This window comes from Prinia subflava, chromosome 19, assembly GCF_021018805.1.
Source record: "Prinia subflava isolate CZ2003 ecotype Zambia chromosome 19, Cam_Psub_1.2, whole genome shotgun sequence".
Classification (NCBI taxonomy): Eukaryota; Metazoa; Chordata; class Aves; order Passeriformes; family Cisticolidae; genus Prinia; species Prinia subflava.
Genome location: NC_086265.1, coordinates 5,301,442 through 5,414,741, shown reverse-complemented (window position 1 = coordinate 5,414,741; position 113,300 = coordinate 5,301,442). Strand labels below are relative to the sequence as shown.

The window sequence follows — 113,300 nt, the reverse complement described above, 5'->3', positions numbered from 1 at the left end:
ATGCATATCCTGTGAGGGAAAGGCTTTGGTATTGCAGCTCTTTACCCCTTCTAAGAGCAGCCAAGAAGCTTCAAAACACACAGCACAAGCTGTGCTCTTAACCTGCCACAGCATGCACTACCTCTTCCTTTTTTTAGCTATTTTATCTTGAAACACCAATGTATAATTTATCTATTGCATCTTGCTGCCAGAAGCACGGAGAAATCGAAGAGACTCGTCAGATTTGCTGCTGCCGATGCGCTGTGGGGGACTCAGACCCTCAGGGGGTCTCGCGTTCCCTCGGCGCTGAAAGCAGCACCGTCAAAGCTCCCCAGGTACCAACCACCCGGGGCCTCACAGACAGCTGACCTTTGTGGAAGGTCTGCAGGATGGCTGCAGAACGGGGTTTGGCGTGGTTTTTTTGGAAGCAGTTAATTTAATTCCCGTAGCGATGTCAGTGCCGCTCCTCACCCCTAACTGCGCGGGGTGTCCGGGCGGCGGCCGCCTGCAGATGGGGCTCTGGCAACGCGCACCGCCACCTCCCTGCCGTGTCCTGGGAGCTGCCACAGCCCTGGCCACACGCCTGTCCCCTGCCAGGCACCTCTGCCACTCCTCTCACTCCTCCCAACCCGGGGACACTGCTGGCTGTCCCCTCCGGCTGGCAGAGCAGGGCCCATGGCCCCATTGGAGCTGGCTGTCCCCTCCCTTAGCAGCATGTTCCTGCTCTGCTGTGGCAATGTCACCCAAGCAACCTTCTCCTCTTCCTCCCCAAGGCCTGCTTTGACAGAGGTATTTATTTCATGAGGATTTGCTTTCAATTCACAGAGAAATAATTTTTTTCGGTAGATAAAAAAGGGTCCAAGGAAACATTGTGTTATGAAAAACACTTCCTTGCAACTGTTCTCTGTTAAAGGGAAGGAAAAAACTGCTAAACTGATGTTTAGTGAGTTTAAGGGCTTTGCTGCATAGCACTAGAAGTTCAGGAGATACCAAATGTTGTAGTTAAAAGCCATTTACATCCATATTTGGAACTGGTGACATGCAGAGCTCAAGGGACAAAGAGCACCTTACTCTGCTCATCCCCAGTTGTGTATTGGGCATTAGCTGGAACATGAAGAAAAACTGCACATTTGGGAACACAGTTACCCTCTCTCCATGGTAAGGGGAAACCTGTGTTTGACAGCTCCTTCTTAGAAATACACTATTTAATGTGTTTTCTAAAAGCATTCAAATCCCTTGCCAGGTTTCATCTCCCAGGAGAGGGGGATATTTCTGACCCTATTGTCCCTAAAAAGACTGTTTTTAGAAAGAAATGTCCCAGGGAAGTTCGAATCCCTGCATTACGTGCCATTCCTCGCTCAGGGAATGGCACCCATGCTTAGTGCTACATTTATGGAAATAAATCTAAATAAATCCAACTGCTAGCATTTCTCTGGGGAGCATTAGCTCCTGCCCTGCAGAGCTATGCCAGGGTATTGTCTCCCTGCACACAACCCTTCCCCTCCCTGGAGTGTGAGGTGACCAGGCACAGTGGGCCACTGCAGAGAAACCAACATCAAGTTAAACACCAAAGAGCTCAAACATGCTGTGAAGGAGTTAACTCCTCATGAAATAAAGCTTTAAAAGAGCTGGAAGCAGAATAATTGATCTTTGTATGGCCTTGGTTCAACACACACCCACCCGTTTCTGCTTCCTTGATGTCACTGTCACCTCTGATCTTTCAGAGTTGAATGAGTGTGTTTTTGCTGACGTACTTACCCACAACTAAATATAAAATGCAGGAACAAAGCCAAATGCCCTGGAAGAATTGCTCGGGTTTGTTTTCTCCTAGAATCAACAGCAGCATGACGTCACAGTCAACATCTAGAAAGTTGTGCAATTTCCACTGGTGCTTTCAAACTGTCCATGTCCCATGGTTTAGTGCTTTTAGAAGAGACTGTGTATTTCTGTTGTTGAAGTTTTCCCAGCTAGCACTTTCCCCCTCTGCTCTGCTGCCTGTGAAAGAGTCCTATGGATTCAGCAGAGAGTTCTGTATCTACACAGGCATGTGATACACAGGGTCCATCTTTCATTTGGCTACAGTATTTTCACCTAAACCTTTGAAGTTCTTCATGGGCATCTTCAAAAGAAACATCCCTCCCTTTCCCTCAGCATCAGAAACTTTTATATGTATACATTATGTACTACTGTCCCATGTTGCAGGGAACAAACATACACAAGGGTTTTCTTCAAAAGGGAAAAAATGTTAAAAAAAACCCAAAAGAAAACAAAACAAAAAACCTCCCAAACCCTCAAAAACCAAAGACTCAAGTGTGCTGAGCTGTCAAACTTTAAGAAACAGTAGCATTTGTAATTATTCAGCTCTGAGCAGCTTTCCAAGAGCTGCTGTGGCCTCTTGCCCAGGTTGTGGCACCACATTTTCAGCACGCAAAAGTGCAGTTTGTCAGAGTTGTCCCCAGCTCTGATGGTGCTGCAGCTCTGCAGGGAGAAAGGATCGACTGTCCCTGCGTGTGAGTCAGCATCAGTGAGAGCCCAGCATTTCTAGGCAGGACTGTTCCCACAGAGCAATTCCCTGGGGTGGGAAAGGCAGGGGCAGGAAACAGAGGTTATAAACAGGGCAGAGCAAGAAAAAGAACAATTCCAGCTCACGTAAAAGATGATTTTGAAATAAGACTTGTCCTACAAAAACACAACACTGTGCAGTAACTCTGGGATAATGCTGCATCACACAGGGCCTGGTGGGCAGGACTTTCCCCAGTGATGTTCATGGCCACAATAACACACAGAGTTCAGCAAGTGGAGTTTTGGAAAATGTTTAGTGGAATTACGGTATTTGGCTTCTGAAAGTTTATAGCTGTGTTGCTGAGATTTCTGCAAGAATGGAAGGACTGGACTAATTAATACAGCACCTCTCCCAGGTGTCAGATGCAGGGTTTAGCTTTTCTTCCTGGAGTATTCCAGTCCAGACAGCACAGGGACCTGTCCTGCACCTAAAGTCAGGACCAACATTCTCAGCATCCTCACCTCATCCTCACCATCTCTTCTGCCATGTTCAGTGACTTTTTGCAAAGCTACATGGGCAAGAGAATTCTAAGTCATGTGCCTGCTCTGATCACAGCAAAAAAATTTAATTACAAATACCCAAATGTTATCATGATATCACACTTCAAGTCCCTTTTTTGTTCAGCAGCAAAATTCTTACTGATTCTTACAGTATAATCCTACAAATACTGAAATATGGATGGAATTTAAGCATCCAGCTGGCTGGGGAGGGGTCTGCCATCAACTTGTGACAATTCCTAACAACTGCAGGAGGAGACACCAGGTAATAGGGACAGAGAAACCAGGAACTACAGCTCCTACCCAGCAACTGGATTCAATTTTCCCAAATTCACAGGCTTCATGTGGATTCAGGCAAGGTGGCTTTTCTGCCCCAAGCTTCACCTGCTCTGCTAAGGGGCAGAAAACAGCCCTTTTCTGCCCAAAAGTTGAGGCCAGTAGAACCACATGCATTAAAAATGTCTCACTCAGATGCCACATGAACTGGAATCGTAAAGTACTGAAAACAGACCACTAACAATTTCAAATCAATTTTATTGTCTTAAATCGGTGTTGTACAATTTAAAGCAAAAAAAAAAAAAAGTCACACAAAACACAAATAAAAAATGTTGACAAAGTATCAAGCATTACCTTATAAACAACATCATCATACGCTCTCACAAACCTGAAGGTACGTGTAATTAGACTGAGGTTTCTTGAAATCTATTGAAGACGCCAGACACAAACGCTGCAACAGCAACAAAGCCATGACAATAGCAGGTGGACTACACTAGCAACTTCAGCGATGGTTGGGGGTTAATTTTTGGGGTGTTTTCTTTCCTTTTTTTTTTTTCCTTTTTTTTTGCATACTTTATTGTCTACAAAGCAATAAATATTTTTCACCAAAAAAGTTGGTTTCACGCTACATGCAGTTAGATAAAAAAAGTCACCAAAGTGATGGTAAAATAAATCACCTGTCCGATTTTTTTTTTTCCTTTTTTTTTCCTCCCCTAATTTTGGGGTTATTTTGTGTCATTTTTTGTTGTTTTTTCTTTTTTCTTTTTTTTTTTAATTCAAGCACAGTGGCTAAGTTTCAAGTATTGAGAGCAAAAAAAACATATATATACACGTTTGTGTTTGTGTGTGTATCTCTACCCATGCACACACATACACACACACACAGCCTTGCATGTATATACACAAACACATACATATATATCAGTTGTAGGCCTGTAAACCACAATTTTTATTCTTTTTTTTTGGAGCAATATATACTTGTGTACATTGAATGTGGACGATTTTGATACATTCAAGTCATGAAGTACAGCTGGAAGGTTAGTGCTGAGCTTGCCACACACACACGGCTCACTGGGGCACAGGGGATCCCGGCCGGGGCCTCTCCTGGCCCCTGGGGGCTCTGGGGTGCAGGGCTTGGAGCTGCAGAGTCACTCCTGGCTTGGGGCTTCCGTGCTGCAGCAAACCCTTTGCACAGCTGCCCAAAGCCTTTCAGAAGCAGTCTGGGTCTCCTCGGCATTTCTGTCCACAACAGGCTGCAGGGGTTTGGTTGTTTCTGTCTTTTTTTTATTTTCTTTTTTTCCCAGGCACAAGCACAAACGGCCACAGAAGCAGCAGACTGTGAGCCAAATACTGAATGAAGCATTTGTGAAAGCTACACTTAAGCTTCCCTGGTCGGGGCAATTGGAAATATTTTTAAATTTCTTTATTGGCACTTCTGCTCCATGAACAGAAACAACCATGTTGCCAAAGGCAGTGCCAGCTCCAAAGCCTAAGAAGTTGCTCCTGAAACCCTTGTAAAGTATCACACTGAACGTGCCAATCTTGAGAGGAAAAAAAAGCAATGAGGACTTAACCACCGTGTGCAAAATATTTTTAAATCCCCAAAAACTAAGCCTGAGGTTTCGAGTTGCTTTCAAAGATGCTTTTCTGCCCAGCGCTACCACAACACTGCCACGACTCTGCAACGTCACACTCATGCTCTCACAGACAGATGGAAGGCAGAGCTCCCCTCCCACACACACGCTCACAGCACCCGAAGCCTCAGCCAGGACTCCAGCCACTCGCACCCGCAGTCGCATTTGGCTGCAGAGTCTCCTTGAAAGAAATGCTGAACATAAAACTGAACGCTATGGGATTTCTTTATAAAAAAAAAAACAAACCCAACAAACAAAAACAAAGCAGCAGATAACACTTCTTTAAAAATGCGTTTCCAAGTGTGTGGGATCCTAACGCCTGTTCTTCAGCTCTTAAAAAGCACGGAGCTTTGTAATGACTGTCCTTAAAAGAACATTTAAATAAAAAACAAATCTTGGTACTGCCAGACTGCAAGTGAGCTTTGCCTGGTGTGGAGGAGGAACAGCACAGACTCTGCAGTGCTCTTTGCCTCACACTCACAAGATACAGTACAGTTAAATACGTACAGTTACACACAAACCATATCAATATCAATATATATTCACTCTTAGGAATACATATTAATATACGCACACACGTAGTGCAATAAAACAACCAGGAAGCAAGGAAAGGAATAAAAAGAACAGCATTCCTAACAGTCGTGATGTTCCTGGGTTGTTGTGTGATGCAAAGTCAACTTCTCAAAGTTCCCATAGTGTGTAAAGTGCTCCTTTGATTCACAAAGCTAGTGTTTTCAGTTTGGGGGGCTCCAGGGAAGGGTTATTGAGCCAACAGCTGAAAGCAGGACAGTGCCAGTGCTTCCTCCAGGTAGGTACGTGCTGACAGGCCGAGCTCAACAGCCACGACTCTTTCACATCGATCCCACTGAGCCGGGGGACCAAGGGAGGAACGGATTCATTTTGGCTTCTTACGAACACAGGAGTGTGACGCTTTCTGCTGCCCTCCTGCTTCCTGCACAGCCCCTTTCCCGGTGTTGTTTGCCCATCCAGGCAGGCAGACAGGGAGCCCACACAGCAGCCAGGAGATTTCCAAGCTTCCCAGCAGCCGCACATCCTCTGCCTCACTCAGCAAGTCTGTAGAGGTGGGAGCTACTTCACAACGCCAACTCCCTCCTCTCCAAGCACTCCAAGGCATAAACACAAGGAGAAAGGACAAAGGAGAGTGGAGGGGAGCCTCCAGTTGCCAGGGAGCTTGAAGATGCCTGGCTCTCAGCTGGGAAGGGGAAAGTACACAGACTGGCCTTTATGTGTGAGTGACACACAGACATCAACTGAAGCCAGCAGTTTCACCACATCCATTGCCTGCAATGGACACAGCACTGGAATACCCTGTTCCTAAGAGAGAGGGATAGGCAGCAGTCTTATCCTTCAAAGTGCTGGGAAGAAGCAGACTTCCATCCTTCACCCCCTCTGACAACGAGGGAGACCTTTCCACATCAGCTATGTCTTCACCCAGGCCTTCGGGCAGGGAAGTACTTGTGCTTGCTGCAGTCACACGTCCCCACAAAGGAATCTGAGTCTGTGGAACAACTTCCCAAAACGTCCAGAAACAGAACAGTGAGCAGTCCATCCTTCAGGTGTCCTACTGCCAGAATGGTTTCCCACCACAGCACAGGCTGTTGGGAATAAAGGGATCAGCTGGGGCGAGGTGTGTGAAGGACACCACCACTGGAATCAGGCACAGAACCCCGACAGCAGAGCTGACAGCCTGCGCTCGATGCACAGCTTACCTGGGGAGAAAAACAGCACAGGCAATCAGCTTCTCATTGTCCTGCCAACGTAAAGACCACCACTGGAGACTGAACAAAAAGGGGAAACAGACAGCAGAGCTGTAACAGATCTAAGCAGAACTTTGAGAATATTTACCAGGTACTGATGAGGCCAGTGAAGACCTGACCAGGAACACCCTGCTGGGAAGGGACAGGTCAAGGGTTGCACAGTCAGAGATCTGACAGTGAAAGCTTGGAGGCAGCAGTTCTGACTGAGGTATCAAGATTTTACAAATGATCACCATTCTCCAGGAAGAATTTATTCACTTGCAGTTATTGGAGCAGCTTTTGCCAGTAGTCAGAATGACTCAGGGTCTCTAGTGCCATTTGCCATGGCTTACACTGGGAGAGCCCATCCAGCATTGTCAATGCCAGGTTCTCATCACCTGAGCCCAAGAATCTTTCAAAAGCTAAATGTTTGGTGGAATTCATACCTCTCACAGGAACACTTGCTATATTTCTAGGTTCATCATTTAACTTTTCAGAAATATGTAAATATAGCCCTGAGATCTAAATGAAACACACCCACTACTGCCTATCAGGGAACAGCTCAATCAGGAAGCTGGAACTTGCAATACCAGGATAACAACTGGGAAAAGAAATCTGTTGCATGCATTAACTATCTCTGGATCAAAAGATGGGATCTAGGTTTGGTAAGAAACAGCACAACAGAAACTACTTAGTATTCCCTATTCACTTAGCCCTCCAGTACCACACACCACCTGCCCACTTCCCTTTGTTCTCCTTCAGTGAGCCTCCTGTCAGCTGTGAAAGTTGGTGATAATTAGCTGACAGTGCCTGGGAGCAAGAGATCTCTCATTACCTATCCAAGGGCTCTGCCTTCATGGATGACTAGAGCTGTCCAGTGCTCTGGATGCTGGCCTGAGGCAGGCAGTGGGTGGCCAGCAGAGGGGAGAGGCACATGGTCTGCCAGCAGTGGCCACAGGAACACTGCTGGGACTGCTGCAGGTGGGCTGGGATGGCTGTGGTGAAGCAGAGCCCAGGCCAAGCCAAGCTGCTCCTACAGATGATTGCTATTTCTCACCCCTCTTCCCACCAACTGCAGCAAGAGGTGACAGAGGTGATTAAACCCCAGCCTAAGGGGCAGGGAAAGTGTGCTCAGAGCAGTGAGTCACTCCTTCCCTCTCCAGATGGAGAGCAGCACCCCTCAGGAGACAGGGAGAGCACTGCAGAGGGGACAGCTCAGAGCAGCAGACTCCCTGGGAGAGAAGGCCCAAGGACAGCAGGCAGGTCAGAGCTCAGCTTTCATTGCTACAGCAAGCACTTGCTGATGAGAGGAGTTTGTGTCTGCTGCCTTCCCAGCCAGGCTCAGGGCTGGGGAACCAGGCAGGTGAGCAGTCCTGCTTCAGAGATGTGCTGGAAGGAGCCCTTGCTGTGCTGACCAGCCATCTCTGCCATGCAGCCACTGCAGGGTCACATTCCCAAGGGATGGTTCCAGCTGGAAACCAACCCCAGGCCCCTGCTGCTGCCACATCACTTCCTTCAGAAAGCTCCCACGAAGTGCTGGCTATTGCTCTGCATGGGAAGCTCTCAAAATGTAGCTCAAAACAGGGACCTGCATTTTTAACAGTTTTTCTATTGGAAAAGCAGGGGGCCAGGCTGCAAGGGGCTGTGACAAGCCAAGAGATCTCTGCTATGTCCACCAAAATGTAGCCAAAGGAAGAAAAATGGTGCTGGCAACTGAAATTTCTGATCCATGTGGCTAAAAAGCCCACATGTTCTAGTTGGGGAAAAAACAAAAGGTCACCTAATACTCACATTTACTGATGTTTTCTATGTCCCCCTGTTCAGTGATGATGTTCAGGAGCCCCTCCATTAGCAGCAGAGCCTTGTGGTACCTCTGTGCACAGTCCTCTCTGTGGTGGAACATCTCATCCAGAGCTGCAGACTGCACCTGAGGCAAACAACCCAGTGCCAAGAGCTTACTCCCTGAGCACACCCAGCTTTCCCAGCACAGTCCCTCAGCTGCATGGACACCCCCCTTGCCCAGCCTCCAGAGGGGAGCATCATGAGGGGAACCACCTGCTAAGGCCCCCAGCAGGACCCAGGAATGCCCAGCACTGCTCTGTGTAACCCCAGCCCCCAGCACGGTGAGGTTTTTACCATTTGCACAGCATAGCTGAAGATGAGCTTCTCTGCAGTGATGCTGTTGATCCGATCCATGAGCTTCTGTTTGTCCAAGAAGAACCTCTGCAGTCTCATGTTGAGGCAGTGGCAGGAGGATACACTGGATTTGTACAGCTCATTTAGCTTCTTCACAACTACAGGAAAAGAAAGAAATGCATTAGGCACTACTCACAGTTCTCCCTGTGCCTCCTATCCCCACGTGCAGGACCCCAAAGGATTAACCTGGAGACAACAGGGTTCTGTTAAAGCCAAGAGTCTGGCAGGAAAGCCCTGCACCAAGGGAGTCTTTTCCCTTTCCTCTGTCACCTTCACCATTATAAGCCTGCACATGGCAACTCCTACACACGTCTGGTTCACCTGAGGCCAGGCCTATTTTTGTTTCCCTCAGCAGTCACAAGGCAGCAGCAGTTTGCTCTGAACAGGATGTCTCACACAGCAGCAGCAGCAGCTACAGAGCTTCTGCTACTTGAAGGGTTGATGATGTGCTGTGAAGAGGAGCGTGGCTCACACGTGGGAGCTCTTGGAGTGTGGATCAGCAGCACTGACTAAGCAAGGGAATCTCTCCTGGGACTCTGCTGTCCCACTAAGAGAAGACACGGGTGCCTGTGAAAGGCCCCCTCACCTCCTGAACCACGGCAGCTCGTGCAGGAAGGTTATTACAGAATAGGGAATCGGGAATCAAATCTGACTCTGAGTGATTAAACAACAATCCACAACTGCAAGGGATGCCACAGGCTCAGCCTCCCTAGCTACATGGCATGGTCTACACAGAGTACTGAACACAAACTCCCACCAACATCTGATGAGTACTAACTCCTACACGCACATTTGAAAATCCCCACACTGCACGAAACAAGACAAGCCAACCTTGCCCAATTCCCACACTGAAGGACAAATGACACTACAAATCTAGAAGCTGCAATCTGCTCTGAAAAGAAGTGATTTATTTGGGTTATGACAACTTTCCTGTTAGCCTTGAACTTGTGGAAGATGTGTAGCTAAATCTGGTGTATTTTGCTCCACACTGCCTGCTACAACATATGTGTGCTCGTCATATTTAAGTTCCATTTTTCACACCCCATCCCAAGGCAGCTTTGCAAATACAATGCTCTTGGAGTAGGTGGCTGGGGGGGGGGTCAAGTATTTCAAATGCCTCAAAAAACTCCCTCAGTAATATTACAATGGGAGTTTTTAAATTATTTTTTCTAATCACTGACTCACAGCCAGTCAGATGCAAAGGTAAAGCTGTATCACCAGCAAAGAAGTGACTCTGGCATTACCAGTACTTCACTTCCTGTGTTTTTGTTTCACTTGAAAGATCATCACTACCAGGACAGTCTCTATTTGCCAAGTAAGCACGTCCTAGGACATGCACTGTGTAATTAAACTGGGCTTACATGAAGTACACAATAGCACCTAAGACAGATATACAAGGAATCAGATAAGATACATCCCCCCCTTACAATTAGGTTGTCACAGGAGTGTGACAATAGCTCTGAGCCATAAATTCAATGTGAAGAGAGGAACATTCTCAGTGTGAATAAAGATCTGACTGCACATAGGGGACAATCACAAATGAGCCCCCACCACCCTGGTGGGGTTCACACTCACTCCATATCCTCTGTGAAACTTTTAATAGTTCCATTCCAGGTGAGCCCTTTCCCCCATGAGTGCAGCAGCCCCTTACCTTGCTTGACAGTGGAGGAGAGGCACAGCTTGCCAGCTTTGATCTGCTCTATGGCCATCTGCAGCCCCGAGGATAGAAGTTCTGCCACTTTCAGGTACAGCACGAGCTGCTCTGCATAGCTGCAAAGGAAGCAGACAGATCGGTGTGACAGCAGCTCCGTGTCCCCAAGGACTGTGGGTACACAAGGATGTGTGGGGTGGGAGGGAACGACAGAACCCTGGGAGCTGGGCAGGCTGCCCATCCTTACCTCCACTCCCTGCTCAGGAGGCTGATCTGGTCGGCCACCACGCTCTCCTGGAGCTGGTACTCAGATGCCACCGAGCTGCTCATGTCGCTGGAGCTGCCCTTCAGAGCAGCGATCTCCATCACGTAGTGCACGAAGGCCAGCGTGAAGCGCAGGCTGCGCAGGATGTCCGTGTGCTCTTGCTGTTGAAGGGATGCCAAGGGGGGGTTACAGGGAAAGCTGCTCACCCTGAGCTGTGCCAGCAACCCACTCCAGCTCACAGAAACAACACCTCAACAACCCCCAGACCACCTTATGCCTCTGCTTTGGGCCAAACTCAGCCTGGAGTCTACACTGGGTTCCTCTTCCACAGTAACAGCAGCAAAAAAACAACTCCAGGGCAGAAATTTCTAGACAGGTCCTTGGAGAAGTTGGTGAGACTTACTCTAAAATTACCAGCTCCCTTCCCAAAGAGCATCCCAGCTCTGTGGGATTCTTTCAGAAGTCAGCCAGGAATGGGGAGAGACCATCTGCACCATAAGCCCACCTCTTGTTCCCACTACAGCAATGCCAATGTGGATTTCACGAGCGTGAAAACCTCCTACACCACAAAAAACTGCCAGCAAAGTGTCTCCCACCCTACATCTCAGCCTTCATCCCCTCCCAGTTCAATGCAGTGAGCCTTGGGTGAGGTTCTTGGAGGAGACAGCAAGAACAACCTTTTATCTGCAACTCTGCCCAGCTGGTGAGGGAAGTGCCCACACCAAGTGCTGTGGTCATTTCAGAGTAGTTTTTCCTCTGCTATTACAGATCAAAGGGGATTATCCCATTTCTGGGAAGCTGCATTGCTTAACTCACTGCAACCAGTTCTGGGAAGTTAGTATTTGTGGAAAAACTGAATGCCTGTGGGTCTGCAAAATGAATTGCTGCCTGGGTCAGATGCCAACTTCATTGTTTGTACTCTGTGTTGACAAGTGGGTAACCTGGTCTTGAAAGATTCACTGGCTCAGTTTTCTCAAAGGCGGTAAGGAAGTTTCCTACATGAATTTACCAGGAAACCCCCATGCTCAAGATCTGAGAGCTTTTTTCTTTCCCTCACTGGCTCAGGCACTTGGCTGCTCAGGCAGCTTTAACTATCTGGAACATGAATCTCTCCCTCCCACTACCTTGCTACCTGGACAGTCCAGTATGGTGAGGAAGTGTTATCTCCATCTTCCTCAATTTTCTTTAAAAGCAGAGGAGGAACTTGGAGATTAAGTAATTACCAAGTCACACAAGAAGTTTGTGGCAGAGCAGGAAACTGCTGAGATCTTGTATGTCTCAGCCTCTTATCTCTAACCCACAAGCAGTCCTTCCTCTGCCTACAGTCAGCTTCTGTTAACTGTGCTGGCATTTATGGCCTCATTTGCCATTACAAGTCTTCTGTAGCCATCTCTGTATTGTGTTTTTAGAGCACTGCAAAAGAAACCAAACCCCAGCCTCCAGTATGTCTTGTCTGCACCCAAAGAAACTTTCACAAAAGACAGAAGAATCACCTATCCAAATGCAACAGCACTGCTCAAGATAAACAAGGGCACTTAAACAGTAAGACTTCAGTGCCCTGAAAGATGAGCAGAAATCAGAAAACCTGCCAGGTTTGCATTCTGGCCAACTCCACAGAGCACAAAAGGGTCTTGAAATCTGCTGTAAAGGTTTTGTGACATGCAAAGGAATTACTGTGCTGAGGACTGAAGCCAAATGGCTCATTACAGCCAGAGAAGCTCAGTGCTATTTCAAGATCAACTGATACTTCTTTAGGACACTTCTCTTCAGACCAGCATCTGCAGTGGTGGCAGCTGGCAGGGCCCCAAACTTCTGTCACCTCACACAGGTAGGATGCTCAGTTAAACTGACTGCTATTGTGATCACATCATTGCTGGAAGCCTTTGTCCTGTGGCTTTACAGGTAATGAAGCCAACAAATGCAATCCAATGCAGAACTGACAGAAAAAATGAGCTTAATAAAATCTGAAGTAGAAGAGCAAACCCACATCCTTAAAACAATGTGTGCGTATCTCTCTTGGTATCTTGGGGTTTTCAGCAGCAGCAGCAAGTGTCAGACACAAAGAGCCTTCTCCAGTCCCAGACAGCCCAAGGTGGTATCACAAACAGAGCCAAAAGTGTGACTGAATCTGCCTCCCACCTCCACTGCAAATGGGCAGCCTGACCTACATTTCAAATATATCTCAGCTATACCAGCATTTGCTGTTCTTCAGCCTGCAGAGAAGGGGAGCCTGGCATCCTTTCAGCTCCACAATCTGGTTCAGCTCTTCTGGTGCAGAACACGGTGTCCCCTCTGCCCCCAGCAGGAACAGAAGTGTCAGGTTTAGTTTGTTTTCAGATCCTTTCAGCACAGACTGTACCACTGCTGACTCCCCAAGTGCACCTGACACACTGAGCTGCTCACGTTCTCAGGTCAGCCAGTACTAATGCCGAGCCTTTTAAAAAAAGGAGAGGCCTAAAGCAGGCAGGTTTGCTTCAGAATACTGAATGCACTGAATAACTGACCTTCCAACCTGCAATTTCAACTTTGGAAATGGGGAATTTTCACCCCAGTCATGGGGTGTGGCAGTGTGGGGGTGATACATGGACTAAAGGGCTTGGTGCTAAACATGCCCTGGGCTTTCTGAACGCTTCCCTGGCCTTGCTCGCTTGGAACTTGCTGTCTTGTTTGCACCACCTTTGGCAACAAAGCATGGAATTGTCTGGATTTGCTTTACTTTTTGTTCCCTTGTCCTCTGCCCCTGGGACATACCCACCTCCATGAGCGTCTCCTCGGGCAGCTCTGGTGCCTCAAAGGTGACAGCACTTTCCAGGTTGGCAGTGATGGGATCAGCAAAAGTGTACCGGAGACTCGAGGGGCCCTCCAGAGCCTCCCCAGCAGCTCCCACTGCCAGGTGCCTCCCGCTGAAGGAGCCTCCAGAACTGAGAGAGCTGGAAGACCCCACTGTGAAGAAAAACAGATAAAGGAATTAGCTGAAGGTATTAACAGCAGGCCACGCAGACCTTCATCATGCAGAAGAGAGAAATCTGTAGGATTCGGGATCCTGGATCTGACAGGAGCCAGCAAGAGGTACTTTGGAGGAAGATGCAAGGACTCTGGATGCAGAACAAGCACTCCCCACCATAAGCTCCTTAGTGACTCAGGCAGACCAGCTTACAAGCTCAGGCTGATTTAAAGCACCTTCCACAACAATGATCATTTACAGAGACAATTCAGAAGAAATTATTTTTCCTTTTTTTTGGCTAAACCCTTTCTGAATCCTGCCACAATATCTTGGGCTGATCTTCATCATACACGGTCATAGCCAACTTCCCCACCATGGAGCAGCACTTTGAACCCTGGCTCCCTTCCTTTTTGCTATCACTGAATGAATGATGGTTCTAGAACATCCTGTATGCAAGCCAGGAGAGTTTTCCATTAAATGTCCTGCACTTTTGCTTTCCCTTCTTTATAAATAAGAGGCTGGGCAGAGAATAAGTGACCAGCTGAGTTGAGACCCTAACTCCAGGGTTCTGGAGACCCTGTAGGTATGGTGTCCATCAGACAATTCCCTCACCACCAGCTTATCCCCTTCTTGACCACTGAATCTACCCTAGGAGCCCAAAGGAGATGTTTTCTTAGAGTACTCACAGTACATTCACCACTTCCAGAGGCTTTCCTACCCATGGCACACTGCCACACAGGGAAACATTCTGTCTGATGGGGGATGCCAATACCACCTCCAACACTTTGCTAACTCTACTCAGGTGGTATTTTCCACTCTCACTGGTTCTTTGGAGGAAGATGTTTCTCTCCTAACCACAAGTTTAATTTACTGCCCTACCCTGCCTTCAAAAGGTTCAGCAATATAATAATGTACAACTGATCTGCAGAGAGGCACAGCCTCTTTTCCTCCCAAAAGCCCTCTCCATGTAGGCAGCAATGCTTAAAAGCTAAGTGGATGATCAAAGACAGGCAGAGTATTTCTAGTTCTCTCAGAGACAGAAGCGAGGACCTACAACATCACATTCTGGATGTCCTGTAAGTCCAAGAGGCTGTTTGCAGAAATTGTTAGGATGACTCACAGAAAGGCTCTGCCTTTAGTTACATCCTTACTCATGGCTTGTCCAAGCATATGAGGTGAAAAGCTTCAGCTTGCAAATCTCCCCTTTCCACCATTAACTTTATGCATTAACTATAACATGAGGAGTTCCTGCACAGGCCTAATAAACAAAGCTTGTCCTGCAGCATTGCTTTGGTTACCCTGACTTAACACTGTGTGTGTGCTGCAGGTTCCTATTCCAGGCCTCCCATCTCACATCCTGACGGTTGGGCAGACCCTGAGTATCAACCTGCTAAAATCTGGTGCTTGGATCTGCTTCCAGATTGCTGTTATCCCTGAAAAGCAACACAGGAAGTCAGAATACTCTATCCATCACATTGCAGTAGTAGCTGGAGGCTCTAACCCTCCAGTGGGCACAGTAACCCCACTGTACTACAGGTCTCTCACACAGTTTTATTTAAAAGTCTTAAAGCTCACTCTCCAAATAAATGAGACAAAGAAAGAATTGTGGTTCCAATCTGCCAGGCAATCAAAGCCATGAGTGGTTTTAGTTAGGATGGAAGTACAAGTTATATGCAGGAACCAAGCCCACATGTACCCCCATCCAGTCAGGCAGTTTATTCGTGGTCACATCCAAACTTTCCCTGCAGTAATTGAGAACAGAGTCAAGTACATTCAAATGAGGAACAGTCAAGACAAAAAAACAAACAAGAAAAGTATGTAAATCAAAATGTGTCCAAATATTTTCTTAAACTGAACAGAGACTCCAACTCCCAGACACTCTATCCCAAAAGGGCCAATTACCACAGCCTCAACTGCTGGCTGACAAGGCCAGAGCACTGGTGTCCTGCAAGGAGTATCTCTCAATCAGGAGTGCATTTCCCCATCTCCTACCTAAGCAGCTCAGAGCATAAGTAACACCTCTAATAGTTTTGCACACAGAGCCCTCCTGGCCCTTTCCCAACAGTCCTTATGCACTGAAATTGTTGGGCACAGATCGTCACACTCATCTTTTATAGCTCATCCAAAAGCCACAGGGAGAACATTCAGAACACGACACAATCTTTACATTTGTTGACCTCTCAGCAACAATTGTTCTGTGAGCAGCTGCAGCACTATTCCTGAAGCAGAGAGCAATAAAATAAAAGTTTGCCTGTCTCTTACAGTACTGGAAAACCACTCTCTGGCACTAATGCCAGTGCAAACAGTTAGCAGCAACATCTGGGGTTGGCAGGAGCCAGCACTAGAACCTCAAAGGTGCTGAGACCAGCTGAGCTTTACAGATTGTTCTGAGCAGCCTTCTGCCATCACCAGTGCCCTGCAGCAAGGAATGCAACACATCTCTCTGGCCCCAGGCATTCCCACTGGAACGGGCAGGTGGGTATCGGCCCTTTACCTGAAAACATCCTGGTCCTCGTGGTCTGTGGGGGGGTTGTTCCACTGGGAGGGGATCCGACAGTAAAAACCACTGGGGATGGGCTGGCAGAGCCCCCAGCCCGGGCACCAGAGTGCAGGGTCCCTCCGTAAGCACCTGAGGGAGCTGGGGAGACAGTTGAAAGGTGCAGACCGGCGTTACAGGAAGGTCACTCGGAGCACGGGTGCCTCGGCCAGCGGGTGCTCCTGCAGGCTCTCCTGGGACCAGCACAGGCCAGTGAGGCATCCCCAGCACCACGGGCCACAGGACAGAGCCTGGGCAGTGGCAGCCGCTGCTGCAGCTGCTGCCCCTCCTCGCTGCCTGGCCTGCACGCCCAGAACGCCCCCCCTGCAGAGCCATTCACACGCCTGGCACCAAGCCAGCACTTCCACAGGTTATCACGCTCAGAAGGGGCCGAAAGAGGAAGCCCTGCCTACAAAAATCACAGCACTATCCAGCAGTTACACAGCACACACAGCCCACAGAGCAGGGGAAAGCAAACGCCACTGCACTCCTCACACACGGCGCTCGCTTCCTGTGCCAAGAGCCACTGGCAAAGCAGCCTCCCATTTGCAGGAGGGGTGCAGGCAAACCCCAACCCAGGACATCCTGCCAGATCTGCCTGGCCTCTCCACCTACCTGCAATTTCCATTGGCTTCTCATTGTTGAGGCTGTCGCTGCTGCCAGCTTCTGAGATCTGTGCCCCAAAGGCTGCCTTCAGGAGCAGGTCAGTGAGCCTGCCTGTGCTCAGAGATCTAAAAAGAGTACATACAACACGATGCTCAAAGTCAACAGGTGCAAGGTGTCAGCTAACTTGACTTCTTTGTGCTATTCCTGGTCCACAGCCACTTAACACTACACAGTAAACAGTCTGGAGCTGAAAAAAACACTCTTTCAACAGAGCACCTGAAGCACCTCCTGCTACTTGTAGAAAGCACAAAACTATCCTGACTAACTGCACTAATGCAAGTCCTCTCTACATTAAAACAACACAATTTGTTTTTGTTGCAAGAAATGAAAATTAGTATCAGAGGACTCCTCCAGTACACTGGGGAAAGCTGCAGTGTGCAGAGAGGCAAGTAAGGAAAACTTAACAGCAGCAGCACCTGAGTGACTTTCAATCCTGCAGAGCTCATGTCAGCCAGCATGTGGCTTTCTAATAGACCTTTGCCACTGTTTGATGGAGAAGGAGCACCCAGAACAGCTTCTCCTCCACCACAGGCCCCACAGAGGGCAAGCCAAGTATCTGAGCAATTGTTTGTCCGGTAACAAAGTCCTGCATCCCCACTTGATGAAACTCTGCACACTAAACATGGTGTGAAGCTGCAGACAATCTTTCATTTTAAAAAATACAGGTCATGGCCTGTCCCTTTAGAGGAAGACTTTAAAAGTCTGCACCATACCTGTTTGCAATCCAAAGGTGCTAGCAGATAACTACACAATGTTTATAGAAGCCTCACTACAACTTCAGCATCAGCTGGGATTTGAAATTTGTCCTCTATTGAGGAGTGAAGCACCACTGTATGAAGCAGACTGCAGCTCACCTGCCCTTGATCTCTTCCACAGGCCTCAATCCCAGCCCAGTTTGCTGGCAGTGGAAATGACCCATCTCCTTCAGATCTGGCAAGGTCTTGTTCCGTGTCGGAGTCATCACGACCCCCTGATGGGCCAACAGGGTGAGGAGGTTCTGGGAACTTGGGGTTTTGGGAAACTCAAATGGGGACACAGCCTAAGAAGAATAGAAAGAACAGAGATCTGCATTTAAAATGAAGGAGGAAGGTTCCTCTTGGTCCCTATTTGTTTATCAAAATTAACTAACAACCTGCTGAAAATAAGGATACAAATCCCACCCTGAACAGTTATTTACCCCTAATCCTAGAAAGGCTAAAACAAAAGGACAGCAAACTGCTGAGAATTCTGTAAGCAGAGGAAATGCTGTCACAGTGCCTGCTCCCCATGAGGCACAGGGCTGTCACGGGCTGCTGCCTCTGCTGGGGATTCCTGCTGCACACAGGTTTGTGTCACAGCTGGGTCACCCTGTGTCCCCAGGGGCTGGACACTCCGGCCATTGGGGCAGCTCCTGCCCCTGCCTGCTCCCAAGGCCGGGCTCTGCTGGGCTGCTGAGAGCTGCTGCAGGGCAGAGCTGCCCACGGTGAGCAGGACAGCACCCATCCCACACAGAGCACTGCACAGCCCGCACAGGAGCAAGTGCTGCTAATTCCAGTCAGAGTTATCAGCTCCTGCAGCAGCTCACCCCCTAAGCACACAGCAGATCGAGCTGTGAGAGGCCCAAAGCAAACTCCTGGGCATACCTTTGTAGGGGAGCCCATTATGGTTGGCAAAGGGCTTCTCTGCATGAACTCGGAGAGCTTTGGTGAGGACCGGAGCTGCCGGCAGTGCTGCAAGCCATGGATCTGCAGGGGCTGGCTGACTGGGGTATGACCAAAGTGAGCAACCAGAGGATCAGAGTGCTGCTTGGTTATCTTCTGCCTGCAGGAATGCAAATCCGACAGGTTGGGAGCACTGTGGAGCCGGGAGCCCATCCCTCGAGGAGACTGTTCGGATGCCAAGGAACCTGGAGGGCACAGAGTGACAAAACACATTCACTGCCTGCTTCTGACACTGAGAGACAGCCTGATCTCAGACAGCTGCAGATCAAAACCCTCCATGGCTAAGCATGGTACTGAGCAGAGCCACAGCACTGCCAGGCCTGGTCATGTTTTGAGTCTGTGGGAGGATGAGATGTGAACAACAGGGAAATAAAAGTGCAGCTTCTTTCTTTCATCGCCGCCCATTCACAGACACAGACCCTGACTGTCAGAGCTCAGCAGCAAGGGAGCTACGCATCAAGGAGGCCTCCTGCCAGAGAGGGTGTTGGAGGTTTTGACTTGGTTTTCCTTCACTCAGTCCATTGGTTTCCAAGTCCCAAATTTGAGGTTTTGTGACATAGGGTCTGTCAGCACTGGAAGATGCTGGCTGACAGGATGGGAATGGGTCAACTCCCACCAGCACAGAGATCCTGGCAGCACACAGACATCCAGAGAAGCTGCTGAAGCAATCAACCCAACCTACAACACCCTGAGACTGCAGTTCTGGGTTTATCCATAGAAATAATGAAAGAAGGCAAGGACCAACGCACCAGCAGCAGGAACACGGCTTCTCACTTCTGCTCCAAGAGAAGATGGGATAACAGTCTGGCTGGGCTGCTCTGGGATTGTTCCAACTGTGAGGGAATGAAATAAAAAGCAGTTAATTCAGTATTAAGTTTTCATAGGCAAGGACAGCACTATGCACCACCTGTTTATAGAGAGATGCCAGTTATCTCTTCCATCTTTTCAGCCCTAGCTATGTGGTGAGAAGATCCTCAACTCCTGTGAAAGGAGGTAAAAAAGACTCTGCCTGGTATTAGTTTAGCAAGTTTCAGTCTGACTTTGCAGTGACATTATTTCAGAAGAATAGATCACGAATATTCTGTATTTCCCCATCAGCAAAGACTAATAAATACAGGATCAGAGACACCAGAGATAGAGAACAGCTCATTAGATCAGCCCGTTCTTTTACAGAAAGCAACAAATTGCATCCATTGCACATTGGGGTTTCTCTTGTCCCTTTCCACTTGAACTGCTTGTTAGCATCTAGATCAGGCTACCAGATACTTAGCCAGAACTTTTCAGTCTGGAAGTTCAAGCCCTTTCAAAGCTGGTCAGAATTTTGCTTTGAGGATAATAGGCTTACACTTGCTCTCACCCCAACCCAAGCCAGTAAAAAGATACTTTGCACTTACAGACACCCTCTTCTGAGGGCAGCAAAATTTTTGATGCAGGCACCAAAGCAAAGCTTGCCTCTCCTGGAGCTAACAGGTATTTTTCTCTCCGTTTTACTGAGGTCAAAACACTTTTCAAATAATCTGTGGAGAAGAACCACAGGGGAACACAACAATCTGAACTCTCTGCTACCTGGCAGCTACAGCTGATCAAAACCCCACTCTGTACAGGAAAGAAGCAAATAATTTTATTAGGACAGCAGTGTGCCAGCTGACATCTTACCTTGTGGTGATGGCATAAACGGCTTGGCACCACCAAAGGAGAGCTTTTTAGTGCTGGGCACGGATCCATGCTCTCCAGGATAAGGAGGGGAAGCACCAGTTTTGGGAAAACCAAGAGGACTTGTACTGCTGGACCTCCGGACCGTGCCAGACCTTACAGGAAACAAGAGCAGCACACAGGTTACTCCAGAGGCCAGTACACAAGAGGAAGGGGAACAGCATCACCCAACACACATACAGTTACTTCCACAAAAGCAGAACTTCATGACTGTTTATCCTGGATCAAAATCCCACTGTTCTAGGACTACACCAAAAGAGAGGAAGATGATAATCCTTGTTCCCAAGAGCTTCAATTCAAATAAATGGAAAGAACAATCAAAGTTACCTTAGCTAAGCAGGACAGTAATTTTTCAGAGACACCTCAGATGCTTGCAGGTACCTACATCAATCCTGAACAAGACAGAGATTCCTATCTTGCCATATCCAAGATGTTTATTGTAGGCAGTGTGCCCTGAGAGGGCTTTATTTATATATTTTGTGTGCCTCCTGTGCTGAGCCACTTGCCCTTCAGTCAGAGCAGGCTTTAGGCAGAACGCCCTGTGCTCAAAGCCAAGGTGCAGTGTGCTAATGCACTGCTCTGCAACAGAGCTTGGACTCAAATCAGGAGCTACACAGCAAAACACAACAGTGTGTGGCTGTCAGATCTGGAACACTTCACAACTACCCAGAGGAATTTGGGTTTTTGGGCCAGACAGTCAGAATTGCCTGTCTAAACGCCTTCAACTCCTTGTGAAGGCTCAACTTAGGGAGTTAAAATTAATTTGTAAAGCCCACACATGCAGGAAATTTGAGTATTAGCCAGTGCTAAAATGAAACAGAAGAGGAAACTAGTGGGAAGGTGAGTACATCCACACCATCCATCTGGAGAGAGATGGGATTATTGCATATTAATTAATTATTTTTCAATATGTTAATCTTTTCCCCATCATTAAGAACACACAACCTAAACTGCAATGCCATTCTGCCTCAGGAGGCTCCTTCAGCAAGATTTCCATTGCACTCCTCTATATGAGAACACAGTCTTTTCATCAAGTCCTTTATTCTAGTCTCAATTTGGAAACACTTTTTCTCTTGTTACAAGAACATTAGTCTCAATCAGTAGGTGGTTTTCTGGACAGGAATCAGTGACTGCTGAAAAAAACCCTCCATCATTGAAGGATGCTGTCACTAAGGTATCCTGCCTGCTCTGCCAGGGATGCTGCATTTAGCTGTCCCCATGTATCTGAACAGAAGGAACAAAGGATGTGGGTTTCAGCAGTGGCAGGAATGGCAGAATTATCCTGATGAACTGTCAGTAAATTACCCAACAACACTTCTAGGTGTATATTTTACTTTATGCCACATTTCAGAAAATAAATACATTTTAAAAAATAAATCTATTTCAGTAGTTGAGATAGTTGATCTGCCAACCTCCCTGCCCCTATTCAATGTGTTACCACATTCTGCAGCCAAGCAAATCCATGCTATAATCACATGCTTGGAAAAAAGGAAATATTTGAAAATTTTAACCTAAAAATCACTTCTCTTCAGGTTGCTCCAGATTCAGAGGCTAATGCTCATCAAGTGCCTGGCCCTGAAGCAAAATGAATTTCCAGAGAGAAAGGTGAGAATATGCCTAGGCTATTCAGTGGCAGAAGGTATTGCCCTGCCATGTTTTTAATTCTCCAGACCATGAGCCATGCAGAAGGCTGAATTTTATCTATCAGGAACTTGCAGAAGAAAACCATCAGGTGATTGCTGCTGCTGGAAGATGTGGAATGTCAGCTGCCACCTTAGGAGACCCAGGGTAAGGCAGCAGACCAGCAGGACAGGTGATGTGGCCAGAGGCACATACATCTAACAGCACCTCACCAAGCCACACATCTGTCCACAACCACACCACCTTACAGGGACACACGGCAGCCAGTCAGGTGACAGGGGGACATTTCTCAGACACCAGAGTGTACGTCAAGGTTTGCAATCAAATGACTCAGCAAGCATGACTGGGCACTCAGCAGCAATGGCCTGTGTGATACACCTCAGAAAGGTGGAATCACACACTAAGTGCCTGGTGGAGTTTTCTCCTGCCATTCCTGAAGGGTGTCTCCTGGAGCTGCTGATTAGAGGAAGTGATGGCCAGAGATAAGTATGGCTTCCTGGGGCAGGAAAAACATGACGCCAGAGAAGCTGAGGAGATGCTAAAAGCAGCCTGTGAGTCACCCTGATTGGGCCCATTCCTCGAGTTCCTGTGCAGGGACATGCCAACCTCAGCATCACCCAGAGGTGACTAAAAGGAGCAAAACGTGGCAGCTTGCTCCCTGACTGTAGCTGGGGGCTGTGAGCCTCAGCTCAGCAGCCCATCACCAGCTCTGGGGCTGGCACAGCACCTTCTCCAGAGCTCTCTTTATACCTCACAGGGATAACCACGACTCTTGTGAGGTCCAAAACCAACAGTGTCCACAGGTTTTGCTGTCAAAAACACAAGGCATGTAGGAAACAGGACAGAGTTTGCCACAAAACCTGCCACACACTCGAGAAAGTTAACATAAAACAGTATGAAAGTTACAGTGGCACAGACCGAGCCTTGTGCTAATCCCTACCCCTGATCAATATCAGCATATCGTGTCTCTGCTCCTGGGTCCACTTCAGATAAGCCTCATCCTGAATTAGGCTGGCTGAAGCCCAGACTTAGGCTGATGTAGGTATTACCCTACTTTTGAAATCTAAACTTGAACTAATCCAGATACCAGCACAACTCATCCTAGAAGAGACATGACACCTGCTAGACACTTCTATTTGAGTGCCCCTCTTGCACAAGCTCCTTAAGATCCTGCACTGGTCTCCCTCCCATCAGTCTGTGACCTGGGCTGCTGCTGCCAACCAGCAATCATGTGTGAGAACAGACAGAAGCCCTACATGTCTTGGATGAACCAGGCATTACCTCTGAACTCAGAGGGTCAGCTGTCTGCTGCAGACTTGGCGTCAGGGTCTTCCTGACAGCCTTCAGAAAACATGCTCTGCCTCATGGGCATAAATTGCTCATGATTTACTCAGTCCTGGCTGCATAATCACATTAATATGCAACTCGTGCACAACACATCATCTATGGCATGACTGGCTACAGGAACCAATTAAGGTAAAGTCAGGTAGGTTCCGTAGCCCCATCCATTTTAGTTGTTTATCTCAAATTTTCCTTTTATAAAGGCATCTGCCAGAGGGATGATTCTTTCTGCCTGGACACATGGACACCCAATCCACCCATAGCTGGCATGGGAAAAGCTGTCAGACTCCAAGTGGCCCAGCCTTCACTCTGAGCTGACAGGAGCTTTCTCACATAAAAGCACACAGGCAAAATTTACAGTGCTAACAAATCTCAACACCACCACATGAACACCCCAAAACACCCACACTGGCTCCCTACAGTGAGGGGGAGAGCCCAACACACAGGGAGGTTTATAGAGGTACAGAAAGCAAAGTGTAAAGCAGTTTGTTTACAGACCCCCTCGTCCCAGCCCCAGCACTTACCGGGGAGAGGAGTACGGATTGGGAGACTGCAGGTTCTGCTCGATCCGACGGTAGTTGTGGATTTGTGTGGGGACTGGGATGGGCACGGAGTGTCCGTACTTGCTGCTGGAAAACTGCCCTGGCCGGCTGTGGAAAGGAGACACACAGAGACAACCTCCTCTAAGGGCTGGGCCTTCAACCAGCTCATTGGAGATTTTATCTTCACGAAGCAGCTGCACGCAGGGAGCATCCCCTGGGCTGCTCTGGGGCTGTGGGTTTGCACTGGGAGGTGGTTCCAAGTCATATCAATGGGAAGTGGCACCACACATCTCCTGAAAACAGGCACCTCTCCTCCAGCACCATTCCCACCCACAGCCTGATGTTAAAACACACAGCCGAGCGCACCACACCCTCCAGGAAAGCCAGAGCCCTGCTATTTCAGGCCATGGCTGGCCTAGTTTCCAACAGCTCCAATCCACAGCCAAGCAGAGAGCTCTGAGCAGGGGCTGAACATGCGTGGCTCACAAAAAACACCAGCACAGACTTTGCTGACAGGAGCTGCTGGTGACTGACTCATGCAGAGGTGCTGCTGCAGCCACGACACCTCCGTGGAAGCCTCACACCACAAAGGGAATGTGGTGGTGCAGATCAGAGTGCTGGCAAGTCAACTACAGGGTGGAGAAGGCAACTCAGGAGAAAATAAATTGGAGGGACAGGAGCTGGTATCTATATACCCATCAAGGATAACACAGAATAATACCATGCACACAAAATGAGACAAGTCCATTCTGCAAATTTCAGACTCCTTCCATCCAAGCAGATTAAACTGGCCTATGTCTGATACCTGTTCCCCCAGGTTACTCCTGGCCTGTCCACCAGGCTATACTTGAACCACGCTGTACAAAACCCATGCAAACACCACATTTAACTAAGTAGCTGCCTAAAGTCTTTTCCCAAAGGCCTCAGAATTCCAGGATTAATTGCCATGGCAATGCTATTTACAACTGCCAACACCAATTGCAGGGATGTTGAACAATTACAGGAAGATCTTATTGGTAATGAAGCTTCTGCAGTCTCCCTGGTTGTCAGCTGAGGACACACCTGGGTCTACCCCTGACAAGCTGGGAACATCACTCCTTGGGGTCTAGCACTTGGAATGGAAATATTTTACATGACATGAAAGGATATATTTAATTCAGCAAGAAGACACGTGTGTACTCAGGGGAAGAAAGAAGAGTTTGTGACTTATTTGGCAGTTCAAAGCATCCCATTACCAGAATTTCTGTTTTGAGGAAGGTTATAGCATTCTGTGGTTTATGGTGACAGCACTGAGCAAAGCTGATCTGCAGTAAAGTGTCTGCAGGTCTCCACACAGTGCATGTGAAGACACTCCTCCATCACAGGAGAGCCAAAGAACTGGAAGAGAACTTTCATCAAGACTGAATGATCAAATGATTTTGATCTTTTAATTCCTCTCTCAACTTTTTAAATTTCCATATAATTCTCCTTGTGTGCTCTTATTTCTTCCACCAAGAAAACAGACTCTTAATTTCCTATTTGTCTCCAAAAAGCAGCATGGATGCCTTGATTCTTCACTGACACACTGTTACATTTTTCAACACACAATAAAATAAAGGCATTCAAGGTTTCCAGTGGCTCAGCAAAAAGGTGAGGCTTTGATGTATCTGCCTTCCGTGAGTATAAAAGATGGTGTTGTGACAGACATAAACAAAACAAAGCTGTAGCAAGAAATCTGAAGGTTCATGTGAAACCTTGTAGTCACTTTGAACGTACATTTCAAACGCTACCTTTTCTATCTGGTCAAAATCCCTTAACAGAAAAGAAGTTCTTGGGTAAAAGGATCCTTCCTCTCCCCAAGAGTTATACCAAGTCCTTATTTCCTTCACATGGTGCAAGTTGCAAAGGAAATTATCCAAATGAGGTCACATACCCTAAACCTGCTAACTGGCCTCAAGCCCTAAAGAATACAATTGACCATAAACCTGCAAAGTCCAAGAGATAAAGCTGGGACAGGGAGTTTAACTACTTGGCAGTAATTAAAAGCTCTCTGAAAATGGTATTAAATCTTGTGCTGTGGGGTACATCCAAGAAATTACCTTTCATTAGACTTACTAAGCATCTTCAAGGAAGCATTTAAATAAAGGATCAACTATTGGCATGTTTTAATTCTGCCCAGTTCTTAATCTCTTAATTAAGAGCAAGGAGAGTTGTCCTAGAGTGTACCATGACATCCTGTGGAAAACCCACTGCTGGCCACTCTGAAACAGCCCTTGCTTTCTGTCCCAGTTGGATTGCAGCCAGCACTGCTTGCTAGCCTGGAGCCACAGATGGAAGGGAGAACTGCTGCTTCCAAGAGAGCAGGCAGAGGGAAAAGCAGGAGTCCTCTGCACCAGTGCAGCCAAGTCTGAACCAACAGGTCTCGTGCCATCTCCAGGGAAGGGCACTGAAACCCAGGGAGGGCACACCTGGGTGGCACCAGCTCTGAGCACTGTGAGGGGACAGATCAAAGAGCTGCTTTGTCCTCTGCACTCAGAGTGACTGCTCCAGCCTTGCATTAGATGCCTCCCTCCCCATCCCAAACTGCACAGAAATGAGCTTTTCAGTGTTACTCAAGGCAGACAAAAAAGTGGAAAGTAGCACTAGAGGGTTTGGCATCTGCTCCACAGAAGCTGTGGGAATGAGTAGGAAAGACAGTGAGAGTGGAAACATGTTTAGATCAGAGCCTCTGGCACTGACTGGCCACCCTGGGATCCCCCAGAAAATGATGATGCCAGTTTGGTGAGCAGTGAGAAGTGGGCAGCATTTGTGGTCAGCTTCCACAAATTTCTCCTCCCTGCTGCCCAGAAGCAAGGGCAAATCCTTTAACAGAGACTGATCTCCAGAATGCAAAGGAATCAGTTAAGGAATAAGCTGTTAAAAAGCTTAGCAGGCGATGGCCTAAGAAGCCTCATGCAATTAAACTCCACACTGTGGTACACGCTTGCCAATTAATCTGATCACGTCAGAGAGGCTCTGAGCTATATTATTCTCTGTTAAATTTGTATGCTTTGAGGCTATGTTTTGTCATTTTCTGGGCTCTGTTCATGTGACAAATGTGTTCAACACACAGCCTGCGACTATATTTTCTTCTTAAAAAAGAAGTTAGGGTCATCCATCTCCCAGTGTGAAATCCCCTTAAACCATCCTCCCCTGACAGGTGCCATACTGTCAGAACAGAAGATGAAAGCTGTCCTGCTTCCCCAGCAGGCAAGAACAAGATGGGAAGCAACACCAGCAGCTCCCTGCAAGCTAAGCACATATCCTAAAGCTTCAGGGCCCAGAGTCAAGGGATCACCTTCCACAGACCATTAACACCTTCAGAAAACAAAAGTGTCTGGGCCCACTGGGCAGCTGTCACCTATAACACCCCTAAAGGCCAAAACTGAGTTTAGAGAACTGGTTGAGTTGGAATGAAACCCATGACCCTGTTTGCACATGTTCCTCCTACTCCTGCATCCCCCATTAGCAAACAAGGTCCAGTATCAGCATTACTTTATAGAGACACAGCACAAGGTGCTTTTCAACAAACCACAAACAACTCAGCAGCCCTCATCTGTCCTTCAACAGCAAGGGGAGATGAGCAACCCTCCCTCACACTTGTCCCATAACTCAAGTCCATCATAACTTCAGCCCTGGATGAAGTGTTGTGCTCTAATTCACTGCATGAATTAGAAACAAGGGTCTTTAGCTGGAATTCTCCCCAGGGCTGGGCACTGGGGGGATGTGCCAGTGGAGCACATTTACCTTCTGCTTGAGAACAATTCCTGCCCCCTCAGGGAACAGAGCTAATTCCAGCTCTCCTGTGCTCTCTCCTAGCTCCTCCTGAGAGCCAGAAGAGGGAGAGACAGGCTCAGTAGTTGGGACTGATCAGTGCCCAAGGCTGGGGAGTTTCTCCTGAGCATCTCTCGTTACCCATTAATTAAGAGGAGAGATGTGGATCTTGCCCAGCACACCAACAGCAGTAAAATCCCCCCTTGAAGTCAATGGGAGTTCAATTATTCAGTGTTGCACAGACACCACCAAACAGTTTTTCTTACCCAGATGGGCTTGGAGAACTGCTGTATGGGGGTGATGGAGATGGTGTCCTTCCCTGGCTTTCCAAGCCTGCTGAAGTCACCAGGGAACTTCTGAGGAAAACAGAAAGAACTCAGCTGTCAGAGCCTGGGAACCAACCCTGTTTCCCTCCTACAAAGCCCAGCAACAGAGCTGGGTCTGCCCAGCACCTCAAGGGACTGTCATCCTGCTCCCACCACATGACACTGAAAATGGTCAGAACCAGGCAGGTGACAGATATCTCTGAGATATCTTCCCTCCCATCCACCAGAACCCCACAGTCCCAAACACCCAGCAGGCTCCAGTGACTGGACAATTTCAGGAGCCTTGGTGTCTTACCCACTGTACATCAGGCTGTCTTGGATTGGCTTCCCTCCTGCAGCCTCGGCAGTTAAATCACCTGAAGGACAAGGAAGTGCAAAAACAGATTAATTCAAGATAATTTTCTTAAAAATCTTTATACATTCATAGCAATTCAGATTTTGTGTAGAATTTCCTGCTCCTCCACGGCCTCCTGAGTTGTTCCTGCAGTCAGTGTGTTGCAAACCACATGTGGGCTGAAACTGAAGTTCGTGGTGGATGCTGCTGATCCTTACACCCTGAAGTTTTGGAAAATTTAGGCTGAAAGCAAGTCCTCTTGGAAGGGGGCCAAAACCTGACAATCATTTGAGGTAACAGGTCCATGTCCACTTGGTTCAAGGCACTGGCTGCTGTGTAAAAGTGGTGCAAGATACTCATGGTGCTTTGGAACATCCCTGTCCTCTGTGGCAAAAATCCAGGGCAGCCAAATGAGCTGGCAGCTCACACAGCAAACATCTGAACGCTGGGAACATGACCAGCACCAGGCAAGTGTGTACTGGTCCCACCACTGATTCCAGGGAAAACACAAGCTCCTCTTTATCATAAGGATTGCAGAGATCTTTCAGAGATTACTCTACCCCTCCAAATTCCTGTTTTAAAAGAAGTGGTGCCACTGTGAAAGGAGGAATCACAGCAGTTATCACCAAATTCTAACTCAGCAAAGCACCACACACATGGGCAAGGTTGAACAATGTTCTTCTGCTGGTTAAGAAGGGACTTGTGCATGGAAATACTTAGGCTGAACTGAGGCCCTGGTTCTACGTACATCTATTTTCAAGCAAGTCCTATCAAAGTATAAACACATAAAGGTCCTAAAATGAAATGTAGAGCATTTGAAGAAAAAACAACATATTTTAGTTTTTCTCAGGGATTTTTTTCAAGTGCAAAATCCAGCTTGCTGGCTGAAATCCTGTCTAGAACTGTGATGCTGAGTGAAACTGAAGACAGGATAACAAGGTAAAAGCTTCTGTGAGAGAGAGACTTTTCCCTGTGAGCCTATTTATCTTCTTTTCCAGTTGGATTTCCAGGTTCAACCTCTTATTGAGGTCCTCAAGTAATCTTTACTCCCAAATCCTGTCTTTAAAGGTAATTACGAAATATCCTATGAAACCAGCCAGTGAGCCAGACATCTCAGCCAGTTTGAAAACAAAACCATTTCTACTATTGAGTCGAAACAGACAAGTTTAATCACTGTTCCAGCTTTTCAATATCTATCCTTAACATGCACATCATCCCCCTCTGCTCAGAACATCTGCATTTTCAGAAACCACCTTACTTGAGAACTGTGCTGGGACCATGACAAAGTCATCTGTGTCACAGGAGGAATTCTTGCTGCTGCTTCCCGCAGAGTCCTTGGATCTGTGCAGGAACCCGGGAGAATCCTGGGTAGGAGATGCCAGCGCCTTCTCCTGCAGCTGCTGCTGCATCTCTCCAAGGGACTGCTAATTCAAGGAGAAAACAAACACTGGCTTCAGCACAGCTACTTCATCATTCTGCTCCATCCTTTAAAGTGAGGTGTACAAGGCTACAAATGACATTTTGCTGATAAACCAGGGCTGATGGTTTGCCAGAAGCAGCTGTTCAGTTCGCTGAAAAGGAACAGCCTTTTATGTCCCTGTCAGAACAGCACATCTTTTGTTATATAAAACATACTTCCAGTGTGTCTGATGCTCCAGATAGGAAAAATTCACTTGAGGTACTGCATCCCTCTGCTGAGTTTTTCTGGATCAACCACGTATTTTCTACCAACTCACTTTAGTATGGCTGGGAACATGAGAGGAGCTTTCAGAGATACTTTTGGTTGTTCTTTAGGGTTATGTTTTTTCTGCTTTGTTCTTAAACATAGAACCATCTGGTCTCTATTTGTGCTTCTGCAGCACTTGGTAACGTGGAGATAAGTGTTCCTGAACTTCCAAGACCACCCTGTTTAGCTGTACTGCTGCTAAGGAGCTCAAGAAAGGCCCAAAAGAGATTAAACTTTCAACAGATAAACAGCTCACAGCTGCCAGAGGCAGGACAGTCCCTAAAAAGTCCTATTTTCCTGCTTCCTTCAGCTAAATGATGAATAGCCCCACAATCCCCTCACGCTGCAGACAGATGGAGGAGGCTGGATGGTTTAAGAAAGCTTTAAGGCAGCTGAACTGCCCATGGAGCAGATCACAATCTTTATCCTAATGCATTTCCAGGCTGAGAAAGACCTGAAGCAGCTTTCACTTGGGCCTCATTAAGACCTTGCTCACCCTCCAAAGACTCTCCTCCTGCACCAGTGGGGACTCCCTCTCTCTGCAGTACATACAGGCAGAAGGAATTTTCCAGCTGCCAAAGTTGTCTCTTTTCCACCCAATCTGTGAACTCTACCCTGTGGATGTGGCATTTTTCCCAGACTGAGCAAGCACACCTCCATCAGCAAAACCTCCAAAGGCAGAGCAGGAGAGGTGCAGTAAACCTCTAACACAGGAGCCCCTCCCAGTCTGGCAGTGATTCTATACCATCCTTAAGCTTCCCAGACCAGGAAAGCTCAGGAGAGTGGGTCTGCTTTTCACACCATCTGCTCATTCCTGGAGTCTTCTGGCCAGGACAGCCTCAGCCAACCACCCACCCTCTACTCCAGGCTGCAGGGAGGAGGCTCTCAGGGACACAGTCATGAAACATTCAGAGGGGAGCAGACCTCTCTTCTCTGCCCAGCTCACATCATGAGCACCTACATCAACTTCTGCTGGTGCCTCTCAGCCTTTCCCAAACCAAACTGAGATACTTTGGTCCAGGGAAACTCAGAGAACAGAGCAAAAAAGCAGCCATGCCAGAGAGGAAGAAGTCCCATCCTTCTCCCTTCCCTTACCAATCACACCACCAGCATTCCTGAGTACAAAGTCAAAGGCAGCTTTCATCAAGAGCCTTCAAAAACAACCTTTCAGTTCAGCGAGCTGGAGGAATGTCACTGAAATACTCTGCCCTCCAGAAAAGCTTTCACCATTTTGGGTAACCAGAGAGAAAAACCCATCAGTTCAGATCATCTTTCATGAGACCACTGGACTGTAGCAGGTCTGGCCTGAGCAAACAGCTAAATGTCCCTCTGTGGTGCCTGGACATGCTGGTCAGAAGGAGGTGCATGTAGTGTCAGGCTGCAGAGACTTTGTTTGCACACACAGAACCAAGGAAGCAGAGCTATACCCTGAATTAACAACCAGTCTGAGTTCCAGTGAACTCTCCATCTCTGCCAGGACAAGCTAGTGTTGTTCTTTCATAAAACCAACTTCTTTCATAAAGGCTTTTCATCCAACAGGCAATGGCACACTGAAATATCTCTTGGGGAGACCAAGACAACCTTCAGGATTCAAACTCTAAACTGAAGAGAACACTGCACCAAGGCCAGGCAGAACTAGTGTTCAGTGACTTGCACCAAGAGAGTGCAAAAGCAGAGACCTCATTTCAAACACACAAACAGGGAAACCATTACCACAAACAGTGCACCCCCTGAGCTGTACTTACAGGAGGTGATGTCAGGTGGGATGTGGATGAGCTGCTAGAGGAACTACCAGAGCCAGAACTGGGATAAGAAGGCATTGGCACAGAAGCAGCTAAAAGCAGCAAAAGACAAAACCAAAAGAAATGGTTAAACCAAGATCCAGCAATAATAAAGTCTTATTCATCTTTTTCCATCAGGTTTATCTCATGCACCATCATGTGTCTCATGTATCATATGTGGTCAATTAAAGGAGAACAAAAGAAAATCAGTATTCTGTTCAGTTATGTGATTCACATGCATTCACTCCTCTGTGCACAATCCCACAGATCTGAGAATTCCTGATCAAGATCAGATGCCCACTCACCAGCTGACCTACCCAGGCAACAAGATGGGTTTTGCCCTAAACAGCCTCCAAAACACCTTTGCAAATGCAGGGAAAGAGAAACAGAAAACTGGACTGAGTTGTTCATGTCTGGGGCAGAAGCCAGGAGCTAGACCATACCCTGACAGATTCTTCTTCATGAGGCCTCATGGCTTGGCACACATACATCAAATATTGGGAGGTGTATGCCAAGTTAAACACATGCCTACTCAAAGCCTATGTGTTTGCTGTCCAAACAGCCACTCAGGCATCCCAGGCCACAGGCTCCTAGCAAAACCCCAAAACCCAACAAAAAACCCTCAAGGGGATTTCCTCAAGGAAGTAGTGCATTGCTTCCTATAGCTCAACTTGGTCACTTCTGCAAGTCAAACATGTTTTGGTCATTTAGTATCTTCATACAGAAATTGTTTCCACAGCACAGGCTACCCCTGCATCTTTTCCTTTTATGTTTTATTGTTCAGTATAGGAACTGCTAATTTTATTCACTTCATTGCTGCACTGGCCTTTGTAACTAAAGCTTACACTGGAAGGCCTGGCTGGCACTGACCTTCAGGCAGAAAAGATGATTAAGGCATCAGAGGAGAAATGAATCCCATTGGAGTTAACCCATCAGAGGAGAAAAGAATATTTAACTGCAATGACTTATGCAAGTGAGGTTCAGTAAATAACAGAAGAGCTGAGTTCAGCCAAACAGGGAGGCAGTCAAAGGTAACAATGGCTCTTCAAAGGACTTTGAAGCAGTTAGTGGTTCAAATTCCCCAGTCCACCTGCACAAGACTGAACAGCACAGAAGAGTCCAAAATCCCCACTTCAAGGCAACCTAAAGTCAAATTCTAGACTGGAACCATTTTGGTATTTGAATGACTTAAGTTAGAGATCAGAGACAATGCTTAATTGAGGAGAGGAACACTTTGCTGCTCTTCCATTACACTGGCAGAGAATTAGCACCTTCTATCAAATTTCTACTTTTACATTACCTGTGCTAATGACTCCACACCTAATACAAGGGAGATTAATAACACCTAGAAGAAGAACGCTTCTGTCTGAAGCAAAACTATTTCTGTCATTCATCCCCTTAGATACTAAAAGTACTTACTCTACTCAACAGACTAGAAAAATAAAAGTCCATGTCTCTGCAATTAACTGTTGAAACAGTGTTCTAATGATAAAAGAATGGGAAAATATGCTTTTTAATAAAAGGCTTTAGGAAGTCTTTGCGTGCAGCCTATCAAAGAAGGTTAAAGGATGACTGGACCAGAGTCTTTTATCACAAAGAAAGCAATCACTGAGACACTGAATTTCTCAGTCTAAGAAAGATGTAACAAGATCCAACAACAGGAAAGAGAAACCAAAGCAGTGTACACTTAAAATACATATTTTAATGTAAGTAACTGACCACTTTAACAGTTCAAGCAGGGTCACAGTGATCTCCTCCAGCCTGAGGCAGCATTAACAAGTAGGAACCCACAGCAGGACAGCAGTGGGGGGGCTGGACACACTTTTTAGCTTCTGCATCTATTCTGCATTAGATTTAGTGCCCTTGATGGGCTGTGCTGCTGCAGCAGGCTGCCCTGGCCCCTGTACAGCAGCAGGGATGGAGGTATCCCGAGGATGGCTGTTCTGGGAGGTCGGTCAGGGGCTTGGCATGGAGAGCCACTCTGCCCACAGCCAGCACAGCTGCCTCCCCTCCCCATGCTCAGGAACACACACAGAGGCCTGAGAACTTGCCTGTAAAATGGAGAGCTCTGACCTGCCTCTATCAAGCGGCTTTTGATCTCCACAGTCCTCCCAGAGAGCCTGCAGAGCAATCCCTGGGACCTTCCCTACAGATTTAATACTAGAAAGGAGGGAAAAAAAGGTCTCTCCCCTTTATTTATCCTGCCAGCTGCTACAGAACAATTGACCCATGTACAGACAGCTCTTCCTGTATGGAAGGGTGCTTTTCAAAAAAGGTAAGTGAATTCTCTACTGTATCCACACATGCCTGCTGCAAGACTTGCATCACCATTCATTTTTCCTGGAATCAGCATTTTTGTTAGAGTCATTCCAGTTCTCTCACAAGGTCCCCTCCAGTCTATTTTGGTTCTGTGATTATTGATTTAAACCTGGCTAGAATTGAGACACTTCTATTTTTGACTATTTGCTTCAGACAGCTTTTCATTAATCAGGAGAGAAGACAAGCTGGCAGACTTTGCCATTATTATCTGAAACTCAAACTCAGCTGCATGAAGCACTCCTTTAGATACAGCCTCTATTAATCACTGCTCTTATTTAAATCCCTTTGAACTCCCCAAATTCACACTGTAATGCTGTGAGCTCTAACTCAGAAGGTCCTGACACTCCAAACAGACTTTGATGCATGTACAACCATGAGGTTTGGCTCTGACAAACCCTCTCTGACCTCCACATCCCTGTTGGGGCATTTTTCAGTGTCAGCCATGTAGGCCAGCTTGAAAGAAAGATGCCTGCTTCCATCTCCTCCACACACCCAGGCACTCCCAGCTCAAAATTAAAAAGGGTGCAAACACTTGGCTCATCATGTTTTCAGTTGAGTCTGAATGTGGGGAATGTTAACATGAATTGTAGGCCCCCACCCAAATCCAGAAATTGCTGGATTGTAATTGTAATGTAAATAAGTCTGTTTTCATAATTGTCCTCTCCAACTTGCTCCAGCAACAAAACAGTCATCCTGCACATTGTGTAACCAATGCCAACTGGTTTCAAAATGGGAGAGCTGGGAGCCATAAAGGCAAGCCTGTGCTCCAGCTGTGAGGATTCTGATACTGGATCCTATACTTGTAAAAATAACTTCTGACACATCATCCTACCAGGGGCTCAGTTGTCCTAAAAATATCCAACCCTCAAGTTTTATAGAAAAGCTTTATTTGGAATCTGAGTTCTACATACACTGGAGAGATGCACTTTTCTGATTATCTGGATTCGATTAAAACCACTCATCAAAAAGTTCTTTCATTGCAATCTCTGACAAGGCAATAAAGTTTGAGTGCAAATTCTGAAAGGACTCATCCAAATAAGCTGCTTTTTAGAGTTTAAAAGTCTGCAGCATTAAAATCTTTGATATGCAGAAGTCATGGGAATTTTTTGCTAGTTTTCACCTGAGTATTTTATGTACAATAAGATTATAAAAGATGGCAAAAGTTAAGCTAAGCCTGACAGGTTATTTCAGTCACTGAACCACCCGTGCACTTCTGAACCATAACCGCTCACCTTTCATGCTCTCTTAACTCAGAGTCAAAGAGGCAGCAGCTTCTCATTCATTAAAGGCAGGAGCAGAAAAACCTCCAAAATATTCTGCACGGGTACCAATTACAATGTGTTTACTGAGAGAAGACTTGCACAAGCATCTAATTATGCCTCCTCATGTGTTATTACTGTAACACACGGCCCCATACCATATGCTGATCAGACCTGGCTACAGACAGACGACAGTCTGACTAGACACAGCATTTTAAAGACTTTATTAATAAATCTTTACACATCTAAAGTACATGCTTAGTCACAGGTACAAAACCTACAATACAAAATAAATTATAAATAAACAAACAAACAAAAAATAAAGTACACCATCTTAGTTAACAAAGCCCAAGGGTCCTGAACCCAGCCTCCAGGGAGGGAGATGAGAGGAAGGATATGAAAATAATCATCCCTCAAAACAGCAGGGAAGAAGAGGTGCTTGTCAGAAATGTCTTATTGAAAGATTTTTGAAAGAAATGTTGATTTTGCTGAAGCATCTCAACAAACGTGCAAATGTATTTCAACAAGGGGGATCCCCCTGCCTTAGCAGCTTCAAAATTATCCACCTGGAGAATGATCTCCATTTGAGGACTCACCAGTTTTCCAGAATTCCCAAGTTACATTCCATTAAAGAAACTCAGATGTGAATGACTTAGTGGTAATTATCAGCTCTCAAGGAGAGCAAGAACACAAGGCACACTGTCCTTCCCCAGCTCTCCACCACAGGCTTGAGGGCTCTAATTCAGTCTGAGCACGACCATCATGGTTCAGATGCAGCTCTTCTTCTCATGGTATTTCCCACACTCCTGATGCTGAGCCACATGTTGAGATGAAGAAGCACAGCAAGGTTTTGGACTCACCCTAGCTCTGCACACAGAGGCAGGGGAGCCACCCCCTGGGAACTGCAGCCTTGCCAAGACACACTTCAGCAAGGGTCAAGCCCACTGCTGTGCTAGTCAGCATTCCATAAATCTCAGGTGAGTATTTCTTATGGAGATCACCATAACCTCACCTTTGCTGACACACTGGCTCTTCTCTGTCCTCTCAGAAATCAAAGAGACCACAGGCAGCCTTTCTCCTCCAGGCTCTTCAGCAAACTTCCCAGAGGCTCTAATCCATCACTGGCATCTGGCAGTAGCAGAGATCTCACAGCAGACTACGAGAACTCTCTCCTCCACTAGCAGATTTCTGTGCACCACAACTTGAACATCTCCAGCAATGGGTTGATATTTCTTCAATGTCTTCAAAACCAGTAGCAGTCTCTCCTGCCTGGAGAGGAGTCCAGGCTGCGGACGTTTGTCCTGAGGTGAGGATCAGCAGCGCGACAGAGAGGTCTGGAGTTTGCATAGGCCCCACCTGCCTGTAAAGGTGCTTTTTTTCTTGGTCCTGGACCCCACACCATTAACTTTGGTGCAGCTGGGGGCAAAGGCTGAGCTACAGCCTCCTTCTCATAGTGGCACCTCTGGTTCCTGCACAGCAGGGGTGCACAAGCTGGGAACTGGGGCCAAGCCAGGAGCACCCTCTCCCGTTTCTCCGCGGTTTTCCGCTCCCCTGGCCAGTGAAGCAGCGGGACGGCCGGAGGCAGGAGACGAGCTGGTGGGCGTGCAAGAACATCCTGAGCAGGAGATCTTCTGCCCACGGGGGCATCAGGCTCCACAGGGCTCTTCCCCCACAGCCGCAGGACAGCGGGTGCCAGGAGCTGGGCTGGCTTCGGAGCAGCCCTGTAGGGCCAGAGCCCTTTCCTGCCCCGTGTTGTGGGGCTGGCCCCACATCCCCCTGCCACAGGTGGGTTTAGGGCCCTGGCGGCTTTGAAAGCGCCCCTAAGCCAGAAGTGTCTTTTCTTGACCGCAGGACGATCACCTGAGTGCACAGGTAAAATCTCATCAGGGACAACTCACAAGTCCTGCTCTGGCAGCAGGAAAGCAAGAGAGTGTCAGGAGTGATGTGGATATCAGACAAGCTGTGTCTACCCATGGCACACATCCAAGAGGGAAACCGGGTTTGTGCTGGATGTGTTTCCTCCAAGACCTTGCACTGAACACCCTAAATTAGTCACTGATGAAGATTCTTGGTATCATATTTACTCAGGAGATTAAATGTTCAGGAGAATCCCTCCAGAGAAGCCAACCATATGCAATTCCAGTAACCCAAGTCTCCAGGCCAGAGGACTATGATGCCCCATGCACTAGAGGCAATTCTAAATTGTTTTCTACCAAAACCAGTCCTCTGAACCACAATACACGTGGCTGCAACTTTTCTGAAGTTTTGAATCAAAAGGAGAAAGAGAGAACTTACAGTGGAAATCTTTGTTTTGGCCAGCCCACAGAGTACCAAATGTAGCCCTTCTAAAACAAGATGTATCAAGAACTTGGATGTAAATGATGAAACAAGATTGGTAACCACAAAATTTGGCCTTTACCCAGCCAACCTGGCAAGCAGGGCCAAGAGTGCCAGTTTCCACCATCCACTGGTCTGAATGGTCCTACAGGTGAGGATGAAAAGCTGGACCATGATGCACAATCCTGTGTACCTACAAGCACCCCAGGGGCCAAGCACTTCCCACAAAGCAGCTGAATATATTTCAAAGCTACATTTGTTTCTACTTTAGGTTTCTAAATATCCCCCAATCATCCCTTTGAAGATAACTCGGTAAAATCAAATACATTTTGATGACAAAATCTGGACATGACACAGTAATAAACACTGAATCCTTGCCTAAATAACTAAGGAAACATAAAGCAGTATTTTTCTTTCCTTTTGAACTAACAGCAAAGGAAGTCAGGCCATGGTTCAAAAAGAATTGTAATCAAAAATGCAATACTTACATTTTTTCATAGAGGCACTTGCATCCAAGAATGGGTGATGGAAAAATTCATCTGAAAAAAATCAAGAACAATGACTCAGTGAAAGAAAGTGACTGTAAGAAGTTTACAAAGCAGATAAAGCACAGGAAGTTACAGTGTTATACAGTGATTTTTCCATGCAACAATGGAAGCTGACTGACTGTGGTTGCATTTAGAAGTGGTCAAGAATACAGGCTGGAGGCTGGATGCATATCCTGCTCATGGAAAAAGGATGGGAAATTAACTGGATCCCTGGCTGATCAGGATGGTGAATCACCCTAAATGTAGGGATCCAGGGGAGCTGTATTTATCACACTGCACTGCCACTCACTCCATGGAACAGGAATGATGGACAAAAAGACTTCCACTGAGTGATCTTCCATGACACACAGATTCAAACTCATCAGGCACTGAGGGCAGAAATGCATTTTCAATGGGCCATCCCAGCACCACAGCCCAGAACTCCCTCCCTTTCACATCAAGCACAACTGCTGCTTCCTGCCCTCATTGTGGGAATTCATTCTACAGATCCAGGCCAAGAAAAGCTTCTGTCCTGGCTTGCTGAACATTCTCTACATGTTTGCCTGTCCTCACAAGTAGCCACTTCTCCCAGCTCCTTCATCTCTGATTCACTGCAGCTCTGTGCCAGAGCCCTCTCCTATCACAATCAGCAACTCAGCCTTTTGGGAGTGTCAGCTATGGATCAACACTGATTACTGAGCTCCAGCTTCTTTCCCAGAATGGATTTCCTGTTGCAACACCCAAGGTTTACAAACTTCTTCTGTAAACAGCTCCTCTTTGGTGACTGAGCTTTCCAGAGAGTGATCACTGGGTTTTCTGCTTGTCTGCTTTTTAATCTTAAAACAATCCCTGTCTCCCCAGCCTCTCCTTGCCACTGCCATGCCAGGGTCCTGCAGCCAGAGTGCAGTGGTCTGGAGCTTAGCCCAAGACAAGGAATGGAAATCTTTGGCAGGGAAAGCTGGCATCTCACAGATTAGATCTTCTGTGGATAGAGAACATCCCCATCCTGTGGGAGCTGCTCAGCTGCTGGGGTTTCCTGCTTCTTTTTCAGCCTGCTGCACTAGAGAAGGATACCATCCCTCAGCCAAGCTGACTCAACTGAGGGGGTGGAAATGATGATTTCTTTCACTTTTCCCCCTCCCCACTCCAAACTGCTTATTAGCTGTGCTTGCAAAGCAAAATTTAAACAACCCAGCTTGTAATCATCAGCAGGAAACTTGCAACTTGAAACCCTCCTGGTTTTCCTCTAGATAATCTTGAGATTGCAGAGAGCATCAGTTCCTGGCAGAACAGCAGCTGGGACACACAACAAGTATATGAAGTTTCAAGCTGATGAGTTGCTGCTGTGTGACTCAACTGAGCTCCAGGGAAGCTCTGTGGAGGTCACTGTGACATCTCCAGGCAGAGAGTCTCAGGGAACAAGGAGCAGCAGGAAACTTTCTCCTCTGGGCACACACCAATTTATTGATAAATACATGATTAAGGACAGGAGAAACCTCAATACTGCAAGATGTGCTGTAACTGTTGTCCAGAGCAATATCAAAATCTACTATCTCAAATTTCCAAGTGTTAGACATGGACTCCTGCACTTTACTCCCAAGAGGTACAAAACCAGCTCATATGGGCTAAAAAGGTTTGCCAGACAATTTCTGACAGAGGGGAATCAAGAACCTCAAAGATACCTTCTTTTGAAATGCACAGCAGCATGATAGAAGAGGTAGAGATCCACAGCCCAGATAAAAGATCTGCAAGGAATAACCCTGCAGGTGATTCTATCCAAGCCAGTCTGTCAGGAGCTTCAACAACTCACTTTTCAGGAGCTCATTCTCTCACTTCTACACTCCAGTAACCAGCCCTTTGCATTCATCACTGGATAACTATGATCAACCTCAGGTAAGCCACAGCTGCTTAGCCAGCTGACCATCCCCAGAAAGGCTTTCCTGGTATCTCTAATCCAAAAGAATAACAGAGGATGCAAAACAATTCCCCTTCATCACCTAGCATGTGCTGCCCAGCAGGAAACAACCCACCTGAGCAGATAAGCAAACAAAAAAACCCAACAACAAACCAACCCTCAAACCTCAGAAATATCAAACTATTTCACCCTAAGTCTGATTAAAAAGCAGCATCCTGAACACACACAGGATGTGTTTGCCTTTAGATGACCTGGTCCTTTCAGGGATTCAAGGAAAGGCTCCACCTCTGTCTGCTTTCCTCTAGGGCATGGCTTTCCTAGGAGGTTCTTCAGACCTTTGAGCTCAGCTAAAACACGTCTGTAAAATGCTGCCAAGTCACAACCACTGGGCTCACAGTGATTGATCTCAGTTTAGAATGAATCAAGACAAAAGAGGAAATCCTCCTGTCAGCCAAGTCAGGAGACAAAGGCTTGGAGACTGCCAGCTCAAGGCCTGAGAAGGACCAAGGCTTCCTTCCACAGCAACTGGAGGAGGGAAGGGTCTGCAAGCTGCTACATCTCCTGGGTCAGATTATCACAGCAAACCCTGAGAAACAGAGGGTAGTGACTGGACTGTTCAGTAAATGAGTGCAGCTTGCAGCTCTGGGAAGGAACTGTGACAGAAAAGCACAGATACACAAGACACATTTTACACTTAACCACAGCTCACAGAGATTATAAAAGCAGAAGCCAGGACAGGGAATGCAAGTAACAAACATATGCTGAAGGTGTGCCAAGTCTCCTTGGCTTACAAAATTGTACTGAAATCAGCACTGACCTTTCCAGCACATAAAGTATTATTATTACTATTTATTACTAAACCCCAAGATTATGCACCCCTCCAGGCACAGGTGAAATCCAGGTGTCTGGATGCTTCTCCTAGCACCAGCCAAAAGTAGAGAGGCTTGTGCAGTGCCAAAAGCCACAGAGACAGGCAGCAGAACCCAGACTGGAAGGAGGCCTTACCAAAGTCCATGCGGTCCTTATGATTACGCTGCAGAAGGCCCAGCAGGAGCTGCCTCAGGTGGCTTGATGTCTCCCTGGGGATGCTAGGATTGAAAACAAAAGCAAATTAAGAGAGGCTTGCAGTCTACTTCAGCTGCTTTTACATATTCAGGAAGGCAACTGGCAAATGCAAAGTCATTCCATGCCTGCTGGGGCAGGAACACTAGGAGGTCACTGGAGGGAGGCTGATCAGAAATGTCCCTGTTTTGCTTCTCTGGCTTTCACTCCCCACTGCCATTGTTAGCTACAGCTAAATTTTGCTTTAGTGGCCTCTCCCATGAGCACCTGCAGATCCTTCCCTTCACAGTGTCATCCCTCTGGTGGCTCAGCTAAGCCCATTCCACTTGCAGTATTTCACACATAATAAATAAAATCACTCCTACTTGCTCTAATGGGAATAAGATCACTAGAACAAAGCAGTTTCCAAGGGGAAGCTTCCAATTAAGACACTGGTAGTGAAATGTATCACCAATTACTACCATATTATTAAAGCATTTATTTTTCAATGCAGCTTATGTAAGACTAGCAAGTAACCTTTGTCTATTTGCCCCCTTGATATACAGCATATATTGATTGAAGGCCACTAAGATGTGAGCAACTGCCACCTCAGCAAGCTAAAATTCCTGCAGTTATTACCTCACTTTTTAGCATAGTTAGGAAGAAAATATTCTTCTCAACAGCCTTTGAAACACAAAAGAGCTGGTAAAGCACTGGGCTCTCCCTCTCCCCACAAGCAGATGGGGGAGAGTCCAGGGCAGCTCTTCATAACCCCTGCAGATTGAAAAATGCAGGGAATAAATGAATGGATTAAGGCATGGAAAGCTGAACTCTTGCATAAGTGGATTCAGCTCTGCTGACTTCCCTCCGTGCCCAGAAGTGCTGCTGGGGGCTTTGGGCAGGCAGAGCTCCCCAAGTGAAGCGTGGGTGGATGCAGCTCCTCTCAGTATTAATTCTGTTTATCATGGCTGTTCCCAGCATGGCCCCCACGCTCTGCCAGGCTTTCCCCTCTCCCCACACTGGGTCAGCTGAGGTAATGACATGTGTGCCCAGCACTGTAATTTTAGCTCTCAGTGGCTCTGCACGTGGCTCTGGCATCAGTCACTGCCCTGAGGCCAAGCCCGACCAATGCTGGGAGAGAAAAACCTTCCTGTACCATCTCCACCAACACACCCTACCACAGACAGGGGTAACACAGAAGGTAGCCCAGAAATAGTGGGGGGAAAAAGAGGGTGCTAGCTAGCACTACCAGAGTCCTGTTCAGAGAAGCAGGAGATGGGAGGCAAGGTATGTGTTTACACGTTTCAGAACCACCCAGTTATTTTTCTGTGAAGTCCTAGACCTTGCTGGGGCATGAATTTGAACCAGGTGATTCCAAGAACAGAGAACGATGGCAAGCATTCCTCATCCTTGTTTGCACTGGAGGAGTTGCTTTTCCATCCCTGATGCTAGAATGGTTTTGTGCACCTCCTCAGGCTGACACAGGAGGAGGACACCAGGACTCTGGAAGGGAGGCAGGCAGACTGAGACTCAGGCTGAGCCTCCCATCAAAAGAGGTGTCCCTTGGAAGCACACTGTGTAATGGAATAACCCAAAGATACTACAGCAAGCAGCCTCCTGAAAAATGCATTAGTGCTGGAGTCCTGCAGCCCTGCAATGTTATCATCATCATTTATTTATCTGTGACACGTAAAGCTCTCATTCAAAAGGAGTCCATTTCCTAGCTATGACTTTTGCCTTGGTATGGTTTTAAAGCCAAGAAACATCAACTCATGGCCTTCAGAAGGCACAACACAGATGAAGAGGGTGCAGACTAACAGCCTATTTGTCTCCTCTTACCTCCCATCTCTGAAGCATCAAGCTTTGCTGCCCTTCAATATTATTTTCTTGGGCCATGTTTTCAAACATAAACAACAAATCTGCCTCCTTGCCCCCATGACCTGGGATGTAGTTTGCAATGCAAACCAGCACAATGAATGTTAATGATTTAGATTAGCACTATTAAAATTGTGAGGCCTTAGGGCTTCTCCTGCCATGGGCTCCCCAGAATGCTCAGAAGAGCATCTCCTCACCTCTCAGCAGCAGCAGTGCAGCCAGGGACTGCTTCCCCACTCCATTCCCAAGCAAAAACACTTCCCCTGGCCATGGCAAGGAAGTGTGTGCCAGCCTGCACAACCCCAAGGAAAATGAAACCAAATCCTGGCACTGCTGCAGTTTGAGAAGGAGGTCTCTGGAGTAGTTTTGTGTTTCATCCTGTGCTGGCAGGGCACCCAAGCAGTTTATTCATGTTTACTCAGGAACAGCACAGATTGCAGCCCATGTTAAAGAGACAAACTGATTTTGGAAAGGGGGAATTGCCATTTACACAAAGGCTAGTTCATATCTGACTTCCACAGTGAGAAAAACAATCAGCTTGGATCTGATTTTTGGAAGAATTTGGTAGATCAAAAGTGCAGATAAGTGAAAACAGCAAATGCAGACTGTGTGAAGGACTCAGAGGAGGACTAATCCCTGCAAGAACAGACATGCTCTCCTCTTACAGCTCAGTTCCATTTCTCCCCTCACCTGCATCATGAGCCAAACAACAGCAGGGCAGCGGGATTGACATAAGAAAACTTATTAGTTTTATGGATTAATTTCTCAGTTACTAAGAGGGGATCACTCAAAGGTGAGCAGCCACGTTTTGGGCTGTGCAGCAAAAACACAAGCTCTACTTTCTGCTCACAAAGACTGGTTCCAACTGTGCAGTCATATTTTTGCTTTAAATTGTTTCTTTTCAGTTATTTTACTCCATCACTCTGGTTCAATCCAGGTGCCCCAGAGGTAATCCTGGTAGAAATTTGTGCCTTCTCCCCAAATCAAAAAAGGAAGTACTTTAAGAGAAATTAACTGTATATCACAAGTCACTGATAAGAGCTCCAGCTTCTTGACAGTTCCTTCCAGTTATCTCTTGGAGCTGTCTGAATTGATAAGGGAAAAGAAAAATCCATATACAGCAACCCAATGAACTTCCTGCATATATAGCTGCATTAGCAGCTCTGCCAGCTGGGAGCTAACTTTCCAGTTAAAAAAGGCCATCCAGATTTTAGATACATAATCTGGAACTTCAGTCCTGTCTCTGTACCAGGCTGAGGTTTTCAGAGCCGGCACGAGCTTCTGCTTTCAGAGCTCAGAAATCAAAAGGAAAGACCACAGCAACAAAACCAAAATACCCTGACAAATCACAGCTCCGAGCAGAGAGGTAACATACACCCCTTTGGGATGAGAGCAGCTCTCTTCCCCCTGGAAACTGCAGCAGTGTCCATTTCCAGGGAGGTTATAGCATTTCCCCAGTAGCAGGATGGACACAAGCAGTTGCTGCCCTGCCACGTGAGAAATGGGAACGTGATCTGCAGTCAGGTATGGCAGGTTACAGCAGGGGCTGCAGTTTGGCTGCTCACACCATCCCAGAATTGCCTTCAGCTCTTCCTGAGGCTCTCAGGCTCAGGGGAGCCAAGTGTGGAACCTCTGGCTGGCTCTTGGGATCACTGACAGTCCTGCATTTTTGCAAAGTAAGAGCACAGTGTCTGCAGAGAGACAGAACATCCCAACCTGGCTATCTGCTGCCGTCGGACTTTCTCCGGGCCACGTCACTGCTGGTTTAAGGAATGGGGAAAGGCAGGAGGCCAAATATTTTAGTCACTTCCCCAAGTGACAAGCCAGGAGCATGCAAGGACAGGTGTAAACACAGAGTAAACAAGTTCCTACAAACATTGACACTGGAAAAATGCTTACTTGGGCATCAGCATCTTGTTTTTCTCGTAGAAGAGGCGGAGATCCTGCGGGCTGCTGGCCTGTAGGGGAGAAAGAAACCAGTACATGAAGCAGCTGATCATGAAGAAAAGGGATTAGCATTTCTGTTTCAACTGTAGCTCTGAAGAGCAGAGGCACTTTTTAGTTGCTGGACCAGCACAATGAGAACCTACAGCTTGCTTTAGATTGAAAAGTGCTGCAGTGAAAACACAGAATTTCAACCTGCTGCCATTTTGTCCCTGACCTGGTTCTGTCCTGCTCTGCCTTCCCACAGGCTGAGCTCAGTGGGCTCTGATGCTCAGGTTTGAGCTGGCCTAATAGCCTCACCCAGGAGACTAAATAATTGTAGACGTGAGGAGTCCCAAATGATGAATGGCAGATCCTGCTGAGAACACGGATTAATGCTGCAGGGCATTTAGAAAAGGGGCAGGGGATGGGCAAGGGAACATGGAGAAACAGCAACTGAACTAGGATTTTCTACATTAGTTGCAGGAAGTCAGAAGGTCTCAAGCCACAGCTCCTGTGTTATTTGTGCAGTAATATACACAACTGCGGGGGATGTTGATGACAAGATTCCAAATTCTGAGAGATGGGATTAAAAAAAAAAGGTGGGGGCTAGGCACAAGAGGTTTACAGCTGAGGTTAAAAATAAAATCACCAGTAGACAAGCGTAGACACATAAAAATCCCCTAATATAAATTCTCCACTTGTTTTCATGCAATGAATAATACAGGCCAGTAAATTAACCCTAGTGTCTCAAGCTTTTCTGCTTAGGTGAAGTTGCTTTATTAAAGGCAGAGCAGGCTGGCTGGCACGACACAGACATGAAGGCACATAAACAGGGCAGGAAGATCAGAGGGATTCATCTGCAATCAATTATTAGTGCAGCAGAGTGTGTAGGAAAGTGTGAATGAGGAGGCAACAGGCAGCTTCTCCTGATGTTCAGGGCAGGCTCAAAAACCCCTCGAGCCTTCCACCTAGTTCTGTTTCTAAATTAGAAGCATTTAAGGTCAATTAAGATGCCTAAAATGGCAAATCAGACAGGCCAATCTGCAGATGGCCATCAAAACAGCACTAACACCGTATGGCTGGAAAAGCAGCCACATAAGATGCTGTTTCAACATCACCTACTCCCTCTGGCAGAAGATGAAAATTAAGGATAACAGAGCTCAGTAAAAAAACCTCAAGAGCAACCAAAGGTAGCCTCAAAAGCTGATGGTATCAACACACTCAGGTAGTACTCATCAGGGCAGTGTTTTTTACACAGCCTTACCAACAGAAGCTACACCAAAAAAAAAAATCAAAATTAAAGCAGAGCACCTTGTCACACAGTTGCCTAACTGCATCATAATTTCCAATTGCTGACACTCAATTTGAATGAGGAAAACTCCATTTTACACCTTCCCCTTGTAGATCTTGGAATATAGTTAGATTAATATTTGGCAAACTTTAGAGAGGCAAGCACACACACTGCACCAAAATGGCCTGGCCACACTGCCCAGAGTGCTGACAAATATTCCTGACACAATGTACAAGGAGGGGCAAAACTCCAACACAGGGAGGGAAGGGCTCATTCACTTCAGAGAGATACAAGCCTTGGCTGTTTGCTCTGGTCATTTCCTGTTGCAACAGCTCAATTGTTTCACAAATACAATGAAGCTCTGATCTACTTCAAACACTGTTTTGTCAGAATTTTTCCTGGCAATAAAGAGAGAGTATATTCAAAGCAGCACATATATGAAGACCAGTTCATTACAGAAGGTTTCTAAGCACTGGCTTGGACAGGAACAAAACTCTCAATGAAGTTTTCCTCCTCTTTGTACGAGCTCAAGAGATGTCCCTGTAGGGATGCTGTTCCTCCACGTTCTGCTGTCTCAGTACAATCCCCTCCTGCTCTGCAGGGATCATACCAGGCTCCTCCCCACCCAGACCACACTCCCTCACTTGGGCTGACCCCAAGAACCCGTGATTCAAGGCTGGTCCCCAGTGCAGACAGCAGGGGAAGAGAGTCCTTCTAGTGAGTGACCAGCACAGACAGCCATGGATCTCCATTAATTTGGTAAAGCCAACTGCATCTTCATGTAACTTCATTATTAACTGAGTGAATCACACACAGTTCTGCTCCCAGTAACCTGTCTATAATATCATACAATTCACAAAGCACTAGGAGCCTCAGCCACTTTGCTCACCTCTCCTTTCCATAAATAGTGCTTCTCTAAGAATCATGGAAAAAAATACCCCAGAAATGTTTGCAATACAGTAAAAATGTCACTTGAATTCCCTCGTCTAGGAAGCTAAGAACTTAACTTGAAATCTGCCTTCCAGGCAGATACACCCTGCCCAAGACAAACACCAGAAAAAGAGCACTTTGGGCACGTAACAACCAGACCACTGAGGGTACACAGAGCCAACTTCTACCTGTGGGACAGCACCCATCTATCAGAACCAGGGATGCAGAACAGCTCAGCCTTCCCTAAGGGCACACCAGCAGGTCAGCTCACACCCTGTCCACCTCATGTCACGACAGAGCAGCTGCATTTTGGTTTTGTCTACCCTTTCTATATATAGAGGCAACTGGACAAATTCAATCCTGTCACTCTGTTACTTTGTCCTGAGCAGCAGTGGAAATATGTTGAGCCAACAAAGGCATTCAGCAGAACCCTGCCAAATCCCCTTCAGTGCTGGCTGCCTGGAAGTGAAATGCATGTGAGAAGTGGGGAGGGTGGTGCTTCCAAAAGCACTCAACAGTGGATTTGTCATGCTTGGGCCACGACTGGATGCAAAAGCCCAGCGTTCAGACAGAAGAGGCCAGAGACATTCACACCTTCCCTGAAGAGTTCTGTCTATTCAACACTCCACAGCAGGTGTGTGGTATCTGCCCTGCTCTTTGAATCCTTTCCTGGGGGAGTCAGAGGTGCAGAAAGGGGATCCGGATATGTTAGAAATAAAAACTAAATAAGTAATGTTGTTTCTAGCTCAGTAGCTCTAGGGAAAAGCTTGAAAACCTGCTGAAAATACCTTCTGATATTTTAAGACTCCCACAACTAAGTGGCTGGCATCCAGAGGACTTGAAAGCCCAAAGACCAGAAACAAGCAAACAAAAAACCCATCCCGTGAACCTTTTTCTTTAGCAGTCCATGGATTTCTCTCTACTGCCAAAAGAGCCTAGTAAGACTCACAAACACTGGTCCAAAAGCCAGTGGTTCATTGACTACAGCAACAAGTCAATCACTGCACCCAGAATTACCCATCAGTTCCAGGAATTCCTGTCCCCATGGACACAGGGCACTGCAGAGGAACAGAGCTGGGAACACAAGAGCAAGCTGCCTAACAAATAAACCAGGGGTTCAAATTCTTGGCATAAAGTCCACCCTTTCCTGGTGTTCCTCAGGGCATTTCACAACATAGCAGTTGCTGTAAGTGATACATAATCCTAGTACTTATGTAGACAGAATTAACTCAGAATTAAAGCAGCGAACTTGGTACACCAGACTCAGAAATTAATTTTTCACCTAACAGCTAGCTGGGATGAGAACATAAACAGGCAGGTTAACTCCTTCAGAGCTGCCAGACCAGGCAGAAAAACCTGCATGAATTCTATTGTGCTCTTTGGCTCACTCTCCCCCAGACACAGAGCACCATGTCCATAGAAAGCTCAAGATTCATGCAAAGGCTCAGACAGCAGACAACCAGGTTTTATGGTGTTTAGCAGGATCTGATGTCCCTCTGCCACTGCCAGAGCCAGCTCTGACACAACCTGCACGTGCTCAGTGGGGTGTCTGCTTACCAAGAGCTGCCCAGATTTAAAAGGGGTCACACAACAGAAGCCACCAGAAATACCAGTGTGATTCCTCCCACACAGAGAAAAAAAAAAAAAGGAGATTGAGGTCATTTAACTAATCATATTTAAAACACCATCTGACAAGGACTAGATTGGTTTTGGATTGTTTTAGACCTTGTGTAAATCTTTCTTCTCTAGCCTCCAGCTTTGCTTCTGGTTGTCACTTGTTTACACAGCCAGCACCACCTCATGGTGGGCATGGGGTCCCAATCTTTTCAACTCAGGTAAGGACAAGAGCAAACCACTACACTCCCAAGGTACTTTCAGTTCTGGTCAGCAGGAGCAGGAAATGCAGAGTTCAAGTCCTGTCCTCAGCGACAGAAATGCAGAGGTGTGAGTCCAGACCACTTATTAGGCAAGGCAAATTAACAATTCCACATTAATACAGCACTCAGCAAATCTGTTTATAGGGATTATGAATCCCATTAATCTCATCCCTATGGCAGCCTCACTGTTTTGTTTATGGGCATGTTTAATACAAAAAGCTCCTTAAGAAAGCTTCACCAACCATCCTACCAACTGTTCACATCTGAGCATCAGCAGCTTCTTTCTTGTCTGTGTGCAGTGAGGCAAGGAAGGGACAGGAATGGCTCTGGGAACTTGCCTTGGGTGACCCAGCTATAGTTAATTTTAACTCTGAGACAGCCAGAAATCACATTCATGCACATACACACATCTCTGTCTTGATTTACAAGCACTTTCAGGATTGACAGCTGCCTCACCCTTTCCACACATCTGATCTTTTTTCCATCTAACCCATTTCCCCGAAGCCCTATTTTATTTTTAGGCAGCTCATTCCTCCTCACTGCAGATAACACTGGAGTCCTTTTTGTTTGCATCCTCCTGGAGGTGCCTCCTTGGCTCAGGCAGTGACAGCTACAGCACCCAAACACAGCATGTTTCATGTCACCAAGCTCCAGATTCCCATGGGAATCTCTGCTAGACAGAGATGAGGGGCTGTCTTTGCCAGCCTGGGAGGGAAGGCACGGTGAGGATTTAGCCCAAAGAGGTTCACTCAGAAATCCAGTTCCTGGCCTCCCTGTACAACTGAGTCTGCTGGTGGCACTATATGGAATTTGCCCATTTTCTTCCCATCCATTGGTAGACATCCCTCCCAAAAGCAGTCATTCCTATTCATGGTGTCCCAATTGCCTCTGTACACTACCCCTCCTTTCTCCTAAAAGCCCTGGAAACAACAGCTTCTTGCCTGCTCAGTGACCATCAGCAAATTCTTACAACACAGTCATGCCAACAAAGACAGAAACCCAGTTAACCTTTAACCAGCTTCCCCTGGACAGGCTTCTTTCACCTGGATCTCAGGCTGGAAGGCAATTTGTGATATGCATGGCCAAAACAAATAGATGGGCCACAAAGAACCATCTGGGCTGAGCTCCTCTCTCTCCCTGATCAAACACATCCACAGCTGCTACTGCAGTCACAAACAGGGCCTGGCATCCTGCTCCAAAATATGTTCTCCAAAAGAGGAAAGGGTGTGGGGAAAATTGAAATAGAGAAACCAGTAACCCCCATTCCCAGCCCAACAAATGTTGGGAGAGAGTTATCAAATGAGGCAAGCACAAAGCAAGGTCAGGAGCTGGTGGAGAGGGACTGAAGTGTCCCTTCACTGCCCACTGCAAGGCAGGGTATTGCCATGCCTCAGAGACAAAGAATCACCACACTAAACAGTAAATAATTTGAATGAGTAGGTATCAAAGGTGCCTTTAGAGACTAAAACGCACCAAGATAGAAGGGAGAATCCATGCCATGCTCCCCTATGCATGCAGTCAAAAGTTGCTTTCTCCTCCCTCACATCTCTTCTTAACACACAAATATCTATTTTATTTCATTCTCATAATCATTTTCTCCTCTCAAACAAAGGTACTAACACTGATGACAAGTGGACACAGCCAGTAAACTGAAGCCATTCAAAAGTTTCAGTGCATTTAGTAGGGGTTTATAAAAAAAGTAACTTGCAAAGGAAATGAAGTCTTGCTCTAAATACAGAGGAAGCTGGTAGACAGAATATAAAAGCATTGGAGTGGAAGATTCTTATAGCAGCAGGGAAAAAATTACCCTGAAGGAAAAAAGTGTTCTTGGCTCTAGACAAAATCAAAACATACCATTAGTTTACTCCTGTATTTGCCCACTCTTTCCTGCAACAGATTCAGAGCTCACTTTAACCTCCCTGATGATGTAACTGCATAAACATTCCAGGTCTTGTGTGAAATCCTAAAGAGCTGGGGAACTAAAGCTCATAAAGTCCTTCACTTCATAAAACTTGCCTTATTACACGAGCATAGACTTCCCTCTGACTGACTTTCTTTTGTGCTATTTGGTTTTGTTTCCTTTTTATTCATTTTTGGGGGGTTGTTGGGGATTTTTTTCCATTTTTGTTTTGTTAAGAAATCAGGATAAAGGGATGTCAGGATATGAGAAGAGAGGACCAGAAAGCAAGGGGGGGAAAATCTGATTAATACAATACTTTAAAATAGTAATTTCAAGAGAGTCTGCTGATCTCATTCAGAGATGGAAAAGTAAAGTAGCACACTGTGTGGCTGATGAAAAAAATACAGAGTCTAGATGAATTCCAGCTATGGATGATTAAAAATACGTGAAGTAATTCTGAAGCAACAGGCATAAGGTTGTGATGAATTCTTCACCATTCAAAAATCTAAAATCAGAGAATGTTGTTCACAAAGGATATGCTGTAGCTGATCCAGAAATTATGGCTTTAAGTACAGGGTGGAGCTTTACAGGGCTGTGTTATATTTGGAGGGGTTTGGATCTGATGAACATAAACATTTCAGGCTGGAAGAGATTGCTGTGAGATGACAGATAAGATCCTTTTGATATTATCCTACTTAACTGCTCTGAAAACCAAGTTGATTTAGCTGCAATACACTACTTACCACCAAATCATCCTGAACATTAACTTGCAATTACAATCTTTCCTATAGCCCTTCTATAGCCAACACAATTAATTATAAATTATACACTGACTACAGATGTAAATAGAAACTGATTTTCTAAGTGTAGGCCTAAAAAAACCCCACTGCTTCAACTGATTCATGGTGATTTTCTCAATAAATGACCCTTCCTAAGTTCTTATAACTGGGAAATACATTTCAATGAGAGACAGCCCAGAGAAGAGTCATATTCTAGTAGCACATCCAGCATTACAGCATATAAAGCACAATATTGTCAAGGTGTTGAACAGCCAGACCTTCATGAGGCTGGATCTATGGGAGTTGATATTAGAGATGACAGAAGGAAAACAGAGAAAAAAACAGCAGGAGAGTCATAAACATCAAATCTAAGCAACTCACCTGAAAGGGAGCCTTTCCTGTTAGACACTGATAAATGATGGTTCCTATACTCCAGAGGTCAGCTTTGGCATCGTAGTGTTGTGACATAATGACTTCTGGTGCCTTTTGGGGGAGAAAAGGGAAATTTCGTTTATAAAAAGAAGTAATTTTGGTGGTTTTCTGTTTTGTTTTGGGTTTTTTTAGCAACACCAAGAGAGGTAAGTCACTATTATGCTATATAACCTCTTGAGCTAGGTTCCCCAACAACCACAAAAGATTTACTCCCAGAAGAATTGTAACACTATATTGAAAGGGCCACTTCCCTATTTAAGTGGGGGAAGCAGAGATTTTCATTCAGAAGACAAAATTACATCCCGATATTTTATATTTTGGACAAACTCGGTAGTTCCCCTTCTCCCAGTGTATCTGAATCCACCAGAAGAAGCCCTACTGAAATCACAAACAGATCTTCCCAACCAAAGCAAGGAGCAAAATCAAGAGCAGCAAAGGCTGCACAGGTAAGCTCCAGCCTCCATCCTGAGCTGCACCACTTGGGCACTTCCCTCATTTAGCCCGAGATGGCAGCACATTAATTAAGCTCCAGGCCTGGTGCCAAGGTCACAGTTTGGGTTCAAAGGCAGTGTTCCAGTGGAACAGCTTGAGGCCTGCTGTGCCTCAGACTCTGGTTTTTAATTCCACATTGTGCCCTCAGCTGCTCCTCCCAGGCTGGTTCCAGAAGCTGGAGACAGTGCAAGCCCCCAGAGCCCCTGGCTGAGCAGGCACAGCCTCAGGAGCAGCAGGGGAGCAGGGACAGGAGGGCAGGCTGGCTAATCCCACGTGTGTAGAACTACAGATTTCATTGCAGTGCTGCCAGCATGGAACAGGATCAATTTTTTAGCTTTATTAGAAGTAAAGGCCACACGTAATGGAAAAAAAAATGGCAACAAGTAAATTGTGGACTGGAGCTCGGTGTGTCCCCAAGGGAAACATGACACCAAACAAAGCCAAAGCAGCAGGACAAGAACTGCACAAGGAGGTTTCAAGTCTTGCCATGGCATGGATTATACTGGGGTTCAGACAGAAAGCTGTTTTGGTAGGGGTGAAATAACTTCCTGGTTTTTTAAATGAGCAAAATGAAACAAGGCAGCAATAGGGTGTGAGCTAAAGCAGGGAATGAAGTCCTGCCTTGCCAGCAGATGTTCCCAGGGCTTCTGCACAAGACCCACAATAGCAGTAGGAAGAGACTTCAAAACCCTCCCTAAATCCCAACTGAACCCTCCCTTCCCATCTTCCTTCAAATCCATCAATAAACAGAGAACAATATGAAACACTAAGATTTCTTGTAACACCCAATGTTGTTTAAAATAAAAATAAAAAACAAATAGAAAATAATATGATCACGAGCTTCTTCCAGCCCTTTCAGAAAATAAGCTGGGTGTTTTCAATTACTTTCACAAGAGACTCCAAAAGAAAAAGTATCACTAAAAATAGACAGTTCAGGAAACTCTCATGGGAGAAGAGAGTTACATCATCTTCGCATATAGCATAGTTCAAATAAACATCAGGCTTCAAAAAAAGGGAGAGAGAGGAAGTGTGTTTTGCTTGAGGTGGTTCTGTAGAACAGACTACGCCTGTGCAGTGCAGCACAGTCCAGCCTAACTCTGCCCAAAGACTACAGACAAAAAACTTAAGAGTGGGTTAGACTGTGTTTGAAATGAGGTGCCTTTTACCCCAGGGCACCTGTAAAAACTTCAACCTAAATTGACTCACATCATCTTTTTACTTTGAGCTCAGACACCCACGTCCCCAGGAACTATTACAAGTCTGGCTTTGACATTTTTATTTCTGTCTGGTTTTCTCATTTTTCCTTTCACTGACTCGATGTGACACCGAGACCTTGACTGCTGCCATGAGCACAAATAAGAGATCACCTCATCACAACCTGATCCCAGAGTGGAAAGCACGAAGAGGGTAAAAGGGATCAGTTTGATTTCTAATACACATGAATTTCCCAGTCTGAGCAGTCATTCTGGAAGCATGGTTTATATCCACATCTCACCTGGAAGTTACATGACAACACAGGCACCTGCTGTCTGACATTACCAGCAGCCAGAACTTCAGGAATCTACCTGTGCAACATCTTGTTTCTGGCAAGTAAAATTTCACCTCTCGGGAAAGACTAGTTAAAAACAAAGCCTTGCTTTTGGGGAGCAAAGCAAGAACAACACAGAAAATCCTTTAGAAAAATCACACTTACCATGTACATGGGTGAACCACACAATGTTGCTGCCATCATATTGTTCTGCAGGTACCGGGCAAACCCAAAGTCAGCTACAAGGAGAAAGAGGTAGGTCAGGAGAAGACACCAGATCTAGAGAGCCTGCACCTTCTCTAGTTGATTCTTCCTACTTTACCTTCACTTCCTATCAATCTTTGCAGCCTGTATCCCACCTCTAGCAAGACTGACAGCTCTTCTTGAGCAGCAGCATCCTTGTGCTAGTTATTAATACACAGTATTGACACCACAAAAGGACAGATCAAGCCCCAACAGAATTCAGATGACCAAACTCCCATCCCTCTTTCAGGGATAAGGACCCATTTGCCTGCACTCTGAAATGTCAGCTGGGAAGGCTCTCTTGACTTGAGTGAGGATGTGCCAGTTCATAACCAGCCAGTTCATCTGCTGCTGTCTCAGCCTATCATTTGGGGAACTGAAAGCCCCCTCCACTGAAAAGGCTGTAATGTGAAACACATCCAGGAGGAACTGGTACTCACCACTACCCACAGTTCCAGACCACCCTACCAAAATGGGTCTTGTTGTGTTCCTTTAGAAGGGTACCGAAAGCGCTCAACCCCAGCATTAGGACAGGTAACTGAGCCACAGTTCACTCAGCAAGTACAAAAGCCAGGAACAAGGAATACTACGAGGAATTACCTCTGCAGGTTACTCAGGATCTCATCATATGACACTGAGATGTTCTCTTCTCAAGGTTACCAGATATTTCAAGCTAGGACATTGACACAGCTGTTGACACTGTCATCTGCCACTAATGAACTGGTACAGCCAGATTCTCCCTGCACCGTGTACTCCTCAGGGAGCACAAGGAGGGTTGCAGGTTACATCACACCCAAGAGCAGTTGTGCCCACAGCCCTCCTGCCTGTGTTTGCAGCTCTCAATCCCTTCCTTACAAATATTAACTCTGCACTTAACAAAAACAAAACAAAAAACATATCAAAATGCTTTAGTCAAATAAGCAGCAACATTTCAAACTTTTCCACTGGACCTCATTTCTCAGCTGAAGGAAAGCACCAACCCTTTCTCCACAGCACAAGGTTAAAGTGAGGAACAGTTTCACCTAATTGGTGTCAGCTTCAGCTCTGAGTTGTAACGTAACCAAAAGCCCACGTGTGAGGGTGATATCATCTTATTTTGGAGGGACCACAGGGAATATGTGTGCTCTGTAACTGGATTTCTGGAGCACTCATCCCAGCTACTGGTCCATCTGTGCCACTTGCCTGATGTGCAGAATGTGAATGTCTGCAAGATGCAGCTGAGAAGCCTGTCTCTGCTTCAGACTGAGAAAACTCCCACTTTTGGCTCTGCCTGGCAACCCACTGTGCTCTCTGAAGCCAGCCAGGACAGCAATAGTGTCAGGTCTTCAGAAAACAACATTTAACCCCAAAATTGTTAAAAGCTGAAGACAAAAGTCACAATTTCTGCTTATTTCTTGGTAAGCCTGGAGATTACAAGCCAATTAGGGCAGGCTGGTGTTTGTTTTTACTGAGGGAAGCACCATTCAGCTGGGAGCAGAGCAAGGCCTGCCCAATTCCTTTGTGTTAAATCTGTGTCCTGGCAGAGCAGAAAGCTTTTGCTCCTACTCCTTGGAGGAAGCTGAAGGCTACATTTAAAAGAGGAACTAAGAATGAAAACCACTAGGGTGCTTTTAAAGTGGAGCAATGCTTTTCTCCTCCAAGATAGTTCCCCAAAGTAAGATTGAGGTTTCCACCTACCCATCACCAAACTCCTGAGTGCTCAGGAGTGGTGTCTTACCGATCTTTATGCGAATGTTGTTGGGATTGGATTTCCTGCCTCCAGCATAGGAAAGGAGGATATTCTGTGGCTTCAAGTCCCGATGGATGATGCCTTTGCTGTGCAGCATTTTCATGGCACCTGCTATCTGCTGGAGAAATAGCCTGATGGTGTCTTCACTAAGTGTCCGCATAGCTGGGAAGGAGGAAAGAAAAATAACCACAGATGAAAAACTTACAATGCCAGTTCTCTGAGGAGCCCAGAGGGCAGAGTCTCACAGCAATTAACTGTAATTTGTCATTTTATTCCCACACATGATGTATTTTCCCCACACACCATTTCTGAATGATTCCTACAGGCAACAAGGGAGAGCATTTGCATTCCCAGCTTATTCTGTGGTCAGGCTGTTTTCAGCCCTGTGTCTCTCATGGTGAACTCAGGCCAGCACTGCGTGCTGGATTTGGGTTATTAACTGTGTCCAAAAGTGGCATCTGGTGAGGTTTAGGGCTTCCCTCAGCAAGAGCAGCCAGGGAGATCCAGGCAAGCACCAGGCAGGGCTGTGGCTGCCTGTGAGCTATGGTCAGCAGCAGCTGGATACCCAAAGTCAGAGCTTTATCACAAAGACTAGGTCTAAAGGTGGAACTGAGAGGAAAGGCAATTAGGATCAGGATTTATGCCTGCAAGAGTCATTAAGGCTCATGCTGGACCTGGGAAGGGTTGATAGGTTAAATTCACAGTAGGTTAGGGCATGTGGCCATGAGGGATCTGTACCTTTAGGGTATGAATCCAAGTCTAGGTCTAACCCTTCTGCATCATCACCCGACCAAACCAGAATCCTAATCTCAAACCCAGTGTTTGGGTGAACCACAGTCCAGTATTTAACAACAGACCCTGCAAATGGCCCCTGCAAACCATCACCTGCCACTCTCACCCTACAGCCACAGATACAGCAAGAATGTCTCAAAATGTTCTCACAAGCCATTTTTTTAAAAAAGAATGCATTAGTGATCAAAATCTACAAATATAGAAGCTCTGAAGTGGCCTCTCCTGAGATACAGGCTTCCCAGGGGCCGTGGTGTGAAAATAAATATTGAAGGGATTAAAATAATTTTCAACTGGCTCTTCTAATCAGAGCAGTGCAACATCAGCTCTCGTTATTTTAAGAACTATACGTATGAAACTCTTGCCAAAGCTGGGAACAGCCTGCTAAACAAATCCCAGGATCAACAGTGCTACCAGCCTGCCTCCTTGTCAGTCACTGAGCATGTCAGGCTTCAAGCAAGCACATTCCACTTGAATAAAATAGTTTCTTTTGTAAAGGGTCCCTGTAAATTACTTGGGACTTCATTAGAGTTCTTCCAGCTGTTCTCTAGCAAGACATTAAAACAGACTGGCAGGAGCTTCAAAACACCACTCTAGCCAGTCAGCTAGAAGGGAGGAATCCTTATGAAAACACAGCTGAGGCTGCACACAGCTTTAACACAACACAGGAAATTAAAAATCTAACTTTTAAAATATATGGATGGGAAGCAGCAAGGGACACAGATAAGTTAAGCAGTGCTTGGAACAGAAAATAAACTCCCACCACTCCCAAGCCTCGCTGTTCCAGGAGGCACAAGCACAGCTGAAGTGTCACTGTGGCTATCAGGTGGTCCTGGACTCCCGACATGTGAGAGCAGTGCACATGTACATAGAGTTTCTCTCCCCTCACTGAGCCTTTTCCTCATGAACTGCCACTCTCCAGTTCACAAGACTCCTCTCCCAGAAGGGGAGAGTCTGTGAAGGGATTTTAAGGATACCAAGAGGCAGCTCAGGTGCAAGTCTTCGAGACACACACTTGCATCTTCTGAGGAAAGCACTGCCTCATCTTTAAGAAAGCTTTCCCCAACCCCCTGCGGAAATATTGCAGTGTACTCAGTCCCATATCATCTTCTGTCTATTAGAAGTCCAGCATCTCTTAGCTGTGTTCAATAGTTTCTCCAACAAAAGGGCTCTGCAGTATTTCTGCAATTTACACTCAAGGAAATCTATTCAGGAATGGTTAAAACACCATCTTTAAACAAAACAGCAGGAATTCAAAAGGGGGTTTTTCCCAATTCAGCTCAGGCCCAGGAAAGGATGGGCTGATCACCATCCCCCAAACATGAAGCAAGACTTGGAAGATGGTAATTTTTATTATTAAGGCAGCAGGCAATTACCAGCTTCTGGCTAAACATACTCTGCCTCTAGCAGGGGAACTGTGAGGAGCCTTGTCCTGACCTGCAGTCCCAGAGAGCGTGCCATGGCTTTGAGGCGTTACCCTCTCCTTTAGATGATTTGGTAGCTGTAAGACAAACACAGCACCAGCCACCAGCCCTCAGCAAACCAGCCGAGCCTCCCTGACGTGAATTCTAGCTCTTTATAATACCGAAAACAACAACATTGCTACCAAGATCACAAAAATCTATTTACCCATAGAAAATACGGCTCCTAAACTACCAGTTCCAGCAGAATTTAAGCTTTTCCACTTCACAGAAGTCTGTATAAAGTCTTCAGCCCTGCAAAAGACCTGTTTTCCTGGCACAGAGAATCTAAACTGGTGTCCTGAGGACATATTCAGTGCAACTGCAGTAGCAGAGTGGAGCTACCATGTTGCAGTGCTGCAAAATTAGACAGAGAAGTCTGCTGGATCCTTTGGCAGTATTAAATCTCACAAATCCAGGCAGGAAGGCAGGACAGGAAAATTGAGGCTCTGCCCTCAGGAACAGAGAAGGGACAGTCAGCTCCTTGGGAGGGTAGGGGCAATACCCTTTTGCCTCCCTCCATTAACAAACAGCCTGTAACACTGGAAAACAAAACTCCTTATCTATCACACTGAGCCCATCAGTCTCCTGTGTGACAGCAGCAATCTGCAACTGAAGGACAGAAACATAAATACAACTGCCATTTTCAATGACTTCAGGATACTGGTCTGCAAAAGCCCACCCAGACCAGCTACCAACAGCAGAGGGAAGGAGAAGAAAACTCATTCCATTTAGGAGTCATCAAAAAAAACCAAACAAGTGGAGAACAAAACAACTCTCTTCACTTGCTATATCCCAAATACGGAACTTGTAAGTCAGTCCCTATAAAAAGGGGATATTCTCACCTTCTCCAGAAAACTGTTGGCAAATTACTAATCCTGCATTAAAATCTGGGCATCCCTGTCGACGTCTGTGGTGAGCAATACATTCTTGCAGAGGATGCTGTTTCACAAGCCCTACTCTGGCATTACTGAGAAGCAATAATATCCCTGTGTTTATTTTCATGGGCTCCACTTCAGTGATGAGGCACTCTGCTGACTGCCTTGGGCCGCTCAGGTCAGTAGATCAGAGAAAATATTTACTCTGGGTCACTGTGGGGCCCACATGCCTTGAGCTCTAAAAGCAGAGAAAAAGGATGAAGCCACCTAAGAAGTGCCCTGGTCAGCTTGTTCTGAGAAATTCAACCTGCAAGAGGTAAACTGCAATAAACAGCCCTTGTCAGCTGATCCAAGAGCAGATGTACTGGAGTACACCCACTGACGTTGTATTACACCACCATTTTGGAGAGGTTGTTTAGGAAAAAGAACATCTCCTCTTACCCACAGGTGTCACAAGTGTCTCTAACATGGGCCCAATCCAAGTCATGCTGAAGTCTGAGACCAAGCTGACTTGTTTGGGGCCTGGCTTGTACCTACCCTCTCTACCCATGCACAGCACGGTCAGTGACACTCCTGTGAAAGTTCTGTACAAGTCAGAAGATTTATTCCAGATACATCTCTGATAGGACTAGACCTTCTTAATCACCTGGATCTAGAGGGAGAAAAGCTACAGAGCAATGCTTCCACCTCTGGTTTGCAACAGGGTCCCTTGCACCACTTGGGATGGACTAGAAAGAGCTCCCTGCATATGTCATGGTCAAATCAAGAAATTCCCTCTTATGATATGAAAATGGCAGCTTTAGGAAAAATCACAAATATGCTCTTACGAAGCGTCCATAACAGCCTGTGCCTATGCCAACTCACAGAACTTAAGAAGGAATTTCACACCTGCTCTGACCTGAGTACCTGAGGACACAGAATTCCAGTTATTCCTGTACAGAAGCTGCTCACTTCTGTGACACATCCCACAGCTCGAACACACACAGCAGAGACCTGCCACTCTTAGCTCAATACATGATGGCCTCCAGTGAAAGCAACATCCAGAGATCTCCCAAAAGGGAAACTGCATTGTACCACTAAAGAACACCACCACAGCAGCTGTGCTGAGCAGAACACACAGAGCCTTGGGTGGTTCCACAGGGGTGGAAAGGGCTGCCCAACACCAGAACCCAGCCAGACACACAGAGCCTTGGGTGGTTCCACAGGGATGGAAGGGGCTGCCCAACACCAGAACCCAGCCAGACACACAGACCTTGGGTGGTAAAACAGGGATGGAAGGGACTGCCCAACACCAGAACCCAGCCAGGCACACAGTGCACTGCAACATGCACCAATGCACGTCCTCCAGTCACGAAGACAAAGAGACTTAGAGTGACTTTGCATTCAACATGGAATTACCATATTGCCTAATGCCTGTAATTAGAGGGCAGAATGGATCTGGAAGCTTACAAGCAACTCATTCAATGAGAACCAGGGGATTTGCATGTGCTGCTTGCTTAAGTGTTACAGGAACTACCAGCACAAATGTCTGAGGAGCCAGTGGGAAAGTAGATGCTGCAATTAAACACCGTCACACAATTATCAAAATAACTGAAGCAGCACAATAACCACTCAATAGAGATGAGCCTCCTGAGTACCAGTCAAATACTGAAGATAGCTAAACTTTACAAGATGAGTTTGCAGTGAAAAATCACCCCTGTCAAAAGCAGCCTGGGTGCCTGCAGAAGCTGGAAGTGGTGATACCCCACAGGAGCATGTGGTGGGATGTAGAAAGCTGACACTTATCTAGGCTCTGGGATCTGGCAGTGATGGGAGTAACTAAACCTTCTTCCTGCAATCCCTTACTGACTCCTCCCTCTGGAAATTGGTGCCTTCTGGGTTCTCTTCACTGGCAACCACCACACAAGAGTTAAAATAAAACAAGCACCAACTTCCCAGTCACGACAATCTTTACAGTTGCCAAACCAAAATACTTTACTGGTAAAAACAGCTAAAGGTTAACTTTCTCATCTGAACTGAAACAAAGAATGATCACTACCTTGCACCAGGTAATGTTCTAACAATCCAAACTGGGATAAAAATGGATTTTATTTGGAAAATACAATTTATTTTCACTTTCTCAAACTAGCCACCAATTTCCTGAGTAATTTCAATTGATAAACTAGGAAGTCAGCTGTTTTAACAGCCTAACTAATTGCATGCTTCACTTTTTTCTTGAGTTTTTTTTTTTTGGGGGGGGGGGTGTGGAGGGTGGTAGAAGAGAAAAGACAACAATGTACACACAGAGGTAGCAGTACAGACCAGAGGATTTTCTATAAATCCTTGCTTCTGTCATTAGTTTCTATAATTTCTTGTTTACACACACAGGTTTGCCAATGAGAGTGCACAGCCCAGTGCTTTAGGATCAAAGTTCACTTCATGTGCATGAAAGCTAGAATATTTAGCTTTCAAAGCCCATGCATTTGTAAAACTGAAGTTTTACTATTTTTTTAAAAGCATTTGACTTCTAAAATTTGCATTTGCATTCAGAAAGAAAAAGAAGGTACCAAATACAAAACCATCCTCCACTGGTGCTCAAAAGAGCATTCTACCACCCCTAAAGATGCTCCTTTTAGAGCACAGCAATACCCAACAGATGCAAAATATATTTAAGACAAAGCATACTAAACCCGGATTTTAAAAAACAAATGCCTGTCACTTCTATCTCGCCCACACTTTAAACAAACATAACACATGAAAGGCAGAATATTTTTTTTCCTTCAAGTACTAAACCCTTTCTGAGAATTCAAGTCCACAAATATAATTCATCACCCTGTAGGAAAAGTGTGACATGCTAACATCAAGCCCCAAATTATCATTCTAGGGACACCCAACACTAGCTGTAGGGGAAATGTAAATTTATCTTTTAATCCTTCAATTTTTGCCATTTCCAGGCATCACATACCTCAGTAAGGAGCCTGAAGTATTATCCAGCTGACTAGCTTTTAATTTGAACAATGTGAACAAACTTTGTTTAACCATGACCCAGAGCTACACGTGAAATGAGATTAAAGTTGTCTCTTCACATTTAGTAATCTTCTAGCTAACATGCAAAACAACCAGAAAGCTACTTTAAGGGAAAAAACTCAGGGCCAAAGAAGGAAAAAAAAAAGGGCTGTGTCTGAGTGCAGCCAAGTATCTTGTTAAACATTTCATCCTCCTACCTGTTCTAGGTACTGAGGTGCAAGGTGATTTTCACAAAGGCCAGGTCCTGAACCTGTATTGAGATACCTTGAGGGGTTGCTTGACTCCCAGCAGTAGAGCTGGATGAGCTCCAAAGCATTTGGCACGATGGCAAAGACACCCCTGAGTCTCACCAAAAGGTTCTTCAAGGCACCACAGCCCCAGACACTTGTGCTATACTCTCCAGAGGACCCCAAAGTTATTGGTTTTGTCATTCTCACAGCCATCCTCAAGATACTGAAACAGGAAATATGTTCTGCCCTAGGTGTGGGAACACCTTAGGGCTAAACTTACAGAATATACTCTTGGGATCTTATTTTAACCCAACACTACAGAACTGCAAGGCTTCAGTATAAATAGCTTTTTGCCAGTCACCAAGAAAAGACAAACTGTGTCCCAAGCAGTGTTGAAATATGTTTAACCTATACGGCCATTGTAACTAGAATTTGTAACTACTGACAATAGTCACTACTGACCTACATAGAAAGGGCTACAAGAGCAGTTTTTATTGTCATGGCATCTCAGTTTTCAAATGAGTATGAAGGGTGAACCTCACAGAGGATCTTGTCCATACTGCTGTACTTACTGTGAAGGTAGTCTGCCAGGTCACCACCATTACAGTACTGCAAACAGAACAGAAAGCTCAGTTAATACAGAGCAAAGCAAAGATTAAAAAGAAAAACAGTAAACTTCAGTAGGATGGCAGGCTTATCACAGTATTTAAACATAAATAACCACACATGTCAGAATACATATTCAGAAGTTGGCAGGGAAAACCCCATTCCTCTGGGTTTCTCTCCTATTTCCCCTAAATGTTATGTTGCATAGTGACACACCAGCATCAACCAGCTTTTGTGCACATCCACGTTCAAGCACATCAGAGAGAAAGGTAAAACCAGAACAAAGCAGAGGTCACAACTGGAGACTCCACCAGAAAGCTGTTTGAGGAAAGCCTGGGAGTGGACACAGCTGAAAACTGAAACTCCTCACATCTATGTTCCACTTCATTAGGAAAAGTCAACAAAACCCTAAGTGAGAACTGCAGAGGAAGGGAAACATTCAGGGGCTCTGCAGGTGATCTGTGTCCAGAACATTCTCTCTGGTGTATGCCTGCAACCCACACTCCCCTGTGGCACCCATCTGACCCCTGAGTTCAGTGTCTGACTGCTTCAGCCTGTGCCTGCACAACCTTCTGAGAGCAGCAAGATCAAAAATCCCCTGGCTGCTCTCTCACCCACACTCTGCAAGGCCTGAGCTGTAGATTAGATTAACAAAGCTCCCAGGTGAGACTGCCAGCAGAAAGCACCACTTGTGAAACATGCTTTAAAAAAATTAAAAAAGAGAAAGAGGGAGAGAAAGGAGGTTAAAAAAAGGAAGAAAAAGACACACTTACCTCCATAACCAAGTAGACAGAGTTTGCCAGTTCCTGGGGAAATAGAAAATGGAAAAATAAGGGATTTATGCACTGAAATATTTCAGACATTTAATTGCTGTATTACCTTTTAAACAGATAATCTGTTCCCTGCTATGAGTCAGAATGAAGAAAGGGTAAAAACATTATAGGTTAATTCCTGGAAGACTGCTTGCTTTGAAAATGCCAGGTATTTAAGCATATTACTGGTTTGTGAGAGTGCATCTGTTTAACCAAGCTGATCTCCTGTATTGTGCCTTGGGTCTCCATGTCCTTTCAGGCTCCAGGGATTAACAGTGGCACGCAGCACAGATGCTGGCACACTGCTATCTTAGAGCCTTAATCATTTCCACATTTAACTTGGCCCTTTATAGCAGCTGTGCCCACATGAGCAGCACTAGGCTGAACAGAAAGATAAGAGCAGCACAACTTCGGGACCTGCAATTCAACCCCGTGGCTGAAAAGTGCCCCAGAGACTCACCTTCCATTAGAGGGCAAACAGGAAAGATCTCACACAAAAAGCATAACACTTGCCACCCATATTTTCTACATGCCTTAACAGTGGCATCATTATCAGGTGGCTAAAGCTTTCTGGATTGTAACAGGGGTCAACAGCAGCCAAGTCCAGGCCAAATGCTCATCTTCCTAAATTCACTACACGCGCTGCACTGGGATGCTCATCTTGGAGTTCACCTCCTGCCTCAGCTGATCTCCCCCCAGCCCTTAGGAAATGTGCTCATATCCATGGTACAAGCAGAGGATAGTGCAGAGATGTGTCCCACAAAAACACAGCACCACAGAGCCACAACATGAACCTTGGTGGCTGTGCAGCACATGGGGACACCAGTGACTACCTGGCATGTGTCCAGCAGAGCCACCAAACCACTGCCAAAGAACAGACATGAAAACAGCCAAATATTTCAACCCTGGGTACCATGGAGGTCAAATGACTAAATCCTGTTGTTGAAACAGAAGTCACATAGAAGTAGACCTACTACATGAAATCTGTAAGCTAGAAGTCACTCATAAACTCAAGGCCCAGCTGGGGACACTCACAGGCAACAACTGTGTGGGTGAGTGGAGAAGTCCTGAAAGCAGAGGCAGAGCAAGAGAATCCATTTCTAGGACTCCAGGGCTGCATGACTTTACTCACAGGCTGTTTAGATACCTGTGCACCTGATTTCTCTTCTGACCCAAATCATTTCAAAACCCTCAGCCTCCACCCTGGCAGCTGTTTAGTTTCCAACCCATCTCCCCTATCTGCTCTCAGCCCTTTCACCCTGGTATGTCCACAGGACTCTGCCTCCCATCAAGCTGTACCAAATTCCCTGCCCTTGTCAATGCCTGGAGTCCTCAGCACCTCTCACTTTCTCTTCTATCCTCTTTTAGCCTCACAACGTGAAATCTGGGTTTCCAGATGTTTGCTGAAGACTGGTTTGAGGAAGAGAGGGAGAGAGGAGGAAGATGAATTATCTGTGATTTGAGAGACTCAGCCACAGCTGCAGGGGAACTGGCCACCTTCCCTGGAGGGGCTCAAGTGTCCACCAGAGCCCAGGGCCACCCTCGATTCTTACAGCTGTTCTCACTGCCAAGCCCAGATGAACTTTCAGAAGTCCCCTTGTTTGTTCAAAACAATTTTCTGAAGAAAACACTTCAAGAAAGCCTTTGTTGCTCTTCCTTGCCTGACAAACACTTCTTTCAACAGGCTTTGTTTTTCAACCTCTGCATTTGAAAGCAGCATGCATTAAGTCATCCAATTTCACACACACATTGGATGAAGTGGGAAAACAGTCTGTGGTTAAAAGCACCAGCTCAGGGAAGCAGTGCAAGAACAAAACCCCAAGCATCATCACAAGCTTTGCACATGACAAAGCACTGAGGGAGAATTCTCAGGAGCATTCAAAGCCAGCTCCTGCTGTCCTTAGCAGGAACAGGAGAAAGCCAAGGCTGATAAAAGACACCCAGGACTTTCACTTCTACAGGAATTCCAGCCCCAGATGTACCAGAAGATACAACACACACCAGAAGTGCAATGCAGCTGCTCAGGGAACTCACTGCAGGGCAACTGCTGGGTACACAGAAGTGTCTGAAGTGGTTTTTGCAGCCCAGACCAAGTTCATCACTGCCACAGAAAGTTTTCAGAGACACTTTTTGGCTAAACGTGCTGTGATCACTGCAGCTCTGCACTTTAATATGGATAGTGCCAGCAGGGTTTGGGGAAGCTCAGTATATTATTACCTTTATAGAAAATGAAGAGGAACCAGAGCTTACACAAACCAAGTCCAGAAGATATTTGTAATAACTTATTAGCCAACAGCTAATGTACACTCTGCAGTCTGGTTGTTTTTCCACTCTACATTATTTAAAGACTCTGCAAACAAACATCACCAAGGAAGTAATTGATTTTTGGCATCCAGTGTGTGCAGTGACCAGGGTTAAACAAGGACCTGCACAGGCAGGGGAGATGCTCTGCTTGATTTTCCCAACAACAACAACATGACCTCAGTGGTTGGTGGTTTTATCTCTTCACTCTGTGTTGGTGTGATAAGAGGGCAATGCCTGAAAGGCTTCGAGGAGAGAAGTTGGTGGCCCCCCCAGCCACCACTGGCAACAGCACCCTCTGAAAATTCAGCCTCACCAGGCAAAACCTGCTGCACCCACAGCAGCACAGGAACATCCAAGCAAGGGTATTTTCAGATCACAGATGCCTGTAGCAACAAGAACAAACACATTTGCAGCTTCAGCATTTCAAGACTCACTTACGAAAAAGAGGTCTGAAGAATTTTGCCAATAAAACTAAACACCTATTTCAAGAAGGGTCCCAGAAACAAACTCATGTTTGGAAAAAGCCAGTAGAGCTTACTGTGGTTAAAATAGACTCAGCTGTCTAAAGAGACTTCTAGTTTCTTGAATAGGCTAATTGACTTCTCTCAAGCTGATTCAGCAGCAGAAACTAGTTCTTGTCCATCTTTATCCTTCCACTATATTTATGATTTTTTCATTAACAAAACAAGGAAAAAAACACTGCAAGCCAAATTCTGCAAGCTACCAGTTTCTCTGAAAACCAAAGCAAGATGCCCAACCCACTCATTTCCACATCAAGAAAAGTATTACAGTTTGTTGTATTTTTGCAGAGGCTTATATTCAAGAAGTGTTACAGATTATTTCCTCTGGACCTCTTATTCACATGTGCCAGTCCATAGAGCCAAGCCTAATCCTGTCACTAAACAAGCTCAATGAAGGGAACAGCACAGACACAACCCCTAACTTTTCCTGTCATCACAAAGGGCAGCAATACCCTGACCATGCCCCACAATAGCAGCAAAACGCCTCTGCCAAAGGCATTAAGCTGATAATTAATCAGTCTGGATCATTGCCTGACTTGTTCTTGCAGCAGAGGCCCCAGCGATGAAGTTACAATTTAATTGAGTGTAAAAATAGGCAACAGCCTCTGCTGTCTACAAATAACACACATCTGCTGATGAAGGACAAAGAAATGAAGAAACCTCATTTAGCAATACACCACAGATCACCCCAAGACTGTGCTCTGTTAAAATTCCTCACGGTGACACCAGGAGACGTGGCCTTATAGATATTAAGACCCAACAGTCCTGTCTCCCTTTAAATTTTCTCTCCACCCATAATGGAAGGTGGCATGATCCTCTTCTTGGAAAGAGTGTGTTTAGGTGTGTCCAAAGGGAAATGTCTGGGTGTACCCACAGTTAGTCATCCTCCTACCACAGCTTAAAAAGTCTGAGAGAGGAATTTTCCTCAGAAAAATCCTCCTCTGCACTCTTCCCTGCCACCAAGTTTAGAAAGGTGCTCAGGAATGGGAAATAAGTGGAAATTCGATTACACAACGCTCCAAGATTCTCTCAGCAGCGCGGTGTTCTCACCAATCCGTGAGAAACCAGCGCTGTAGTAGACTCTGGGGAAAAACCAGCAAAGGATGACTTCTACCTCACACAAGGCCTCTTTTCTAGGTCAGCTGAGGGGATACACAGGAGGAACACTGAAGATGAAGGTGGCTCCAGGGTTGCACCCATGTGCTGAGCACTGTGGGGCTGACAAGGCTCCTGTTGCCTACAGTAGAGGAGCCACAAGCACTCCAGTCTCAAGACTAGTTTTATCACTCTCCTGGGTGTTTGCTGGCATCCCTGTGATGGCAGAGACTTTGTGCCTCTCAGGAGATATCTACCACGAGCTGCTCAACCCTACCTCTCCAACAGCACCCAGAGATGCTGCCAAGCAAAGATAATTTTGCTGCACACAGATCTCTCTAAGCAGGGCCAGGACTTAACCAACTGCACCAACACAACAGGAGCAGAACATAAAGCTGAGGGGCTGACAGGGGAAGATATCTCAACACCAACTGAAAGCTAAGCTTTTCCATCGCTTTTTTCTTTGCTACTTCCCCCACTCACTGCAGCAGAACCACTGCACACCACATCCTCCAGTTTTGTCAGCAGGATCTCATGGAGTCAGTGCCCTTCTGACATGTGGTCTCCAGTCACTGCTTTCTGACAGTGGCACTGGAGTCACAAACACAGTCCAAACAAACACAACTTTGCTTTACAGAAGCCAATTCTTAAGCCAATGGCACCTGGAAAGTCCCTAGCTGAGGCAGGTGCTTCCAAGCCTACTGAGTTTGGGAAAAACAAACTCACTGTTCTCAAGAGAGGGGAAAAACTTCCCAAAAAGTAAAATCTCTTAGTAGTGTTTCACTGTGGCTCACAGCTTGGCTTGAGCAGGCTTGCCTCTGAAAAGGGAAAGGAAAATTGTCATGATATGCAAGGATTATCTTCTGATGCAACTATTGGAACGGAAGCAAGATAAGGGACAATAGCAACATCAATCAGAAGTGTGGGAGAACCTATCAGTGCTCATCCTTTGGAAAACCAATCTAAAGCAAATAGCCAGAAGATATTCACATGCCTTTTGACCCCAAGTGAAAAGAAAAACAGGTCTCAGAGCCTCTTGTGTTTCTGTTCTCTGGCCCTGGTTATCCTCCTCACTCCTCCTGAACATCATCAATAAAGAACTCAAGAACATTTTGAGCAGGCTTCCAATTCAGGAGACAATTAATTTGGATGAAGAAAGGTAAAACCTACTGCTACTGACTGGGAAATGTTATTTCCAGAGTCAGCAGACCTGTGACTTTTCAAAATAATGAAGGCTTCTAATTTCTTAATGTAGATCCCATGGAGTAAGCATCAGATGCAAGACCTGGCAAGGCCCACAGACTTCTGTCCACAATTGTCCATGGACTGCATTCTGCCTCCTTCTGACCAGCCAAGCTTGCTCTAGGATGTGCAGCAGGCAGAAGTGAGGCCTGCAGCACAAAAATGGTTTATGGGTGGCCTTGAAGCAGGCAGTTTTTTGTAGAACTGGAAGGACAGTGATGCCAAGGGTCAGCACTGCCCATTGCCCCATCCCAGGCACTACCATACTCTCCATTGTAAAACAGATGAGTTGTTTCAGGACAGGTTGTACTTCAGGGCAGATTAAAAACAGCAGGAAAACCATTCTCTGGTACTACACAGGCTTCAGGAAGGGAGGGAGACTATTTCCCATCCCCCTGGCAACAGTTCTAAAGTCTGCTTGCATGACATTAGAAAACAAACAGGACGTCATGTCCGTGGAGTTGCTCTTTTCCAGGCAGCTCATACCACCACAGCCAGATGGGATCACTGCTGGTGAGGCAGCTCAGCCTTCAAGTGACCTAAAGAAACTTCACCATCCCTTCCACTGGACATGAGCTCACAACAGGTTCCTTCAGCCCTGTCCCCCTCTGGCAGTGACAGCAGTGGTGGCGGTCACAGCCCCGCTTCTGGGCTTCACAAATTCACTGCTGGCCTCAGACAAAGCACTGAGAGCCAGCACACTTGCAGAGAGCTCAGACAGAAAAACCTGACCCTCCTTCACAGACAGACAGGCCCTGTGCAGGGCAGCACACAACAGCGAGTCACAGCTGGAGCTGCCACCGAGCCTAACCACAGAAACCCAAGTATGGGATTCACCTCCTAATAGGGCACAGAAACAAAGTGCTGGGTTTCACAGCTCACAGAGCATCGAGGCAAGACCAAGAACACGCACATCAGAGCAAATTAAGACTTGTGCTGCTGGAACACTGAGAAGCAATCCCTTCTTATAGCAGTCATGTTGCTTTTGGGGTTAACACTGCTACTCCTACAGCATCTGCCCCCCCTCCAGCCAGCTCCTGGAGAGACAACACTGCCCAAAGACCACTGAATGCAGGCTGCAGCAAGGATGAGAGAATGTAGGAAAAAAATGAGCAGCAGAATCCTGAAAAGTTTGGGCTTTCTGACATGGGGTGGAAGGAAGTAGTTACCCCTTTGCCAGCAGGCAGAATAATATCTAGAAGCTTTTTCAAACCAAAGCAAGCTCCTGTGCAAATGGCAATGCATTATGTTAATGCTATCATGAGAGGATATCCCAGAATTCTAACAACAAGGACAAAAATAATCAAACCCAATTTGCTTTTCTGCATTTATTCCTCATCTCCGTCCTGTATCACAGTCATACTATAAACTGAACGTTTAAGGTTGAATTCCCCATTACCTTGAGCTCAGTCACATGTACTGGAATTAAATCCTTGCATACTTTAAAGCTGCATTTTATGAGCCTGCCCAATGAGCAGGGGTGCTGGGGGGAGACCTAAGGTTTGAGATGGGTATTTCAGTTGTGATCACACTCATTGAGACACATGAATTTATTGAGGTATGTGCAAATACAAGCAAAGTGACTCAACCCCAAAGTTTGATTAATGTAGTCCCACTGATAAAGCTGGAAATTGCTTGGTTTTTAATGGTATATACTAAACACAATCTCATACTGATAAGAGTTGTGTTGGTTTTTCTGGTGTGTTTTTTTGTTTTTTTTAAGCAACTCTCCAAATCAGAGGTCAAATCTCCCAGGGTTTTCTGTGGCAGCTGCAAGAGTGACTGGCCTTTGCAAGTCTTCTCTTTTCCATCCATTTATTTCATAATTCATTCCACATATTTAAGAAAACAAGCATACTTGTTACCACAAAGGTGTGGAAACAAGAGGTAAAAGGAAAAGAGCTTGAGTTTTCTTTCAAATTTAAGAACAGTCTTAAATTACAGAAGGGAAAAAATCCAGTTACTGGAAGCCTAACAAACACAAGATCAAACCTGCACTATTTAAACAACAGAGAAATGAGCACTTTTTAACATATTTAGTATGCTGGCTACGATTTCTGACCAGATGAAAAGAGCATCGGATGCAAATGAAGAGTCTCCCGATGACTGGGGTGTGTGCAGGGTGAGGTGACACAAGCACCCACAGGGACACAGAGCCCACCCCACAGTCCCTGGGCTGCCTCCCAGCCCTGCCTGCCACCACTCCCTTGGTCCCTGTGTCCCCATCACAGCACCAGCTCTTACACCCCAGGCCACCAAAGCACACAGAGCTGGCAGGGAGTCTCCCCCTTCCTGGAGGCTTGTAAGATGCTTTGCTAAATGGGATCCCTAATGACTTAAAATTATGCATCTTTCATTCCCCCCCACTGGAACCACACTGCCTGGCTGATCCCTACTATGCCAGCTCAGCTGACCTAATTCCTCCTGTTATTCTGATGCTAGGAGACAAGCCAGGTGCTCCTGCAGCCAGACTGAACATTATTGCCCTAAGCAACCAGTGATGCACAATTTGATTCATTTCTATCGGCCCCCCTTGAAACAACCTTGCTTAGTAAACAAATGCAGCTCTGAGATCCTCACTTTGCATTTTGACAGCATCTCTGTGTTCACGGTAGTATTAAAGATCTGCACATTATAAAGCAGGAGACAATGCACAATTAAAATGCCTCTTTGCTATACAATAAGCACAGCAGAGGTTCCAAAGCTATCTATGGGCAGGGCTCATCCCTGGATTCTGCTGTGAACGTTTGTTATTACATTTCTCAGACAGGAAATGTAACATCTGAAGACAATTAAGATGCTTTCTCTTAAACAAACTATGTTTAGGTCTGCACCTGAGAAACATTGCCTTGGTAGATCACATCATTTTCCACCAAATTTGCTATTTGCTACTGCTACATAAACGTAAGTAACAACAGGGGGAAAAAATAAACAAACCACCAGCCAGGCAACAAAAAAAAAATCAAGCAAAACCATATATCCTTATTTTGAAAACCAAACCAAAGACCTCTCCTTGCCTTTACAAAGACCACCACGTCTGCTGACCACCTCTGAGCTCAGCTTCTCATTCCCTCTGTATCTCCCTTCTGGGACAGAGGCTGTTTCCCTCATAGAAGACCCACCTCCACTTCTCTGGGTGTTTTTCCAAGGCAAACCAGAGTCTGATCTAGCTTGGACTCCTACCACCAGCACCAGCCCTCTGTCTGCTGGTCTGTGCAAAGCTTTTCAGTTGCTATCAACAGGTGGGAAGGCAGGAGGTGCAGGAAAACGAGAGGAGCAGGGAAGACACATGGAAGTGACTGTACCCTCAATTCTCTGGGTACAATTCTCAAACACAAGATTGAGCACTAAGATGAGCTTTTGAGACACACAGGTTTATTGCAGTTTCACAGTTTAGTGGCAAGTTCAGTCCAGTCACAAAATTAAATCTTTTAATTACGCTTTGGTTTGAGCCTATAAATGTTTGGAATAAAATCAAACTGTTTTTCCACCTGAATTTAATCCCACCCAGCCACTGGCTAGGAGACACCTCTTCCCATCCATCATCCAAATCTTCACCTCCTTGCTTTGCTCACTCCAAAGGTGTTCAGTCACCACAAGGATTTACACAGTGGAAATTTTCATGGTGGAAACACTGGTGGAGCTTCAAGAGCAGCAGCACAAACAGCAGCCACCAGAGCTTTGCTATCAAACTGTGAACACAACAGCCTCCCAGTTTCCCATTACTCCTGGGAAACATTCCTTAATCTGTCATTATAGTCTGAGTAATGCTACAGGAGCTTTGGAGGCCATTAACCACCACGTCGCCGGCTCTTCCATGACACCTTAATCATGTGAGAGGAACACAGGTATGTGCTTTACACACAGCATGAGTAAAACAGTGATCATAATTTCAGAAATGCAGCAAGACAACTCCCTCTAAAAAAAGCCCATGACTGAGGTCTATATTTAGTGGTCAACATTTGCTGGATGTTTCTGTGACCTGCACAGTGGGATACTTGGCTGGGGAAGCCAGCATTAAACCAAAGTTCAACACTACAGAACTCTCAACTCTCCACAAGCATGGCCACTCTGGTTCACTAAACTCTCAAGTATTTCCCTACAAAACTACAGAGGGTGGCTGTGTTTTCATCCTTTCCCCTTCTAGCTCTAAATTAAGCCAGATCCAGTCTTCAGTAAGAGTGATTCCCTTCAACAGATGCGAGGATGCTGACGGAGCAGGATAGCAGACACCCCATTCTTGTCCGCAGCACAAACAGAAAGAGGATTGCTTGGCAGTTCAGAGAGCTGCACTTTACACCCACTCACCAGGCAACCTGCCAGCTTCGCTAGGGGATGGAATTAAAACAGGATTTAAGCAGGCAGCCTGACCTCAGGAGAGCAATCTCCCAGACACAGAGTGCCTCTTGAGTCATTCCAAGTGCCTCAGCGGAGCCCCATCTCCCAAGACAGGGCATGTAAACAGCAGGGCCTGAAGAACAGAAGATCCTGCGTGAGGTGGCACAAGAGGTGGCGAGGCATGAGGTGACACTGCAGCAGCACTGATTCACCCGGCATCACGCTCATCAGCACAGTGCTGCAGCAGAGGTGAGCGGTGCTGGAGGGCACACAGAAGGACACTGCTGTCCATGTGCTCCAGGGGTCCCGGGGGACAGCAGGAGGCACGTACACAAGATGCAGAGCAGCATCTAAAGGCTCCGTGTCAGAAAAAGGGTGATGGTGCAGCCAGCACAGCACAACATCACAGCCCAGCAGCCACAGCTCTATTGATCACAAGGACTTTCTACACAGTAGCAACACAACAAGGCTGTTATTACCTGGCTCTCAAGTCTCAGGGTGACTGATCACTGACATGAGAAGTGTTTGTTCTGCAACCCATGCCTTAATCCATGTGCACAAGAAAAAACTGCACTGCAAGGACTCTGTGTTCTTTGTCTCCAGGTGATACAGTCATCACTGCAGAAGTATTTTTGGTGAGTCTGTACCAGATGACTGAGGTAAGCATTTGTCTTAGCTCATCCCAAACTGGTGAGTATAATAAGCCAACCTGTCACCAAACTGTAGAAAGCAGACCCTCAGGTAACCTAAGCTGGACCAGAAACGTCACAGCACAGTGCTTTGTGTGATGTTAACAGCTATGTTGCTGCAACCAGTCCATCCCTCATGTGTAGAAATTGGGGGTAATAAAACCTAACACAAAAACCACCTGATACCCACTCAAGCAGTCATAGCTAGGCTGCTTTAAGAAGCAAGTTCAGCTCACAGCACACAACTAGGGAAAATTTGTCAGTAAAATAATCCTTCTTAATTGATGCAGGAAAATGCTTTCTAACATCCACAGCATGACATGCCCAGATTCAGCAGATTTTCTGCCCTAGCACTGATACAGCCACATATGAAATCTTCAGCTGACACCTATTCAACCTGGGGCAGCTGGCACAGAACAGGGAGGGAAAGACATCCAGGATCTCCCAGTGCCCAAAGATCTTAGCTACATAAGTAGGAACTTCTTCCTAGTACTAGAGGAAGTTTTCTGGCACACAGGGCTCCCAGGATCTGACAAGTTCAAGGGTTCCCTTCCTACCATTGAATCTTCTCAGGTAATGAAACGGTCTCTGATCACAGATTTAATGTCCTGAGTAACAAAGGAAACCAAAGCAAGCCCCTCACACCAGACAACATGTGCTAAGCTTTCCCTGTCAATGAGCATGAAGAGTTGAGCTGATCCTCACTCAAGGAGACCAGCCTTCCAAGAAACTTTTCCATACCAACTCCTCTTTTGGCAGAAACCATCATTTGTTGTTACTGTTTCCACCTTAAGGAATAAGGGGTTATTTGGCTGTCCTCAGAGTAAAAGCATTTCTGGTACCCAGATGTCCCTCTGGACCACTCCCTTTGACTGCTGCAGACTGAGGACCCCAGCTCCAGCCCTCTGCAAGCCAGCTGAGGGGTCAGGTACTGCTCAGCAGCAACTAAAACACCCCACACATGGTGGAATACAGCTTTTACTGTCTGCCAAACATCTCCTGTGCCTAGGAAAAACCCACACTGCAACTCCATACAGACACTAAATAGACAGCACTTCTAGAAATGTGATACAATAAGATTTATCCTCTTTCTGAGTAGGGGTTCTAGCATTAGGCTCCTAAACTATTAACAGCACCTCTCATTAATATGTGAGCACATAATAATGGGAATATGCATATTTCATTTTGTGAGACATTCTCATGTGCTGATGCTAAGGACTCCAGCAAGGGGATCTATAAAAGTCCAGTCACTGCACTTTTACGCATTAAACATTCATCAGACCCATTTATTCCTAGAAAGTTTCTTATTTTGTCATTATTTATGAACCAATATCACAAAGATCTGTGAAATGAGAAGGAACACAGCAATTTTCCCAGATTTGAAGGATAAATTAAAGGTGCCAGGGTGAGAGCTGCTTGTCAGTACTGAACATCAGTACTGCAAGTGTTTATCTGGAGCAAATCTAGCCTTACATCAAAAATCTCATGTTGTGAGAGGTCTGGCTAACACGAGTTTTTAACCAGGAAAATGCAAATGAAAGCATCATTGGGTGTAATCACTCGCTTACAGCCACTGTGGTTTTGGTAACCATTTCCTTGTGTGGAAGAAACACACGAGTAAAAGTCAGAGTCACTGTTGACAGGCAGTGCAGAGGAAGGGAGGACACAAAATGCAATGGCAGACAAAGCTACAGGGCAACAATAAGTTTCACAGGAAGTATTTTTTCCCCTTTTGCTCTATGTTGTAATACAAGAATAAACATTTTCTTTTTAAAATGGCCTACAAGTAAGGATTCAATTAACTGCAAATATGGTATTTTTGAGGATAAGTACATATGCAGCTATGAATGAAGCTACGGATCTGGTATTAGGGGAACAGTGTGAGTAAGTAGTAGTTTTTTCCACAAAGTAAGAAAATGTGGTCAGAAGCCAGCCTTCCACACATCTGCACTTTTACCTTTGCAGATAATTTACTCTCACACAACCCCTAAGCAGACACAGAGCAAGGCCAAACATTCAGACACAGTGCACACCCAACATATGTGGGTTAAGTGCAACAGACTGTCTGGTAATAGATCACCTCACACCAGAGGAGAGTCCACACCCAATGTCCCCTAAATAATCTCATTTTCTCAGAGAAATCAAATTACCCAGGTCATACAAGGACTCTATGACAAAGCTGGTAACTAAGCACAAACCTGGGCATACCTTGAGCCCTGGACCATTCTCAAGCTCCTGTTTTGTGCTATCTTACATAGCTTCTTGCTAAAATCTCATCAGACTACACTGCTAAACACAGAATTTAATATAGCTTATCACAAGAGCAGAAAAACACAGTTGTAACAGTGATGAAATTGCTCCTTTTGCAGAAAATGTCTTTGAGTTGCTTCCTACTCAGCAGCAATTTGAAGCAGAGAGAGGAAGCTAACAAAAGTTTTGAAAGATCTCAGTAAGCAAACCCAGCAGCATAAATGCTTCATACAAATGCAAACTATAAAGCACAGGAGCAGCCACTCACTCTCTCGAGTGAAAAGTTATTAAGCAAATTAGGAAGGCACAGAGAATGAAAAGAAACCAACATGAGATCTAATGCCTCCAGCGGCCTGTGCCCACGGGAAGCTTTCCCAGCTGCTCTGCAGCACTCAGCAGCCCAAAGGCTGCTTGGCCAGACCGGCTCCGAAGGCTGGCTCAGGAGCCAAGCACAGCTATCCAGAGGAGATTTCCGAGCAGCAATCCTGCTCCCCGCCAGAGCAACGCCAGCATTAACCACTGTGCAAGGCAGCCCTGCAGAGCCCCGCGCTCCGGCACGGAGGAGCCGCGGTGTCCCAGCGCCGGGACACGGGGTGACACCGGCGGACTACAGCACCCAGCAGGCCCCGCTGGCACTCACTGCCGGGGCTGACGTGGAGGCCCGCGGAGCCAATCCACGGGAGAAGGAGGAATGTCAACAAACACGGCGGCCTGCGCGACACGCGATACCGGCGACAGGGCAGGGCACCGGCGATAAGCCCCGCCAGGGCCGCCCGGGGGTCCGGCGGTCACGCCGCGGTCACTCGCCCGGCACGGGCTGGACCGCAGCCCCGCATCCGCCAGCACCGCCCATCCACCGCTGCCTTAGCATCTTTATAAAAAAAGCATTCACCAATGGCAAGGAAAACTTGCCCCGTTACCAAGCAGGATTTAGCTAACTGATCAAAGAGAGAAAAATAATAACAATATAAAAAAAATCATTGGATAATCTGCGATTCGAGCAGATCGGTTTGAGCCCCTCTAGATTAGATATTCAGGGCTGACTTTGAGGGAAAAATGTCTGCTGCAATTTTTAACACTTAGTGACGACCACAAAGACAACAGAAAAATGCAAATTAAGATCCTATGGAGCTGAAGACAATCATATGCTACAAAGTCATGCTTGCACTATTTTCACATGGGTTAGGAAAAAGAAAATTTCACAGGAAGTGGATCTAGACCAGAGAAAGAAAATAAAAAAGTGGGCATGCCAAAAATAACTACTGTTAATTTTATTTCTAACATTTTGAGAACTTGACAGCTTCCAGCACAGACACATTCACCACACTGCATTTCACCGTGTAACATCCTGGAGCAGAAGCTCCCACCCCAACTCCCAACTGCACCTGAGTTGTGTGGTCCAGCCAACAACAAACACATGATCTGCTGTGTTTGTTTATCTTTCCCTAACTTATCAGAACGCTTCCCCCCCCACTGCTCCCCTTCAGTACACATCTGAATGCAAACATTTGTTAAAAACTGAAATTTCACAAACTTCATTCAACCTTTCCCAAATATAGAATGCTTTGACATAATTGAATTTATTTACCTGGAAGTCATACAAGGCAACAATGTTTTCATGTTTCAATTCCTAGAAAAAGAATAAAAAAAAAAAATACCGTAAGCTAGAAGCAACAAAAGGCATATAGAACAAAGACTGAAAAAAAGAAGCCAGTCTGCCTTTACCTTAAGAATTTTTATTTCCTTGCCCAGCAGTGTTTGTGATTTTGCAAGGTTCTTCTTGTTAATACATTTCACAGCTACTTCCAGCTCAGGTTTCTGAAACAGTACATAAGTAACACAAACAAATGTAAATTTCACACAAACAAATGTAAATTTCACCGTTCATTCACATTAGGATAAGCAGCCTCCTAACAGATTACAAATACAACTGGAAGAAGTGTCTTGCAGCACCGGTAAAGGCCTCTCACTTCACATCCTAATGCCTTTCCCTTACTTGTTCAGGCTTGCCCTTTCCTGAATTATGCTTGTCAGCCCAAGGAGAAAAAAGCCCAAGGTTTAGGTTTTTGTTACTACTTTATACAATGATTATCCTCTTATTTAATCACTAGAAATAAATGCACTGTGGGAGCCGTGGCTTATCCCGAACACTAATGATGGAAAATCCACTGCCGGATTGGTTTCCTTTTATTTACCAGTTAGAGATTTCTCCTCCTCCGGGAAAAATTAAGTGGAGAAGACTTTACAGACACACACACAAAAAAAATCCCACACAAACTAAAGAGTTCCTTTTATAGCTAGCATGTGGGGATTTTTTCTCCCTTGTTTTGGAGGTGGGGACGGGTTTGGGGTGGATCTGTGGCACCCCACAGGCAGCTGACGGCCTCCCAGCCCCAAGGTGAAGCCACCTGCCCGGCTCCTGCCGGGACACAAGCCTGCTTGGAAGAAACTCCAAGGAGAACAATAATAAATAACAATAAACACCCCGAGCCCGGGGTGATGCCCAGGCTGCCAATAGCCGCCGCAGCCGGCGGGGATGCGGTGACCGGGGCGCGCTGCCCCCAGCTCGGCCCAGACCAGGAAATAAATAAATAAATGAAAATTAGAAACGGCGGGGCGGGGGGGAGGGAAAGAATAAGAAGCAGGGATTCTCACCTCTTTGTGCCTGCCTTTGAAGACGACGGCGAAGGCTCCGTGCCCGATCAGGTCCTTTCTGCTGAACTCAAACTTTCCCACCGTCTCCATGGCGCTGCGCCGGGGGGTCCCGGGGGCCGGCGGGGAGGCTGCGGCCGGGACGGCTTCAGAGCTGCAAAGGGACGAGGAGGAGGAGGATGGCGGTGATGAAGGAGCTGCCTTTACAGAAAATTAAACCTCTCCCAATCCAAACGCGTCGGGGGCACCCCCCGCCACCGCCACCCCCCGGAGCGGTCGGGAGCCGGAGCAGCCCCGCTCCCGCCGGCCCCGGCAGCTCCGCGCCGGGCTGAGCTGCCCACCTCGCCCTCGTCCATGGGCTGCCTCTTCCTGCCGAGCGGCCGGGAGCCGGGCATTGTCAGCGGCCGGGGCGAAGCTGGCTCCTCAGCAGCGGGCCTCCCCCATCTCCTCCTCGAGCCGGGCCGGCGCGGCTCCTCGGGCCCCGCTTCAGGCGGGGCTCCCCATGCCGAGCCCCGGCCCCCCCGCCGGCAGGCGCGGCTTCGCCGAGAGTCCACCTTAAGCGCGATCCACCTTAACGCCCGGTCCGCCTCACGGCCGCGCTCCACCTTAAGCGCGATCCACCTTAAGGGCCGCCCGCGCCCCCGGCTGTGAGCGCTGCCGGGGCCGGGGTCGCTCCGCGGGAGCCGCCGCTCGCTCGGCCGGGCCCGGACAAAGCTTTGCGGAGCGGAGCGGGCGCGCCGGGCGGCGCAGGCGCGGTTGGCGGCGGGGGAGGCAGCGGGCGGGCGGGCAGAGCGGCGGCGGTGGCGGCGGCACCTGAGGCGGAGCGGCCGGGCCCGGCACATTTAAAGGCGCCGCCTGCCGCCCGCCTGAGTCAGCGCCGCGCCGCCGCGGCCCCCGCGCCGCCGGCCGAGGCCCGGCCGGGAGGGCTCCTGCCAACCACCCGCCCTGCCTTTGGGAGGTCACACCATCATGAGATCTTCTGAGCTGGAAGGGACACACAGCGATATCTGGCCCTGCACAGCTCCAAGAATCCTACCACGTGCCTGAGGGCATTGTCCAAATGCTTCTTGAACTCTGTCAGGCTCGGCTGTCACCACTTCTCTAGGCAGCCTGTTGCAGTGCCCAACCGCCTTCTAGCGAAGAACCTTTTCCCAATATCCATCCTGAACCTCCCCTCACACAGCTTCAGGCCGTCCCCTGGGCTTCTGTCACCGCAGATCAGTGCCTGCCCTTTCACTTCACAACCCCAAAGTTGTACACCACAATAATTCCTTCTCCTCCAGGCTCAATAGACCAAGTTTCAAACAATTAAACAAATAGGTCTGGTTGGGTGAAGTTCCCCCTGGGAACTGTAAAGTGTCCAGGTGGACGTGGTCCTAGCATCCCCAGCACCCCTTCGTGACCCCAGCATAGCCCACCTCCTCCTCCACAGGCTCTGGACCTTCTCTGCTCCTGTGCCAGGGCATCGCGGCTCCTCCGCGGGGAGCCAGCAGCGCCCGAGGGTGCCTCCATGCCGCTCTCCTCTGATGGACTCCTCCCGATGTCCTGCTCCAGAGCTCGGCATGGAATCACTGTTGCGATAAGAAACCTTTCCTGCCCTGAGCCTGGTGTGTGGTTTGGACATCCCCAGACTCTTGCTGTGCAGTGACCCACAAGCTCTGCCCTGTGGGTGTGGGCTCACAGGTCGTTCCCTCCGTGGTGGGAACCTCTCACAGGTTTGCCCCGTGCTCTGCTCCAGGCTGCCCAAATCCACCAGCCCTGGCAGCGTCCACACCGCTTGCGCACTCTCCCCGTTTGTACGCTTATCACAACGTCATATTCCAACTGCAGGGAAAACAACGCGCCTCATGGGCAGCACCGCCGCTCGCACGCTCTGCCTGAGGTTTATTTTTTACACAACTGCCTGTTATCGACCCGTGTAGAGACCTGTGTCAGTGCTGCAATGGCAAGCCCAGGTGATGCTGGTGGCTCTGCAGACACCCAGCACACAGGGTGCTCGGTGCGGTGACGCTGGGTGCCTGTGGTTATCACCGTTCTCGGCAGAAGTTGGGCACAAGCAGCACTTCACAGCGTCAGGACATGTTATCTACACAAAGGCGCTGGCTGGCTGATACGGTATCTGGCACATAGTCTGTTGTCCTTGGTTCCTAGATAACTGGTGTTCAGGTGCCGTCCTCCACTTAAAATTTCAGTGCGAAAATGACAGTGTGTACTAAATGCCAGTATAAAAGTAGCAGTGCCTGGCTGGTGGTGATTGGCATCTCAAATTCCAGCAGTTTAGTGCTTGTTGGGAACTGCCAAAGTGACAAGGGTGTTCTTCAGTGGGAATCTGAAAAGTGCCTCTGTTGAAGTAACCTTTAAACCAAAACAAGGCTAGAGCACCTTTGTGATTTCAGCAGAAAATAATTTTAAAACTGCTTTAAAAAAACATACAATATACTTAGCTACTTGTTTTCTTTCACACTTCTGTCTCATCCACATCTGCAGTTTCAGGCCTTTGTCAATGATCATAAGGGGTTAATTTAAAAACTAAGCAGAAACTACTAAAAATGTCAAACATCGTCAAACTTTCAAAGAAAAATAGTACTTGGCAAATGACGGACTTGGGAATTAATTTTACCCTCTGTTAAAAGCCACTGTCTCTAATGCAGAAGGTAATAGTTGCAAAAGTTTAAGGCAGGAAGTGAAGAAAATGTTTTGAAACTACTTAGATGATTCTAGGCAGGCAAAATCTTGTATCTGCCTTGGCTGGAAAGCAGCCAGACCACTCTCGTTAGCAAGTGCACTCTTGCAAGAACTGTGGTAAAATCTGCAGTGCCCACAGGTGTTTCTGCCTTTCCTTCCCCAGCACAGCAGACACACAGTCCTGGTGCAGGAGGAAGTTGATATGACTGCTGTTCAATTAGAGGCCAAAATATCCCAGCCATGAATGTCCTTTGTTCTGTACTGAGTGTGCTTATTTGTTCCTCATGTGCTTTTGGTTGGGAAAAAAAGGGGTTAAACCTAAGTTAGATTTGGCTAAACGTGGGTTCTAAGGTAGCTCTTTGCATGCAACTGTTTACAGAGCCAGGTGGCTAAGTCAACATACTCTCTGCTGACATTCTGGTTTTGTTTCAGGCAAACTTGTTTTGTTTTTAAGCAGGCTCACTGGGTAGCTTTCTAATGAGCAAAGGGACTTCAAGATAGCAGAATAGAAGTCTGTACTGGGGTCAGGACCAAGTGGTATTGGGTGCCATGGGCACATGATGTATCACACTCACTTTGAATGATCAGTTTAACATTTGTAGCAATTAAATATCTTCCAATTTTGTGTCTTCAAAAAATAGGTTGGTGAAAATATTTTGAACTTCTACAAAAGTACAAACTTCCCTCAGGACCACTAATAAAAGGTAATGCCCCTTGACAACAAATATGGATTTGAGACATTTGGAGTGCACTCTGCAGACACATTTGTTCATTTTGGAACAACGAGGGCTGAAAAGCTTTTTAATTAAATGTAGCATTCTTTAATTTTTTTTCCTGTGGTTTGCTGATTAAAAGCTTGTGCTGTATCAATTCTTCCCTGATGTCCAGAACTCAGTGAGAGTATGTTTAGGCCAACATCCAACACATGCAAATTCTGTTCTCCTCCCACAGTCTCCCATTTGCTAATCATGAAAGGACTACTGCCAGCACGTATTCAACTCCTTCCTCAGATGGAGGCATTAATCTTTGAGGGGACAGAGTAGAGAGTTCAATTTACTAATGCAAAACATCAGTGGGGGAAGATCTACTGCTGAGATTTACAATGGGTGGAGAATAATATAAGCATACAATACACCCACTGTGGGAAGCCTTGAAATATTGTCTTGAAACTCTCATTTTAATTTAATGCAACTTTATTCTTTCTTCTAATTTAAATGTAAAGGAAAGCGATGGTCAAGTGATATCCTGATGACTCAAGTAATACTCTTTTCCAATACCATGTTTTAATCAGGAGTCATAAATATGGCTGTTTCTACCTCCTGTAATCCAAGAGTGCCATCCTTACCTCTTGGCTGCAGAGGCACGGTGTAATTATCTCTGAGCTGGGGAGTTCGTTAAAGCTACAGAAGTGTGAGGGAATTATGTAAGCAAACTCAGAGTAGAGATTTGTAATAAAGACCGAATAAAGATTTCCATTAGGAAATTTCCGTCTTTTGTGATGTTTTTCTAGACAGCTCCATTTTCTTAATACAAGCATCTGCTGTGGGCCAGCCAGCCATCTTTCCCAAGATCTTGTCTTTGCTTTTCTAGTTCAGCAGCCCCAGCCCAGTGTTCCCCACAGTGCCCAGTGAGAGATCAGAAGCCTCCCAGCAGCCACCCATGGAGCTGAACCACTGTGGCTGAAAGGCGTGGGGGAATCCTTGCCCTGATACAATCACAAAGAACAAGTTCTTTCCCTTGCTGTGTATCTCTGGTTTGAAATCAAAGTTCTGCTTGATGCTGAGGGAATCTCCAAGGTCTTCCTGTGTAATCTTTTCATTACAGCAAGTGCTCTAGGGACACAAACATTGAGGGCTAGGACAGCAAATCAGTATTTCAGGAGGAAGTGCTGGACTATGAGGCTTGGGCGCATGAGCAAGATGTGATTGAACATGTTACTGCACATGGGCTGAGCCTTATAATTGATCCCACATCTCCTCTTTGTGTGAAATGAGCACTGAAGCCTGAAGATGAGTTTGAACATGTGCTGTAGCTCAGTTTGTAGGTGCACTGCTGCTGCATGATTATTTTCTTCACAGAAATGTGTGCTTGAACCTTATTCTGGATACTTCACAGCCAAAGAAGATGGACAGAGTAGCACAGGAGGAAAGATCAGAGTTTCAGAGTACATCTGGATGAAAAGCAGACTCTGTATTCATGTGGATTCAAAACCTGATGCAAATTCAGACATGTTAAGGCAGTTACACATCCGCTTTCCACAAACATCCCAATGGTTGAGCATAATCACCAGTATCTGGGCAGAGCCAACACTAACCTGAAAGCTGGAATTTTTGCCAGATTCATCAGGAAGGAGTGAAGGTATTGAATATGCAGTGCTTGGCTAAAGATCAGTTTGGTGGAAGAAATATGTGGAAGGTCTACAAATATCTGTAAATCGTAAAAGTAAATATTAGCCTGGCATTAATGAATAGAATGGAAGCTACAGGCTGAATTTAATGGAAAATTAAAATTATGTTGTTTAATCATACTGGTTTCTGATGTCTTCTAGTAGGCTGGATTCTGGCTCAGTTACAGTAAGGATAGGACAGAGGCTACAGTACAATTGCACCAAATTCACCAGGATAAGCAAGTTTTGAACACTGCCTTGTTGTGTTGCATTCCTACAGAGGCTGAAGGAGTGGATTAATTTGGAGCTAAAAACATCTACAGATTTATAGCAGCAGTATAAATTGTGTCAAGGGTGTTTGTTCATACCTCACCAGGGACCTGCAGAAACATGATTCCAGCTCTGGTAAAATGCTTTTGTCTTAGGAAAGGAGTGATCCTCCACTCACAACATCAGCTCCTGATCAGTGAAATGAGACACTGAATTAAGTGATGGAGTTTGCAATCTGCTCCCTAACTTTCACAGACAGCTCCCTGCATCACAGGCAGAGCAGAGTTTAAAACATTTATGTGGCATTCAAACATTGGATAACACTGGTGGGAGGTCTGAATATTTGAAGTATTAGGGCATTGAGGTTATTCAAATAACTGCTGGAGCAGCATGGCACTTAGCATCACACACAGGAGAGAGAGAGTCGCTTTCCATGCCCTTCTATAGCCCTGCCATAATACATCCTGGATTTATTTATGCTGTGAGCCACTTTATTGATTAATAGTGCTGAGAGATTTAACTAGCCACTGAATTATCCTGGCAGGCCAGGTCTGAGATGTTTTATTACCCCCCTCCCTGCACATACACACCAGCTTACTGAACTGACATTGTGAATTATTGAAGGTGGCATTTTACTCAGCGAGGTGCTCTGGCAAGGGGCTTCTGAGTTCCCATGGCATTTTAATATCAAATGCATTTCAGCTACTGGCAGAGGGCTCTGGGCGCTAAAGGCTGTGCTCAGTGTTCAAATCTGTTAGTGCTCACATCAAGGATCATTACCTAACCTGCCTGTCAAGCAGCTGATTATATTAAAATGAAGTTTGCCAAGAAATAAGAGTCTGCAAATCCACCCAGAGCAGTCTGTTTTCAGGCTAATTGGAAGCTATTTTTTGCCAGAACAAGTACTGTTTGTCCATAAATCAGCAGGTTTCATCGTGCAGTTCCTTACAAGATGTTGTCTCTGTCCTGGTTTGGAACAGACCCACTCTCCCCACCCTCAGCTTCCCTCCACAGCCACACTTTGGTGTGTGCCATCCATGGGGTCCCTTGTGTCAGTCCTGCCAAGCTAAGGTTTGTTCAGGGAGGGGTATGGGCCTCACTTTAGCCTGTGCTCTGGCATCCCCTCCAATGTCCATTCAAGTCAAGAGGATCCTCTGCAGCAGCTACAACACGCTCCAGCACCAGTCCCTGCTTTGGTGGCTTCTGCATGACAAATACAGGGGAAGCCTTCAGGTTTAAGGACCATCTCTTTTCTCTAGGAGAGAGCTGAAATTCATGGTCAGAAAGAACCCTTCAGCCCTAAAGTCTGAAAGCAATCTAGGTGGACAGTGAATTCACATTTGTCACCTTTGGCAAAGATCTGTATCCTTCTCAAAAGCAACCTTGAGACAAAAATCACCAGTGAAATCTACAATACTACAAGACTGCAATGACTTCCCAGAGACACCTTTATCTGTCCTGTTATGAATCAGAGGCCAGGTTGCTTTTCCTTCTCTAAGAAGTGCCCATTTAAGAGCAGGTTTAACCCCCTTTCACTGCTTTCACAAAGACCCACAGAAGAATGCAGGCTTATAGAACAGTCATTTCTTCCTCTCTGTCATGAACCTGGGAGGTCAAGGACATGCACCAGTTTAAAAATAGTATTCTCAGGCATTTTCTTTGCAGCTGGGCTCTTTCTGGGCTTTGGTGCATCAGCACTGCTGCCCCAGGAGAAGGGAGGCACAGGCCAGGAGCACTTTGCTCATGGGAGCAGCTCATTTGGGATTCTTAACTGCTTCCAGCAAGCTTCCAGCTTTGCCTTGGGAAGGGACTGTTAATAAACTTTCCTCTTTATGACTAACTGGCTCGGAGGTGTCTGTGTTTTCAAGCAGACCAGTAGCACATACAATTTTAAGCAGGCATTGTTCCAGCCAGGGCCTTACTCATCCAGTGTAAAGGCTGGGCAGAAATGATAGCTTCCTTTATTTACAGATGTGTAAATGACAGAGAGGAATGGCCATAGGAGATAGGACGAAGCATCAGAAGCTTCACCAGTCATGAAGGAGATCTCTCCCCCTGCTGATGGGTTCAGGAGGGGAGCAGGCTGCCCAGATCACTGCTACAACCTCCCTGGGACAGGTTGGGCAAACATCTGGCAGCAGTGACACAGTCAAGGACAAACTGCGTTCTTGGATAAGCAAATTGTGTCATCCCAGCTCTCTCCCCCATTCTGTGGTTTGTTTTCAGTGTTTTGTTTTTGGGCAGAGGCTGAAAGTTTCCCTAAAAGCCCAGGATGAGGAGTTAGTCCAAAAACAGGCCTTGAAAGTTACTGTGCTAGTACCACTCCTATGGATACACAGAAAGATCACTTGAAAGAAAAACTCAGGCTCTTCCTCTGGACCTGTTATCAGTTTTCTTAAGTGACAAGGACAGGCTGCTCACAGGAACGTGAAAGGTGGCACAGCAGCTCCCTGCAGCGAGGCTGGACACTGCTGGGTGCAGCATCTGGGAACTGTCCCCCTGTTGCAACACTCCAAAGCAATGATTCCTTGTCTTTTTGTATTTCTAGGAAACTGGAGAGACCATTCTCACTTCATGAAAGCCTGCAGCAATTAGTGGCATGCAAGAAAAGCTCTCGGTGGATCATGAGATAGATTTCTTTTGTGTTTTGTGCTTTCAAACACATTAATGTTTTTAAAAAATATGGATATGTATTACATAAAACAACATCTCTGCTAAGACATCATCCCCACCATACTCCAGTGCTTATAACCCTGCAGCAAAGGAAGACCTAAGGGCAAGGTGATAAATAATTTGTAATCCAATATCTGGTTGTTTGTGGTTTGGGGTTTTTTTTGGTTTTGGTTTGGTTTGGTTTTCTTTGTGCTCACCTGAGCTCTCTGGTCCACAAATTCATAGAGCAGTTTCCTAGAAATGCAGTTTAGGTGAAGCACTTGCCTGGGACTGAAGGTCTCTAGCTGGTGAGTTCTTGCCTGACAAATCAGGCATTTCTGAGAAGTATTTAGGTATTTCAGTCCCCTAGACTGCCATCTCTCCCTTTCTCTTATCTGGTAAATGACAAGGCCTTAAAAGACCTAATTTCTCGTCATTATTTCAGTAGTACTTTGATTTTTGTAGCAACTAATGCAGTAATGGCTATGCCTAATTAAAGATCAGAAATGTACACAGCTCAGCATTTGTGATTTGTCTGTCCCTTGTCAAATGCAACAAGACACCATCACTAATAAAAGCAAATATCTGAATAAAAGCAAGAGAAAAAAGGCTGATCCTGTTTTTTTGAATTCTCTGTCCACCACCAATGCTCTCCCCAGAGCTGGATACAAGTCATGAGAATTGTTCTGCTAATGAGCCGGTTAACACTAGTATTTCCCAGTAGAAATATTAAACCCAGTAGAGGGTTTTAGGTTTATTGATGCTCTGCAATGTTGCAGGGTGCATTTGTGATGTCCATCCAAGCATTGGGAAGGCACTTGACCAGGCAGTACCAGGCAGCAAGACCATCCAGGACTGTGATGGCTGTGGTGCTTTCCCATGAGTCATAAATTCATTGTCAAATATTCCATGACTCATGGATTAACCTAACAAAACCCAGAGGGAAGAAAATTTATTGGGTTATTGGTTAACAAGAGCCTTTTAAAATTAGCATGGCATAATAAGCAGGATACCAACATCCTCTGACTCGTGAGAAACTTGTCAGGAAGAGTTTTATGCACTCCTGTGGCTCACAAGACTAGGCTTTGATCTTGGCACAACTTGCTTTAGATTTCAGATTTTACATTGAGAATCAGATTTTTCTGTCAACAGTCTTAATCTTTTAAGTAATATAATATCTTTCATTTAAAACTCCAAGTGCTTCAGCATCCTCAAGCTGTATGTTTTCAGACCTTACTCAAACATTCTCAATGTACTGTAGCACCCATGTAGGAGCTTGGGGCTCCCTAAACCAGATGAAACAATTGTAATTACACTGACTTGAGCCAGCAGAGGAGCTGGCTAATGCCAGCCAACATGCTTAGGAGGAGAATCAGCTTGAAAGACATGTGTAATCATTGTGACACCAACTTAATGTGTAACAGGACATGAAACTGAGGCCATGATAAAGAAGAAATCTGCTGATACCTGTGTGAGCACAGCCTGTTGTGTAATGCACAGGAGGGCTGTCCCCTGTGACTCTGACACAGAAAAAGCCATTGGACATGGGTAGGAACAGCCATAGCAAGGTGCACACTCATTCCTGTCACACCTGCATGTTCATTCTGGTCATCCCAGTTGAGGGAGAGCTGGGAGCAACAGGCCTTTGGAGATGGGAGGTTTAATTTTTTCTGACAGTGAGCTTCAGAGGAAGGTTCCATTTAAATCCATTTAAATAGGATGCCCCACCAGCACTTAAAGAAATACATATAAAAAGAGAAAATATACCAGAAACAATGGAAACACAAACATTGCCAGGCACTGCAAGTCAACTCTGTCACTGAGGATGAGAACTGCCACCCACAGACCCACCCACATCGAGCCAGCCTGCCTAATTTGATCAGAGAAATTCTTGTGGTTGGATTCCTTTAGAAAGACTATGCACAAACAGGTCCTGGAGCAAATGATACCATTTTAACAACCTAAGTGTGCTCTTATCTGAATCATAGGGGGTCTGCTGTTACACAGCAGATCAAGTGTCCCCCTGTCATCGTTTGGCCAGGTCCCCATGACCCAGGTGGCACAGCTGTCTGCATCACCCAGGAAATGTCCTGCCTGGCCCTGGCCAGCAGCTTGGCATGGGCCATGTGAGGGCATCCCTGCATCCACAGCACGAGTCATCAAGCTCCTGAGCAGCACCCCAGCTTTGGGCTGGTCACTCACGGCTTTTCTGTAGCAAAGCTCCCTCAGCTGTTCAGAACAGTCCTGCCAGTGCTGGGTTTCCATTCAAATGCCTCTTCATTGGAGTGCCACAGGCTGCAAGTGGGAATGAAGAAGCACTGGTGGACAGGCCTGCCAGAATCCCTGCCTGATGGCTTATCAGATGAGAGGGGAGATGAAAAACTTCAGGAGAACATAAGTAATGAGAACATGTTTCAAGGTTCACAATGAGCAATGATTTAAGGCAGTGTTAAACCTATTTTGTAGCTACATAAATTGACCAGCTTATACATTGCTGGCTTACATACATCTACCTTTTTTTTTCTTTTTTTTTTCCCTTTTTTTGTGTGTGTTATCAAAAAAAACCCCAAAAAACAAAAAACAAACAAACAAAAAAACCCACCAGACTCAAGGTCTCTTTGCTGTTTACCTTCTAATTTCATTAAAGAGTAATACCCCTTATCATGCACTTGCCTGTAACAGGTTTGCTCTGTACATGTATTTTCCAGAAAATTTCCAGCAGAATTCCTTGTACTGATTGCAAGAACTGTTATCAATAAAATTGTTTTAAATTGTGATGCACACATAGCCTTGGCAAAGGGTTTGAGACCTATATTTCATTTATCTTGAAAAATAAGTATGTTCAGAAAAATTCTCTCCTTGTACCCTTGACCTCTCCCAACTGCCAGTAATGAAGACTCAAGGACAGTAAAGGATTTATCCCTGTGCTACCCACTCCTCAGAGGTGTCAGTCAGGGAAGGTTAGGGTCACGCTGTGGTAATAAATTGAATTTAGGCAGTTCTCATGTGGGCAATATAGATTCTATCCACCTCCTGCTCTCTGCCTGGAACATCTACATTCTTTTTTACAGCCCAGGCAGGTGTAACTGTCAAGTGCCAGCCTGAGCCCAGAAGCAAAAAAGGACACAGTGCTTAGTGACACAGGCTACTGGGAGGTTCCTCAGCTCTTGTGTGATCCCAGAAGTGACCTAAGAAGGAAGGAGCTCAAAGAGTCTGCCAAAATGGATCCTTCTTGGAAACAACAGCTGAAGCAGACTCAAACAGTGCTTCTTTTCTCTGCTATGTGTAATGAATAGGATAAAAAAGGAAGCCAGAAAGATTTCTGACATTATTTTTTCTGATATTAGGTTTTTTTCTGAAGCTCCTGTCACTTTCAATAGCTTTGCAGTTGCCCAAAGTAGATGTGATTGAACTTGATGTTATAATATTAGCACTGTCTGCTGTGTAAAATGAAACACTAAAGAGAACATCCAAAGTACAGCACAAAGAGAAGGTAATTATAGGGAGTATTTATGTTTGAAGAGCCAATCCTAAAGGTTTCAGGGCTAATGAATTCCTGGTAAGAAACTTCTGAGTGAGAAAACTCATGGTGGCACTAGCAGGGAGCACCAAATTTACTTGAGAAAGCAAACAGAATTTTTCTGGCATGTTGGTATGTGAAATCCATCAAGGCTGGATTATGCCTTTCCTTCCTTTATCCCAAGTTTTGAACAGGCCCAGTGACACCAGACCAGCTTGTGTCCTGAGCTAGCTCACACCTGGAGCTGTGTCACCATTCTGTTCCTGGCTTTACCAAGCACTGAAGCCCAGCAGCTTCCCAGAAGCAGAGATTTGAAGTTCAGGAATTAATTTGGTAGCAAACATCTCCATCCCCTTGACCAGCTCAGACAAAAAGAGGTTCAGTCCCAAGGAAACTCAGGCCTCCACGTCGCTTTAAGCTTGGAACTTTGCAGAGGAAAGCAGCTCTGAAGTATTTCTGTACAGACTGACAGGTTGTGTTGCAGGTTCTGGGACAGAAATCACCAACAGAGCTCCCAGGGTTCAGGGTGAAAATGCTGTTCTGCATGAAACTGCACACAGAGACCAGGCACTTCTCATCTGACACAGGGAAGGTCTGATGATTTTTCTCAGGGTTTTTTTGTGGTTGGTTTGTTTGTGGGTTTTTTATTTTGGTTTTTGGTGTTTGGTTTTGTTTTTTTAAAGGCCGTATTTCAATCACACTCAGTCATTTTCCCTCAAGTTAAAACCCAACTGTTAATTGTAGGTTTTTCATCTTGGTGAGGTTGTGAAGCTGGAGCCAATACAGTGGAAATCCCACACAGCACACAAAGACTCTGCTGCAGTCTATCATTTATCGCCTGAATGGAAAGAGTAACAACCCAACACAAATATTTGGACTTCTCTTTGTTCCTGGCAGGGCTTTTGAAGCACAGACACGAGCAGATAGCGTTTGGTTTTGTGAGGATGGAGAAGCAAAAGAGAGACAGAGCTGGGTATGAGCCAAATCCAGCACGCAGGAGAGGCAGAGGCTGCTCCCAGGGCTGTGCCCAGGTGTGCAGGGCTGGAGCACCAGCACAGGTAATTTTATCACAGCAGGATGAGTGGATTCCTGGAGCCTTATCAGGGTGTACATCAAGGATGGCTGTTGATTATGAAGAACAGCACAGGACAGAATCTCCCATGGGTAAATCCTCTGTCTATGGTGCTGTGAGCAGAACTGAACCAACCATCAAAAGATATAGATCTTTTGCTCCAGATCTGAGCAAAAATCCAGACCTGGACCTTCTTCAAAACTGCTCCAGCCTTGTCACATCCCACTTGACCAGACCCAACCTTTAACCAGATGAACAGCACCTTCAAAACAACAGCATTTTCCTGTCCTTATTTCAGAGCAAGGGGAGGGGCACTGGAAAGCTCAGCAATTCTGGCTGCACAACCACACAGTTATGATGTCCTACCCCTTTCACATCTGCTACAAATCCAAATACACAGCTGTGCTAAGGCCAGCTTGTCTTTGGAAGCAGTTACAGAGTGCTCACCTTGTGTTTGGTGCTCTGGAAACTCATGCAAGGTGTTGCCCCACCCTCAAAAAGCACAGGAGCAGGAGATCAGAGCCCTCCACCGCCCGTGGAGCAGGAGGCCGTGAGCAGACCTGGTTTCACTGATAACACCAGCACAGTTCACACAACCTGTGGAAAAACAAACGGTCTGTTGGCTGATTTGCCTGATTCCTTGGCTCGTGGCCCAAGGAGGGAAGCTTGGGAGCACTGAGGAAAGGATTCAGAAGACAGGCCTTGAGTCAAACACCTGCCACAGAGGTTTGTGGCCAGGGACCTGTACTTGCACCAGGACTGAGCTGAGGAGCTCCTGTGAAGGCACTGCCTCCCCAGCTGGCTGCTGCTCCATTTTCCCTCCTGGTGCTGGATTTACCAGCAATCACAAGGGGCTGCTTGTCTCTAGTTTGGAATATGAGTCTCTAGTGACATAATTTGTAATCCATATAAAAGGCAAGATTAGAATTAACTTCCAATATTTCTCCTGCTATTCACCCTGCCCTAATCCAGCATGGTTTGCTAAACACTAAACAATAACTACTGCATTTAGGCCTTTCTTCTGACATTAGAAAGAAATTGAATCTCCTCTGCAATCATGGCTTCAAGAAGTAAGTAAATCAAAAAGTCCAATAGCAACACTCTTTTTCCTGCTGTGCACATAGCAATGGGCTCAACCAGACACAGCAGCTACACAAACTATTCTGCAGTGCTGGGAACACACAAAATATCTATCTTCAGAGGTTCAGTGCTCTGTTGGGTATTCCTGATCCATGTTAGAATTATTCCTTAACATTTACCACAGCCCTTCACATCCCTCTGTGCCAGGGCGCTTCAGAGCCGGGTTCAGGCGGGGTGGCTGCAGGCAGAGAACAATGCAGCACTTTCTCTCTGCAATCTGCCACTGTGGCACAGCCCCACTCCTGCCTGGCCCAGCCCAAACAAACCCGAGGTGGTGTGGGCAGGAGCACACCCAGCTCTGCCCGGCAGTGCAGCCTGCTGGCAGCTCTTGGCGTGGTCACCAGGGACACAGACAGCACACGGGGAGCAGAGTGGAAGTAAAACTCAACACTTGTGTTTGAAAGGCTCAGGATAGCATTAGAGCTCTTCCCATGTTTTGGGAGCAAAGCAGCGGGGACGCTTCTTCAGAGCTGGTGAAGCTGCCCCTTCAGGTGTTGGTCAAGCCTGTTTCTCTTGGCAGCCTCCTGTAGGGACCAAAGAGAACAGGAATTGCTGAAGGATCAGCATCTCTTGGCAAGCACCTCCCAAGTCAGCCTGAACCAGTCTTGAGATAGTGGTGGAAGGAGAGACATTACCAGAATGGCTTTGCCCAGGATCTGCAGAGGTGCCAGCTCACACAGCTGCAGCCACCTTGTCCTGCCCATGCCAAAGGCTCTGGCAGCAGAGGGCAAAGCACAAAGCTCTTACAGTAATGTGGAGGGAAGGACACCTGGGCCAGCTTCCAGCAGGGGGGACAACAGCAAATAAATAGACAGATGGCCTTTGGCAGCGTGGAAAAAAGCATTTCACTTTCCTAAGGAGAAACAGCTCCTGCTGTGGGCAGTGGAGCAGCACTGGGACCATCCCCCTGCACACCAGAGTGACACCAGCTCTGCTGCAGATCTCAGCGGGGCACTGACAGATGAGGTGCAGTGACAGGGCCCAAGTTCTTCCATCACGTCACTGCTACCTTGTGTGACCCAGGGGGTAGGAATAACAGCCAGGCTCCACTACATCATCCTGCCAGAATGAAACTATTTAGAGACAGGTTCCAAGGGCAGCCACGAGCTTGCTTCCCTGGCACGCTCACTGGGCAAAGAGCTTGGAGAGGTAGGGCCCATCTATACCCCCAAAGGAGGTGAAAGCCAGCAGGGACATGACTTCCTTCATTCCTATAAATGCAGGAGGTGCCAAATGTTTGGAATGTGCTTTGTAGAGAAGGATTACCATGCGTCCTGCAAAGCTCTGCTTGCCTGAGCACAGATTTTGCTTGGAGGGTTTCTAATCTCACTTGTTTATCCTGGTTGTGCACGATAATGAAAGCGTTCCAGAGCTAAGAGAGACAAAGGAAGTGCATTCCTGATGAGCTGCTCCCTCTCTTCCAGTAGAGGACTCAACAGCTACACAAGGTATTATTTTTTGTGAGGGTTGGGGCCAGGCTTAGGCTTGAGAGAGTCTGAGAGCCCAGAGCTCCAGGAGCACTGGCACTGGAAAAGCCATGCCAAGGCCATCCTGGCACGGCCCTAACATCTGCTGCTCTACATCTTTCCAATCTGAACCACCACCCCTGGTGATGGGCTTGGTCTGAGGGCAGTCCCTGGGGTCAGGTGAGACTGCTGTGAGGGTTTGGTTGAGCAATCCAGGGAACATGGAGCTCAGAATTCCAGGGAATGATCAAACCAACGCCTTAGGTCTGTTTAGTTTGTGCCTGTGAGAACTGGGATTTGGGCTGGAAAGGTGTGGTTGGGGACAAAGGATGGAGTAAATCTGTGCACTGAAGAACTGAGGAGCAGGGAACAGGAATATTTATAAACTATATTAATATTTCACCCAAACTGAGGGAGTAGTGATGTCCATGTTGTCCAACAGGACTTCTTTGGTTAGGGGTCAGAGAGAGAGAAGGGAAACTACTTTTTATTTTCTTGCCATTTTTCCCAGTCAGAAGTGGGACAGCACCTTGCCTCTCCCCAAAGCACTCCAGGCAGGTGGGAGTACCTCAGTTCTCTGAGAGATAACAACATTTGAGAGGTTTGTGTTACTAACAACTCTATTGTCTCTTGATAGCAAAAATTCAGTCCTACAGACCCAGACTGATGAGACCAACAAGGAATTTCTACATAGGGGTTTATCCAAAGAAAGTTTCAGCTTCCTTGTTTGTTGAGCCCAGCTCCAGCCTGCAGTTTCTAGTTCCTATGCACACGTGTGATGGTTTGCAGCTCCTGAGCACGAATCTCGCCTGCAGTCGCTGCACGTGGCTCGTTTCTGGTTTGCAGTAGCGCTCGGAGTCACCAGGTGCCACCAGCGAGTCACTGCAGCCACTGCTCGTGTGCCATCGCTCCGATTCCACCCACAAAATCCAACGCATCCCAAGGCTGCTCCGCCACCAAAGCCGCCAGGACGGAGAGGATTTGGGGGCTTTTACCTGCCCAGGACAGGCTGTCACCTTCACTGGAATACTGGGGCTACGTGTTTGCCTTCCCATGGAAAGGAGCTGGCATTCTCTTTCTGGATCTCGTTCCTGGAATTTCGATTCCACCTCCAAAACTGCGTGTGTGCAAGGATTGCTCCCACACAAGAGACGTGGTGCTGGGGAACAGGTAGAGGTGCCCTGAAATGGAGGGGAACTTCCTGATTTAAGCCCTTAAAATGATGAAAAAGGGTGAGTTTCCTTCAATTTAACACCTAAAAATGAGAGAAAAGGAGGGATCTGCCTTCACTGATATCAACCCTCATGCTGTCACATACAGAGCAGCAAAAGTGCGTCCTCAGTATCTCATTATCTTCTGAACAAAACTCTACTGTCAGCATGTGTTCTTTGTCATTCTGCTAAGTGATAACAGGTTTTAATTCCTCCAGCAAAATTAAAGCATAGAACTTGTGCCAATGATCCCATGGCCTTGAACTTTGAAGCCGAAATGCTTGTAAAACAATAAACATCTACCCCCGTTTCAGAAAAACTTGGCTATTAATTGGAAGGAGTTGCAGTGACTATCTCCCCTTCTATCTTTTCCTGGAGTGGAAATGACCTCTGAAATGGAGCATTTCATTCAATTTGTTTTGCTTCAGTAATTTACAACAAACCTTTGAACAGTGAGAATCTTGTTTATTTCTGGACACCAGTTAACATTAAAGGCTCTTCCCAGACTAGCACGAAGACTACCACAACCAGCCATCCTGAATCATCTGGACAAAATATGAAATTCATTGGCTTAAATGTTTCTTTCTTCATTCTCTTTACCCTCAGTGCTCTTTGGAATGCAGGTGAGTGATTTTCAAACATTTTGCTGCTTTAAGTGAAAACTTTTTTGACTTCTCTGCTTCAGAATACACAGCTTGGTAAGAATTGCAATATCATATTTACAAGCTAAAACAAAGGCACACAGGCCAGCTTTTACCTGCATGGTGTCATTTTCAATCCCTTCCTCTATAATTTCCAGCAGGTCAGTGGATCTCTTCTGTAAGTAAACAGACAATCTGGAGAATGAAGTAAATTTATTTTTAACAGAGAAAAACTTTCTAGCTTCCCATATTGAACAAGCATCTTTTTCTTTCCTTCTTTGCATTTTCCTGCGCTTGTTCTTCACCACCCGCCTTGATCCCTGCTTTTCTTTTTGCTTGGGTCCTCCCAAATAATCAATCCTCCCTTAGCTACTTTTTCATAATTGGTTCCAATTTTGCAAGATCCATGTCCAAACTTAGAATTTCTGATACTTACCCAGATCATCTCATCATTGCACGTGGACATTTCAGTAGCTCTTAATAAACTTGCGTTAGAGCCCATTTTGTTGCTGATGTTAAACCTCCCAAGAGCACTGGCCTTCTGTTCTTACTGATTCCCACGTAGGGTTGATGGTGGGGGACCCCTGTTCTGGTATGTTTAAGACTTATTCTTAAAAATAAATGTAACTAGTGACACTCACTAAGGGGCTGGAGATTTATCTGTCTATTACATGTAAAAATACCCATGGAATTCATGAAATGATGTAGTGGCTGAGAGGTAAATAAGTGTATTTTGGTATTCAAAATGGAGCAACCTTAATATGCCGGTGATTACAACCTCCACCTAAATATATTCCTAAACTAGCATAACCAGCCTGTTTTATTTACTTATAGCAGTCCTTTGGATGATGTACTTGTGCTTCAGAGAACATCTAGAAGAGTTCAGTAACATTCCTGACTCTTTTTTTCTTCCTTTAACAAGGAGCTCAAGACTCTTGTGCATACCGATGTGGGGAGCTGCTTGGTACCTGCTCTTGCCAGGTGACATGCCAGTCCTTGGGGATATGCTGTCCTGATTATAAAGAATTCTGTCTTCAAATTTCTCCGTACTCAGGATCTCTTATGGGAGGCAAAGACTTCTTGATTACCAACACAGCTCTTAATCCCTCTTCTATGCTAAAATGCAGGTGGGCCATGATTTTATATTCCTCTGCCAAAGGGAAGAGAAACTTCATCATTTCATTCTCCAACAATAGGCAATTACCACAAAACAAGACCAGGCTATACAGGAGTGAAAACTGTAAAGTTTTTAGAATCCTGAAATGTACAAAAGTTCTGCTCACCCTCAGCCTCAAGGATACTCATTAACTGTATTTCTGCACAGGATTGTTTCTCTTAGGTTGAGTTATTGTGTGGTACAATCATAACTCTGCTCATTCTTCCCTTAACATATTAAAACAGTGACTTTTTGAAAAGTGTTTCCTTTCAGGGCACTTGATTGCCAGTATTTCTTTAGCATTTCCCGTTGTGTGAAAGAAGTGTTTATTTCTTAATCTGAATGAGAAAACAGCAAGAAATGTAGGTGATACACCTGATGTTTTTCCTCTAAGAGAAAGCTGTGGATCCTAAATGTGTCAGCCTGTGTCACACTTAGCTGCATGTGGCACATGCAATGCATACAATACACTGAATTTTGATTACCTCAATGTTGTGCTATTATTTCCACAGAAGGTTCTGAGTGAGATGTTGGAGTCCTTCCCATCTAGGTAGCAGTACCTGAAAAGGTTTTCAGTTCTTTAGTTGGAAAACCTTTGACCAAGGCATTCATTCTGTAGGACACAACTGTGTACTTTGATGTACCTGTAGAGTTACATAATTATAGCCAAGGCATATTTCAGTGCAGACAAGCAAAGGTACTATTTCCTGGCAGGCCCCAGCTCCCTCTGACACTTGGAGAAGATACACAGTCCTCATATATCAGTCTTGAAGAGTCACAGGTGGGGCTGTACCCTAGGACACTGGGCAAGAGCCCTAACTGGAATCAAATGGTTAAATAACAAGCAATGTGTTCTGAGTTAACCTTTGCAATGGAAATTCTAGAACAGCATGAAATTACTTTCATTGCCTTCACAGGACTTACCATGGGGAAAAAAATCAGAAATTTGCAATAGCTGTGCATCATGGTCATTGTTAGCCACCCTGTAATCCTACTAATGCTATAATGTTATCTTCCTCTTCCTGTTGCCCCTTTGTTGCTAATTTATCAGGCCTCCCTCCCCCAGTAATTAAACAATGAATTGAAAGTTTGTGGATTGCTGTATATTTGTGCAGTTCACAGCAGAATTCACATTGATGTAATGAGCAGGTTTTTCCAGTCCATACATGACACAAGGTTGCTTGTTGAAACATTCAGAATTTTCCCTCTATCTATGGTGACAATGAAAAGTATTTTCAACATCTACAGGTTCAAGAAGCAAATCATAACCAGTGGCCGTGTTGACACAGATGGAAGAGCCCACTGCATCTCCCCGTTGCTTTATGAGACTGGTTTCATCCCTTTTGAAGTTTCTACAGATAATGGGTTAACGTTTCCATACTCTGGAACTTGGTTATCAGGTTATTTAAATCTACAGCATCCCTCTTCTTCCTGTATTCTTCCTCCATGCATGCAAGATTGTATAAGTCTTTTTCCTTTTGATCAGTTCTATTCTTCCTTAACAGGCCTCAGAAAAGAAAGTCTTGCTGGCCTCATGTTAATTCATCTTTTGAGATATGAACTTTCACAGCAATTGAGTAGCAGCAGCATTCACTGATAAAAAGTCCTGCTTAAAAATGAGTCTGACCAAAACAGTTCCCACTTCATTCCTACTTCTATCACTTTTTGTCCCCTCTTCAAATAATTGCCTTGTGGTGTTGCAGTCTGAGGACTGCAAATATTAGTAAGGGTTGCATTCTCTCAGCTTCAGCTTATTCTTTTCATGTCATGCATCCTGTGCTGTGTGAAACATATCCAGGAAAAATACTGCTAAATCTTAAACAATATAATAGCACTTTTTCAGGACTATGCAAAGCCAAAATGTCATTAGCCCTCTTTTTCTGCTCTGCAATGCAGTACATCACAGCAAAGTTTCAGATGGAGAAAAATGCACATTGGTAAATCAGACAAAATGGCAATACTATGGCACCCCCAACACTGGTGGAAACTTAACTCTTACCTGGACACAGCAGACACTTGCAACTACCTATGTCAACATAGAAGTCTGGGGCTACCAGGAAACAGGTAAGTGACCCTTTTCCTACCTGTGCACAAGCATTTATCACACACATAACTTATGTGCAGAGCTCTGCACAGCTTGTGATTGCCTTCACTGAGGCCTCGAGAAGAGACCTGCAAGTATAAATAACTGCTGGCAATAATGTCAGCTTTTCCTCTTCATTCACATACGGGTGGAGACATCTAATTTCAATATCGTGGCAATTGTTCTTTTCCAGCATCCAAAATAATTTTCTTCCTCTGTCGTACAGGTGACAGTTATTCAGAAAACTGGATGGCTGAATGGAAATACCTTTACACTTTGGCAAGAGAAATCCCCAATACAGGGAAATACTCTTTTGTTCCTGTACCCGCCGAAGGAAATTACAATACATGGGACTTTGGAATGTTGAGAATTATACCCAGCAAATATTCAGATGGGCAGAGGCAAGTGCATCCCAACATATAATAGTAGTAGTAGTAGTAATAATAATAATAGTAGTAGTAGTAGTAATAATAGCTTACCTTATAAGATGTTGTCTCCTTTGGCATTCAAAACTGACACTCAGCCTCCATTTCTTATGAAAAAATAGGGAGAAAACTGGAAGGTCAAAAGTGAGAAAAACTCATGGGCCAACATAAAGACAATTTACTAAGTAGAGAGGAGCATGGAGGAAGAATCCCAAAGTCTGCCACAAGCAGACTGATGCACCCAGTGAGGGCTGCTTTGGAAAAACATCCCTGCAGTTTTATTGATGGACATGATGGTCCAGGACATGGAATATTCCTTTGGTCAGTTTGGGTTGGTATCACAGCTGTGATCCCTCCTGGCCTCACTGGGGGCCAGCATGAGAAACAGAGAAGACCTTGACACTGTGCCAGCCCTGCTCAGCAGGAGCTAAAACTCTGCTGTGTTATCAGCACTGTTTGGGTCACAAGTCTAAAATGTGGCTGTATAAAGAAAATTACTCCAGCCAAACCCATACTCTCAGACTAGGACCTGCTGATTCTTTTGTCACAACTGTGGAGGAGTCCCTAATCGTGGAACTTCAGTCACTGCAGCCACAGGCCTTCCTCTTCTATTTTCTATGCAGGCTTTTGCATTCCTTCAAATTTTATGCCCATTTGCTTTTATTTCATTGCATATTTCCCCATGATTTTTGGTGAACTACCTGTGTCAGTGCTCCATGGATATTCCTTCATAATTCTTCCACGTCTGCAGATTTGATGTTGATGGTGTAGACTCTGAGTATATAAATGCCACCTCTTCAGTGTTACAACATATTGCTAATATGTCAGGACCTTTAGTAAGATTTAGGAGTCACTACCCAGAGATGGATAACATTTTCTCCTTCTAGAGGGTTTTTATTACACTTTGTGTATGATATATTTTTCACAGGGGAAAAGCAGAGCGGCTTTGGAACATTTCAAGGATTCTGAATGGTTTCTGTAGCCATTAGTCCTGATATTACTGGGGTGCAGATGTTATGGTTTTTTAAAGAATCCAGATATACTTCATTCTGGCCTAAATGAAATTAGAATGTCAGAAGGCATGAATAAAAAACCTGCCTCTGAAAGGATCTATGTAAGCCAGAATCATGATTGCTAAAATGTATTCTGATTATTGCCTACTTACTGCATGCTGTCCTGTCACCTCTTCAATTTGGAAAATTTTGATTTACCATTACTTTCTGAAGGAAAAAGAAAGCAGTGGGCTTTGCAATGACATAACTTGAAAGTCAAAAGATGTTTTAAAATTATAATTAGCAATTGAGCCACAGTGCTACTGTCAAAATAGTGGTTGTTCAGCTAGCAGATCTTTTGTTTCTTTTTTTTTTCCCCAGCAACATTCCATCAATCTGGAGCTCAGAGCATGCATTGGCTTGGCACCTTGAGAAAGACTTCAGAAATGACCCAAATGCATGGGCAACTGCAAAATGTATTGAATGGGTCAAAAAGGAAGACCTGCTTCCAAACTTCTTGGAAGAAATTATAGACTGCCCTTGCACCTTGGCACAGGCAAGAGCTGACACTGGCAGGTTCCATGTAAGTTATTAATTGATCCTTCTGGCTTATTATAATTCTAGGTTGAAGCTTAAGGAGTACCAAACTCCACACACCCCCCTGTTGCCTCTCTAAAAGCCATTGCAAGGAAATTAAGTTATATTGAGATTGACTCATAGCATATCAGATGATAGAAGTAAATACAGCTTATTTAGTTAGTCTGAATATAAGTGTCTGATAGGAGACGGAAATCACATTCAAACAGGGAATTTAAACAGTGATTCCAAGGGTAGACTAAAAACACTTCATGGAGCTGGGAGCAGAATGACTTCTTTTAGATCCTACAAGATGACAGTCTGTGTTTGAAGGTGATGTCCCATGCTGTAACAAACTATTTCTCCCTAGTTCATCATACTTTGCTGCAAACCCTTCTGCCTTGTACTTCAGAGCCATAATCTCCTTTATCCTGCTTCCTTCCTCCTTCTCAGCTTCCCTGTTATCAAGGAACTGACAAAAGAAATCAATTGCCATTCAGTCTTCACTTTCACTTACACTGCTGATCTGAGGACCAGATGAGAGTGACTTCCTCTCCTATTTATGATACCAAATGATGGCAAGTGTTTATGCATTAAAAAAAATAGGTAAACCTTGTTACTAGTCTGGTTAAGAAGCTCCAGACATGATGTGTACAGTTAAAAGCTTGTGAAGATAAAAATTAGATCTATTGCCTGTCTAAGAACATAGGATAAACATTTACTCTGTTTGTGTCTGTGTTTGTTGTACACTTAGAGCTGAATCCCCACATGGCTGCATTTGTTCTTCAAGGTCTGTTGTAACAGACTGCAAAACGTTCAGGTCAGACATGGTGCTCCAGACACTTCAGTTTTAAATTCAGATTTTTCCAATCATTGCATGCTATTCAACACCCAGCCTCAACCAGTTCATGTCAACTTCACACACGTCAGATACGAAGTGTGGGAACAGAATGTAAGAACAGAAAGGACAATGAAGAAAGAGCCCCATTAAGTGTGAACATCAATATTTTTCAGACAGATTATGGCTGTGACATTGAAAAGGGGAGCGTGTGTACTTATCATCCTGGTGCTGTGCATTGTGTAAGAGCCATTCAAGCCAGGTAAAGAAAAAATTTTAAAAATTTAAAACCCCTGTGTTTTTTTATTAATCCTTTCACCTCAGAGACAGCAGCATCACAGAAGTCAGGGGTGAAGTCTAACTGGACATCAGATAAAGCTTGGCAACCGAAATATTTAGGTGTATTCATAAAAAGGCAATAAGTAACCCCTAAATAGCAACGGACCCCACAGAGCTAAATGTTGATTTTCTTGCTGCTTTTCCCAATCAGTCCCCTGTATGGGGCTGGACAGCAGTGCTGCTATGACTCCACGGGAACCCAAATCCTCACCCGCGACTCCACCGGGGGCAGCACGCCTGACCGAGGGCATGACTGGGGTTCACCACCTTTCCTGAAGCCTCCCCGGATACCTGGCTTTTCCCACTGGCTCTATGATGTTATCAGCTTCTACTACTGCTGCCTGTGGGCTGATAATTGTGACTTCTATATGGAGAGGCGGCCCTCTAGTGACTGCAGGACGTACCGCCCGCCCCGAGCTGGTAAGGGCTTCGCAATTCCCTTATGGAGTGTAATTTTGGACACAGTGTTGGCTTTTAGAATATTTGTATATGTGCATATATGAGTTAACAACGGCGAGGGTACAACGTCCTGTGGAAAAGTTCCGTGGAATATGTGTAGATATGTCACTTACAAATCTGTATTTTTTTAAATTTTGCTGCAAGATTTTCTGCTGTTGGGCATCTCACTCACCCCTAGAACCTAAATAGCCAAAGCATAGTAGTCAATGTCCACGACTTTATATCATCTGCGTGGACTTCTTCAGAAAAAAAAGGTTAGAGATGGTTAATGACAGCTAGGAAGTAACCAGAAAAGCTATTATGATGAGAAATATTCATATCAAATAAGAAAGTTTTACAATTTACAGTGTGTCTGTTTTTCTCCACTTGCTTTTGTCTCAGTTTTAAGTCTTGCCATACCTCTGTTGCAACCACATGTTTTGCCTTCTGTGATGCTGAGGTGTCCAGCAGGACTTGGCCTCCCATAAAGAAGTGCAAAGAGGCAGCAGTTCTCCTCAGGAAAAAAGGAGAAAATTGTAGACAGCATTGCATTAGGTAGTTAGGGGTCATGAATGAGTGGTTTGGCTGCCTAAAGAAATCCCATCAAAAGTATTGGCAGAAGCAGAGTTTAATATGAATTTGTGAAAATGTAACTTTACAACTTGATGGCAAGGTGCCTTGTATTAGTTGCTATACAGATTAAAGCATACAAAAGAAGATAAATTAGAAGCAGTTTGGAGCAGTTTACATGGAATTGGAAGTGCAAAAGGGGACAAGGGTGCAAAGGATATGGATGCAAAGATAAGGCAGTAGCCGTGTATTCATGTCCAAATCTCCCCATATATTGCATGTGACACAGTCTTTAGCCTCTTTCCTTTCTCATGAACTTGAGGAGTAACAGGTTGTGATTTTTCACTAGTTCTTAATTCTTTTTTTCTTGTTTGCTTTTAAAAATAGCATCTGCTTTTGGGGATCCTCATTTCGTTACATTTGATGGTCTGAACTTCACCTTCAATGGCCTAGGAGAATACACATTGGTAGAGTCTGACCTCACATCCCTGAGAGTGCAAGGGAGGACACAGCAGGCACACTTTCCCAATGGTAAGTTAGCAAGAGAGGAAACAAAGCTTCGAGATTCTGAGCTTGATTTGCACTTTGTAGCAATCCTCCTGTCTCTAGTGTTCTTTTTTGGCCATTTGTGAACGACACCATCCTGAGGAGAATCAGAAAGCAGACAACCTCTTCAGGGAAACTTCCCAATCAAAGTTTAATTGCTAGTTTTATTGGGTGTGACTAATGAAAGTGTAAGGTTTCCTACTGTGTTTAAGAGCTCCAAAAAAATCGTATTTCTCTCCATGCCCATTCTTATCAATAAGGAAACATAAGGCCAGTTCTAGAAATCAATAGGCACAGCTGCCAGCTGATGCATTTTGATGGCATTGTTGGGTTTTTTTTTTATTTGGAAGGAACTGGAGCTCAGGGGACAGGCTTGTCTGCAGTGGCCATGCAGGAGAGCAACTCTGATGTGATTGAAGTGCGCTGCTCTGAGGATGGGAGCCTGGAGGTCCTCTTGAACCAGAGAGTTCTCAGCTTCTCTGAACAAACCTGGATGGATTTGAAAGGTTAGTTACACATATCAGCCCTGTAAGCAATTCTATTCTGATGGAGCCCATGGATATTTAAAAGTATCTCCAGGTGCATCCATTTCAACTCTCTTCTCAGCATCCTTTTGTGAAGTGTTTTAACAGATGGCTTCAGTGTCCACATTTTCAATGTCTCCTTTCACTTGTTTGTAGAGCAATGGTTTTCCTTCTCATCCTGTGGACAGTAATTGGAATTAAAAAGTCTGTCCTCTACATTCTGCTTTGAGCTTACTGCATCTAATGCAATGCAGACTACCAAATAAAATGAAATATAGTGAAATATATCTAAAGTATATACTAAAATATAACTGAATTTCACATTTACCTATTGGGAGCTCTCTCAATAGGTCAGATATTATTCCTCTATTCTTCTGCCAAAATATTAAAAATTGGCTTTTTGTCCTATAGGGCTGTGATCATTTGATAAGTCTTTATGATAATTTGACAAATACTCAATTATAACAGTAATCCCCCTATTCAACAGAGGAAAATTTCTGTGGCTAGCAATTAGTATTCCTCACATGGCTGAAGAGCAGGTGGAGGGCTACACGGACAAGGAGCTGCAGAAGCAGAGATGCAGGAAGGAAAAAAAAATGGAAGGGACATTGAGGGGGCCTGAGGAAGAAGCCAAATTAGGGAGGTGTTGACATGTAAGGGATCTGTTGAGTTATAAGGGATATAAGGGATCAGATAAGGGAGAAGGGGAGGAAAACTGTGAACACTGAGAACTGTGAACTGTGAACTGTGTGCTTCCAGCTCACAGCCACTCTCTGATACAGATATCTCTTATCTTTAAGCTTCTGGTGTGGGACACTGGCAGGAGGCATCTTATATCAGCAGTGGACCTTTCTTTGCTACCATTCTTTAGTAGACATCTTATCTACTACAACTGTAGTGTGAAAGTGTGGCTTCCCTTTAAATGCTTCTCAGAGTACAGCTCAGAGTGGAAAGGAGGAAAAGCTGTATGAAAAATGGTTAAAACTGATGATTTTAACTGATGCTAAAACACAACAATTTTTTTTTTCCACTATGGATAATTAGCTATTTTGTCCTCTTCATCTCACTGTTATAGGTCTCTTTCTCTATTCTACACCTGATCAGAACATCACAGTGATGTTCTCTTCTGGGTCTGGAGTGGAAATAAGGGGAAGTGAAGGATTTCTGACCCTGACAGTTCTTCTCCCAGAGAAGTTGGTGAATCACACATGGGGTCTCTTTGGGGTAATGAATGGCAATCCAGAGGATGACTACACCTTCAAGAATAAAACCACCATGTCAGTTCATGCAAGTCCCCAGCAGGTGTTTGAGTTTGGAGCTAGCTGTAAGTAATTTCTCTCGTCTGTTATTACATTTTCTTTACAAATTCAAAACAGCTCATGATTTAAGGACTAGGAAAGTCTGTGCCAAGCAACCACTAATGGGAGAAGAGAAGGGAGTAAGAGAAATACACCCTCTACCCATGGGGGGAGTGAAACCATGACGGAGTGTTCAGCACTTTGTTCCATCAGGAGTCAGACCTTGTATTTCACAGTTTACACTTTCAGAATACCATCTACTATGGTCAGCTGAACACAGCATCAGCAGACTACAGTGTTACAGAAGTATAGAAAAAGCCAGGGCTAGCTGTCTTTTTCCAGAATATTAGCAGTGTTTTCATCATGTGCCATGCCGACAATTTGAAAAAATCATTTATTAAATCACAATTTAGTAATTGTCCCTTTAAAGAAGAGGATGTGGAGGGATGTGTGTAAAAGAATGGCTCCTAACACTGAATGAGTGATTAAGCTGCTCTATCCAACATGCAGCATTAGATTGGTCAGCACTCCTTCTGACATCAGGTTAGGAGATGGGCCAGAAACATAATGCAAAATATCCTCTGGCTACCAGTTGATCTCTGTATTGAGCACAGTGTAAGCATGCTCCAAGGTTCAGATCATGCTGAAAACTCACTGCTTCAGCCTCAGCAAGTTTCTGATGTAGCCAAATGAAAAAAGGAAGCAGGACCATGGCTTATAGGATGAATTTAGGGACACACAGTCTCAGGATCTGTGTTGCTTATAATGGTTGCTTTAGGTAGCTCTGTCTGTTGTCACCATTTTGCTAGGAGGCACATAAAACCATCTTCATGGAAAATCACAGCTACACAATTATTTGGATCTAATTCTAAGAAAATGGTCCAACAGCAGGTTAAATGAACACCAGCTTTGGTGCTAAGTTAAGATGTTGCATATGAAAAGGAAAATAATCTTGAGCTGGAAGGATGCTGTAGGGCTTCCTATATCTCTTCCAGCTCTAGCTACATTTCTGTAGATAAGAACTTGGATTAGTAGCAGAAGGTGGTCTATGTTGGCAATGTTACATATGAATCTCTCCTTCTTTCTCTGTCTCGCAAGGGGCTATTGAAAATGGAACTTCTCTCTTTACTTATGACACGGAGTTCTTACTGAACAGTTTCTTTTATGGGGAAAAGCACAATGCTTCCTTTCTGCCCGTGTTCTCCCCTCATGAAGACCCTGCTGATCCCCTGGTAGAAGAGATGGTCTCACGCTGTGGCTCTGACCCATTCTGCAGATTCGATGTCCTGACAACAAGAAACCTTCAATTGGGGAGTTCCACAAGACTTTCCCATCAGAATCACAAGCTGCTGGTAGAACATCTAGAGCCAGGTGATCCATCATTCCATAAAACATCATTACAGAATAACAGGATAGTCTGAGTTGGAAGGGACCCACCAGGATCATCAAGTCCAAACTTTAAGTGAACGGCCCATAGGGAACATCACTACAGTTATTTCTACAGGGCATCTAAAGAGTTAACACTGTTTGAGGAGGCTTTGCTTAACTGTAGGTTCATGCACCTATAAATAATCTGATCATGGGGAATCATCCTTGTACCAGAAAAATTCTGTACTGATAAAATACTTAGGCAAACTCAAAATAAATATATTTCCATTTATTCCACTATAACACCACAGTGTAGAAAGTTTATCTTCATTTTATATGCATTAAGCTGTACTCCTTGGACTTCAAAATAATTTTTAAAAGTAGCAGGAAGTCTTTCAGATAGCCTAAAAATCTTTGTTTTTCCATGAATTGCTAAAATGCTGTTTGAATCATTGTAATGGATATTTGCTGATCCAAATCCTAAATACTCTAACCAGATATGTCTCTTTTATTAGTGATCTCTTGTGGCTGGCTGGAACATCCAACCAATGGAAGAAAGAATGCTACAAACTACCTGCTGGGCTCAACCATCAGTTTCACCTGCAATGAGGGCTATGAACTCACGGGGTCACAGGAAAGAACTTGCCAAGTGTCAGGAGCCTGGTCAGGAGACACACCCCAGTGCAGCCCTGTAACAGGTCTGTTGCCTTTTAGATATCACTTGTGGTCAGTAAAATATCATTATCAAGGACAGGGCCATCTCAGTATACCATGATGACCCTTGAAAAAAGCAAATTCTGTCACTTGGTAAAACATTGGACATGAGATGTCTGAATTTCTAGAAAGACTGTTATTCAAATCTAAATAACAGGTGATTTCTGGTGGTTTTGTGCGTTTTGGTGGTTTAAAAGGTTTTGTTTTATCAGTGGGTACAGGTACCTGAAGGGTGGGTGAAAAGAGGATGGAGCCAGGCTTCTTTCAGTGGTGCTCAGGGACAAGACCTGAGGCCACAGGCATGCTCTGAAACACAGAACCTTCCCTCAGAACATCAGAAACCCCTTTTTTACTGTGATTGTGATTGAGCACTGGCCCTGAGAAGAGTCTCCCTCCCTGGAGATATTCAAAAGTTGTCAGGTCATGGTCCTGGGCAACTCTGGGTGGTCCTGCTTGAACAGGGGAGTTGGACAAAATGACCTTCAGAGGGCCCATCCACCTCAACTGTTCTGTGATTCTGTTATTCAAGAGCAGACACAGCCCACACTTCTTGAACACTTTCACTCCTTTTTTCTAAAAGATTATGTTATCTCAAAACATAATTCTACTTTTATAGCAGTAAAAATATTGTGAATGATGCAATAGTATTTAGTATATATAACAGATTTATTACCCCTCTTGTGTTACTATTAATAGATTATCAATTAGCCTGTGATTGCTGGATTTAGTAGCAGTTTAGTAGCATAGGCTGTCTCTATGATTTACAGAAAATGGCCCAAAATTTTCTTTTTATTCATTCACCACATACACTCCAAATGTCCTCAAGATGGCAATATTTCAAAGCACCAGGGTGATGCAAGGCCAGATGGCATGTTGAAGCATTTTTAATGCTGAGTTAATAGTTCCCAAAAGCACTCATCAAATAATTCATGCTAACAGATTCTCCATTCTGAGACCCTTCCAAAGAAATGTGGAAAGTGCAGTTCACATCAGCAGCGAATTCCTGTCATGCTGGCACATTTCATCAGCCTCTGCTGGCTTGTATCAATTGCTTTTACATTTCCAATGCAGTTCTGAACTTAATAATATTTGTAAGATGAACTGCAGTGAGTTTGGGCAGCAGAAAAATTTGCAAAGGACATCTTAAAAAGGCAGTGGCAAAACATTCTGCCAAGCTGAAAGCTAAGTATATTTTTCCACTGCTGCCATCAACCACATACATACTGGATAAGAGCCAGTCGGTCTCAATAAGCAAAACAGATGCTGACATTTACACAAGCAAAAGGGGGACAGAAAGGCAGCCCTGTGAGATCAGAGGAAAGGAGCTGGAAGATAAACAGTGACTGATTGCACTCAGAATGATGGAGATATGATACAGCTTCGTGGATGAGCAAACAAAACCCACAATGTTTTCCAATGCTTTACTGAAAGATGACAAAGAAAAACAAGGTGTGAAAGAATTTTATTGAACTGATTGCAACAAAGATCTTCCTTATTATTTAATATTTGGCATTCTAGTTAATTTGCAATGTGAACCAAAACTGATGGTTTTCATTAGCCTCAGGAAGTTGGAGTATGGCAATGCTGTCCACAGCAGCAGGATACTGACAATACCAACAACTGATCAACACAATATAAAAATACAAATTTCTCCATTCTTTTTGTCCTACTGCTAGGCCCTAATAATGGCATTTGTATCTAGCCTTGCTTCTCCTTCTTCCATCAGGTGTTCTGCTAGATGTCAGTGTTTGTCTGAGAAGGCCATTTTATTGACAGGCCCAGGTCTCTACAGAGAAGAGAGGCAATATAGTTCAAAGTTCCTTTCACTTATGTCTAAACTTCCCATATTTTTATAGCATGGACAGCTAGTGCTTGCTTTCCAGTAAATACATTTCTGCCTCTGTTTCAAGACATAGTTGAAATCCAGTGCCTGTTTTCCTTGTCTTACTTCTTGATTCAGCTGTTTTCTCTATTCTCTATCCCACAAGCCTTCTCTTCTTCAGTACAGAAAAGGTCCTTGTGTTGTCAAAATCTGTTGTTCCTGAGGTCAGTTTTCTTTATTATTTTTCTCTTTCCACATCAGCATGCTGCTGTTTCACCAACATCCATTTTATCTAATCCTGTGACAAAGACCTTCTTGACATCAGGAAAATGTTGACAAAATTAACTGACAGCCCTTCCCACTTTCTGGGTGTCTGAATGGGTGACCACTGACCCAGCCACTGTGACCAGCAGTCGCATTTTTACTTTGAGAGTGAACTATTAAACACACACTTTCTCAAATTATTTCTTTCATGCTGGTCAAAAGCACGGGGCCCAGCCCTCTGTTATTCTAAGTTTACAGGTGTACTTCTTTACAATGCTGTGTTTGTTATGCTTGCTGCAGTTTTGTGGCACATCAGATTCAAGCTGTCTTGCAAATCACCAAGGTTTTTTAGTTGCTGTACACTTCCATTTTCCAAAGAGAATAGCTGAAATAAAGGCATGGGAACTAGGAGAATTGGATGGGAAAAGAGGTGAAAACAAGAAAATATAATGCCAGTTATTTTACAAAATCCATTTGGGTATTTTGAAACTTCTAATACAAATTATGCTGTTGGGCCTGCATATTGTTGTTTTTGAGTTTTGCTTCCGTGAACTAAAGTTTCCATGGAAATCCTCTGCTAATAATTATTTTGCTATGCTTCTAATTACAATCCCACTGCAAGTCTTGCCAGTACCACAGCCCTCTTCACAGAATATCACAAAGAGGAAGAACAAAGAAGATATCCAGCAAAAGCAAAAAGAAGATTCTAGTAAAATCAGATATAATATCCAGCTAAAAATCATAAGATGGTGGCAATATATGTACATAAAGTCTTTTTGAGATAATAATTTGGTGATATTAAGGGCAATCCAGTTTTGTTTCTTTTGGATTATTTTCTCTTTCCCCCCTGCTCCTCTATTTACTTTTAGATTTCCTTTTCCACGCTCAGGCTCTGTGTAAATACTGTTAGTTTTGAAAAGCTGTCGGAAATCTCATTAGTCTTCTGTGCTTTTTCTAAACATGAAGATTTCACAACAGAGGCAAATCACTACTGGACTAACTATTTTAGCCAGTGGTGGGTTCTCATCACTTGGCAGAGGCTGGGTGCTCCCTGTGAAGGATGGAGCCAAACATTAGGATGTGAGCCTTGTTCAGAAGTTACAGGAAGACGGAACAATGCTTGTGAAACGGTTTATGTATCCCATTTCTTTCCCTAAACTTCACTATAAACCAAATTAGCAGCTGAATAATCTGTTCTAGAATCACAGAAGTGTCTGCTGTGTCACTCTGCCATGAAGTGTCTGCTGTGTCACTCTGCCATGACTGTGGTTTGGGCAGGTGTGACAAAATGATGGAAGGAAGGGCTGACAAAAATGCAGCCCTGAATGCAGGAATCATTGTTTCTCCTGGACAGTTCACTCCACATGCAGCATCTCCTAACTTTTACAAATATTCCTATGTGTCATGGTAATCTGCCACTGCTTAGTAGAATAAGAAAACAAAATGATATTTTTTATTAAAAGTTTTTCATATCTGGTTTCTTTCTTCTTTTCAGGTGTCATTGTTAGGCAGTCACAGAATCAAGTTGACACTTTTCGTGTTTTAGCATGTTCAAACTCTCTGATGCAGTCCAATGTACCCACATCAGAGCAGTCACTTCTCTTTTATGTAGATTATTAAGCAGCAAAGGTAGTTTCAAAATTTAATGTCAAAATAGGGGTAATAATTAAAGTAACCAAACCATATGGAATAAAGATTGAAAACCATTTCAGTTGTTGGGATTGACAGTTCTACATCAATATTGCATATTCACAATGCTGATTACATATTAACCTTTGTACTACAAAGCTTTTGGCAGCCACCTGCCCTAACAGTCAAATGTAGGAATTCTGTGAGTTCCTAATCTTTACCAATTTCAGAGAATCTGAAAGGGTAAAGAGTTGGAAGGGACCTCAAGACATCATTTAGTCCAATCCCCCTGCCAAGGGAGGCAATTCCACTAATAAAGAGAATAGAAAAATTAACATTATACGTACAATTTCAAAAATTGTCATGCAACTGCATTCAAACAGATATGAAGAAATGTACATCAAAGTATTCATGGGGTTTTTTATGGTTGTTCTCTGTTTTTCAGCTAAAAAACAAGTAATTATTATTGGCAGTGTATTTGGAATAGTCGGTGTTGCAGTCCTGGCACGTCTGGGTTATTTATGCAGAAAGCACAGGTAAGCCTTGACCGAACTGAAAACCCAAATGAACCTCCTAAAGAAATAGCAACTGTTACAACTTTTTAAATAATAATTTAGTAATGACCACTGGCAACAAACTGCCAATGTGCTACAGGTAAAAAAAAAAAGTGCAACTGATGTATACACTGTGTGTGCAACAGATTGGTGGAGAAAGAGGGCAGCATAGTGAATGAAAATGGTTTTGCCTAGGAATACTGGCAGATTGAAATGGAGATATGGTTGATTTTCTGAACTTTGTTAGCAACTGTTACAAATTTTTAAGCGTTCTCTGTTCCAGTGTCCGCAACGAATAGAATGCCAGATAAAATTGAATCAAAATTGAGTGAATGGAAACAAAATGGAGTTACAGCCCTTGGAAAGAAGACTGTGGATGTGAGGAATAACTAAATACTTCTGAACTTATCACAAAAAAAAAAAAAAGCACAGCAGCAAGCTAACAGAATACTGCTATTGTTTTTCAGTATTTCATCAGCTTTGAAATGCTACATTCACTAGGAATTCAGCTCAAAGAAACAAGAATGTGGCATATTGTGCTGTGATATTAAAATTTATGTGTAAAGCCATGCTATTGTATGGAAACCATTTTTTGCTTTCTATATGTGTCACAAAGGCCAAAAGAAATGTAAGCATATTTTCCCCCTCAGAATCAACCTTACAGCTTTATATGGCAGAAAGTTTCTGTATGCTAAAAGTGAGATGCATCCACGCTGTGTATTGATACAATAGTTAAGGCCTACAAACTGTATTTTGATTCTTACCCTTTCAGAATAACAAATTTTCTCTCTCTGTATGGGCTGCTATTTGATTACACAGCAGTGGTGTAAAGGGGCCAGAAGGATGCTTGCCCTCCTTCTGTTCCTGACAAAGCAACTTTTAAAATGGTTTTTTTTAACTGTTAGTGTGGGTTGTGGTTTTTTTTTCTCCTGGTTGCTTCTTAGCAAAGCTGTTCTACCATTACTAAAATGTCTCGCAAGCCAGGTAAA

The 113,300-nt window shown here is 45.4% G+C and overlaps 2 protein-coding genes across 4 annotated transcripts; one reads left to right on the top strand and one right to left on the bottom strand.

The window, feature by feature from the left end:
• Positions 1–3,553: 3,553 nt before the first annotated feature.
• On the bottom strand, positions 3,554–79,803 carry ULK1 (unc-51 like autophagy activating kinase 1). Of its 3 annotated transcripts, none has more exons than XM_063416110.1 (29): positions 79,474–79,799; positions 79,136–79,286; positions 78,206–78,298; positions 78,069–78,110; positions 64,003–64,035; positions 63,196–63,232; positions 56,249–56,422; positions 54,454–54,527; positions 52,218–52,319; positions 45,033–45,091; positions 41,223–41,305; positions 38,264–38,314; positions 31,825–31,913; positions 29,612–29,774; positions 28,315–28,375; positions 27,960–28,049; positions 23,884–24,009; positions 20,321–20,472; positions 19,414–19,497; positions 18,587–18,849; positions 17,819–18,003; positions 16,914–17,029; positions 16,257–16,400; positions 13,574–13,761; positions 10,801–10,979; positions 10,554–10,672; positions 8,843–9,000; positions 8,498–8,633; positions 3,554–6,679 (listed from the first exon to the last, which is right to left on the bottom strand). In XM_063416110.1, exons 2-29 carry the CDS (start codon positions 79,223–79,225, stop codon positions 6,624–6,626), a joined length of 3,147 nt encoding a protein of 1,048 aa, XP_063272180.1. In that variant the 5' UTR covers positions 79,226–79,286; positions 79,474–79,799; the 3' UTR covers positions 3,554–6,623. The 3 variants fall into 3 exon arrangements, with proteins under 3 accessions (XP_063272180.1, XP_063272179.1, XP_063272181.1); XM_063416109.1 differs by having other exon boundaries at positions 29,612–29,777; positions 79,474–79,796; XM_063416111.1 differs by lacking the exon at positions 16,257–16,400 and having other exon boundaries at positions 29,612–29,777; positions 79,474–79,803.
• A 15,240-nt stretch (positions 79,804–95,043) lies between these two features.
• SUSD2 (sushi domain containing 2) lies at positions 95,044–112,880 on the top strand. The gene is made up of 15 exons (XM_063416288.1): positions 95,044–96,157; positions 97,098–97,302; positions 98,580–98,731; positions 99,228–99,395; positions 99,641–99,815; positions 101,213–101,414; positions 102,422–102,507; positions 102,736–103,004; positions 103,980–104,123; positions 104,489–104,644; positions 105,738–105,986; positions 107,059–107,331; positions 107,844–108,026; positions 112,203–112,293; positions 112,595–112,880. The coding sequence occupies exons 1-15, from the start codon at positions 96,091–96,093 to the stop codon at positions 112,608–112,610; spliced, it is 2,436 nt and encodes an 811-aa protein (XP_063272358.1). The 5' UTR covers positions 95,044–96,090; the 3' UTR covers positions 112,611–112,880.
• Positions 112,881–113,300: the final 420 nt, after the last annotated feature.

Excerpts from the sequence above, each read along its gene's own strand:
- SUSD2 (XM_063416288.1), top strand. The coding sequence starts at position 96,091 with ATGAAATTCATTGGCTTAAATGTTTCTTTCTTCATTCTCTTTACCCTC. Across the intron at positions 96,158-97,097 it reads CAGTGCTCTTTGGAATGCAG|GAGCTCAAGACTCTTGTGCA; the intron begins GTGAGTGATTTT and ends TCCTTTAACAAG. Across the intron at positions 104,645-105,737 it reads AACCTGGATGGATTTGAAAG|GTCTCTTTCTCTATTCTACA; the intron begins GTTAGTTACACA and ends TCACTGTTATAG.
- ULK1 (XM_063416109.1), bottom strand. The coding sequence starts at position 79,225 with ATGGAGACGGTGGGAAAGTTTGAGTTCAGCAGAAAGGACCTGATCGGG. Across the intron at positions 20,473-23,883 it reads AATCCGTACTCCTCTCCCCG|GTCTGGCACGGTCCGGAGGT; the intron begins GTAAGTGCTGGG and ends GTTTCCTGTAAG. Across the intron at positions 9,001-10,553 it reads CTCCTCCACTGTCAAGCAAG|TTGTGAAGAAGCTAAATGAG; the intron begins GTAAGGGGCTGC and ends CTTTTCCTGTAG.